General features: G+C 43.3%; 2 protein-coding genes across 15 annotated transcripts; one reads left to right on the top strand and one right to left on the bottom strand.

Moving 5' to 3' along the window:
- Positions 1–31,889: 31,889 nt before the first annotated feature.
- Positions 31,890–102,862, bottom strand: LOC127602295 (uncharacterized). Of its 14 annotated transcripts, XR_007962735.1 has the most exons (5): positions 102,598–102,862; positions 101,859–102,477; positions 80,370–80,483; positions 80,146–80,283; positions 79,937–80,045 (listed from the first exon to the last, which is right to left on the bottom strand). XR_007962735.1 is itself a non-coding variant. In XM_052068367.1 (4 exons), the coding sequence occupies exons 1-3, from the start codon at positions 80,947–80,949 to the stop codon at positions 80,165–80,167; spliced, it is 630 nt and encodes a 209-aa protein (XP_051924327.1). In that variant the 5' UTR covers positions 80,950–81,002; the 3' UTR covers positions 79,931–80,042; positions 80,146–80,164. The 14 variants fall into 14 exon arrangements, 7 of the variants coding, with proteins under 7 accessions (XP_051924332.1, XP_051924331.1, XP_051924328.1 ...); XM_052068367.1 differs by lacking the exons at positions 101,859–102,477; positions 102,598–102,862 and adding an exon at positions 80,553–81,002 and having other exon boundaries at positions 79,931–80,042; XR_007962736.1 differs by lacking the exon at positions 102,598–102,862 and having other exon boundaries at positions 80,370–80,424; positions 101,859–102,554.
- Positions 42,768–122,794, top strand: zmat4a (zinc finger, matrin-type 4a). Its single transcript, XM_052068358.1, has 7 exons — positions 42,768–42,931; positions 54,963–55,064; positions 68,051–68,140; positions 82,888–83,044; positions 88,687–88,908; positions 104,988–105,084; positions 117,480–122,794. Exons 2-7 carry the CDS (start codon positions 54,963–54,965, stop codon positions 117,505–117,507), a joined length of 696 nt encoding a protein of 231 aa, XP_051924318.1. The 5' UTR covers positions 42,768–42,931; the 3' UTR covers positions 117,508–122,794.
- The last annotated feature ends 21,385 nt before the right edge of the window (positions 122,795–144,179 follow it).

Here is a 144,179-nt window from a genome sequence, read left to right as displayed (position 1 = left end):
CCCACTAGTTTACTAGTAAGATCATTTTGACACTTACTAGTGAACATGTAAGGCCATAAATGTGCCCACTAGTTTACCAGTAAGATCATTTTGACGCTTACTACTGAACATGTAAGGCCATAAATGTGCCCACTAATTCACTAGTAAGATCATTTTGAGGCTTAGTAGTTGACATGTAAGCCGCAAAACGCCCACTAGTTCACTGGTAAGATCATTTTGAGGCTTACTAGTTGACATGTAAGCCACAAAACGCCCACTAGTTCACTAGTAAGTTCATTTTGAGGCTTACTAGTGAACATGTAAGGCCATAAATGTGCCCACTAGTTCACTAGTAAGATCATTTTGACGCTTACTAGTGAACATGAAAGGCCATAAATGTGCCCACTAATTCACTAGTAAGATCATTTTGAGGCTTAGTAGTTGACATGTAAGCCACAAAATGCCCACTAATTCACTAGTAAGATCATTTTGAGGCTTACTGGTTGACATGTAAGCCACAAAATCCCCACTAGTTCACTAGTAAGATCATTTTGAGGCTTACTAGTTGACATGTAAGCCACAAAATGCCCACTAGTTCTCTAGTAAGATCATTTTGAGGCTTACTAGTGAAGATGTAAGCCACAAAACGCCCACTTGTTACCTAGTAAGATCATTTTGATGCTTACTAGTGAACATGTAAGGCCATAAATGTGCCCACTAGTTAACTAGTAAGATCATTTTGACTCTTAATAGTGAACATGTAAGTCCATAAATGTGCCCACTAGTTCACTAGTAAGATCATTTTGAGGCTTACTAGTTGACATGTAAGCAGCAAAACGTCCCTTAGCTCACTCGTAAGATCATTTTGAGGCTTGCTAGTTGACATGTAAGCTGCAAAACGCTCACTAGTTCACTAGTAAGGTCATTTTGACGCTTACTAGTTAACATGTAAGCCACAAAACACCCACTAGTTCACTAGTAAGATCATTTTGAGGCTTACTTGTTGACATGTAAGCCGCAAAACACCCACTAGTTCACTCGTAAGATCATTTAGAGGCTTACTAGTGAACATGTAAGGCCATAAATGTGCCCACTAGTTCACTAGTAAGATCATTTTGACGCTTACTAGTGAACATGTAAGGCCATAAATGTGCCCACTAATTCACTAGTAAGATCATTTTGAGGCTTAGTAGTTGACATGTAAGCCACAAAATGCCCACTAATTCACTAGTAAAATCATTTTGAGGCTTACTGGTTGACATGTAAGCCACAAAATCCCCACTAGTTCACTAGTAAGATAATTTTGAGGCTTACTAGTTGACATGTAAGCCACAAAATGCCCACTAGTTCTCTAGTAAGATCATTTTGAGGCTTACTAGTTGACATGCAAGCTGCAAAACGCCCACTAGTTCACTAGTAAGATCATTTTGACGCTTACTAGTGAACATGTAAGCCACAAAACGCCCACTAGTTCATTAATAAGATCATTTTGAGGCTTACGTGTTGACATGTAAGCCGCAAAACGCCCACTAGTTCACTAGTAAGATCATTTTGAGGCTTAGTAGTTGACATGTAAGCCGCAAAACGCCCACTAGTTCACTGGTAAGATCATTTTGAGGCTTACTAGTTGACATGTAAGCCACAAAACGCCCACTAGTTCACTAGTAAGATCATTTTGAGGCTTACGAGTGAAGATGTAAGCCACAAAACGCCCACTAGTTTACTAGTAAGATCATTTTGACACTTACTAGTGAACATGTAAGCCACAAAACGCTCACTAGTTCACTAGTAAGATCATTTTGAGGCTTACTAGTGAACATGTAAGGCCATAAATGTGCCCACTAGTTCACTAGTAAGATCATTTTGACGCTTAGTAGTGAACATGTAAGGCCATAAATGTGCCCACTAATTCACTAGTAAGATCATTTTGAGGCTTAGTAGTTGACATGTAAGCCACAAAATGCCCACTAATTCACTAGTAAGATCATTTTGAGGCTTACTGGTTGACATGTAAGCCACAAAATCCCCACTAGTTCACTAGTAAGATCATTTTGAGGCTTACTAGTTGACATGTAAGCCACAAAATGCCCACTAGTTCTCTAGTAAGATCATTTTGAGGCTTACTAGTGAAGATGTAAGCCACAAAACGCCCACTTGTTCACTAGTAAGATCATTTTGATGCTTACTAGCGAACATGTAAGGCCATAAATGTGCCCACTAGTTCACTAGTAAGATCATTTTGACTCTTAATAGTGAACATGTAAGGCCATAAATGTGCCCACTAGTTCACTAGTAAGATCATTTTGAGGCTTACTAGTTGACATGTGAGCAGCAAAACGTCCCTTAGCTCACTCGTAAGATCATTTTGAGGCTTGCTAGTTGACATGTAAGCTGCAAAACGCTCACTAGTTCACTAGTAAGGTCATTTTGACGCTTACTAGTTAACATGTAAGCCACAAAACACCCACTAGTTCACTAGTAAGATCATTTTGAGGCTTACTTGTTGACATGTAAGCCGCAAAACACCCACTAGTTCACTCGTAAGATCATTTTGAGGCTTACTAGTTGACATGCAAGCCGCAAAACGCCCACTAGTTCACTAGTAAGTTCATTTTGAGGCTTACTAGTGAAGATGTAAGCCACAAAACGCCCACTAGTTCACTAGTAAGATCATTTTGAGGCTTACTAGTTGACATGTAAGCCACAAAACGCCCCTTAGCTCACTTGTAAGATCATTTTGAGGCTTACTAGTGAACATGTAAGCCACAAAACGCTCACTAGTTCACTAGTAAGGTCATTTTGACGCTTACTCGTGAACATGTAAGCCACAAATTGTCACTAGTTCACTAGTAAGGTCATTTTGACGCTTACTAGTTAACATGTAAGCCACAAAACGCCCACTAGTTCACTAGTAAGATCATTTTGACGCTTAATTGTTGACATGTAAGCCGCAAAACGCCCACTAGTTCACTAGTAAGATCATTTTGACGCTTACTAGTGAACATGTAAGGCCATAAATGTGCCCACTAGTTTACTAGTAAGATCATTTTGAGGCTTACTAGTTGACATGTAAGCCACAAAACGCTCACTAGTTCATTAATAAGATCATTTTGAGGCTTACGTGTTGACATGTAAGCCGCAAAACGCCCACTAGTTAACTAGTAAGATCATTTTGACGCTTACTCGTGAACATGTAAGCCACAAAACGCCCACTAGTTCACTGGTAAGATCATTTTGAGGCTTACTAGTGAACATGTAAGGCCATAAATGTGCCCACTAGTTCACTAGTAAGATCATTTTGAGGCTTACTATTTGACATGTAAGCCACAAAACGCCCACTAGTTCACTAGTAAGATCATTTTGAGGCTTAATAGTGAACATGTAAGCCACAAAACGCCCACTAGTTCACTAGTAAGATCATTTTGACGCTTAATTGTTGACATGTAAGCCGCAAAACGCCCACTAGTTCACTAGTAAGATCATTTTGACGCTTACTAGTGAACATGTAAGGCCATAAATGTGCCCACTAGTTTACTCGTAAGATCATTTTGAGGCTTACTAGTTGACATGTAAGCCACAAAACGCTCACTAGTTCATTAATAAGATCATTTTGAGGCTTACGTGTTGACATGTGAGCCGCAAAACGCCCACTAGTTCACTAGTAAGATCATTTTGACGCTTACTCGTGAACATGTAAGCCACAAAACGCCCACTAGTTCACTGGTAAGATCATTTTGAGGCTTACTAGTGAACATGTAAGGCCATAAATGTGCCCACTAGTTCACTAGTAAGATCATTTTGAGGCTTACTATTTGACATTTAAGCCACAAAACGCCCACTAGTTCACTAGTAAGATCATTTTGAGGCTTAATAGTGAACATGTAAGCCACAAAACGCCCACTAGTTCATTAATAAGATCATTTTGAGGCTTATGTGTTGACATGTAAGCCACAAAACGCTCACTAATTCACTAGTAAGGTCATTTTGACGCTTACTAGTGAACATGTAAGCCACAAAACGCCCACTAGTTCATTAATAAGATCATTTTGAGGCTTACGTGTTGACATGTAAGCCGCAAAACGCCCACTAGTTAACTAGTAAGATCATTTTGACGCTTACTCGTGAACATGTAAGCCACAAAACGCCCACTAGTTCACTGGTAAGATCATTTTGAGGCTTACTAGTGAACATGTAAGGCCATAAATGTGCCCACTAGTTCACTAGTAAGATCATTTTGAGGCTTACTATTTGACATGTAAGCCACAAAACGCCCACTAGTTCACTAGTAAGATCATTTTGAGGCTTAATAGTGAACATGTAAGCCACAAAACGCCCACTAGTTCACTAGTAAGATCATTTTGACGCTTAATTGTTGACATGTAAGCCGCAAAACGCCCACTAGTTCACTAGTAAGATCATTTTGACGCTTACTAGTGAACATGTAAGGCCATAAATGTGCCCACTAGTTTACTCGTAAGATCATTTTGAGGCTTACTAGTTGACATGTAAGCCACAAAACGCTCACTAGTTCATTAATAAGATCATTTTGAGGCTTACGTGTTGACATGTGAGCCGCAAAACGCCCACTAGTTCACTAGTAAGATCATTTTGACGCTTACTCGTGAACATGTAAGCCACAAAACGCCCACTAGTTCACTGGTAAGATCATTTTGAGGCTTACTAGTGAACATGTAAGGCCATAAATGTGCCCACTAGTTCACTAGTAAGATCATTTTGAGGCTTACTATTTGACATGTAAGCCACAAAACGCCCACTAGTTCACTAGTAAGATCATTTTGAGGCTTAATAGTGAACATGTAAGCCACAAAACGCCCACTAGTTCATTAATAAGATCATTTTGAGGCTTATGTGTTGACATGTAAGCCACAAAACGCCCACTAGTTCACTAGTAAGATCATTTTGAGGCTTACTAGTTGACATGTAAGCCACAAAACGCTCACTAATTCACTAGTAAGGTCATTTTGACGCTTACTAGTGAACATGTAAGCCACAAAACGCCCACTAGTTCATTAATAAGATCATTTTGAGGCTTACGTGTTGACATGTAAGCCGCAAAACGCCCACTAGTTCACTAGTAAGATCATTTTGACGCTTATTCGTGAACATGTAAGCCACAAAACGCCCACTAGTTCACTGGTAAGATCATTTTGAGGCTTACTAGTGAACATGTAAGGCCATAAATGTGCCCACTAGTTTACTAGTAAGATCATTTTGAGGCTTACTAGGTGACATGTAAGCCACAAAACGCTCACTAATTCACTAGTAAGGTCATTTTGACGCTTACTAGTGAACATGTAAGCTACAAAACGCCCACTAGTTCATTAATAAGATCATTTTGAGGCTTACGTGTTGACATGTAAGCCGCAAAACGCCCACTAGTTCACTAGTAAGATCATTTTGAGGCTTACTAGTTGACATGTAAGCCACAAAACGCTCACTAATTCACTAGTAAGGTCATTTTGACGCTTACTAGTGAACATGTAAGCCACAAAACGCCCACTAGTTCATTAATAAGATCATTTTGAGGCTTACGTGTTGACATGTAAGCCGCAAAACGCCCACTAGTTCACTAGTAAGATCATTTTGACGCTTATTCGTGAACATGTAAGCCACAAAACGCCCACTAGTTCACTGGTAAGATCATTTTGAGGCTTACTAGTGAACATGTAAGGCCATAAATGTGCCCACTAGTTTACTAGTAAGATCATTTTGAGGCTTACTAGGTGACATGTAAGCCACAAAACGCTCACTAATTCACTAGTAAGGTCATTTTGACGCTTACTAGTGAACATGTAAGCCACAAAACGCCCACGAGTTCATTAATAAGATCATTTTGAGGCTTACGTGTTGACATGTAAGCCGCAAAACGCCCACTAGTTCACTAGTAAGATCATTTTGACGCTTACTCGTGAACATGTAAGCCACAAAACGCCCACTAGTTCACTGGTAAGATCATTTTGAGGCTTACTAGTGAACATGTAAGGCCATAAATGTGCCCACTAGTTCACTAGTAAGATCATTTTGAGGCTTACTAGTTGACATGTAAGCCACAAAATCCCCACTAGTTCACTAGTAAGATCATTTTGAGGCTTACTAGTTGACATGTAAGCCGCAAAACGCCCACTAGTTCACTGGTAAGATCATTTTGAGGCTTACTAGTGAACATGTAAGGCCATAAATGTGCCCACTAGTTCACTAGTAAGATCATTTTGACGCTTACTAGTGAACATGTAAGGCCATAAATGTGCCCACTAAATCACTAGTAAGATCATTTTGAGGCTTAGTAGTTGACATGTAAGCCACAAAACGCCCACTAGTTCACTAGTAAGATCATTTTGAGGCTTACGAGTGAAGATGTAAGCCACAAAACGCCCACTAGTTTACTAGTAAGATCATTTTGACACTTACTAGTGAACATGTAAGGCCATAAATGTGCCCACTAGTTTACCAGTAAGATCATTTTGACGCTTACTAGTGAACATGTAAGGCCATAAATGTGCCCACTAATTCACTAGTAAGATCATTTTGAGGCTTAGTAGTTGACATGTAAGCCGCAAAACGCCCACTAGTTCACTGGTAAGATCATTTTGAGGCTTACTAGTTGACATGTAAGCCACAAAACGCCCACTAGTTCACTAGTAAGATCATTTTGAGGCTTACGAGTGAAGATGTAAGCCACAAAACGCCCACTAGTTTACTAGTAAGATCATTTTGACACTTACTAGTGAACATGTAAGCCACAAAACGCTCACTAGTTCACTAGTAAGATCATTTTGAGGCTTACTAGTGAACATGTAAGGCCATAAATGTGCCCACTAGTTCACTAGTAAGATCATTTTGACGCTTACTAGTGAACATGTAAGGCCATAAATGTGCCCACTAATTCACTAGTAAGATCATTTTGAGGCTTACGAGTGAAGATGTAAGCCACAAAACGCCCACTAGTTTACTAGTAAGATCATTTTGACACTTACTAGTGAACATGTAAGCCACAAAACGCTCACTAGTAAGATCATTTTGAGGCTTACTAGTGAACATGTAAGGCCATAAATGTGCCCACTAGTTCACTAGTAAGATCATTTTGACGCTTACTAGTGAACATGTAAGGCCATAAATGTGCCCACTAATTCACTAGTAAGATCATTTTGAGGCTTAGTAGTTGACATGTAAGCCACAAAATGCCCACTAATTCACTAGTAAAATCATTTTGAGGCTTACTGGTTGACATGTAAGCCACAAAATCCCCACTAGTTCACTAGTAAGATAATTTTGAGGCTTACTAGTTGACATGTAAGCCACAAAATGCCCACTAGTTTTCTAGTAAGATCATTTTGAGGCTTACTAGTTGACATGCAAGCTGCAAAACGCCCACTAGTTCACTAGTAAGATCATTTTGACGCTTACTAGTGAACATGTAAGCTACAAAACGCCCACTAGTTCATTAATAAGATCATTTTGAGGCTTACGTGTTGACATGTAAGCCGCAAAACGCCCACTAGTTCACTAGTAAGATCATTTTGAGGCTTACTAGTTGACATGTAAGCCACAAAACGCTCACTAATTCACTAGTAAGGTCATTTTGACGCTTACTAGTGAACATGTAAGCCACAAAACGCCCACTAGTTCATTAATAAGATCATTTTGAGGCTTACGTGTTGACATGTAAGCCGCAAAACGCCCACTAGTTCTCTAGTAAGATCATTTTGACGCTTATTCGTGAACATGTAAGCCACAAAACGCCCACTAGTTCACTGGTAAGATCATTTTGAGGCTTACTAGTGAACATGTAAGGCCATAAATGTGCCCACTAGTTTACTAGTAAGATCATTTTGAGGCTTACTAGGTGACATGTCAGCCACAAAACGCTCACTAATTCACTAGTAAGGTCATTTTGACGCTTACTAGTGAACATGTAAGCCACAAAACGCCCACGAGTTCATTAATAAGATCATTTTGAGGCTTACGTGTTGACATGTAAGCCGCAAAACGCCCACTAGTTCACTAGTAAGATCATTTTGACGCTTACTCGTGAACATGTAAGCCACAAAACGCCCACTAGTTCACTGGTAAGATCATTTTGAGGCTTACTAGTGAACATGTAAGGCCATAAATGTGCCCACTAGTTCACTAGTAAGATCATTTTGAGGCTTACTAGTTGACATGTAAGCCACAAAATCCCCACTAGTTCACTAGTAAGATCATTTTGAGGCTTACTAGTTGACATGTAAGCCGCAAAACGCCCACTAGTTCACTGGTAAGATCATTTTGAGGCTTACTAGTGAACATGTAAGGCCATAAATGTGCCCACTAGTTCACTAGTAAGATCTTTTTGACGCTTACTAGTGAACATGTAAGGCCATAAATGTGCCCACTAAATCACTAGTAAGATCATTTTGAGGCTTAGTAGTTGACATGTAAGCCACAAAACGCCCACTAGTTCACTAGTAAGATCATTTTGAGGCTTACGAGTGAAGATGTAAGCCACAAAACGCCCACTAGTTTACTAGTAAGATCATTTTGACACTTACTAGTGAACATGTAAGGCCATAAATGTGCCCACTAGTTTACCAGTAAGATCATTTTGACGCTTACTACTGAACATGTAAGGCCATAAATGTGCCCACTAATTCACTAGTAAGATCATTTTGAGGCTTAGTAGTTGACATGTAAGCCGCAAAACGCCCACTAGTTCACTGGTAAGATCATGTTGAGGCTTACTAGTTGACATGTAAGCCACAAAACGCCCACTAGTTCACTAGTAAGTTCATTTTGAGGCTTACGAGTGAAGATGTAAGCCACAAAACGCCCACTAGTTTACTAGTAAGATCATTTTGACACTTACTAGTGAACATGTAAGCCACAAAACGCTCACTAGTTCACTAGTAAGATCATTTTGAGGCTTACTAGTGAACATGTAAGGCCATAAATGTGCCCACTAGTTCACTAGTAAGATCATTTCGACGCTTACTAGTGAACATGTAAGGCCATAAATGTGCCCACTAATTCACTAGTAAGATCATTTTGAGGCTTAGTAGTTGACATGTAAGCCACAAAATGCCCACTAATTCACTAGTAAGATCATTTTGAGGCTTACTGGTTGACATGTAAGCCACAAAATCCCCACTAGTTCACTAGTAAGATCATTTTGAGGCTTACTAGTTGACATGTAAGCCACAAAATGCCCACTAGTTCTCTAGTAAGATCATTTTGAGGCTTACTAGTGAAGATGTAAGCCACAAAACGCCCACTTGTTCACTAGTAAGATCATTTTGATGCTTACTAGTGAACATGTAAGGCCATAAATGTGCCCACTAGTTAACTAGTAAGATCATTTTGACTCTTAATAGTGAACATGTAAGTCCATAAATGTGCCCACTAGTTCACTAGTAAGATCATTTTGAGGCTTACTAGTTGACATGTAAGCAGCAAAACGTCCCTTAGCTCACTCGTAAGATCATTTTGAGGCTTGCTAGTTGACATGTAAGCTGCAAAACGCTCACTAGTTCACTAGTAACGTCATTTTGACGCTTACTAGTTAACATGTAAGCCACAAAACACCCACTAGTTCACTAGTAAGATCATTTTGAGGCTTACTAGTGAACATGTAAGGCCATAAATGTGCCCACTAGTTCACTAGTAAGATCATTTTGACGCTTACTAGTGAACATGTAAGGCCATAAATGTGCCCACTAATTCACTAGTAAGATCATTTTGAGGCTTAGTAGTTGACATGTAAGCCACAAAATGCCCACTAATTCACTAGTAAAATCATTTTGAGGCTTACTGGTTGACATGTAAGCCACAAAATCCCCACTAGTTCACTAGTAAGATAATTTTGAGGCTTACTAGTTGACATGTAAGCCACAAAATGCCCACTAGTTCTCTAGTAAGATCATTTTGAGGCTTACTAGTTGACATGCAAGCTGCAAAACGCCCACTAGTTCACTAGTAAGATCATTTTGACGCTTACTAGTGAACATGTAAGCCACAAAACGCCCACTAGTTCATTAATAAGATCATTTTGAGGCTTACGTGTTGACATGTAAGCCGCAAAACGCCCACTAGTTCACTAGTAAGATCATTTTGAGGCTTAGTAGTTGACATGTAAGCCGCAAAACGCCCACTAGTTCACTGGTAAGATCATTTTGAGGCTTACTAGTTGACATGTAAGCCACAAAACGCCCACTAGTTCACTAGTAAGATCATTTTGAGGCTTACGAGTGAAGATGTAAGCCACAAAACGCCCACTAGTTTACTAGTAAGATCATTTTGACACTTACTAGTGAACATGTAAGCCACAAAACGCTCACTAGTTCACTAGTAAGATCATTTTGAGGCTTACTAGTGAACATGTAAGGCCATAAATGTGCCCACTAGTTCACTAGTAAGATCATTTTGACGCTTAGTAGTGAACATGTAAGGCCATAAATGTGCCCACTAATTCACTAGTAAGATCATTTTGAGGCTTAGTAGTTGACATGTAAGCCACAAAATGCCCACTAATTCACTAGTAAGATCATTTTGAGGCTTACTGGTTGACATGTAAGCCACAAAATCCCCACTAGTTCACTAGTAAGATCATTTTGAGGCTTACTAGTTGACATGTAAGCCACAAAATGCCCACTAGTTCTCTAGTAAGATCATTTTGAGGCTTACTAGTGAAGATGTAAGCCACAAAACGCCCACTTGTTCACTAGTAAGATCATTTTGATGCTTACTAGTGAACATGTAAGGCCATAAATGTGCCCACTAGTTCACTAGTAAGATCATTTTGACTCTTAATAGTGAACATGTAAGGCCATAAATGTGCCCACTAGTTCACTAGTAAGATCATTTTGAGGCTTACTAGTTGACATGTGAGCAGCAAAACGTCCCTTAGCTCACTCGTAAGATCATTTTGAGGCTTGCTAGTTGACATGTAAGCTGCAAAACGCTCACTAGTTCACTCGTAAGGTCATTTTGACGCTTACTAGTTAACATGTAAGCCACAAAACACCCACTAGTTCACTAGTAAGATCATTTTGAGGCTTACTTGTTGACATGTAAGCCGCAAAACACCCACTAGTTCACTCGTAAGATCATTTTGAGGCTTACTAGTTGACATGCAAGCCGCAAAACGCCCACTAGTTCACTAGTAAGTTCATTTTGAGGCTTACTAGTGAAGATGTAAGCCACAAAACGCCCACTAGTTCACTAGTAAGATCATTTTGAGGCTTACTAGTTGACATGTAAGCCACAAAACGCCCCTTAGCTCACTTGTAGGATCATTTTGAGGCTTACTAGTGAACATGTAAGCCACAAAACGCTCACTAGTTCACTAGTAATGTCATTTTGACGCTTACTCGTGAACATGTAAGCCACAAATTGTCACTAGTTCACTAGTAAGGTCATTTTGACGCTTACTAGTTAACATGTAAGCCACAAAACGCCCACTAGTTCACTAGTAAGATCATTTTGACGCTTAATTGTTGACATGTAAGCCGCAAAACGCCCACTAGTTCACTAGTAAGATCATTTTGACGCTTACTAGTGAACATGTAAGGCCATAAATGTGCCCACTAGTTTACTCGTAAGATCATTTTGAGGCTTACTAGTTGACATGTAAGCCACAAAACGCTCACTAGTTCATTAATAAGATCATTTTGAGGCTTACGTGTTGACATGTGAGCCGCAAAACGCCCACTAGTTCACTAGTAAGATCATTTTGACGCTTACTCGTGAACATGTAAGCCACAAAACGCCCACTAGTTCACTGGTAAGATCATTTTGAGGCTTACTAGTGAACATGTAAGGCCATAAATGTGCCCACTAGTTCACTAGTAAGATCATTTTGAGGCTTACTATTTGACATGTAAGCCACAAAACGCCCACTAGTTCACTAGTAAGATCATTTTGAGGCTTAATAGTGAACATGTAAGCCACAAAACGCCCACTAGTTCATTAATAAGATCATTTTGAGGCTTATGTGTTGACATGTAAGCCACAAAACGCTCACTAATTCACTAGTAAGGTCATTTTGACGCTTACTAGTGAACATGTAAGCCACAAAACGCCCACTAGTTCATTAATAAGATCATTTTGAGGCTTACGTGTTGACATGTAAGCCGCAAAACGCCCACTAGTTAACTAGTAAGATCATTTTGACGCTTACTCGTGAACATGTAAGCCACAAAACGCCCACTAGTTCACTGGTAAGATCATTTTGAGGCTTACTAGTGAACATGTAAGGCCATAAATGTGCCCACTAGTTCACTAGTAAGATCATTTTGAGGCTTACTATTTGACATGTAAGCCACAAAACGCCCACTAGTTCACTAGTAAGATCATTTTGAGGCTTAATAGTGAACATGTAAGCCACAAAACGCCCACTAGTTCACTAGTAAGATCATTTTGACGCTTAATTGTTGACATGTAAGCCGCAAAACGCCCACTAGTTCACTAGTAAGATCATTTTGACGCTTACTAGTGAACATGTAAGGCCATAAATGTGCCCACTAGTTTACTCGTAAGATCATTTTGAGGCTTACTAGTTGACATGTAAGCCACAAAACGCTCACTAGTTCATTAAAAAGATCATTTTGAGGCTTACGTGTTGACATGTGAGCCGCAAAACGCCCACTAGTTCACTAGTAAGATCATTTTGACGCTTACTCGTGAACATGTATGCCACAAAACGCCCACTAGTTCACTGGTAAGATCATTTTGAGGCTTACTAGTGAACATGTAAGGCCATAAATGTGCCCACTAGTTCATTAATAAGATCATTTTGAGGCTTACGTGTTGACATGTAAGCCGCAAAACGCCCACTAGTTAACTAGTAAGATCATTTTGACGCTTACTCGTGAACATGTAAGCCACAAAACGCCCACTAGTTCACTGGTAAGATCATTTTGAGGCTTACTAGTGAACATGTAAGGCCATAAATGTGCCCACTAGTTCACTAGTAAGATCATTTTGAGGCTTACTATTTGACATGTAAGCCACAAAACGCCCACTAGTTCACTAGTAAGATCATTTTGAGGCTTAATAGTGAACATGTAAGCCACAAAACGCCCACTAGTTCACTAGTAAGATCATTTTGAGGCTTACTAGTTGACACGTAAGCCAAAACGCTCACTAATTCACTCGTAAGGTCATTTTGACGCTTACTAGTGAACATGTAAGCCACAAAACGCCCACTAGTTCATTAGTAAGATCATTTTGAGGCTTACTTGTTGACATGTAAGCCGCAAAACGCCCACTAGTTCACTCGTAAGATCATTTTGAGGCTTACTAGTTGACATACAAGCCGCAAAACGCCCAGTAGTTCACTAGTAAGATCATTTTGACGCTTACTCGTGAACATGTAAGCCACAAAACGCCCACTAGTTCACCTGTAAGATCATTTTGAGGCTTACAAGTGAACATGTAAGGCCATTAATGTGCCCACTAGTTCACTAGTAAGATCATTTTGACGCTTACTAGTGAACATGTAAGGCCATAAATGTGCCCACTAATTCACTAGTAAGATCATTTTGAGGCTTGCTATTTGACATGTAAGCCACAAAACGCCCACTAGTTCACTTGTAAGATCATTTTGACGCTTACTAGTGAACATGTAAGCCACAAAACGCTCACTAGTTCACAAGTAAGGTCATTGTGACGCTTACTAGTGAACATGTAAGCCACAAAAGAACCCACTAGTTCACTAGTAAGATCATTTTGAGGCTTACTAGTTGACATGTAAGCCGCAAAACGCCCACTAGCTCACTCGTAAGATCATTTTGAGGCTTACTAGTTGACATGTAAGCCACAAAACGCTCACTAGTTCACTAGTAAGATCATTTTGACGCCTACTAGTGAACATGTAAGCCACAAAACACTCACTAGTTAACTAGTAAGGTCATTTTGACACTTACTAGTGAACATGTAAGCCACAAAACGCCCACTAGTTCACTAATAAGATCATTTTGAGGCTTACTTGTTGACATGTAAGCCGCAAAACGCCCACTAGTTCACTCGTAAGATCATTTTGAGGCTTACTAGTTGACATGCAAGCCGCAAAACGCCCACTACTTTACTAGTAAGATCATTTTGACGCTTACTAGTGAACACGTAAGGCCATAAATGTGCCCACTAGTTCACTAGTAAGATCATTTTGAGGCTTACTAGTTAACATGTAAGCCACAAAACGCCCACTAGTTCACTAGTAAGGTCATTGTGACGCTTACTAGTGAACATGTAAGCCACAAAAGAACCCACTAGTTCACTATTAAGATCATTTTGAGGCTTACTAGTTGACATATAAGCCGCGAAACGCCCACTACCTCACTCGTAAGATCATTTTGAGGCTTACTAGTTCACATGTAAGCCACAAAAAGCCCCTTACCTCACTCGTAAGATCATTTTGAGGCTTACTAGTGAACATGTAAGCCATAAAACGCTCACTAGTTCTCTAGTAAGGTCATTTTGACGCTTACTCGTGAACATGTAAGCCACAAATTGTCACTAGTTCACTAGTAAGGTCATTTTGACGCTTACTAGTTAACATGTAAGCCACAAAACGCCCACTAGTTCACTAGTAAGATTATTTTGAGGCTTACTTGTTGACATGTAAGCCGCAAAACGCCCACTAGTTCACTCGTAGGATCATTTTGAGGCTTACTAGTTGACATGCAGCCGCAAAACGCCCACTAGTTCACTAGTAAGATCATTTTGACGCTTACTAGTGAACATGTAAGGCCATAAATGTGCCCACTAGTTCACTAGTAAGATCATTTTGAGGCTTACTAGTTGACATGTAAGCCACAAAACGCTCACTAATTCACTAGTAAGGTCATTTTGACGCTTACTAGTGAACATGTAAGCCACAAAACGCCCACTAGTTCATGAGTAATATCATTTTGAGGCTTACTTGTTGACATGCAAGCCGCAAAACGCCCACTAGTTCACTAGTAAGATCATTTTGATGCTTACTCGTGAACATGTAAGCCACAAAACGCCCACTAGTTCACTAGTAAGATCATTTTGAGGCTTACTAGTGAACATGTAAGGCCATAAATGTGCCCACTAGTTCACTAGTAAGATCATTTTGAGGCTTACTAGTTGACATGTAAGCCACAAAATGCCCACTAGTTCACTAGTAAGATCATTTTGAGGCTTACTAGTTGACATGTAAGCCGCAAAATGCCCACTAGTTCACTGGTAAGATCATTTTGAGGCTTACTAGTGAACATGTAAGGCCATAAATGTGCCCACTAGTTCACTAGTAAGATCATTTTGAGGCTTACTAGTTGACATGTAAGCCACAAAACGCCCACTAGTTCACTAGTAAGATCATTTTGAGGCTTACGAGTGAAGATGTAAGCCACAAAACGCCCACTAGTTTACTAGTAAGATCATTTTGACGCTTACTAGTGAACACGTAAGGCCATAAATGTGCCCATTAGTTCACTAGTAAGATCATTTTGAGGCTTGCTATTTGACATGTAAGCCACAAAACGCCCACTAGTTCACTAGTAAGATCATTTTGAGGCTTACTAGTGAACATGTAAGCCACAAAACGCCCACTAGTTCACTAGTAAGATCATTTTGACGCTTACTAGTGAACATGTAAGCCACAAAACGCTCACTAGTTCACAAGTAAGGTCATTGTGACGCTTACTAGTGAACATGTAAGCCACAAAAGAAGCCGCTAGTTCACTAGTAAGATCATTTTGAGGCTTACTAGTTGACATGTAAGCCGCAAAACGCCCACTAGCTCACTCGTAAGATCATTTTGAGGCTTACTAGTTGACATGTAAGCCACAAAATGCCCACTAGGTCTCTAGTAAGATCATTTTGAGGCTTACTAGTGAAGATGTCAGCCACAAAACGCCCACTAGTTCACTAGTAAGATCATTTTGACGCTTACTAGTGAACATGTAAGGCCATAAATGTGCCCACTAGTTCACTAGTAAGGTCATTTTGACGCTTACTCGTGAACATGTAAGCCAAAAATTGTAATTAGTTCACTAGTAAGGTCATTTTGACGCTTACTAGTTAACATGTAAGCCACAAAACGCCCACTAGTTCACTAGTAAGATCATTTTGAGGCTTACTAGTGAACATGTACGCCACAAAACGCCGACTAGTTCACTAGTAAGGTCATTTTGACACTTACTAGTGAACATGTAAGCCACAAAACGCTCACTAGTTCACTAGTAAGATCATTTTGAGGCTTACTAGTGAACATGTAAGGCCAGAAATGTGCCCACTAGTTTACTAGTAAATTCATTTTGACACTTACTAGTGAACATGTAAGGCCATAAATGTGCCCACTAATTCACTAGTAAGATCATTTTGAGGCTTAGTAGTTGACATGTAAGCCACAAAATGCCCACTAGTTCACTAGTAAGATCATTGTGAGGCTTACTAGTTGACATGTAAGCCGCAAAACGCCCACTAGTTCACTGGTAAGATCATTTTGAGGCTTACTAGTGAACATGTAAGCCACAAAAGGCTCACTAGTTCACTCGTAAGATCATTTTGAGGCTTACGAGTTGACATGTAAGCCACAAAACGCCCACTAGTTCACTAGTAAGATCATTTTGACGCTTACTCGTGAACATGTAAGGCCATAAATGTGCCCACTAGTTCACTAGTAAGATCATTTTGACGCTTACTAGTGAACATGTAAGGCCATAAATGTGCCCACTAATTCACTAGTAAGATCATTTTGAGGCTTACTGGTTGACATGTAAGCCACAAAATGCCCACTAGTTCACTAGTAAGATCATTTTGAGGCTTACTAGTTGACATGTAAGCCGCAAAACGCCCACTAGTTCACTGGTAAGATCATTTTGACGCTTACTAGTGAACATGTAAGCCACAAAACACTCACTAGTTCACTAGTAAGGTCATTTTGACGCTTACTAGTGAACATGTAATCCACAAAACGCTCACTAGTTCACTAGTAAGATCATTTTGACGCCTACTAGTGAACATGTAAGCCACAAAACACTCACTAGTTAACTAGTAAGGTCATTTTGACACTTACTAGTGAACATGTAAGCCACAAAACGCCCACTGGTTCACTAGTAATATCATTTTGAGGCTTACTTGTTGACATGCAAGCCGCAAAACGCCCACTAGTTCACTAGAAAGATCATTTTGACGCTTACTAGTGAACATGTAAGGCCATAAATGTGCCCACTAGTTCACTAGTAAGATCATTTTGAGGCTTACTAGTTGACATGTAAGCCACAAAATGCCCACTAGTTCACTAGTAAGATCATTTTGAGGCTTACTAGTTGACATGTAAGCCGCAAAACGCCCACTAGTTTACTGGTAAGATCATTTTGAGGCTTACTAGTGAACATGTAAGCCACAAATTGCTCACTAGTTCACTAGTAGGATCATTTTGACGCCTACTAGTGAACATGTAAGCCACAAAACACTCACTAGTTAACTAGTAAGGTCATTTTGACACTTTCTAGTGAATATGTAAACCACAAAACGCCCCTTAGCTCACTCATAAGGTCATTTTGACACTTACTAGTGAACATGTAAGCCACAAAACGCCCACTAGTTCACTAGTAAGATCATTTTGAGGCTTACTAGTTGACATGTAAGCCACAAAACGCCCCTTAGCTCACTCGTAAGATCATTTTGAGGCTTACTAGTGAACATGTAAGCCACAAAACGCTCACTAGTTCACGAGTAAGGTCATTGTGACGCTTACTAGTGAACATGTAAGCCACAAAAGAAGCCACTAGTTCACTAGTAAGATCATTTTGAGGCTGACTAGGTGACATGTAAGCCACAAAACGCCCACTAGCTCACTCGTAAGATCATTTTGAGGCTTACTAGTTGACATGCAAGCCGCAAAACGCCCACTAGTTCACTAGTAAGATCATTTTGACTCGTACTAGTGAACATGTAAGCCTCAAAACGCCCACTAGTTCACTAGTAAGATCATTTTGAGGCTTACTACTTGACATGTAAGCCACAAAACGCTCACTAATTCACTAGTAAGGTCATTTTGACGCTTACTAGTGAACATGTAAGCCACAAAACGCCCACTAGTTCATTAGTAAGATCATTTTGAGGCTTACTTGTTGACTTGTAAGCCGCAAAACGCCCACTAGTTCACTCGTAAGATCATTTTGAGGCTTACTAGTTGACATGCAAGCCGCAAAACGCCCACGAGTTCACTAGTAAGATCATTTTGACGCTTACTCGTGAACATGTAAGCCACAAAACGCCCACTAGTTCACCTGTAAGATCATTTTGAGGCTTACAAGTGAACATGTAAGGCCATAAATGTGCCCACTAGTTCACTAGTAAGATCATTTTGAGGCTTACTAGTTGACATGTAAGCCACAAAATGCCCACTAGTTCACTAGTAAGATCATTTTGAGGCTTATTAGTTGACATGTAAGCCACAAAACGCCCACTAGTTCACCTGTAAGATCATTTTGAGGCTTACAAGTGAACATGTAAGGCCATAAATGTGCCCACTAGTTCACTAGTAAGATCATTTTGAGGCTTACTAGTTGACATGTAAGCCACAAAATGCCCACTAGTTCACTAGTAAGATCATTTTGAGGCTTACTAGTTGACATGTAAGCCGCAAAATGCCCACTAGTTCACTAGTAAGATCATTTTGAGGCTTACTAGTTGACATGTAAGCCACAAAACGCCCACTAGTTCACTAGTAAGATCATTTTGAGGCTTACGAGTGAAGATGTAAGCCACAAAACGCCCACTAGTTTACTAGTAAGATCATTTTGACACTTACTAGTGAACATGTAAGGCCATAAATATGCCCACTTGTTCACTAGTAAGATCATTTTGAGGCTTACTAGTTGACATTTAAGCCACAAAACGCCCGCTAGTTCACTAGTAAGATAATTTTGAGGCTTCTAGTGAACATGTAAGCCACAAAACGCCCACTAGTTCACTAGTAAGGTCATTTTGACGCTTACTAGTGAACATGTCAGCCACAAAACGCTCACTAGTTCACTAGTAAGGTCATTTTGACGCTTACTAGTGAACATGTAAGCCACAAAGCGCTCACTAGTTCACTAGTAAGGTCATTTTGACCCTTACTAGTGAACATGTAAGCCACAAAACGCTCACTGGTTCACTAGTAAGGTAATTTTGAGGCTTACTAGTTGACATTTAAGCCGATAAACGCCCACTAGTTCACTAGTAAGATCATTTTGAGGCTTACTAGTTGACATGTAAGCCGCAAAACGCCCACTAGTTCACTAGTAAGATCATTTTGACGCTTACTAGTGAACATGTAAGGCCATAAATGTGCCCACTAGTTCACTAGTAAGATCATTTTGACGCTTACTAGTGAACATGTAAGGCCATAAATGTGCCCGCTAGTTCACTAGTAAGTTCATTTTGAGTCTTACTAGTTGACACGTAAGCCACAAATCGCATACTAGTTCACTAGTAAGATCATTTTGAGGCTTACTAGTGAACATGTAAGCCACAAAACGCCCACTGGTTCACTAGTAAGATCATTTTGACTCTTACTAGTGAACATGTAAGCCACAAAACGCCCGCTAGTTCACTAGTAAGATCATTTTGAGGCTTACTAGTTGACATGTAAGCCGCAAAACGCCCACTAGTTAACTAGTAAGATCATTTTGAGGCTTACTAGTTGACATGTAAGCCGCAAAACGCCCACTAGTTCACTAATAAGATTATTTTGACGCTTATTACTGAACATGTAAGGCCATAAATGTGCCCACTTGTAGTGCTAGTGACATTACACTGTACTTGCATTAAATGCAAATAAGGATGATTACGAAAACATGTAACGGTATCCTATTGGCTGTACGTTTCAAAATAGTATCATCCCACCAGTCAGGGCTCATGATTTTGGAAATTCTGTGCCCACTTAGTTTTTTAAAACAACAATGGCGGACAGTGTCCTGAGACGTATTCGGCGAAGTTGCAGGGCAATAGAGAGTGCCTGTCGTCAAGGGTCTGCCGGTGAAAGTGAAGCACGCGCGATAAACATTTCAATTGCTAATTTAAGAAGAGTTAGTGACCAGTTTAGCGCTGATACTATTCAAAATTTGTATGAATTTATTTATAATGCACAGTTACAGTCTTTTGAGTATTGAAAAATGAAAAATGTACTTCATGTAATGCAGGCAGTGAATAATTCAAACGAACTAAGGCAGCTAACAGTAAGAGCACAAATGTCAATTAGCTTGTGAGTAATAAGACAAAATGTGACTGTCAGACAGAGAACTGTCAGAGCAAACGGCAGATTTTAGAAAGTCCTGCCGAAATAAATCTGCACCCGACTGCGACTGTCAGCGTTGAACTGGCGCCATTGCTGTCAAAGTCAGACACATCTCCGAAATCGTCGGAGCAAATTTTTAAGCAGGCTTCATCTTGATAAATTGACCACGTATTTGACATTTACACCATAACGTTACCGCCTAAAATAATCGTAAAACAAAATTTTGTGTAACAACAAGAGTAATATGTACGCCAAAAGCTTTCAAAGCGTCTGAAAGTTTTCTCCTCCGTTTTTGTTGGGGCTTGGCTCGAAATGCATCATGATTGGCTGTCCGAAGTGTACGTGTCTGTCGGACGTGCTCTCATTGGTCTACAATACCATCACGGATGAATAAATACTCAAAAGGCTTGCCAGGCAAGCTCCTTGGAACCCTTTAAATACTCAATAAGGCCATAAATGTGCCCACTAGTTCACTAGTAAGATCATTTTGACGCTTACTAGTGAACATGTAAGGCCATAAATGTGCCCGCTAGTTCACTAGTAAGTTCATTTTGAGGCTTACTAGTTGACATGTAAGCCACAAATCGCATACTAGTTCACTAGTAAGATCATTTTTAGGCTTACTAGTTGACATGTAAGCCGCAAAACGCCCACTAGTTCACTAATAAAATTATTTTGACGCTTATTACTGAACATGTAAGGCCATAAATGTGCCCACTAGTTCAATCATGTTCACTAGTAAGCGTCAAAATGATCTTACTAGTGAACTAGTGGGCACATTTATGGCCTTACATGTTCACTAGTAAGCGTCAAAATGATCTTACTAGTGAACTAGTGGGCGTTTATCGGCTTAAATGTCAACTAGTAAGCCTCAAAATTACCTTACTAGTGAACCAGTGAGCGTTTTGTGGCTTACATGTTCACTAGTAAGGGTCAAAATGACCTTACTAGTGAACTAGTGAGCGCTTTGTGGCTTACATGTTCACTAGTAAGCGTCAAAATGACCTTACTAGTGAACTAGTGAGCGTTTTGTGGCTGACATGTTCACTAGTAAGCGTCAAAATGACCTTACTAGTGAACTAGTGGGCGTTTTGTGGCTTACATGTTCACTAGAAGCCTCAAAATTATCTTACTAGTGAACTAGCGGGCGTTTTGTGGCTTACATGTCAACTAGTAAGCCTCAAAATGATCTTACTAGTGAACTAGTGGGCATATTTATGGCCTTACATGTTCACTAGTAAGAGTCAAAATGACCTTACTAGTGAACTAGTGGGCAATATGGAATAAATACTCAAAGGGCTTGCCAGGCAAGCCCATTGAGTATTTAAAGGGTTCCAAGGGGCTTGCTTGGCAAGCCTTTTGAGTATTTATTCATCCGTGATGGTATTGTAGACCAATAAGAGCACGTCCGACAGACACGTACACTTCGGACAGCCAATCATGATGCATTTCGAGCCAAGCCCCAACAAAAACAGAGGAGAAAACTTTCAGACGCTTTGAAAGCTTTTGGGGTACATATTACTCTTGTTGTTACACAAAATTTTGTTTTACGATTATTTTAGGCGGTAACGTTATGGTGTAAATGTCAAATACTTGGTCAATTTATCAAGATGAAGCCTGCTTAAAAAATTGCTGCAACGATTTCGGAGATGTGTCTGACTTTGACAGCAATGGCGGCAGTTCAACGCTGACAGTCGCAGTCGGGTGCAGATTTATTCCGGCAGGACTTTCTAAAATCTGCCGTTTGCTCTGACAGTTCTCTGTCTGACAGTCACATTTTGTCTTATTACTCACAAGCTAATTGACATTTAAAAAAGAGTTAAAGTTAATGTTTGGAACACGATTTTGCTCTTACTGTTTGCTGCCTTTGTTCGTTTGAATTATTCGCTGCCTGCATTACATGAAGTACATTTTTTAATATTCACAAGACTGTAACTGTGCATTATAAATAATGTCACATTTGCACTATGTTTTACTGGATCTACAACTAAACTAGGTCCTCGTTTCTGGGAGAGTCCACAGCACCTCCTGTATCACAACCATTCTGCCGGCACACCTTCAGCAGCACGATGTTTCTAACGGGAGCTGGAGGGTGATCAGCTTCATTGAAGAACAGGAGGAGGAGAGGCACAACGTTTGTCATTTGTGATATGTTTTTAGACTGTTCTCCTAATTAAAAAACTATGTTTCGTTAATTTCTTGATATAGTTCTTGTATTTAAATATTTTAACAATCAAATATTTTTCAACTGTGTTTTAGATATGAATTGTATGAAATAAATCAGTGAAGCCCCATTCAAATTCTACTCCATCTAATCTGCTCGATCACACTGCTGTCAACCTGCTGTAAATAATGCCTCCACATTCATGATTGTAGAAACCCCAGAACGGTAAACATGTGATTATTTTATTTTAAAATATAAGAAGCCTATGTTTTGCAATTGTGCTCATTTTCGTTGTATTGCACGACAAATATAATAGATGAGCCGGTTTGGGGACATCATCAACCAAGCTCCTGCTCCAATTGCAATGCGATATATTGTCCTGTTCTCCTAAATTCGCATCTACACCACAAATTATAACATCCTAACTGATTTAGCAACAACTGAAAATTCACATCATTATTTAGGGAGTTGCATAACTGTTGCATTGTATGGTGCCCTATTAATTTTATTTAGTATAGCATACATATATAAAAGTGGAAAGATACTGTAGAGCTGTGCCATTACTCTTTATCTCTGTGTACATAATAAATAAACATCACCTACAGATTGCTCGATTCATTCTGTATACTGTAGATATTACGCAAATGGCGGTAAATAATTGTGAAAGCTCAGAATCAGGTTTTAAAGGGTTAATTCTTTGCTGGGTGGAGCTCTTATCATGGAGCCAATAGAAGGTGTCCTCGGGTGGTGTCCATCCCTCATTCAGCTCGGGTCCTCTACCAGAGGCCAGGACGCTTGAGGGTTCTGCGCAGTATCCTTGTTGTTCCCAGCACTGCACATTTCTGGACTGAGATGTCCGATGTTGTTCCCGGGATCTGTTGCAACCACTCATCTAGTTTGGGGGTCACTGCCCCGAGTGCTCCGACTACCACAGGCACGACTGTCACACCTTTACCTTCCAGGCTCTCTTCAGCTCCTCTCTGAGCCCTTGGTATTTCTCGAGTTTCTCGTGTTCCTTCTTTCTGATGTTTCCATCATTTGGGACCGAAACATCCACTACAACGGCTTTCCTCTGCCCTTTATCTGGTCCTTTCCCTATGGAATGCAATGTTCACGGAGTGGTGGCTTGCTGACATGGTGATGCACTGCAGTTCCAAAACAACAATGGCGGAGCCACCCGGGTTTGCAACAGAAAAAAAAACACAAGCAGCCAACACCTGCCCAAAAAGATGTTTGTGAGAAATATAACAACAAAAAAGTCACCGATGCAAAAGCACGGAGACTATGTTTATATGCAGACGTACTATATGCTCATGAATGCTTGACATTTTCAATGGTCAATTTCAACACCGGGTTGGTCATATTTTTTTTAACAAAGAAAACACCTTTATTTTAGCCTTGTAACAGGACTGTACTGTGTTATGGCTGCTTCATCATCGCCGTCGTGAGTCGTTATGAGTACAAATATTTTTATTTGTTGATATTTCTCTCTTAATATACTGTATGATACATTTTAACTGTGTTTAATCATTTAAAAATGTGTTAAAACACCGTAAAAACATTTTTTAAACGTTCTGGAAATGATTTTATAACTTGCCTAAGGTGTGTAAATTGAAGGAAACACAACTGTAACATTCGTTCATCTATTTTCTATATTGCTCATGAGAGTCACAGGTGACCTGGATCCTATCCTAGCTCAATCCCGATGATAGGCATGATAAACCCTGGACTGGTCGCCTCTCTATTGCAGGGCACTTATCGACAAACATCCATTCACACCTAAGGATTTGTTTTTAGTTTTCAATTAACCCAAAAAGTGTGGTTTTGGAATGCAGGAGGAAGCCAGAGTACTGGCATAAAATCCCAACAAACATGCAGAGTGCATGCAAACTTCTGGAGGCCCAAGCTCGGATTCTAACAACCGACCTCAGGACTGTTAAGTGACCACAACATATTATATATAATTTTACTTTGACCTTAATGAGTAACTTTTTTTATTCAGTTCACATACTGTAAATACTTTTTTTTAATGTATAATTTTCAAAGGCATTAAAAAGTTACTCAAGTTTTTTTGTTTTTTAAGGTTACCTCTATCCGCTGTTGCAGCATGATCTAATGGTTACTTTAGGCCAGTGGTCCTCAACTAGAAATGCTGTAGGTCCACTTTTGTTTTTTTCTAATAAGACCAAGGTCCGATTCCATGCACGGGAATCATGGGTAGCAGGCCTGTATGCCCATTTAGTATGGTAAAGCCAAGCTTATACAAATGAACACTCCTCACAACCAATCAATAATTGGGTGCATGAAAATAACAATTATTCACTTTGCCAGTACACAACAAATAATGAGAGGTATTGTGTTGAGGCACAGGAACTCTTATTTTGTTAAGTTGTGCCTGCTTAATAATAGAAATAGCCCTTTTAGGGAAATAAGACATTTTAACTTTAACTTTGTTAAACAGTAGTTGTCTTTTTTCCCTTACTTTAACGAAAACAAAACACTAATTTTACCAAAATAAATACTAAAGCTTGTGTGACAGCACAAAGCACCGGGAAAACACGACCAACTTCAAAGAAGGTTGCTTCAAAGCTGTTGGCCGATGTGGTGAATGTGCACCGTTTACATTTGAAATTGTTCTTAAAGATGCTTACCGTACCTCCACCACGTCCCGATGTCCTCGGGGTATCGAGGAAACCACAGTCAGGTGGTAACAATTCAATCAAAGCGTTGTACTCACCAGTACCTGCCCAAGTCTCCGTAAGACACAGAAAATCCAAGTCATTGGAAAGGAAATATTCCCTCAGAATATGAGTCTTGTTCGTCAGCGACGCGACGTTTAACAACGCGATCCTTGTGGAAGTAGCAACGCCTCTGTCAATCGCAGAGCCCGGGGGATTTCCCTCAAAAGGTTTCGCTGGATTCCTCCCCGAGAAAGGCGTGCAGGGTAAAAATGCCGTGGCGCGTTGGGAGAACCAACGACCATTAGCAAGCACGAGGCGACGGGGTCGAGGGCACACCACGCAGGAGCGATCGAAGTTTGTCTCAGATTCCGTTTCAGCTTCACAAGCTGACCACTGCGTTTGCCGCGGCTGCAGCGGCGGCGCTTGCGCGAAGGGAGCTAGTGAACGCGGAAGAGATCAGCCGGCAGGTTAGCCAAGAACGGAGGTAGCGTCTTTTCACCACTGTCTTGCCAAAACGCGGCCGAATCTCCGACGTGTTGTTGAATCAATAACAACGATCGGCGATCATAAACCAACCGAGACTGTGAGCACACTGTGGCGTCGCGCATGCGTCTGTTTTCTGACACAATCCTCCATTTTGAATGCGTGTGTATTGGGATAGACGCGTGCTGACGGTTATGTATGGACACACCTTAAATTCAAATGAGCCAATCAGCGTATCGTATATGCTGGTGCTTAGTTATGGACACACCTTAAATTCAAATGAGCCAATCAGCGCATCGTATATGCTGACGCTTATGTATGGGCACACCTTCATTTCAGAGGAGCCAATCAGCGCATCGTTATCGCCACATGCCCTCCTCAGACAGGGTCTCCAGTTAGTCAAACATTATACACACAAAGTCGCGCTGCTGCGGTCCTCTGCATTACATCTGTTAGTGCTCACAAAGAATACAACGGATAATTTTAACAAGCGATTGCGGTAATGTCCAAACCGCTGTATAGTCCAAACGTTTATATGTTTGGACTGTATAGTTCAAACATATAAAATGTATAACATAAAAATCACTTGATAATTTTTATTTGATACAATTTGCCGAGGGTCTGGACAGAGAAGACTCCATTAGTGAAATGGAGGAGCTATCTTGGTAAGCCATTTGACAGCCACAGTGTTTAAAATATGGCATCAAGGGTGGGCATCTAAAATGTCCCCTGCAGTGGGCTTCACACGGAACAATTACAAGAAATGTACGGTCCTTTCCATACTTGGTTTTATAACTTCGGGGATGAAGTTTGATCGAGCCAACTAATTTGTCTGGCAAATTAGCTTTAGCATGTCTCGCAGCGTGATTCAACACTTACAACAATTGGAAGCAAATTGTTTTTTGCATTTGGGCGTCTGGTGCCATGATGAATGGCTCTTCTCAAAATGGGGAAGCGCCATTTAGCTATCAAATTAAATGTTTTTTAATCAGTTGGTGTTTTTAATGGTGGCTATGTGCAGCATCAGTTATTGCCTCATTGTCATCAGGCGCCGACAGGTATGGCAGCCTCGGTCACACGCTCCCTAGTATTATCCCTGTTTTTGTCATTTTCATTTGTTTTTGGCGAACCTGAGCGGCTTACTTACACGAGGAAAAAGTTGCTGCGCATTGGGGAGTCTACGCTCGGTCTTTTTTCACCAGCACACGAAAATCCACAAGGTTTTTCGGAGCTAATCGCGAGCGGAGCGGCTGCGCTGTACGCATCATGGAAACGCCGCCGGAGGAGGGGGAAGCGAACCGGCGTGCTCGTCAAGCTCCGGCAGCGTGGATTTCGAACCCCGCTCCCATCGATCCATCTTGCTAATCTACGATCTCTGCCAAACAAGATGGATGAACTTCTTCTCCTCACAAGGACCAACAAAACATTTGCACGTTCTGCTGCGCTCTGCTTCACTGAAACCTGGCTCAGTGACCGCCATCCAGATCCCGCGCTACATCTACCCAGCTTCCGCCTTCACCGAGCCGACCGCGACACGGAGCTATCAGGGAAATCGAAAGGTGGTGGGATTTGCTTCTATATCAACGAAGAATGGTGCACTGATGTTACGAAGCTCGACGCACACTGCAGTCCGGACCTGGAGTCGCTGTCTTTAAACTGCAAGCCATTCTACTCGCCACGTGAGTTCACCTCCTTTTTACTAGTCGGTGTTTACATTGCGCCACAAGCTAACGCTAACACGGCGATACAAACGCTAGCCGAACAAGTAAACAAACTCGAACTAAAATACCCAGAGTCACCCCTGATCATTTTGGGCGATTTTAATAGAGCACATCTTAACCGTGAACTTCCCAGATATAAGCAACACATCGACTGTTTCACCAGAGAAGGCAACATTCCGAAAGTGGTGGAGAATGACAGAGCGAAGATCCTGTGGGACTTCCAGATCCAGACTGACAAGATGGTAATGGCGAACCAACCAGATATCGTGATCGTAGATAAAGGGCAGAGGAAAGCCGTTGTAGTGGATGTAGCGGTCCCAAGTGATGGAAACATCAGGAAGAAGGAACATGAGAAACTCGAGAAATACCAAGGGCGCAGAGAGGAGCTGGAGAGAGCCTGGAAGGTAAAAGTGACAGTCGTGCCTGTGGTGGTCGGAGCACTCGGAGCAGTGACCCCCAAACTAGATGAGTGGCTGCAACAGATCCCGGGAACAACATCGGACATCTCAGTCCAGAAATGTGCAGTGCTGGGAACAGCAAGGATACTGCCGCAGAACCCTCAAGCTTCCTGGCCTCTGGTAGAGGACCCGAGCTGAATGAGGGACGGACACCACCCGAGTTGTGAGATGAGGATTTTATATATATATATATATATATATATATATATATATATATATATATATATATATATATATATATATATATATATATATATATATATATATATATATATATATATATAAGAAGCAAATATTGTCGAAACATATTATCCCAAACATATTTATTGAAAAATATTACATGCTATCAATTTCAAACTCTGGTTAACTTGGTCAGAACTGTTAGGTTTCAGTAACAATGAATAATTGACTTCAGTAGGGGCTAAAGGGCAACCCGACATCACCAAAATCCGCAGGATTGGATTCCAACCACCAAACACAAACACATGCACCACGACTGCAGTTATATAAAGCACACAACTTCGGTCTTCTGCCGTGGTAACCCATTCAAATAATGTGTTTAGAGCAAACATTTTTATTTACATTTGGGGTTATGTTATTATTTGATAGATAACCTAGCATTATACACTGCTCTAAAGTGAAACATGAATGTTTCTGGATTCTTTAAATTTCCCTCCCTATCCTTGATTTAACAATGATTGATCACAGGAAATTATTTAATTCAGAGACAGAGTTAAATATAAAAAAATAAAAATGAAACACATTGTTAGAGTATGTCATTATTTTGTCACATTTAATTAAAGTAGTTGCAGTTTTGTATTCAGGTTTGCACTCTGAACACGTTCCCCAAAATGATATGTGACAATGCAGAATACTGTGGCTTCTTTTTTACTCAGAACTAATAACCATTCATTTCCTGGCTTATTGTGGTCGATATCACTAAGATAAAAGATCAGATATGTGAGAAATTTAGAGAACATGAGACAACCAAAACACAAGCGCATGAATAAATACAGAGATGGGCATTCCGTGCCTTGGACTGACATACACCTAATTTTGAGGATGGAGGATAAGAGGTTTTTAAAAAGGACGGACTAAGCGAGGACGGAAGTGGGTTTTCTTAAGCATATACTGTAGTGTTGTGAGGCAAAACAACAAAGCGAGAATGTAGCCACTGTATTTTCTTAACAGGCTATTTCATATCAAGATTATTTTTATTGGAACACTACCATCAAGTGTATAGTCAGAGAGGAAAACAAAGTGCTCACAGACACCCATTTCACTAACAATAAATCCAGCCGGTTAAGAAAGCAAGCTGTGTTGCTTGTCTCTTGGTATCCGCCCACCATGCTGGATAGGATTTCTAAAAGTAAAATGATTTTGTATTGCAAAATAATAGTGCTGAGTTGCTTATCACTAAGACATAAAAATAAATAAATAAAAAAACAGTTATGTCATTTTGGTTTGATTGATAGCTCGTCTTATCTGTAACAGCCAATCACGGGGTTACCGAAACTAAGGTTTGGTACGGATGCGTATACACAATGAATTCGTCAATGTTTTCATGTGAGAGTCCTGCACATTTTTCAAAATGTTTGCTCTTCCACCGGAGGTACGGAGGTGGTCATGAAAACGATCTTTTGCCTTGTACAAAAACTATTTACAAAGTGCATCAATCCACCAAGATTGGCTATGATACACCGTGGAATTATGGTTAAGGTTTCACAGAGAAATTAGCTGACGTTTTATCATTCTCATCCATGGACGGTGTGCATAGTATGCTCCACTCAAATTCATTTCCTAACGCCTGCACAGGGCTCCATTTTTTGGGACACCCTGAATAACCAAAGGTCACATTTAAACATCAATTAGAGTTTCTGAACAGTCTGAGTGAAGCAGTGCGCTCAGAGCACTATTTCTGAACGCACCCACAATGGGGGAACATGAATTTTGGGGGTCGGCAAGCTGTAGGGCGCTTTGGAAATACACTCTGAGTGCAGAGTGCTGCCCGTTTAGAAACTCAAGAGCATTGTTCAAATGTGCCGTTCCGTTGTTCAGAGTGCACCAAAAACAGAGTGCCAGTGCTTGCTCTAAGTGCTCCAATGGGGGACACGGTGAGGCAGTGCAGCGGGCAGGAAAAGAGTTCAAACACAAACTGCTGATTGGTTTAGAACACTGGCTGCGGGGAGCACGCTCTGCCTCAGAACGGCAGTGCTGAAGATGAAAATGTACTGCCCCGAAGAGTATTTTGAGGTGAATGGACAATTAGGGATTGAAACCACGTGAACGATGTCTCCAAAAGGTGGGCAAAAGCAAGCCAACAGACAGCTACTTCGCTCCTAAACCTGTGTAAACATGGGTGAATTAGTCTGTTTGCCCTCTGGAATGTGCTGGGAGCTAAAAGGAATGAGTCAGAGATCAACAGCCAGACCTGATCATTTACACATTAAGCAGAAATCTGGTTGACCCAAGCTGAATGGCTCTTCAACCCCAAGGAGGAAACAGCAGTGGACTGTGCATGCATCAAAAAACAGCAAAAGCGCAAACCTACTCAGAACATTCATCCATCCATTTTCTGATCCGCTTTATCCTCACAAGGGTCGCATAGGGTGCTGGAAGCTAACCCAGCTGTCTTCAGGCAGTAGGCGAGGGACACCCTGAACCGGTTGGCAGCCAATCGCAGGGCACACAGAGACGAACAACCAACCGCGCTCACACTCTAACCTCGGGACAACTTACGAGTCTTCAATCAGCCTGCCATGCATGTTTTTGGACCCAGGCAGGCATGGGGAGAACATGCAAATTCCACACAGGAAGGCCGCAGTCGGAATTGAACCTTGCTCCTCTGCACTGTGAGGCGGACGTGCTAAACAGTTGTCTACCATGCCGCATATTATTAGCTGGATAAAGCTGGATAAAATTATGCTGGATAAAGCATATAAGCTGGATAATGAAGCTGGACTTAAGCTTTTATTTTTGTGATAGTGTTTCCCAAACACAAAAACCAACAGGATCATGTTAGGCCTTTGTTGAAGAATAAATAAAGCCACTAAAAACGTTTTGGGGGAAAAAAACCAACAACAAAAAACAAATGGAGATGTTGGTGCTCTCGGTGGAGTGCTTGACTGTTGTCTCATTGCTACTTTATGACCAAATAATTAACTCCTTTTTTTCCATCCAAAATGTGCCCATATGAAATGAAGTTTCGTTCAGTGATATTACAAACAATATTTAAAAAATAATAATATATTGCCACCTTCAATGAACTGAACAATTTCTGTAACCCTTTTGACAGAGGGCCAGTGATGCTACATTAGTCGCTGATATGAGCCCATCTCATCGAGCCGGCCACGCTTAGTACAGTCAGACCTTACACAATTCTGGGCATTTAACCAAAGTGCAGCATTGTGTAAAGTCAAATACTTACCTCCAAAAATAATGTGATTTATTCTACAGAATAGATGGTATGAGGTTCACCTCTTTTTGAGCAACTACATAAGAAAATAGCCCAACAGTTTAAGGACAATGTTCCTCAACGTACTGTTGCAAAGCATTTAGGGATTTCATAACCTACGGTCCATAATATCATCAAAAGGTTCAGGTAATCTGGACAAATCACTGCATATAAGGACGAAAACCAACATTGAATACCCGTGACCTTCAATCCCTCAGGCGGCGCTGTGTGAAAAATCGACATCAATGTGAAAACGATATCACCACATGACCTCAGGAACACTTTAGAAAACAATGTCGGTAAATGCAGTTCGGTGCCAAATCCCAAAGTGCAACTTAGAACTCTACTTTGCAAACCAAAAGCCATTTATCAACAACACCCAGAAATGTCGCCGGCTTCTTTGTGCTGATGCAAAGTGGAGAAGTGTTGTTTTGGAAAACTCTGTACATCGTGCGTCTTGGCCAAAGAAGAAAGAACCTTCCGGACTGGTATGGATGCAAAGTTCAAAAGCAAGCGCTAGTGATGTTATGGGGTTGTGATAGTGCTAATGGCATGGCTCGCTTGCACATCTGTGAAGGCAAACATTATGCTAAAAAGTATATACAGGTTTTGGAGAGACATATGCTGGGTTAACTTTGCCCACCAAATGCAGAGTTTCGCTGACCATCACGATAGTAGATCCTTCTTCGAAACAACGAGGAAGATCATCGGCCCGGCTCACAGTGCTCCAATGGCTGTGAAGGCAAAGGACGGCACAATCCTGCAGGAAAAGGAGGATACTCACCAGCGATGGAAGGAGCATTTCATGGAGCCCCTGAACCGTCCGACATGCGCAATAGACGGCTTCCTCGATCCTGTCCCGCAGCTCCCTGTGCAACACTGGATGACGGAGCTGCCGACTCTCCGGGAGATCTCCGGAGCCCTGAGGAGGATGAAGAAGAACAAAGCTGCTGGAGTCGACAACATCCCCGTAGAACTTTTACAAGCTGGGGGTGCACATCTCCTCACCCGCCTCCACACCTTCATCCTTCAATGCTGGGCCGAGGAGATGGTGCCTGGGGAACTGAAGCACTCCGTCTTCGTCACGATATTCAAGAAGGGCGACAAACTCGACTGTGGAAACTATCGTGGAATTTCTCTGCTGTCAACTGCTGGAAAACTCATCTGTCGTTTACTCGCCAACCGACTCACCTGTCTCACTGAGCGGGTTCTTGCGGAGTCCAAGGCGGGCTTCCGTCCAGGAAGGGGAACCGCGGACATGGTGTTCTGCGCCAGACAGCTCCTGGAAAAGTGCCGGGAGCATCTTTTATGATCTGGCCAAAGCGTTTGATTCTGTGCCCCGAGCAGCACTCTGGAAAGTGCTGGAACATCAAGGCTGCCCCCCCAAATTCATATCCCTTAGCCGGATGTTTCACGACGGCATGTAAGGTTGCGTCCTGACTCAGGGCGAAATGACTCCCCCATTCCCGGTTCGGACCGGAGTCACACAGGGCTGCATGGTGGCGCCGACGTTGTTCTGCCTCTACATCGACGCGCTCATCCACCATGTCACCCCTGTCCAGGAGCACTGAATCACTCTACGCTACCAAACTGAAGGGTCGCTCTTCAACCTCAGCTGTTTGAGGAGCAGGCGGGGGGCCATGGTCACGACCGTCATCGAACTCCAGTACGCTGATGACAATGCTGCGGTCTCCAACTACTCCGGGGGCTCCAGATCATCGCGGACGGCTTCGCTGCAACGTACAGGACCTTTGGCCTCTCCGTCAACACCAAAAAGACAAAGACCATCCACCTGAACCATCGTCCACCCCAAATCACCATCGACGACGAACCCATCGAGCAGGTCTCGGCGTTCCCTTACCTGGGCAGCATTATCAAAGAGGACGCCGGCCTCACGGAGGACCTCACTTACCGTATCCAGGCAGCCCACACAGCCTTTGGATGCCCCGGTCGTCGGATCTTCAGGAATCACGCCATTTCCACCATCATGAAGATCATGGTGTACAAGTCTGTCGTCCTCCCGACCCTTCTCTATGGCACTGAATGTTGGACCCTCTCCCGGAGCAACATCAAGAGGCTCGAGAGGTTCCACCAAGGACGACACCGATCTCTCCTCAACGTTTCCTGGGAGGAGAGAGTGACCAATAATGAGATCCTCACCCGGGCTGGCCTCACTAGCATCGAGGCCATGATCACCCTGGCCCGACTGCGGTGGGCCAGCCACGTGCAGCTGATGAGCGACGAACGCCTCCCAAAGCAGCTCCTCTACGCGGAGTTGCTGGAGGGCACCCGTCCCCGCGGTGGCCCGAAAAGATGATTCAAAGACCAGCTAAAGGGTCATCTTCAGCGGTGCCAGATTCCCCCGGCACAGTGGGCTGACCTGGCCGCGGATCGGGCGGCCTGGCGTGGGGCTGTGCGGGGCGGGGTCCGAATCCTCGAGTCTCTACGCGTCGCTGCGGAGAAGGACCGGCGAGTGTGGAGGAAGGAAACTGCCCGGTCCCCCAACCCACTTCTGTCAATCCTGCGGTCGGGGCTTACGGGGAAGACTGGGACTCCACAGTCATCGGAGACACAAGCATGGGGGCCGCATTCCTTGATAACGAGGGCCTTCACCGACCGATTGATCTGCTTGGTGGATGCCAATGTGGTGGTTTCCCTTCCTTTGTCAACTGTGCAGCTTTATTTTTTTGCAATTATTAAACAATACCGTATACATTTCAAATAACTAAGATAGTTTTAAGAAATAGTGTAAAATAATAGTCAATATGAGGGACTAACGCGTATTTCACAGTCCGTCTGACTTTGCCTCTTTGTTCTGGTTTCGCTCCCCTGGAGTGTCTTTTTCTACTGCGGTGCAGCTGAGCGAGAAGAACACAGTTATGAGTTGGCATATCTCTATTTTTTTCATTTTATTTTTTTAAATTCTCATGTTTCTCATCTCTGTTTGTTCCATCTAAATTTCACAGATTGCGCTGTTAAAAAAATGTGAATCTGGAGTGTCAGGAGAACCATTTCAAACGGTACACATCCGTACGCGTCAGGTCTCTACTGAGGTAGGCAGCGATTTCCTTATCACACACTTTGTTAACTACTTTTTCTTTCTGTTTCATTCATTGCTATTGCTCATCATGGCATGCATATGCGTGAGTGTTTGTGTGTGTGTGCATGTTTGGTAACGGGAAGTTTGTTGCTTGTAAAGTGGATTTTCGGTCAAAAAAGATTGGGCACCCTTGCTGTCCAGAGACAATGCGCGGAGACTGTTGACATTGGTCTACAGTCCCTTAGCCAATCAGGATGCAGAACACAATACACAATGCGTAAAAAAACTGCAAAACAGCAAAGCAATGAAAGGTGAACCACGTTATAGAGAGGGTTCACTGTACTCCAGTTTCCTCCCACATTCCAAAAACCTGCATGGCAGATTAATGGAACGCTCTAAATTGTCCCGGGGTATGAGTGCGATTGGTTGACAACCGGTTTGGGGTGTACCCTGCCTACCGTCCGAAGACAGCTGGGATAGGCTCCATCCCGTGTGAGGATAAGCGGATTAGAAAATGGAAAGATAAATCTGCCTGTAAAGAAAAGTGATATATATGAGCATTTGGAATGACAGTAGTTGAACTCTTCAGTGAACAGGTTGCTTGAATGGTGCAATCAGGAGCACCAGCGGTTGGAGTCAGGTATGCATCATCACCAAGTAGGCTGGATCCAGGTGGAGGGGCTAATGCTGGTGTCATGCCCAGATCCCGGGAGGCCCACAAAAATGGCAAATAATTGGCATAACATATTTCCTGCATGCTCATTGAGTACAAACCCTTCAAGTTTAAGATAATCCATCTGATGTCGATGCAAGTTAAGAAATAAAGATTCCAAAGCTATATTATTGAAATGATGAGCAAGATGTTTTAACCTGTTTACTTAGATCTTGGCATATGGCAATTTAAGGATAATCCCACATATGCAGAGCCACAAACTACGATAGAAACATGCAAGATTGAAACTACTGGAGTTTGTTTGTTTTTTGGAAGGTGGGAGGGCGGCTACTGCAAAATGAATTTATCCTATGTATGAGAGTAAAAGACTCAACCCTGGTACAGACATTTCCAACACTTCCTATATTTATCCCATTATTTTCTATGCTCTGGAATCACAATTGCTTGATTCTCTCGTGAGAATCTTCTCTACCCCGAGTACAGAGGCACACGATGACAAAGATTGCATCTCTCATGACATCAAGATGAGGTCCATGTATGCACACCAAGATTATGGAATGGTATCACGTGTTGTCATGCACACACCTGTACCACGAGCATATGAGTCAATACAATGGCCAAAACCAAACGTCCAACTCTGATGAATGAGGGAGAAATAAAAGACGGAAAAATAGCAAGCGTCACAGGGCAATTTATTGTCGTGCAGTGTGCCGAGTGATGTGTTTTGCCCTTGGGGGAGATCCAATCCAGATTGGCTGTTTGGATTGAAGTATCATTTTGCGTATAAAGTGCATAGCTAAAAGGTAGCAGAGCGCTCGACTCAGCGTATACAGTGTTTGCATAACAGCATGAAGTTTCCCACATCCAGCAATGACTCATGCACCCTTCTATGACATTGTATTGTACACAACGCCTACAAGCACAATCTGTGAGGATTATGAATGGATTTAATAGTAGCGGTCATTGATAAAGGAGTGAGCTTCGGAAAATGATGTATTTAAAGTCTACAAGTAGTGCAATTGGATAGATTAGGTAAAAAATTCCCAAAATCGGACACGTATCTGATCCACATATGAAAGTGACCCAGGTCGGATTTGAGAAACTTGCAATTGAGCCGTTTGCATTGTCATAGAATAAATAAATAAATAAACACATAAATAAAATGCAATCTGATTCAGATTTGAGCAAAAAAAATCTATCTGGGTTGCATTTGTCTGCAGTGTGAATCTAGACTTAATGGTCTGCATGCAATCTATGTGTCTATGTTATCACAATTGTTGGAACTTAAGTGGTGTCGTTGGTACGTTATTGGTCAGTTATAACATTATTTATGGTCCGATTACATTTAAAAAAGGGGAAAAGACCGGATGTTGGGGAGTTGTTTCGAATTTTGATGTGGCGTCGATCTGGTTAGGACGCCTTCCTGCTGGTTAGATATTTGGGCAGGCCCACCGGTCAGTGGTCGTGGGTATGACCCACAACTGCATGAAGAGACAATATATTCCGGTTTACCTGGGAGCGTTTTGTCATCCCCCAAAAAAGCTAGCGAGCAGGAAGCCTGTGCTTACCAATTTAACATGATGCTCACATGACTTGACTAGGCATAACCAGAACAAAATAGATGCACGTTTGCTGCACAAAACAATAATTGTTTCAACCAAATTGTTTCGTGGCATGCTAAGGCTCTTACAATATACTGTAGGATTAGTTCTAATTGGATGAAAGATTAAAGGTGAAGTTTACCATTCTTTCTGTGGAAATCTTGCAAAGGAAATTAACCTTGCAGATTTATTTGCGTTCACTTTGCCTGGAGGAAAGGTCAGAATGTAGATGCAGTAAGTACCTTACACAAGTCTGTGTGTGTGTGTGTGTGCGTGTGCAACCCGACTGGTTTATTGCCCTGCTTCCCGCATCAGTGGAAGTCATATTTCACGTGTCGGCATGGGCCATCTTTATTGTTGTCATGCTTTGTCGTGTGCTTTGTGGCAGATGTGCATATTTGCATGCTGGTTGTGTGCAATTCAGCTGATTGTGTTTGTAAATACAAAAATAAATAAATACATAAATAAATCTGAAATGCCAAGAGATGGCTGTAAACATACTGAGCCTGAAAAAGGTGAAAAGTATGCATGTAGAAATATCGGATGCCATCTCATGACTCAACAGAGATTCAGCTGTGAAATGTATCACTGCAGCAATTTCTTGTTTGATGGATATTTTGTGAGCAGATGGTTCATTAAAATTCCAAATAAAATAAATGAAAAAAAAATAATTCACCTACAAATGCACACACACACACACACACACACACACACACACACGCATTTCTTGTCATCTGTAGTATTTGCCAAAAGTCAATACTCTATCATCTGCCAAAACACAAAGTCACTTTTTTTGTTTTGGTTGAAACAGTGAAGTGGTTCATCTGCATTAAATGGCATCCATCTGTTCATTTCTTCATAGTTTGCCCCCAGTTTTTGTTTCGGTGTGAGCTGGTGCCTATCCTAGCTGATTTTGAGGGGAGGCAGTATACACTCTGGGCTGGTCAGAACGCATTACACATTTTTTAAATACTATAGGACCAAAAAAAAACGTAGGTGTTGCCCCTTTTCATAAAGCTAGTCAAGGCTGGCTGTTTCAGCGTGTTACTCTTCTGGAGCTGGAGGAGCGACTGTGTGAAATGCAATATCAGAAAGCATGTTGTTTCGCACCCAAAACTCAAAAACAGGTTGTGTGAAAAGCAATTGATAATGTTTGGTGTTATTTATACATTGCTTTTTGTTATTTTACCCATCACATTGTCACATACAGTGTAGTCTAGATGTGGGAGTTAATTTTGGCCATGTGAAAGCACACATTGTCACTGTCTGCCTTGTTATGTGGGGAAAGGCACAGGCTGATAGATGCCAAGCCTACTTAAGGTTATGTGGTGTCAGTTTGGCAGAAAATGTGTGAAACAAGCACAAAGGGAAAAAGTACAACAAACTCAGAAAAACAAATACTTGTAATTATCCTACCTTGGCATTAGAACTGAAAATGAGCATTTATGCTAAGTCTGGTGCATTTACACCGTTTATTCTTGTGTTGATTCATGTGTACTGTCGCAATAGAATTAATTAATTATTTAAACAAATTATTTAAACCTGAAGTCCGAGACGGATGCTAGACCTTTCTTCTCTGTGCAACAAACAATTTCCAAAACAAACAGAAGGTTGCCTTTTTGAGCTCTTCAGTCCGACATCCACCGTGCTTCTTGGTTGCTCCGGACAATGAAAGACAGATAGACTGATGGTGAGTGCTAGCTCAAACTGATAGAAATGACAAAACAGCTTTGCAGGCAGACCGACATGTATGCTGTGGATCAGCAGGGAGGCTCCCAACAAACAAATTGTGCTCAATTGGAAGCGATAACTGCTGCTGCCTTTTGAAATCAGAATTAACTCTTTGATGCATAACATGGGTCAAAAGTGACCCGGCTGAGTTTTTATTTTCGATATCTTTGCAGCAAATTAATTTCATCATTCAGTATTCAAGGTATTCCTCAATTAACGTGTTTTTGACAATCATTCACTATTATTTTATTTTTTCCTTTCTTACTTTTTGAATAAAAAACATTTTTATATCACTACCCTTCTAATGCACAACATGAGTCTAAAATGACCCGTATTCATTTTATTGTTATTTCGTACGTGGCTGAGTTTTTTTTTTTATGTAACTTTGGAAACATTTAATTTAATCAATTACTCTTCCAACTATGCAGTAAATATTTTGTTTTTGATTACCACTGGTCATTATTTCCACTTTTCCTTTCTTTTGGTATAACTTTTATCTTTCGACCTCAAGGTTACACACATGGTTCAGAGAGACCCACGAGCTCACTCGCTTTAGTGGTGTTTGCTAGTAGTGGGGGGGATGCTGGCAGATTTTTTTCATTGAGGGGTTAGTTATTTAGCGCAGTCGATTGCTTAGTCAAGTAACCAAAATAAATCTGTATGTGTGTGTTTACATATTGATGTGGATCATAAAACATTGTGATGCTTTTGATTGTCTTTATTCAGAGTACTGCTGAACGCAGATTTGCTGTTGAGGAGGTTGTAGCAATGCTGCAGCGAGAACCACATGAGGAAGATGAGGAGACAATTTTTTTCTGATTCAGAATCTGAAATTTATGATGATGATTACCCAGAATATTTGCCACCCGGTCAAGCGAGAATTGTGGGTGTATCTGGAAATCCAGCTTTCCTGGGTGTAGAAGAGTCCTCTCATGATACAGAAGACTCCTCTTATCAATCGTCTGAAGAGAAAACTCAGACTCAGTCCAATTGACTGAGTAAAATATATCCTTTATTTGTCCCGCAATGGGGAAATTACAATCAGACTTCAGAAAGGAAAACACTGGGTAGGGAAAGGGAAAAAAAACACGCTCGAACTATCCTCTTCTGAGGATAATTAAAGTCCAGGATAAAAAAAAGACCCTAGCACATAAATAAGCATATGACAGTTAAAACAAGTCACAAGACATAACATGTAATAAGGGGTAGGATGAATGGGAAGGGGGGGGGGGGGGGCAGAGGGGGGTAACCGCGACGTGGCCGAAATGACCAGCTGCACGGTCCCCGTTGCGCTCTGCATATCGAACCACGTCACGGGGGAAAAAAAGAATCGGAGCGATGAAGACGGTGATAACAAGGATGTGTATGCATGTGTGGTTGTCCAGTTGTATATGTGTATGCGTGTACAGGTCATAGCTGCTTCGTCGAGGTCTGCTCATCATGAAGACAGTCCCAGCTTACCAGTCCATGGCCGAGAAGGAGGGGGGTGATGGTGGGGGCCCTAGATTACATGCGTACTTCCATCCAAAATGGATCTGACTGGAATTAGAATCCCCACACTCATGGCCGAACAAGAAGCCACAAACATCTTGATGGAGATGTCCGGGACCAAAATGGACCAAATTATAAGGACGAAGAACCGCAACAACAAAAGGGAAATAGTGGAGAAACATTGAGGAAGAAGAATTCATGGCCTTTATCGGTTTGACCCTCATTGCAGGTGACTGTGTCACCATAGATGAGTTGTTCGTGCCATTCAGAGGCAGGTGCATGTTCCGCCAGGACATGCCAAGAAAGCCTGCAAAATATGCGCTAAGAATCTTCTAGATGTGTGACGCAAGGGTACCTTATGTAATAGAAGGAACTGTCTTTACAGGGAGACAGTCAAGACCAGAGGTTCAAAGAAACTTAGGAGAGAATGCCATCCAACAATTGTGCAGTGGAATCACAGATAGCTGAATATACAGAAAGTAAGTTTTAGCACAATGATACAATAAATTGTATTTTAATTTTTTAATTTGATTTCTTTATATGCAGAATAGAATAAAATGCATTGCACCCAATTCATAGTTGTTAAACTACTGATAAAGCAAAACTCAATAACCGTGTTCTCTCTTATCAAAGCTGTGTGACAAAATGACAAACACGTTGCAAATATCAAACACAAATGTTTGGTCTCCTTCACTGCTAAAGTCATGACTTGAAGCAAATTATTATTATAGTTTAAGTCATTTCGTCACACTTGGTGAATGGGTCAATTTTGACCCATGTGTGTAAATGTCATGTAATAATATAAAAACTATTTTTGTTTATAAAGTATGAAAGAAAGAATGGAAATAATGATCAGTGGTAATCAAAAACAAGGTATCTAAGGAACTCCGGGAATATCCGATAATAAAATTAATTGATTTCAAAAGATAGAACAGAAAAAATACTCAGCCAGCATGAAATAACATGGAAAATGAATGAGGGGCATTTTTGACCCATGTTGTGCATTAGAAGGGGTAAGGATATGTTGTGTATCAAAGGGTTAATATGTCTCCATACACCCCGAATCGGTTGCCAACCAATCGCAGGGCACACAGAGACGAACAACCATCCACGCTCACACTCACACCTACACAATATATTGCTGCATCTGGGTAATGGTATACAAAAAGGAAACTACAAACGAATTTGAAAAAAAAAGGAATATCTGGAGCTGACACATTTAATTTTTATTATTATTATTAATTATTTGGTGAATGACGAACTGTTGTGATCAAAGAGCAGATCTATGGAAGCAGCAGGAAGGTCTGCATGCTACTGAGTCAGACTTCCAATGGAGTCACTTAGTCAAACTCTAAACTACATGTTCCATCATTTCAAAATGACAAAAAGTCGCCAAACAGCCACCAAGTTTTCAGTTGCAGACAGCTTTTATAAGATAAGATAAGATAAGAAGATAAGATAAGATAAGATAAGATAAGATAAGATAAGATAAGAAAATGTTTATTTGTCTCACAATAGAGAACTTCCCAATTTTATCCATCTTTTTAACCATCGAAACCGCGGGTACATTGCTGAAGGGTGAAGAAAAGACATTTGCACTGACATTTACACATTTTCCATCTCCCTCATCTCCCAGTGCGATTGACCTGGAATTGTGACCTAGTTGGAATAATCAGGAGTGAGAGTGAGAGCGAGATTGTTTTTATTTCTAATTATCATAGCCAATAAATAATACAAGTGTTGCACTGCATCTTTACTGCCTTAACTAATTCTATAGTGCAAGACTTGACACGATTGTGCTCTTTGCTCTTGGATGCAAAAACACACATCCTGACTGTCTACTTCACTCTATTCTGTTTTGAATCTGGTGATGAGGCAACTGTTAATTTGTCTTATCACCAGATTCAAATCCTCAATTTCAACTCCTCACAGCCAGAGATGTCAAACAATGTGAATGTAAATGTAGATGAACTCATACTTAGTGACTATTAGAAGAACTGTTTGCAGGGGACACAACACATTTAAAAAATACATAAATAAAAACTGATGAAATGTGTCCTTTTAGTCACTTGCATTGAAGATAGGCCTAATTGTGCAGGGGTCTGCTAAAGAAACTGTATTGAAAAACTCTTTCCCTGAAGCCTTTAGGTGAGGTGTCACACTCATTTTTGCCATATTTTAGTTACCGTTTCCCTTGGAGGGCTGTTATGACTGAAACCAAAAAAAAAAAAAAAACTCAACAATAATGGTTTATTTAACTGTTGTTTTAGTTACTGCAATGAGGGGCTTGGTGATAAGAAAATGCTTACACTATGTCTCTTATTTATTGCAGATGAAAATGTAACATTTTGGTTGAGATTTTCGCAAGCATCATGCAAGTTGACATGCTTGATTTGCTTCCGCAGGCCACATAAAATGACGTGATGGGCTGGCTCTGGTCCCCACGCCTTGAGTTTGACACCTGTGCCTTATGGGACAGTTTTGATGATTTTTTAAAATTATGTATTTATTTAAACTACCTCAAACATTAGGGCTTATATTGTTTGTGTATGTTTCTTTGTGCCTTTTTTGGAGGGATCTTCCAGTGAAGAGTACCAGTGTACCTCTGCACTGTGAGGTCGACACATTAACCACTCACTCATCGGGCTGCTCTAGAATATTACATTTGTACAAAATAAGCTATGCATGTATTCAGAGAGACTGCCCCCTCCTTGACTGTGAATTGAATTCATATTCAAAAATGTATTGTCCTTGAATTGGAGGTTTCACTACAATACTCAATATAGTTCATCAATTAACAATATTTGGATAATGTTTGTGGTTCACTGTCAGATCAGATGTAGAATGGGGGCACGTAATTGACACAAATATTCCTTTTTTGTAAATTAACCACACATACACATTCATAAAATTAATAATTGTTGGGCCATTTGGCTAAATTTTAACAATCTTTGAAGAGATGCGATAGGCTACTGGCGCGTGTTGATGAAGGGTTGCAGCCAATAGAAGAACAGGTGGGCGGGGGATCGCTACTGTTTGTACTATAATGTAGTACGGCTGCCAGACATAAACGCATCTCCCGCTCACTCTCTTTACCTTCCCGCCGGCTCTAGTTAATGGATTGTATATTTTCCCTTCAAGTACGACATCAGCTGACGGTGGCTCCCGACACGTATCTGTCAGAGTCGCAGCATAGAGTTACAGGTACTGTTTGCACCGCTTTTTTTCCCGATGCCCTCCTTGCCATCGCTCACACGAGGCGTGCAGTGCAGCGAGTCGGACCGGAGGCAGAGCCTACCGCAGCGGAAAAACAAATATGAGTGTCGTGTTGCATGCTTATTTTCTTACACGGCGAGGTTCTTGTGCGTGTTGATGAGATTTTATTGAGATTGTGTCGTGGCTGCATGCGCGCTGCCGTAAGTAGTGGCACATGTGGCACGAAAGTAAGAAGAGCGTGCAGGTGGAGGTTGACCTCATAGCACAGAATGAAGAGAACTGCGACCCACCACTTCTCTTAGCGTCTTTAATTTTTCCCCGAACATGCTATTTTTTTGTGGTCTTTTCAGAGTTCTGTCATATTTTATGATTTTTAAAGTCCCCATTACTTTAAAATGCAAATAATTGAACCCCCCAGTAGAACCGTATTAACATCTTCTTGCAGGTGGAAGACAACATCATTGTCTCAAGGTGACATTTAAAAGGTCGATGAGTGGAGGCAGCTCCAGAGACTAGGATGCACATCGCTCACCTTAGTGGGAGAGTTCTGTGCATGGTTGCAGATGATCATATAGAGCAACCCAATTTAACATACAGTTTGGCCAAATTATTATTGAAGGTATTTTATATTTAGATTTTTCAGAGGCAAAAATACTGAGAAAAGACACTTAATTATGATTATTTGTTTTTTCTTCTTATTTTTTTCTCATGTACAGTGTATATTGCTTGTGATGTAAGGGTCTTCCACTGCCGACTAGACTTGCCTTGTGTACAAAGTGCCTTGAGGTAACTTTAGTTGTGAGTAAATCCGTACAAACTTAAAAAAAAAAAAAAAAAAACGTGATCAGCTGCAGGATGTGGTCACTGTACCAGCAAAGGATGCTTCCTCATCACAAACTTATTTTATAGACCACAAGAGGGTCCCATGTTGGTTCACTTGAATTTTGTTTACTGGACTGCATATACATTGAAAAAAAGAGCTTTGAATGTACTGAGTTTAATTTCGTCAAGGGACTGCACAAAATAAAATCATCTGGATCCAGATACATTGCATGTAATTTCTGATGATTCTATTATTTTGAGCCGCTTGACAAAATAAAATTGAGTAAATTCAACGCAACATATTTTTCGGTGTAAGTTACTCAAATAAATGTTCAATAAAGGTAAAACAAGTCATTTAATTCATATTAAACCGTTTTTTTATTTTCTAAAGTTGTAAATAATGCCTCTCACCACGTTACCGGGTAATTCTGTTTATAAATAGCACACCACATCACTATTCATTTTGTTAAACGTAATCTGTATCCGTCGTTGATTTTTCTACCTTCCACCAGTATTTCCATCTGTCATTATTCTTTCATTGATCAACTTAGATGGATCACAGGATTTTTGTTTTTTAAATGAAAAGCATAAATGAGAAAGAGCTGCGATGATCTGAGCTGTTAGCATGAATCACCTTGTTTTGATAGCAGCTAAACAAAGTCTGATGGATAACAAAAGAGTGTGTTTTGTAAAAGGATGTTTCTCTGTAATTTTATCAAAAGACAGCATCTCACCACAGCTAGTCTGGCAATACACCCAGTGTCAAATGTAATTTGGTGATTTGATGAAATTTTCACCACTGGAAATATAATGGAAGTAAGATTTGGGTAGTTGGCACACAGTGAGGGATACATTGATTGACGGCAAGCTATTGTTATTACCTTGTTGAAAACTGTGTGGTTAAATAACTGCATGTGACCAAATACGAAAGCTGCACCAAATGCAAAGAAAGAAGACAGCAAACCTGTCAAAAATTACTCTACTTTTTTCTTTTTAACAAAAGATGAGTGTAGAAACGTGGATTCATCTTCCGAGCCGCTTGATCCTCACTAGGGTCGCGGGGGGTGCTGGAGCCTATCCCAGCTGTCTTTGGGCAGTAGGCGGGGGACACCCTGAATCGGTTGCCAGCCAATCGCAGGGCACACAGAAACGAACAACCATTCGCACTCACACTCACACCTAGGGACAATTTAGAGTGTTCAATCAGCCTGCCACGCATGTTTTTGGAATGTGGGAGGAAACTGGAGCACCCGGAGAAAACACACGCAGGCCCGGGGAGAACATGCAAACTCCACACAGGGAGGCCGGAATCGAACCCGGTACCTCTGCACTGTGAAGCCGACGTGCTAACCACTGGGCTACCGGGCCGCCACATTGATTTGTTTAAATTTATTTATCCAGGAACAGCAATTGAACAGATTCTCATCTGTAATGCCACTGTACCAGCACACAGCAAAGTACAACAAAGGGAAATACAAATACATAGGCAACAGTACAGTGTGGTATACTTACATAATACATGTCATTACATCATAACACATGGCCAATAAAAGGTTCAACAGACACTCGAAACAGTTTTTGTCAATTTTATGTCATCAAATGGTTGCACAAAATAAAATCATCTGGAGGAAAGAATGTATCTTTATCCAGATGATTTTATTTTGTGCAACTACTTAACAAAATATTATTCAACACCCCATTTTTTCAGTGCAGGCTAAAAGCGGTGTAAAATAAATCAGTGAAATCACAGATCAGACTGCCATACTGAATGAAGGCATATTTTTTGTAATGTAATGTTGGAGTCTCGACAGACTTGCAAGTGACAAGTTCATGCATAGGTACATTTGTTCTCTCTTGCATCCACTACAACATGACGGGGGATAGAGCAGCAGCATGTCCGCCTCTGCTGTAGATAATGTTGTCATTCACATAAAAGTGAGAGTGTCTTAATACACTGGGGAAAAAAATGACATGTTACATTTACTCAATTTTATTTCTTGAAGTGGATGCACAAAATAAGTAATCTGAATCCAGATACATTTTTAAAGTAGATGTATAGTGTATGTATAGTGTCTGATTTTATTTCCTGCAAACATTTGACAAAATTAAATTGGGTAAATTCAAGACGATTTTTTCAGTGTAGTCATTCAAAGGTCCGTGAATCACTGTAATTTGAAATAAGTTTTTAAAAAAAGAGAGTATCAAGACAAAAATTGGAAATGGGCTCTCTGCTAAAGTCGTTACATAACTGCAAACACCTCTGACTACCATGTCTATTGCAACAATGGAGTGCTGTGTTTTCCCTGACTAAGGAGATTTCGACTTTTTCCTACACTGATCAACATTAACCTCATTAGGTGTCATAATTTTAGTGTTGCACACTCACGTTTACTGAAATTGCTTCCACTGTCTTAAGGTCAAAATGATTATTGTACCGGTACTTAAATGTAGCCAGCCTGTCCACTTTATGTTTTCACTCATCAAATTTGTTGACAGTGCATGGGTTACATGAGATGGGAACAAGAAATAGCATGAACAAAATTGTACTGTACACAAGGAATGAAAAAGTCAGTTTTTCACAATATTCCTTCTTATGCGCTCAAGTACAGTGGACCCCTGCCATCAGACTCTTGAAGAAATGACATCACAATATATGCCTCTAAACAGAAGCCAACCACTATGTGCAATATTTTTCTTTTCGTAGTCCTGCTCACATGACCATTTATGCCACGGGTCCTCAACCTTTTCAAAGTGGTTTGTATGTTTTGAAAATTGTACTTAGTTACATTGCCCAGACTATCCTTTATTTGGTTAGCTATTTCACTTTCATTATTTAAAATGACTTTTTTTTGTTGTTTTTTTATTATTCAAGGGATTCAAGAAATTTTGTCATAGTGACACAGATTTCCACACGATATGGCACAAAATAAAGAGTCCCAGACTTGTGAAAATAAAAATAGAACAAAATAAGCAAATAAAATACGATCAAAAGACAAAGGCCTCGGGAGATGTTTTATTCATCATTTGAACATGTGCAAAGAGTCAAATGCAGCAAGGCGTATATGAATCAGAAACGAAAACGCAAGAATTGCACAAGATAGTTACGATGTCCTTGTAGTTGAAAAAAGAATAACATGTTCAATGTGCGGTGACTAACAGGCATAAGGAGGGGGAAGGGAGTTGGGTGCTGACACAGAGCACTGTTCAACTTGAGCAGTTTATCGGCTTGCAGAAAGCAGCTGTTCCTCAGGCTGGTGGTCCTGCTCCAGAGGCTCTGGAGCTTCCTGCCTGAGGGGAGAAGATGGAAGAGGGAGTGTGTGGGGTTGGGGTTTGTCCTGAACTGAGTTGGGCAATTTACTTCCAATAAGTAATAGGTTACCAATTACTTACATTTACTGGAAAGTAAAATGTTTCTTTAAAATATTAACGTCTGTTACTTATACAGTAAGTTACTCTTTAGTTCTCAGTTAATTGTAATTCCTCGTATAGGGGCATATTCTCCCGTTCGGGCTCAAGGCAATTAATTCCGCACCTTACTGAGGATGCCTGCAAATCCCGGATTCTAGAGTTTGCCTGAGACATGTGAACTCCATTGAGATCCCTTTGGAATATACTGTATATCAAACTTGAAATATGACTGGCGTATAGATCCGGACCTTATATAGCCAACTGATTGTCCCCAGTGTCGTGCCTGCTCATCTATGTATTTGCATTCTGTATTTAACAAATACAATGAAAGTAATTTAATCACAGTACATTGTTTGTGCTTCATTCAAGCGACTTGTCGAATCAAAATAAAAACAGCATAGGAGTAAAATGCGCAGCTACTTTTCTTGAAAGAAATATCGTATTTTCTGCACTATTAGGCGCTTTGGATTATAAGGCTCACCTTCAATGAATGGCCGATTTGAAAACTTTTTTCAAATATAGGGCACTAGAATAGAAGCTACAATAGTGGCTGTGGTTGCACTGTGCATCCACTCAATGAAGCTATGCTAAAGGGAATGCAATACAATATATCCATCTATCCATTTTCTGAACTGCTTTATCCTCACAAGGGCGCGCTGGAATTCTATACCAGCCGTCTTCGGGCAGTAGGCGGGGGACACCCTGAACCGGTTGCCAGCCAATCGCAGGGCGCACATTGACAAACAACCATTCGCGCTTCCTGCACACCTGGGGACAATTTAGAGTGTTCAATCAGCCTGCCATAGATGTTTTTGGAATGTGGGAGGAAACCAGAGTACCAATAGAAAACCTCGCAGGCAGGGGGAGAACATGCAAACTCCACACAGGAAGGCCGTAGCTGGAATTGACCTCTGCACTGTGAGTTTGATGCAATAACCACTCGATCACCAGGCTTCCCAATACAATACAGATTTATTTATATCGAGGAAAGCCATGCAGAACTGGTCACAAACACGGACATTCATCCATCCATCCATTTTCTGCCGCTTATCTGGGGTCGGGTCGCAGGGGAAGCGGTTTTAGCAGGGAAACCCAGACTTCACTCTCCCCAGCCATTTCTTCCAGCTCTTCCCGGCAAATCCCAAAGCGTTCCCGGGGCCTCCTGCCAGTGGGACATGCCCGGAAAACCTCACCAGGAAGGCGTCCAGGAGGCATCCTCATCTGGGTCCTCTCGATATGGAGGGAAAGCAGCTCGACTCTGACCCCGTCCCTGAGGGCCGAGCTTCTCACCTTATCTCTAAGGGAGAGGCCGGACACCCTGCGGAGAAAACTCATTATGGCCGCTTGTATCCGGGATCTGGTTCTTTCTGCCACGACCCATGGCTCGTGACCATAGATGAGGGTTAGAACATTGATTGACCGGTATATTGAGAGCTTCGCCCTTTGGCTCAGCTCCTTCTTTATCACGACAGACTGTTACAAAATCGTCAACAAACACGGACATGAAACATATAAGTACAAATGGCATTACAAAACAATAAATGGACAAAAGTTACAAAGACAATTGATTCAACAAAAAGTCATATAAACCTCCTGGACTCACATCCATAAGGTGCTAAATATCCTTAGAAGTCTTACTTGTCTCCCTCCATCATTTAGTCATTAGTTAACTATGCTTGTGGTATTATCTTTGTTTAGTAATGGCTCACAAAGAGCTCACAAAGTAGTTGTCTGTTTGTGTATGTGTTGGCGAATGCACATATCAATTAGTGTTGGGAAGAACCATTTTAGTTACAAGTTGTTTCTGCGAGTAATCACCACAAGATGGCACAGGGACACGAACAGGGAAACAACTCAATGGGGAATATAAAGAAACTGGAACACCATGTATAAGGCTTTGGATTATAGGGTGCACTGTCAGTTTTTGAGAAAATTGAATGCTTTTAGGTGCATCTTATAGTGTGAAAAATATGGCAAATATATCCATCGCAAAACATGAAGTCTATAGACAATGAATATACTTTGTACCAGCCGTGTGTCTTTTCCCCATTTTTCATTACCTTGTGATCATGCTCTGTCCAATTCAGGGGAACTTAACGAACCACTAAAATTTGATTTGAGGGTTTTTGTCCTGATTAAGTAGTTTGTCTACTATGTCATACCTTTTTTCCCCCAACTTTTTAATTAGAAGCTGTTTAATGCGACAAGGGAGCAACAGAGTAGATTTTTGGCGCGGAAACGGACACATTATTTATATTTTTCTACATTGTATGATTATAGCACAAGTGCTAACTCTGTAATGCTTTCCAGCATGCCGCCTCAGACAGATTTAAACAACGCGCCATTGGCTCAACAAGCTATGTTGTGATTAAACTGTAACCAATCATAGATTGCTGGCTGACCATGGGCAACTAATTGCAGACCACGGAAGGAAGTTAAAAAAAAATATCTTGCGAAACTGATATATTGTAACTGCGGGTGATAATGAAGGTTCTTTGTTAAAATGTGCAATTTGTATCAGGGTCAGTCATCTTATTTCACAACAAACCCCCCTGTGAAACCAGTAAACCGAACTGTGAGCGAAAGACACACCTCGTAACAAAAGTCTGGTCAAACCCGATTTGTCTAGTTGAATGAATCACAAGTGATCGTTCATTGCCTTAACATCTGCTGGCCACTTGCTACCATGACCTTGGCACCCTTCCTCAGCCCCCAGCAACTTTGTGTTGTGTTGCCTGCCTTGACTCATTTGCCTCTCGCTGATGAGGGTTCCAGGCGCATGCATGCCATTGTTGACGAGGTGTGACATTCAAACTGGCTTTCCGCTAATTTGATTGTCAACGTTGAGGAATGCTGCCCTGTTGTGTCCGCTGTGCTCCACCAAAGTGTAAGGCCAGCTTCTGTAATGAGCTTTGATAACTGTTCTGCGTGGACAGTAGATGACTTTAACGATGTTGACAACATCACAACTCTGATGAGACATTGATGATTAAATTCTCGAAAGATCTCCCTGTTGGGTTACAGTTGTCTTGAATTCCAAAATCTAATTACGGTGGGTATAAATGTATATTTTGATAGAAACCCTTTGGTCGCTATGCATCTGGCATTCAAATCGACAGATGTCTTGTAACATATTTGTTGAAATTGCACAAAAAGGTACATTTCCACTGTCCAATGTGTAATTTCGAGCTGAAATCAATACAGGTAAGCCCTGTGCAGAAATGTGCAATTGTTGGAACACTATTGCTGCGGTAGCATGTGGAAAACAACATTTGAGTATGAGTGGTTACAGTATCCCAGGTTGTTGTTTTTGCTTGTGCTGCTGTTTTTTTTTTCTTCATCTGCTTCTCAACAACATTTAGGATGATCAATCATTTATTTCTACCATCTGTGCAGCTTTTGGCAAAGAAACCAACAGAAGCTACGCAGCTCTTTGGTATACTATAGGAATTGAACATGCTCACGTATTGTGAGCTATATTCATTTTTCAGGAGTTTTTAATTAATACCAATCTTCACTACATACATGCCTGGCAGAATGCCTGTGATGTCGCCTCATGTTCATTATCTGGATTTGTGGGGTGGGGTTGTTTTGGTGGGGGATATGATGACTGAACTCTTCCAGCCTACTAACAAGCTGTATTTAATTCCAATTTTTAAAAGCGTTTCTAGGCGGCCCGGTTGTCCAGTGGTTAGCACGTCGGCTTCACAGTGCAGAGGTACCGGGTTCGATTCCAGCTCCGGCCTCCCTGTATGAAATGTCATTCACTCTTTTGGCTAGACATAAAAACCATACAACACTATTTGTATTTATTATTTTTCTCAACATAAGATAACATTTTTACTGGTAAGTCCCACAATGGGTAAATTTGCAATGCAACGGTAGGCCATGTTAAAACCGACACGTGAGGAATTTCGCATGAAGCATATCTTATTTGCATGTTTAGTCATCAGGCTATAACATGGGATGTAAACTGTGCTGTGAAAAATGTTGCCCGTTACAGTCGCAAGACACAAGCGCCCCGGGACTGTCCAGCAACTACAGTCAAATGGCGCTGACATTCCTCCCAGTCAAAAAAAAGTGCTGGTATACCCATGCTGCCGAGAAGGCGCAACCACCAAGCACAGAATCTCCTCCTTGATCAATGTCGTGGCCAAAAAATGCTGAAAAGGTCCACATCAGGTCCACACGACGTAACAACAAACACAAAGTGACAAAACAAACACACACAAAAAAAAAGCAAGGCTCATGAGAGCACTTGCTGATGGCTGGCTACTCGGGCGCCATCTTGACTTCCATTACATTGACATTGGATATAAACACATCACGGGGTAGGACTAGATGTGTTTTTTACTTTTTCCTACTCCCTTGAACAAAATAACTGTTGAATGAAGACTGATTTCTTTCTTTTTACTATTTTATTTACCTTATTACTGTATATGTTTTATGTTCAATAAAAAAATGCCCAACCATGACCAAATATGGTCATTCAAAAATAAACAAAGAAAAACTTTCTCTCTCTTCTTATTGAAGACAAGCCTGAATACTTTGGAGGGTATTTTAGTTTGCTACTTTCAAACGAGATGTGAGGACATTTGTACTAAAATGTAAATAACTTTGTATGTTATGTAGAAACAGAATTTTGTCAATTTTGTTGAAGATTCAGTGGGTTGTTGATCCTCCGCGGCTGTTTGATATATAATGTGTCTTTCCAAGTCATTTCCTCTGTCACAAACTTAAATGCTGGAGCTGATGAAATATTAACAGCCTTGAAATTATGAAACAAGATTATTGTTTACTTGCTCCATTACAGCTTGGTTGGTTTGTTGCTCCCAGAGACACCCAAAGCCGTCCTGGGGATGGTATAAGTTTTTTTTTCTTGAATTGAAAGTGAGAGTGAAAGTGAATAAATATCTTTTTCACCTGCAATGGTACCGTGCAGTGTAGAGTTGTTCGCCTTGGCCGAAAATCCCAATTATGCATTAGATCCATGCTTTATGTGTTAATCCGAATAATAACTCCACTTGTATGATGGTCGTAGAACTCTTTATTTTTGCAACCGTCCACCTTCACCCATTATTATTGAAAAAACTAGAAAGATATGGCATTAGAGGTGTAGCTTATAAATGGATAAAAAGTTATTTAGAAAACAGATATCAGCACGTGCAACTCAACAATAAAAAAACGAATCAACTGAAAATCACTCACGGAGTTCCTCAGGGGTCAGTGCTTGGTCCAAAACTATTCATCTTATACAGTGTATATAAATGATATCTGCAAGGTCTCAAAACTATTTAAATGTGTCCTATTTGCTGATGATACAACTTTCTACTGTTCTGGACTAAATCTGAAACAGCTCCTGACAACCGTAGAAAACGAATTAAACAAATTAAAAAACTGGTTCGAAAGAAATAAATTGTCACTTAACCTGAAAAAATCGAAGTCAATTGTTTTTGGCACAAGACCAATCAAACACCAAGCTAAAATTATGGTAAACTCAATTGAAATAGAAAGAGCGTATGAAACCAAGTTTCTCGGATTAGTAATAGACTCAATAAGATATCCTTTATTCGTCCCACACTGGGGAAATTTACTCAAAACTATGTTGGAAACCACATATCGATAACGTAAAAAGAAAAATAGCCAAGACCGTAGGGATCCTCTACAAAACCAAGGAAGTGCTAAATAAGAGATCTTTGTACACATTATACACTTCATTATTATTACCATATATGACCTACTCTGTGGAAATATGGGGACATGCCTGCAAAACAAACACACTCCCTATTCTCAAACTACAAAAAAAAGAAAGGTATTGAAATATCCATTATGAATACAAGAGAAAATTGACACAAGAGTGCCAGGGTGAGGATGTATATAATCCCGATACAAACCAAAAGTTGTGAAAATATCACGGTTAAGGGTAAAGTATGAGCCTTAATGGAGACTTCTTCTTACTTTTTCTTTTCTGATTGATATAAAAATGATTTAGTAGATATAAACACATAACGGGGTAGGACTAGATAAGTTTTTTTACTTCATCCTACTCCCTTGAACATAATAACTGTGTTGAATGAAGACTGATTTCTTTCTTTTTACTTTTTTATCTACCTCATTTTCTGTCAAATTATTACTGTATATGTTTTATGTTCAATTAAAAAAAAAAAACACAGAAGGAACACCTTCCACATTACCCAAAACCCGTGCTATATACCCCCTTCCTCAAGGCAACACTGCCCCCTAGCATTCTAATATTGTAAATGTTATCACTAAAAATAAAACAACATTATGAACTGAGAAATTGTTGAAAATGCCCCATGAGTGCAAACACCCTTAGTGTATATCAGTGGCCCTCAACTAGAAATGCTATCGGTCCACTTTTTTTTTTTAAGAAGACCAAGGTCCCATGCACGTTCGTCATGGGGAGCAGGGCTATATGCCCATTTAGTATGGTCAAGAAAAGCTTATACAAATCAATACTCCTCACAACCAACCAATACTGGGGTGCATGAAAATAACAATTATTCACTTTGCCAGTACACAGCAAATAATGAGAGGTATTGTGTTGAGGCACGGGAACTCTTTTATTTTGTTAAGTTGTGCCTGCTTAATAATAGAAATAGCCCTTTAAGGGAAATAAGTCACTTTTACTTTAACTTTGTGAAACAGTAGTTGTCTTTTTTTCCCTTAATTTAACAAAATACTAATTTTACCAAAATAAATACTAAACATGAAAACAAAAATATCCTTTTCATTTGTACAATTCCCCTTTTCAGATCCCCTCTGAATCACTGAAAAAAAATATATATAGGAGTTAAGAACCATTTTAAATACTGACACAAGGGAGCACAGGAATGCGCAGTGTTGTTATTCCACTAAAGGTGAATGTAATGTCTGAGGCATGCAAATATTATTTGAGGACGCCATTGTGATGTTCATTTACCATGTTGCTGGGAGACGGGAGCAAAACTGCACACAATCGAAACCTCCCGCGATTCATCTTGTCGAATTGTCTGTGTGCGGCTCTCCTGGGCTGAAGCTGTGAGCACAGTGTGGCGTCGCGCAAGCGTCCGTTTCCGGACACAATCATCCATTTTGAATGCGTGTGTATTGGGCGCTCATGTATGGACACACCTTAAGTTCAGAGGAGCCAATCAGCGCGTCGTATATGCTGTCCCTTATGTATGGGCACATCTTAAGTTCAGAGCAGTCAATCAGCGCATCGTATATGCTGACGCTTATGTATAGGCACACCTTAAGTTCAGAGGAACCAATCAGCACATCGTTATCGCCGACATGCCCTGCTCAGCCAGAGTCTCCAGTTAGTCAAACATTATAGACACACAGTCACACTGTTGGGGTCCTCTGCAATACATCTATTAGTGCACGCAAATAATACAACGGATAATTTTAACAAGCGATTGCGGTAATGCGCAGATTATAGTCCAAAAATATAAAATGTATAACGTAAAAATCACTTCATAATTTGTTATTTTATACAATTTGCCGAGGGTCCAGACAGAGGAGGTCCGGACAGAGGAGGTCGGCGGTCCGGTCGTGGATCGCGGTCCGCCAGTTGAGGAAGCCTGGATATACACTGTATATTATCAAATGTGGGTTTCATTTCACATTTATTTGATCTATTAGCAAAGTTACACAATAAAATGTAACTAAACTTATGTCCACTACAATTCAAGCCATACGATTGCTTTCTTGCTATTCTTTTGAAATACGTTTGCTTGCCACAAGGTATTATTGCTGCAAGCTAACATTTAGTCTCTTTCAACAGATGAAGTCTACAGACGTGGACCAAGGGCTATTCACAGAGAGCTACTGCCGAGTGTGCAGTGCCCAGCTGATCTCCGAGTCCCAGAGAGTTGCTCATTATGAGGTGAGGAAGACTCCAATAAGGCACGCTAACAGTATGCAACGTTTGTGACACAATTAACTTGAATATTATGCATCGATTCACTTATTAATACAGTATACTGTATCCAAACCTCTGGTTACGACTGCAAGCATTGTACCCCACCTTGCTCAGTCTCCATCTGAGTGTAGTCAGATGGACTGTTTTTCTTTACTGAGAGTTATCCGCTGTGCTTTGTTTGCTTTATGGTACTTATCTACTTCTTAAGGTTATCTCCATTTCCAGGAGCTGCATAGATTGATCCATCACCTCTGATTCTCATTGAGATTCCAGAACATGAGTACAAAGTTTTCGGTGGTTTCATTCCTCCTGTCTTTCTTGTCAGGTTTCTTTTCCGCTATTGCCTTTTACTCAGCTGTCAGCTTGAGTTAGAAGGGTGGGTGGAAACTGGAAAGGCTGTGGGATCGTGGACTCTCCGAGGACTTCAAATGGCTTACGTGACACACAGATGTTGTTATCTCATTACAGGATGTACAGGGGGAACCCCCCCATTCCCCCCATTTTTTTTTAACAATCATTACTATAACTATTCACATTACTATTGATATAAATTGGTGACCCGATGGGTAAGCTGTGGAATCTGAACATTGAGAAGGAAAAACAAAAGTATTATTTTGTTTCAGCTGTGAGCTTCACACTGTCCTTTGTTTGTTGCATTTTCTGTTAATTTGCTTCTGTTATTGTTTTTTTAATTTAGTTTTATTTTTTTAACTTTGTTTCCTGCAGCGATGTGCGCTCATTGCTATTTTAAGTACAGTAGTCTAAAATGTCCTTTGGTAACAGGAGAACTGTTTTGTTCTTCAAGACTTTGCAGGAGACAGGAAGTGGCTGTGGCAAAATGTTCACTAAAATATTGATTTTGTTATTGTGTGATGAATGCTGAGCAAAGGACCTGGCCTTTTGCCTCCGGGAATAGAGGGATTTTTGGAATCTGTTATAACACTGTTAAGTTATAATGCATTTTGACATGTTTGGGTCATGGTGGGGGATGAGCAAAAGTGGGGGTGGGGGGAATGTGGGAGGGGTTGTGTAATTATTCATTATTTATTTGCATACATTTGTGTTTTTGGTGGCAACAAAAACATCAAATTTTCCGTTTATTTAAATCATCTAGAAAACAAGATGTAAAACTCAACTCAACTCTGAATTTCAGAAGCAACATCAGTTTTTCAACATTCTCTTTCAAAATAAAGCTTGTTCGACGCACTCCACGTTTTTGAAAGCCGTTTTTTCATCCCGGCCGTGCAACAACGGACCAGCTCTAAACCCTCAGCATGGTCCTTGAGTGTGCGTGGAAGTTTGCCCAGCTAGTCGACAAGTATTTTGTGGCCACAGCTCATCTTGAAGACATTCAACCGTGTCGCTTGATGAGTTTTGTAGGGGGTGCTTTGGGATTACGGGGCATTGGAACCCCTTGATGTGAGCTGTTCGGACCCTGTACCACCAATGTCAAAGTCTGGTTCACCATACCGTTAGTAAGTCTGGTTCGTTTTCAATTAGGTTTGAACTCCACCCAGGCTGTCACAAATCTGTTTATAGGTCAGAAATTCGAAGCACAGCTGTGACATTGAGGGGGTCCGGTTTGGTGGCCTCAGCATTGCATCAGTGTGTATGTTAGGGATGTGAATCTCAGCACTGAGGACGATTCGATACACATCTCGATGCACTACCAGCGATGCGATACTTAAACGATACATGGAATTTTCTGGCGACACGATGCGATGCGTTTCACCGTCTTCACGATGTGATACGACACGATACACATTTAGTTCAAATCAATGCGATCCAATACGATACAGTGCAATTTGTTGTGATGTTGTGCAATTAAACATGATGCAAATACGCAAAGAAAAAAAGTTCAGTATGGTATTGCAAAAAGTAGACCAATTTATTCCTTATAAACAGTAGAACGTGTAAAACAACTTATGTAAGCCCTTTCACAATTGGGTTTTGTGCAAAGAAAATGTAACCAATTTGGCACCTGAGACTCACAGCTGTTGCTGTAGTGTAAACACAGATTATTCACGGAGTGTCTTATATGAAATATCCATCTCCATAGGACAGAAAAAAAAATACAATTGAAACAATGTGGCAGTCACAGCCTCAAAGCTGCTGTGTGTATTGTAGCGTACACAGACCACTCTCACTGAGTGTCAAAATGAAATGTCCAAAAGATTCATCCATATACCTCAGAAATAAGACCACCTATGTTACTGCTCAAGGTGGTCTTATTTTCGGGGTGGTCTGATTTCTGAAGTGGCATGCAGTAATGATAATGCAGAAGTAATGTGGCTCACATGCAACAATATACTGTAGAGTCATGTACACACAATGAGTAATGAATGATGGAATGTACATGCAACTTTATTGTACACAAAAGAAATTTAAGCATTTGAATAGTCTATGTACAGTATGTATAAGGCAAGAGGGAAAAAAAACTACAGCTACAAACTATGGTTCTTAGAGGAAGTAACTATCCAAAGTAGATTGTCGTTTCTTGCTATTGTGTTTGAAAGCAGCCTCTTGCAATCCAGACTCTACAGACATAATGTTGCAAAGGATGGTGTCTAGACTCTTGCCAATAACTAACGGCTTCTCAATCTCTCCTTTGGCACTTACAATACAATACAATACAATACATGCTGATTTATATAGCGCTTTCTCAACAGCGGCAGCTGTAACAAAGCGCTTCACAATACAGTTAACATAAAGTAAAATAATCAACACAACACATAACATAAAACACGGACAGTCGTGCAGTTCTAACCACTTTTCCATCACACGCTTTGTCGTTTGAAGCGGTTTGAGATGAAAGAGGAGAGAATCAAAGTGTCCTTTAACCAGTGGATCAGAGACGTCATGCTCAAAATGTGCACACGTCGGCTACAAGCTAAGTTTCAGAGTCAACAAGAAGCTGTAGCATCCATTGACGAAAAAAGAGATTGGTTCGCTTCTCCTGTCCCATGGAAATCCACTTCAATTCCAAGCGGCGACTCACGGTTCCAAATACTTACACACACGGTTAAACGCTCTTTAGCTTTTTTTCCACCAGCACAATCACTACCCTTGATAACAAGTGATTTATCAGGTAGAGCTCGATAGAAAAGGCCTGTTTCATCCATATTATAGATGTCACAGGGATCATACCCTCTTGTGAGTTGAGGTAGCCGCTGTTTCCAATAGTGATGGGAATTCCGGCTCCTTTTGGAGAGCCGGCTCTTTTGGATCGGCTCCCTAAAAAGAACCGGCTCTTTCGGCTCCCAAATGGCTCCCAATGGCTCCTCAGTTTTTTTGTTGCTTAAATTAATTTACTAACAAAAATAACGTAATATTATGTGTAAAATGAATTACTAATGCAAAAAATAGAGAGTATATCAAATATTTATTTATACTCAACATGGAGTACAACATGGAGTGCTACAAAAATAAAAACAAAGTACAAAGACCCACCTCAAAACAAGGTCAACAAAAAGTTCCAATCTCTGAATATTTATATTTATAAGCTTTTAACTGTTTACAGTAAAACAACAAGTAAGCATTGAATACAACACATTATACCTTAAAATTTGTAAAACAAAAAGAAAAAAGCAGCATCCAGGTAAAAGTTTTAATATGTCTTTAGTGAAGATTGGCATTAAGAAAAACCAAGTGCCTCAGCTTTGAGGGGTTGATCCTGTTTCTCCTTTCTGTTAACATTTGCCCTGTTTTGGAAAAGATTCTTTCTGAGGGCACAGATGTTGCGACAACACACAGCCTCCGTGTCATCACATGTGTAAGACGTGGGTACAGTGAATCCTTGGCCTCCCACCAGCTCAAAGGCTCTGCACTTCTCTGGAAAAGGGGCTCCTCAAGATAGGATCTCACTTCCAGAATTGCATCTGATGAAGGATTCCGTCTTGTAGTGCTTCCAGTTACTCGTTCTTCAAAGAACCTCCAAACAGCAGATGCTTGTGGCTCTTCTTGTTGTTGCTCTGCTCCCTCTTCGCCTCCTGGCAGTGCAGTTGTCTGGCTGGCTCTTGCTGCTGCTGCAGTTATTCTTTGAAGAGCTTCATCAACCGCTCTATTGTCAGTGAAGGCCAGCTTCTTGAATCTTGGGTCAAGAATGGTGGTTTCTGACAGAACAGTGTTCCATTCCATTCTGTGGAATTTTCTGTCCATGGATGCACAGAGAGCATCCACTAACTCTTTCACTTTCCCTGTGGTTACGCTGGTCTGATGCTCAGCTGTCACTTTCTGAAGACCCTTGCACAGGATAGAGCTCTGGGTTGTACTTCTAGGCAGTTGTTGTGACATTGGAGCAGCAGCAACAGTTGCAGACACACTAGCACCTTCATTAACATCTGGTTCCCTTGCTTGTCTTTTCTCTCGCAATTGTACTGATGGGTGGACTTTTCTTATGTGCCTGTGCAGGTTATTTGTGGAGCCTGATTTATGGGATATTTTAACTTTGCAGAGTCTACACGCTGCCTTTGAACTATCAATAACATTGAAATGAGTCCAAATTTCACTGCGTTTTCTATCCATTTCTCACCTTTTCGCTTTCCACCGTGTTCTTTTTTTGCTAACTAGCTCTGTCGTCTCCTCGTCTGTCTCGTTCGCGCGCTGCTGTGTCTCTTCTCCTCTAACCCCTCCCCCCTCTCTAAACTGTAGCGTGTGTGTGCGCGTGTGTGCGTGTGTGCGCGTGTGTGTGTGTGTGAACCCCCCCTCCCCCGTCTACCACAGATCTTGACCAATCACGTGCGGCTTTAACCGAAGGGGGGGGGGGGACAACTGGAGAAACAAAAAAGGCGGCTCTAAGAGCCGGCTCGTTCACGAACGACACATCACTATAACCCTCCCGTTCCGGCTCCCAATGAGGAGCCGGCTCCCAATGAGGTGGGAGCCGGCTCCCATCGTTCACTTCAAAGAGCCGGCTCTGGGAGCCGGATCGTTCGCGAACGACACATCACTAGTTTCCAAGCATGGACTGTCTCAGGATCTACGCTGGCTCGCTCTCCTGATAGCTTAGCGCCTCCAATGTTGTGCCTTCGTTTGAAACGATCCAGCCAACCGTTGGACGCTTTAAAGGCTTCGTCCTTTTCAAGCTCCTTTGCGTATTCTCGTGCCTGTTCCTGGATCATCTGTCCGCTGATAGGGATATTCTGGCTGCGCGCTTTTTGAAACCATCGCCAAGTTAGCTCGTCCACGTCGTCGTAGTCGCTTCGGTAGCACAGGCGCTTTCTCGAAGAGCTAGCGTTCGCTTGGTATGCGTCAAGGAGCTCCCGTTTCTTTTTCAAAATGGTTTTCCAACTCCAAACCGCTCAGCTAATGTTCGCTGGCTCGATCCTGGCTGCTCACTGGCTCGAATAACTTCTATTTTGTGTTGTAGGGTCAAATCAACTCTCTTCTTGCTTGCTGCCATTTTCACTCCTGCTCGTAATTATGAGGCGATAGCTTCCTCTGGACCGGATATCGCGGTCGCAATTCTGAATTCCGGGGTGGTCTCATTTCTAGGGTTTCAATACAATACAATACATAGGCGTTCTATTTGGGACTGTACAAAACCGGTCGTATTTTTAAGGTGGTCGTTTAAATGAGGTGGTCGCATAGCGGGGTTTCACTGTATAGTTTTTCCTTGCGCGGTCACAGTGAGCTGCAAGGGGACCCCCAAAATAAGAGGCGATTTTTTTCTGATCCTGACCTGGTTTGCCAAGAGTTTCTCCTGTGTCCAACGAGGAACTGGACGGGGAGGCGGAGGGAAACTTGTCGGTGATGTGGTGCCATCGTTTTAAGTGGTCTGCATATTTGTGGTGCTGCCGTTGTATGGCTTCGTAGTGCGACATTCTTTGCAAATTACGGAGCTTTTATCAATCTTTGCGTCTTTCTTTTTGAAGCCGTAGTATTTCCAAACATAAGATCTGAATGTTGCGGAAGCATTAAATACAGTAGTTTCCTCGCTGCTGCTTGCGCGAACTTTCATAGTGTTTCGCTAGTTGTGTACTGGACTGTATGTGACGCACAGCTACTGTCCGTATTCAACACAAAACGTAAAACAATGATGGTGCATTCATTGCACCTAGGAAAGGGCAGATAGGTGACGTTTAACATGAATAAAACTGCGCTTGAATCGGATTTTACCGATACCCACCAATGCATCGTGATGAATCTCGATGTCACCTGTCAATCGCGTCGTACCCAGTGAATGAGCCGATGCACTCGCATCGCACACGTGCGCATCGATGTATCGATTAATATCGATTATTTTCCACACCCTTAGTGTATGTGTGTATATATACAGTATATACATTAAAATAAAAAATTAAAAAAATCCTCGTCTCCCCCCTCGGGTGGTGTCCGTCCCTCATTCAGCTCGGGTCCTCGACCAGAGGCCAGGAAGCTTGAGGGTTCTGCGCAGCATCCTTGCTGTTCCCAGCACTGCACATTTCTGGACTGAGATGTCCGATGTTGTTCCTGGGATCTGTTGCAACCACTCATCTAGTTTGGGGGTCACTGCCCCGAGTGCTCCGACCACCACAGGCACGACTGTCACCTTTACCTTCCAGGCTCTCTCCAGCTCTTCTCTGAGCCCTTTGTATTTCTCGAGTTTCTCGTGTTCCTTCTTTCTGATGATTCACTTGGGGTTAGGGTTAGGGTTAGGGTTAGGGACCGCTACATCCACTACAACGGCTTTCCTCTGCCCTTTATCTATGATCACGATATCTGGTTGGTTCGCCATTACCATCTTGTTAGTCTGGATATGGAAGTCCCACAGGATCTTCGCTCTGTCATTCTCCACCATCTTCGGAGGTGTTCCCCATTTTGACTTTGGGGTTTCCAGTCCATACTCCGCACAGATGTTTCGGTAGACTATGGCAGCCACCTGGTTATGGCGTTCCATGTCGGCTTTCCCTGCCAGCATCTTACACCCTGCAGTTATGTGTTGGATCGTCTCAGGTGCCTCTTTGCACAACCTACACCCCTCTTCCTCAACTGGCGGACCGCCGACCTCCTCTGTCCGGACCTCCTCTGTCCGGACCCTCGGCAAATTGTATAAATTATTTATAAATTGATTTTTACATTATACATTTTATATTTGTGGACTATAATCTGCGCATTACCGCGATCGCTTGTTAAAATTATCCGTTGTATTCTTTGCGTGCACTAACAGATGTAATGCAGAGGACCGCGGCAGCGCGACTTTGTGTGTATAATGTTTGACTCACTCGAGACCTTGCCTGAGCAGGGCATGTCGGCGATAACGATGCGCTGATTGGCTCCTCTGAACTTAAGGTGTGTCCATACATAAGCGTAAGCATATATGATGCGCTGATTGGCTACTCTGAACTTAAGGTGTGTCCATACATAAGCGTCAGCACGCATTCAAAATGGATGATTGTGTCAGGAAACAGACGCATGCGTTTAAAAGGGCTTTTTGATGGAAATTGTCCTTTCTTCAAATCAGTCGGTGTGGTAAATTCAACCTGGTGAACTAGGGATCCAGATATCCCCAAGGAAATGTTTTTCCAAACCCATTTAGTCCATTTTGGTGGAAAGAAAGTATACATTTTACTGCAGCCTCCTCTTTAGTATGCATTACCATCTTCTTTTCATCAGAAATTACCAGGAGATCCCGGTGTTTCAAAGAACAAAAGCTTTTAAACGTTTGAGAGATATGGATTCGATACAATATTATAAGCTGTCAAAAAGCAAACTCAGAGGAGTGAAAAGTCCTCGGGCTTAGAAGGAAGACAAGGTAATGCGCTCACAGAAACATAACACATTTATGCAATGTTAATTTCTCAGTCGTTTCTTTGAAGTATTCAACACCTTTAAAACAAAGATCTATAGTAGTGTCATGAACATGAGCTGCAACTGTCATTGCACATTGACAGTCTCTTTGCTTAACATTTTAACATTGTCACTCGTACATAAGTAGAAGACCAGTCATATAAATAGCCTTTTTAAATTGCTTTTATTTTCACTACCTTAACTAGGGTTTGTGTACCAATGATCCTAGGGGCTAAGTCAGACTTTTTGCCAGTGGCAGGGTCACTCATGGAAAACAGTTCCTAGGTGAGGGACCAGACAGCACGGCTCAAAAGACCCCAATGGTGTGTACAAATACTGGATTATTGTTCCGTACCCAGAAGGTGGGTCTCAATTGTGAGCGCCTAGTAACTAAGCCTACAGCCAGGTGGTTGTGTTCGCAGTTAAAAAAAACCCAAAAAACATAATCGCAGACTGCACTTCTCACTCAACTTATCATATAGACAGATAAATAAATGAAACATACATAAAGCTGATTGATCTTCAGTTAGTAACATCACCCGCACAAATGGGATCAGATAATGCCTGCTAATGACCAAAAGTGTTTCTCATGGCATTGTTAAACTGCATGCCTTTTTTTTGTCATTTACGAAGGTCACACTGTCAGACTATGACATAAATATTGGTCTGTGTCTTGACACCAGGCGAGATATCACACCACAAGGCCGCCACCGACCAGACCAATGTGTGTGTGTGTGTGTGTGTGTGTGTGTGTGTGTGTGTGTGTGTGTGTGTGTGTGTGTGTGTGTGTGTGTGTGTGCGCGCGTATGTGTGTGATAGGGCCTTGTACACATCACCCGTGAATAGTATGGCTTTAGATGATGAGGAGTGGGCAAGGAGTTCCAGATCCGGTCAGGGTTGGAGCTCAGGGAGGAGAGACAGAGGCTATAACAGAATGAGAGGTCTTGGACAAATGAGTTCAATTTCTCCTTCTGTCAATAATACAAAAATTGTAGGTTGGTCTGATGGATAAGTCCATTTCAACTGGATCTCAGAGGGAGCCTCTTCAATTAGTTTTCCAACAGTTCCCGTGTATATAAATAGTTCTACAAAGATTCTGATACATTCTACAGGGAGGTATAGTTATGGTATTGGATTTTATCTATGCTCTCCCATGCCTTTATCCGAAAGCAAGAATGATATGAGGTGGAATTTTACACCGCAAGTCTTACACTAATGCTACATTGTTCAAAAGATAATTTTAATATAAAACAGAAATGACATTTGTTTCATTTCTGTTTCAATTAAGGTTTTCAACTCTGTTGAACTTTCAATTCTGTTGCATGTAATGCAAATGTGATATTTAACCAGAAACACGTAAACGGTGGCTATACAATATCCATACGTCATGCCAGCATTGAAGGTAGTTTTAAGTAAGTGGACAATTTTAGGCAGTTAACTTCACATTATTGGCAAGGGTGTGCGCCTTCATGTTAGATTCTATTTTCATTTTATTTGACAGTTTAATTTATGGCCTCGGAAAGGAAATCATCCCATTTACATCTGTACTGTATATAAACCTATCAGAAAATTAGATCTCATTTGGCATGCCATTCAAAGTGCCAGATTTACAAGGCATCTTTATAATGCAATGGCTATGCAGCACTGTTAGCAGAAATACATGAAATAATCTGGAGGCCTTTTGTAGATTTTCTGGTACAGTTGTGGAAAATTGTTTGAAATTGTTTTGATAGCATGTTCGAGAGTGTATCTGCAAAGCAGACTATTCTGCTGACCTCATGTGCTACGCTTAAAGAAATGCAAAGCAAATGCTGTATGCAGGTAAGTTTTATGAACTTTATGAAATCGTAATTGAAAGCATTACATGCTAGCTTCTCCTGGCTGATGATTTTATTGCTTTATTCCGTCAATTGAAAAATACAGTGTCGACCATTTCGCACATATTGTTTCCCTGTTAATTCGTGGATCATGTTTTATACAACAGTGGCCGAATACAATACATACAATACAATACATGCTGATTTATATAGCGCTTTCACAACAGCGGCAGCTGTAACAAAGCGCTTTACAAAACAGTTAACATAAGGTAAAATAATAAACACAACACATAACATAAAACATGGACAGTCGTCCAGTCCTAACCACTTTTCCGTCACACGCTTTGTTGTTTGAAGCGGTTTGAGATGAAAGAGGAGAGAATCAAAGTCAACACCAAATACCTCAATCATATCACAGCGCCTTTTTTTGAACTCACTTCACAGCAAGCAGCCAATTGGTAGACAGAACGAGATATTGAACCTCAGAAATACTCTATTTGCTTTCGTCGACAAACTCTCATATCTTCCAAATCTCCTCTCAATGGATAAATGCAATGAATTTGGTCCCATCCTCAAACTCGCTGGTGGACACAAGCTGAAGAAGGAGTCCAATCAGGCCTTTATGGCCTGTGACACTCTAGAAGCAGCTGACAGGTACCAACTGGCCAAGCAGACAGCAGCTTCAGCAGCCCAACTTGGGAATGACCTCCAAGTGGTGTTGGGCGTGCCTTTGGGCTACAAATGGTTCCCAGGCAACAGCCAACAACTGGGTCTGCGGGTACCCGGGTCGCTGCGGCTTTAGGAACCGCTTTGGGACCCAGTTGGAGGTTGCTCAACAGCAACAGCAGCTTCAGCAGTTGCCGAGGCATAAACTTGGTCATGGGAAGAGTTCAGTGAGGCCATGGAAGCCAACTTCCGAATGGCTTCAAGGAAATTCCGGTCCACCATGAACAGTGTGTACACTGGGGATGGGGTGCTGCGGACCTCGACTCGGGACATTTATGGACAGAATTTCCAGGCTCGGCTGAGGCGTTGACTGGGTCCGGTTTGGTGGGCTCAGTTTTGCATCTCTGGATCTCTGGTTTTTGCAGATGATGTGGTACTTTTGGCTCCTTCCATCAGGGATCTCCAACTCTCACTGGAGCAGTTCACTTTCCACAAATTGCGTTGCACAATAGTTGTAATCCCGTTGTGTCATTTTAAATTCAGATTTGGATGGCCACAATGTTGATCAGGCCAAAACAATTAATAGTTTTCACCTTCACGGTGTGAAAACAGTATCAGTCTGAAAGAGTCAGAAAATAAAACCGTTTTTTTTTCTTTCATATTACTTCCTTCTCTTTATTTTGTATCATGTCTCGTCATAACCAAAGTGTTTATTTTTAAGGTTTTTCATTGTCAGAGAATCTAATTTGTCCTCTCAATTATTTCTCCAATGTGGCTCCAAGATCAAATTCTACGCGATCAATGCAAAGCTTGTAACAAGACACCTGCTACACCCTGATTGAACTGCGCTCTAATTATCAATTCAGCATTGTTTTAGGCAGTGAATGAGAGCAAGTACATTTAATTGAGTTGTCCCTTTTTAGTGAAGCTGCTCCCTAACAAAGAACCACGCATGTGATACAAATGTCTACAATTGTGTGAAATTAAAAGGTATACCAAGGCAAGAGAGTAAATGTGAATTTTCCAAATAAACGGATAAGTTGCAGCACAAGAATCTAATATATGTCATTACTAATGAAAGATGGAATAAACACCAGCAAGGCTCTCAATGTGATCAATCTCATGACGATGTACTGTGGTGGTGAGTATCACTCGACTGTAACAGGGTGATGACTGCAGCTTAAATTAGACAATAAGGAGCCTGGGGTCAAATGGTGAAGAGGATCAAGTAAACCAAACTACTGCTAAATAATGGACAGCAAAATATCAATAACTTGAACTCAATCCTCTCCAGGATACTGGTTGAACTGCGATTTGGCACATTTGAAAAAAAGCTTCATGCCTGAGAAATACTCTCACATCTCTCTGGGCGTCTTTTTTCAGCCCCAGCTGGACTGAAGGGTGTTTCCCTCCAGCAGACGCACCTGTTCCGCGTTTACCAATCAAGCCTGCCATGTATTTAAGGACTGCCAAGTTGCCTAGTCTCTTGTTGGATTATTGACCCATCTTGCTGTAGTGCTTCAAGTGTTTGCTCAACCTCTCGACACCCTCCATCGTCGCTCTCGTTATTCATATACTCTTGTTTGGAAGGATTTCTATTTAGCTCATTGCTTTTGATCTTTAGCTTCGTTTTATTGGCTTCTTGACATTTTGTTTCTTTGTTTTCGGTGTTCCCTCGGACCTTGGCTTTTGCAAGTGCTTTTGTTTATTTTATGTATTGTTTCTTCTTGCTCCCTGGGACCAGCGATTTCTGTTTGTACTTTGTTGGTGTGCTTTGCTGGAAATAAATATTTTTATTTCCGCTCTTTGTCTGAAGCTGCATTTCTGAAATCCAAAGACATGATTGGGTTCGGTCCAGAACCTGACCAACACATCCAGATGTTTTCTAGCGTCAAGCTGCTATGATCTTAAAACATTTAATCATCCCAGGAATTTTGAAGTAGTTTTAGTCCTTCAAAGTCGAACAACTATAAGAAAACACAATAAATAGCCATAATTACTTAACTGTGAAAAAACTTCAATTTAACACGTGTCACAGGGCAGGTGCTTCATATTTACCACCAAAGGCTCCTCAAGTTCTTTGTGCACTCTTGAGGAAAATTTCCATCAAATATCTTATGGTATTTTGAAACATGCTTTAATTAATCTTCAGAAAATATGAAGTGTTTGTGAAGTCAGTTCAGCCTAAAAACAAAGAAAGCCTTGGACTCTTAGTTCATGTTCAATATTTTTTTTTCCACAAAAGTGCAGTTTAAAACACTTTTTTTCCCAACAACCCCATCATCCCCATTTCCATGCCCAGCTCAAGTCTAGAGCTTTGCACGGTCCGATTGTGTGCAGGGTTTTATTTGATTTTTTATTTTTAGAGGGGTGGGGGGGGTGCTTTTATCGATGACCATTCTTTTATCATAATTAAATTAAATATATTCTATTTAAGAAGCCGGCATCAAGAATGCATGACGGCCCAATTTTAACCCAAACAATAAGAAGACAATGTGAGGCCTCTGATGGAATGCAGTAGGAAGTGGCAAGGTGAAATGAAGGGGGTTTGAGAAACAACACATTTAAAATGTACTGTATGTGGCATGGGCTCGACAGTTTATAGGACTCCATGTAAATCATTTAAAGAAATTTGGCTGCATTGTCTTGCTTTATTCATAACACTTTCTTTTCTTTTCACTTTTCTTTTTTTTCTTCCAGAGTCGAAAACATGCCAATAAAGTGCGACTTTATTACATGTTACATCCTGTAGATGGAGGCTGCCCTGCCAAGAAGCTCAGAACAGACAATGTAAGTTATTCATGATGTCTACATCACATGCCTTGTCTAAATTCATTGAAAAACATGTGTCTCGTGTGCGATCTCATCTGCCAGATTCACTTCAAGAATTTTATTTCTTAATGGATGTTTAAGATCCTCTCAGAGTGTCTGAATAGCTGAAAGGCTGGGAGGGAGCCACCATTTTAGTCCCATAAATGACATACATGGTGGTGATGGGCTGCGAATGGTGACACTTTTTTGTGTGTTCTCCTGTAATGAGAAAGAGGTAGAATTTTAGGACTAATGTACAATATCTTATCACACTGTTGTGTGTTCATCAGGCTACAAATAGTAATACAGTAGTATATAAGTAATAACAATATATTTTTCTGTTCTGATCCCACCGGAAAATAATTTTCCCCCACCTTCTTAGAAAAAGGTTCAAACAGTTCATTTTTTAAAATTTCCTGCTGAGATTTATTTCTGGTACACAAGATTCAAACAAGACTTCTTTGCTTATGAATTGCTGAGATGAAACATACAAACACTTAACTTTGTACAGCATGTAGATAAGGTGATGTAGATAGAACACCCCAAACCACTTAGGCTTAAAAAATATGTTTATGGATGCATAATTTTGAAATCTGAAGTCAATAGTTTGTTCTAGTTATTGTAAGAATGGGGTTGGAAACAAGAAAATGTTTACAGTATTGCAATGTTTTTATTTACAAAATAATTGAGATTTTAGCGGAGATCTTTGCAAGAATCATGGAAGTTGTCTGAACATAATAGGTGCTGTCCTTTCGGCATTTGGCACACGTGTAACAATCAAGACAGCGCACAGTGGCATGATTGACAGCTCAGTTGGCACGTACCCTATTCTATTGGCTAGGTGCCAGTCAACCCATCCATGTACGCATTTCTCATGTGCTGGACGACGACAGTCACTGATGGTGTAGCGGTAGACTTGCCTGTGTGCAGACAGTATGGGATTGATTCGCACTTAGTGACGGTATGGATGTGAATGGTTGTTTGTCTCTAAATGTGCCCTGCGACTGACTCACAACCATTTCAGGGTGAAGTCGGCCTTCTGCCCAAAGTCAGCTGGTTTAGGCTCCAGACGCCCCCACCCCCCAATCACCCTCCCACCCACGAAACCTCTATACAGGATAAGCAGTTTTAAATTGGATGGATGGATGACATGTTTTAGTTACTTTTATTTTTTTAAGAATTTGCATTTTTTTGGACTAAGGACTACCGGTAAGTTGAGTGGGCGTGTAGCAGCCAGAAATGGGAGGTGCTTGAATAATGAGTGACAAATCCACATCAGACGACACCAAAATCTAATCCTCTTGCTCTAGCAGGCCTTTGCATTGGAAATGTTATTGCATTTAAACAACAAACCAAACAGATGATGAACTTAAATGCCCTTGCTAATTTGACCTATGTTTTCTGCACAAACCAGTCAGGGAGGGGAATTTAAATGGCACGGGACTTACATTGATCAGAAGGTATAGCATGACTATATTTGGTGATGTATAGGTGTCTTAACTGGCCTAGCAATCTCTCAGAATGTGATATTTACAAAATATTTTACTTGTCTGCAACAAACGGCAGCCGTGAAAACAGATCAGTTATTTTGCATCATTTTAAAATAAGACAACAAAAAAAAACCAAATATTTTGCCTTATGTGAACATTTTGTTCAACTGAAGAGGGGCCAACTCTAATACGGGCTTCACTTGAAAAGACAGCTTCACATCCTGCTTAGCATCCTGATTAGGTCTGGTCCCTGTACACTGGTATAGATGCTGCCCTCCATTAATTGGGTGTTAAATTAATTCATTGAATGAATCTAAGCACTGACAAAAGTAACAATGCACCAGCATTTGTCATTTTACAACTCTGTTTTTTTTTCCTGTCTTACTGAGGCTTTTGTAAAAAGGGCACATTTCTTGATGGGAGGGGACCTCACTTGTAAAATTACACAGATGTGATGTGACCGGACTATGCATATAAGGTGGCACTGTCTAAAAATACACACAGCAGCATTGCCTCAAGAGACTGAGATAGTGCCTCCATTCTGGCATGGCCTAACATTTTTGAGCTGATGACATGTGACAACTGTACACGCTGCTGGTCATTCTCATTGCCGTGATAACCTGCTTTCATTCATGCAGGTGGGAATGTTGGTCAACTCGTGTATTTACACAATTTTATAGGTTGGGTGATGGCTGAAATGGACGAGGTCAATTTGCCATACTCAGAAAATATGCCTCAAGAGTTGCAAAAAAATACATCACGTAAGAAGTTGGCTGATCCAAAAGAAAAGGTGGGAAAACTAAATTGTTATGGATCCCACAGACTCAGACAAAATTAAGAATCCTTTGGCCAGCCAAGGACAACTGGTGGGCCAGCAGGGAACAGCGTTAATAGAATTCCATGACACGGTTGCCCTGTTGGCTCACCGCTTTGAAGAATCAGGCTCATGTGTTGAGCAATTTGGGCACCCAAGGGAAACTCCACTTGGATTCATTAACTGCCAGTATTGGGGTGACATCGACCCCAACGAATTTTCCGGGAGCCAAATTTACCCCATCCTTCACGTTGTGGAGGTGAGCCTGGACTTTGTGGACAATTTATTCAGCAGTGCTCTTTGATTTTTGACCAGCAACCATCGGCCTACACCCTAGATCAGGGGTGGCCAACCCACGGCTTGCAAGTCACATGCGGCTTTTTGGCTGGTTCAATGCAACTCCCGTGCTTTCACAAGACAATTGTCGAAAACGCCGCGGCGATTTATTGAAAACAGAAAAAAACACAAAATAAAATTTCAAGAAATAAGTATACGTTATTTTAATTGTGCACAAAATGAACTAGCCAGTGATGGCCAATCGGGCGTGTCATAACAAATTGCCATGTTGACTGGGGTGTGTCTTAACCTCCTTGACAGAGGCTCCGTCGAACCCGGGAGACTGATTCACCAGAACCCTCAGGTTCGATCGAACCCAGGTTAAGAACCACTGCCCTAGATCGCGCCAAGATTGCACCACCCTGTTCAGAAAAGGGAGGCAGAGGTCGGCTCTTAGATGGTGTTTCGGGTTGGCAATCAGTTTGAGGTTATTTTTTGCATTTTGGTGGCTGAGAGCGGATTTGATTACAGTGCCTTATGTAGCATCTTCCGCTATGGTTTGAGTTCCCCCATGAAAGATAAACTGGCCATGTGGGACGACTCTACTAATATGGAGGAACTTATTGCACTGGCTATCCGCTTGGATAATCGGTTGTGAACAGTTGCACGTGGCGACTACGACCCATTATGCTGACTAACTACTGCCGGAGGGCACCATTAACTCATTGAATACCACCCCTTTTCACTGGAGCAACCCCCTCAATCCCTCACATTTTACTGAATTTTGACTGATTTGCTAGGCCCACAGAATTTTCTGTTCTATGGTTATATGTACATGTTCTCTCCCTTCTTTTCAGCAGAAAAAAAGTGTGTTTCTATCTTTCTCCGTTTGTTGTCAGTGAGCATTAGAAAACTGCTAAGTTTTATGGAAAAGGCCAATTTTCTGCAGAAATCCAGAGAAAATGAGCTTTTTTTAAAAGCATGCATTTCAAAAACCATTTCAAGTTTTACACTATTTTTTTGCTTTTGTGACAGCTCAAGTACCTCAATAATGTGTTCCTCCTACAAAAGAACATTACAAATCATGTTTTTGCAGCAAAATAATTTTTTTGCACACAACTAAACTATTGAACGCTGCAAATTGAACAATGAACGAAAGTGCAGCTGTGGAGAGGATGTTTTTTGGCTTCCATCCAGTTTGTCACCACATCGATTCATCCCACCACGTGCAGATGCACGACCTATAAATTATATAAACATAAAAAGTATCTTAATAATAATAATAATCTTATGTAAATATATCTTGCTGCAGAATGAGGTACAATAATTTTATTTACCTTTCTTTCCACCACCAAAGCAAGGAGTCGTCATTTTTGGCTTCTGATTGGACAATCTGTAATTTATAGAAGTATGTACAATTACCACACTTTTATTTTTCTATTATTTTATTGTTACTTTCCAATTACATTTCAACATCTCTCTCACACACACACACATGCTCGCAAACTGCTATTTACACCATTCATTCCACGTTGCTCAGCATCCAATTTGAAATGAAATGGAATATGAATTTAACACTAGTGGTTTTAGCAGAGCTGAGCGGACTAAATGTGTCCTGTTTTATTTATTTATTTATTCATTTATTTTTAACCTACGGCGACACGCAAGTCAGCACATTTATGGCGCATATTTTATACACATCTACGAGACGCATCATCCGTACATAAATGATTAGTGTTACTGGCAACTTTCTAGTAGAGCGGGGAATGTAGCGGTGCATAAAAGTGACTGATGAGGCATAAGAACTGATGAAGTTTCGAATGGGAACTTGCAAGCTAGTCAGCAGTTACCTCCTCGTTCCAGCGTCTCTGGGGAGAACTCTCAGCTGCTTTCCGTTATGTCCAAAGGCACGTATTCATCCGACAGATCGGGATCCAAATCGCTCTCCAATTCATCGTCTTTGCCGTCGTCATTACGAGACGATTCCAGCGAATCGCTGACGTGTGCCCGGCGTCGGCCATGCGAAGCCTCTTTGCCGTCATCGCTGGAAGTCGCGGGGAGACGATTTGTGGGCTATGTGGGGCTTCGGGAGGCACAAAATGCTCTGCCGAGCGATGGTCCTTGACGTGACGCATGTTCATCTTCATCAGATGAACTCGAAACTCGGCGTGAGCTATGTGGGCCGCGTGTAGCACGGCATGTTCGCATAGGCTGACGTTCGTTTGACGGGTGCTGCTTTCGATTACGTGGCCGAACCGTCATCTTCTCTGCCATTTTGTTTCGAGGAGGCTTTTATCTCGAAAAAAAACAATACTTTTTAGTTAGTTGTTTCCTTTTCTCCATCGTTGCTAGTTGCTAATGTTCCAATCGACTCATCCACTATACGCCCTTTCTAGTACTTCTGCGGCATGATCCTGGTGGATCTTTGCACCACTGCCACCTGATGGCCATTGTTTTGCTATTTAACATTGCCGTCAAGCCTAATCATTTGGTGAGAAGTTGCATCAGACTCTCTTGCACGCTCCCCCATGAAAAAACGTGATTGACGTATTAAAACGTCTTGGGGAGGGAGCGGCTATGCGCTAATTGACGTATTTATACGTCAAAGGGTGTAAGGTTAAGACCCCTGACGAACTTATGCAGCTAGGCGGAGGACATCTAACCCCTGAAGAGAGGAAACAACACTGCCAAACCGCTTTATGCACGGACTGCGGTCTGCTGGGTCATCAAGTGTCCATCTGTCCAACACGAACTTCGTGCTCACTCCGTAATCCACTCAGCTGGGTCATAGGGAATCGGACACCAATGAACTCGATTCAGGAGCTCTGATACGAACGCAAGTGTTCCATCTCCCTTCGAGTTTCTAGCCAGGCTTCTAACGTCCAGAGATTAGAGTTATCAGAGGAGGTGTCATGCAGAGATCAGAAATGTAATATTATGGCTCTTGTGGACTCTGGTGTTGACGAGTGTTTTATTGATCCATATGTGGTTGAAGGTCTTGGCTGCCCCAATAGGGTGACTGACCTTGACGGGGTTCTCCTGGCAGAGGTCAAAAACATTTCTCTCCAGCTTTAACACTCGGGTAATCACATTGAACAATGGAGATTTTTTTTTTGTCATGCTATCACAAGCAACCGCGGTTGTATTCGGTCTAGCTTTGCTCAAGGCTCATAAACCAGACATTAATAGGGGCGAACCGGCTATTCAAAATTGGAGCGTGTTTTGCCACTGTCCAGCTTTGTCTCCCAAGGCTCTCACATATTATCCATCTGTATCAACTTAATAGTTATCCACATTGAAAGCAATGAGTGAGCTTTATTCGTTTTTGTTTTTTTCTGTTATTTCTCACATTGTTAATTGTAATTTAATACTTGATCAAGCAACAATGACATCCACTGTAAATAGTCAGCTGTGCGGGTGTGTGATTATTTGCCCCATCAGTCTATTCATCTGCCATCTTCCATTAAATTAAGCCTCCAGTGCTGCCACTGGATCCAGGTGAGGAGACTGAGCAGTCTTCCTGGAGATGGCACAGGTGTCCGACACTGCCTTGATGGAATAAGAAGTGACTGGGGTCATATGCCTCATTGCCCTAATGTTTCCTTGAGCAATTTCCAACAGATTGCACTCTTGACACACTCACATTTTTATGAGGTGCTCTCATTTTCATTTCTGTATTCCAATAGAAAATGCATATTTTAGGTCAATAATAATAACATGAAGGGTGCTGGCCCAAGAATATTTTATACCACAAAGCACCTTATTTCTGTTTACTCATAAATTCCAAGCTGGTGACTTCATATGTTAACTTCATATTGACTAGATCTAGCGCAATTTGTGCTCAGAAAGGACACATACAAATACCATTGTATTCACGTGCCATGAATACGTGTCTGTGTCTTTAGAAGTGATGCCAACATTTCACACTGGAAATGTACACGCTTAATTCTTCAGAAATATCTGCATATGTATGCAGAGAATCAGGTTGGAGGCTAACTAATTTAGTTAGCAGCAATCAGGAAAGTTTACCGAAATCAACTATGTGAAGATGGCTTTTGTAATGATGGAAATTTCCTTTCAGGGCTTGAGACTGCAGCCAAAATGCGCACACATGCAGACAATTTCTCAGTTTGTGAAGGTAAAAATTTGATCTGGTTTCATGACCGTGTTTTTATGCTCATTCTGCATGGTCGAAAGTTGCCGTCTTTTTACACTGGTTTTGCAAGCCTCTTCATTCTGTGCGGTTCTCCTGTTGCAATGAGAGAGCGGTGTCTCCGTATCCATGGGTGCTTTCGGCTATAATCTACAAGAGCAGTCTTCTTCACACCAACGGTTTGGAAACTCAAGAGCTCCAGATATTCGCGCTTAGAACTGGAATGATGACATGCATTTTGCTCATGAGAAAAGTCAAGGGGTCTGTCTGAGATTTTTTTTTTAACAAAATGAAAAGAAAGAGGATGCTGATGGGGAACAAGAGCTAACGAAAGGTGCCAAATCAGAGGATACTGATGATGAAATGCCACTAAGACATCGTCCGAGCAGTCGGTAAAGAAAAGGAAAAAAAAAAACTCAATTTACTGCCTAAATTAAGCCGCTTAATTTTTAAAACAAAAGGGAATTACGTCAAGCCGGTACACTGATACTGTGCAACAATGGTTCCCAACCTTTTTTTTTGGCTTGTGTATGCCCAACCCATTTTGTCCTATTGTCACACCCGGAGTACCCCCTTACCCATACGTATTAATGATTCTCCAAAAGCAGAACCGAACACAACTGATTATTAAGGAAAATCATTTTATTTTGCTTCCTTAATTTGAGAATGTCATTCTTCAGTGTTCTTTACTTATTAACCCACCGTATTTTCCGCACTATCAGGCACTTCAGTGTATAAGGCGCACCTTTAATGAATGGCCTATTTTAAAACACTTTTCATATATAGGGCGTTATAAGGTGCATAGAATGGAAGCTACAATAGTATCTGCAGTTGCATTATGCATCCACTAGATGGAGCTACACGAAAGGACAATACAATACAATACAAGACAGCTTCATTTATATGAAGCTTTCACAACCTAGGTTGATATAACAAAGTGCCTTACAGAACATTTACATCCAAGAAATTAGAATACTGCTCAATTTATAAGGCACATCGGATTATAAGGTGCACTCTTGGCTTTTGAGAAAATTGGATGCCTTTAGGTGCACCTTTATAGTGCGCAAAATATGGTATATGAAACATAACAAATATGGTGTCATGAAAATAATAACATAAAGAAAATGTATATTGTAAATTGCTGTAAATTATGAGTTCCTCCTTTGTGAGACGAAAAGGTTATCTTATCTTATCTTAATAATGCTTTCATGATAACAATAGTGTCAATCCAAAACAACTATTTCTCCAAGACAGAGGTTATGCGATGAAACCATATAGTTGATCATTACGAAACATGATGCAACCACACAACACTCATCCACAAAGTATCCCTGATTGCGACACAGTATGTGAAGTCGGCATTAAATGTATCTGGTGCAGTATTGGTACACCTTGCTGTTTAATGGGAGTGTGTGCGTGTGTTTTTAAAAGTATGTGTATGCGCCTGAGTGCTGGGGTGGCCAGTCTCCAGCTCCTCTTAGCCCTCCCCTGAATGCAAAGAAGATAGTGCTTTGTCCGCACAGACCGTCTTTTTATCTTTATATTGTAGGGATACCCTGGTACTTCACTGTCCCATTTCTTGTACATGTGCCGCAGGGGAGATGCACATGAGTAGCCAGTGTTTCCTGTCTCCCAAATAAAGCTACTTGTATTCTATGCAATATGTCAGACTACAGGCACTTTTCCATTACAGGTTATTAAGCCGCCTGAACTGTGCCCTGTTCCCGCTTGACCTGGCCTGGACGTTATTACTTCTCTATCTTATTTCTGTAGCAAGCTTTGTGTTACTTGACTGACCTCATGCGGTGTGGCGCCCCAAAAGAGGTGGGCAGGATTTGCTCCGATTCACTATCTATCGATCTATGTGTGTAATTTAACCATAGGCTGCATGTTTGGCATAGATAAATTAAAACAAAAAGTTATTACAAAATAATTCTTTTTTTTGGACAAAATAATTGACATAGACGGTACGGTAGTCAACTGGTTAGTACGTCCACCTTACTGTGTAGCGGTGCAGAGTTCGATTCCGGCTCCGGCCTTCCTGTGTCAAGGTTGCATGTTCTCCCGTGCCTGCGTGGGTTTTCTCTGAGTACTCTGCTTACCGCTCACATTCCACAAACATGGCAGGTTAATGGAACACTCTAAATTGTCCCTACGTGTGAGTGTGAAAGGTTGTTTACAATACAATACAATACATCTTTATTGATATAACGCTTTCGCAACAGCTGCAACTGTCACAAAGTGCTTTACAAAACTGTTAGCATAAAATAACAATATAACACAACACATAACATTTGTCTATGTTGCCCCGCGTACTTCCCGAAGACAGCTGGGATAAATTATAACTGTTCACCTTACATTAAGAAAGTGAAGTATCATTGTTTCACCTCACCTCAAACTGAGATATTACTGAAGTGAAAAGATGCTCTTTCAGCTACCTACACTGAAAAAAATGGTGTGTCGAATTTACTCAATTTTATTTTGTCAAGCGGCTGCACACAATAGAAGCATCTGGATTTTGATCATTTATTATTTTTTTATGAAGGTGTATAGACTGCTTAAAAATGTATCTGGATCCAGAAAATTTGATTTTGTGCAGCCACTTGACAAAGTCAAATTGAGTAAATTCAACACACCTTTTTTTCCAGTGTAATCTTCATGACAGTGGGCAGAGACAAGGGTATTGGAATTAGATCACAGAGCGCTCTTCGCTTCGCTTGTGTTCAGCCTCCTTTCCCTGACCAAGATTATAAAACCGTAGTTTAGCTATTTTACTGCAATAAGGGGTTGCCCGTGTCCTCTGCATTTCTTGGGATAATGACTCTATGATGATAATGACTTGGTGCTACTTGGAGGCCTCAAGAGCAGTCCATTGTCATCCTGATTGGCTCCGCTATCTCAATATAACACAGCTCATCGGCTGCGTTTGTATCCCACCAGGAACTGAATGATTATAGCGAGTCATTTTACAATACCTACTGCATCTGAGTAAAAACTTCAATAAATACCAACCGTCGTGGTTTTTAAAAAAATACATTTTAAGTAGATGTAGTAGAAATGAAACAGTATGAAAATAAATAAAATAATTATCCGCAAAAGATCTGCGATCCCAAGGCTCAAAGGTGCGGATCAAACCGTCGCCAATTCCTAGTGGATCGCAGTGAAGTCCGTAAGGGAGCCTCCACGCCGAATTGACGTGACTTTCCATCACTGGAGAGTTGGTGCGAAGTGGTAATGACCTTCGGGTCAGCAAAATCCCGCGGGACCGCGTCCGGCGGTATACAAATCCACCGCAGTCCTGGCGTTAAGCGCCTAAGAAGGCGGCGGACCGGATCCCCAAGCCGACCATCCACCTGGGGTTTTGAAGGAATGCCCACCCTTCAAAATAAAACACAGGGCCCGGCGCACCCTCGGTCCAACCTCGGGTGCTGCAGACCCCCTGGACCACCACCGTCGGCCACCGCGCTGCCGTGGACCCTGGCCACGGGGTCGAAGTGCGGGGGCGGGGTTGCGACCCGTCCCCCTCCCTCACGCTACATAGCCCCCAGGATGGCGATTTCTCCCCCCTCCCCCTCCTGCCCCCTTAACCCGTGTCCCCCTTCTCCCGATCCCCTTCACCTCAAGAAGTCCGGCGGCGTTGGCGCGGGGCGTCGGGGACAGGCTCAGAGGAGGGCCCACGTCCCTAGTTCCACAACCACACGTCGGCGGCCGTGGCACGATGGTCGCTCCCCTTGCGAACTGGTGATGGTGCAGGGGAGAGGCAGCGACCACGGTGGCGGAGCAGGACTCTTTAGTCGTAGCGCTGCTCCCCTCAATCCGAGGAAGGGCCAATAAAAGGCGGCCTAAACACGCCCATCACCGCCACCGATCGGCTGGAGACCCGCTTCCAGCAGATTCATCCTTCATGCGGGCGAAACAAATACAAATACAATAACCGGACTGCTTTCCTGGAAATCTGCGCTTGGAATGTACGAACCCTGATGGACAATGCAAGAGCAAATAGACCGGAGCGCAGGACTGCCCTCATCGCCCTTGAGATTCGGAAGCTCGGCCTGGACATTGTTGCCTTCTCCGAGACCCGTCTCCCTGGTGCCGGGCAGATCGAGGAGCCTTGGCACGGGTACACCTTCTTCTGGAGGGGACGAGCTGTGGAGGAGAGAAGAATTCACGGTGTAGGGTTCTGCGTTAAGTCACATCTGGTTAGGGATCACAACATCATCCCCGTAAGAACTTCTGAGAGACTCATGTCCATCACTCTACCTCTATGTCAATCCCAATCCCTTGTGATCATCAGCGCCTATGCACCTACCCTGGACGCCTCGGAGGAGGCGAAGGAGTCCTTCTATGCCGCGCTGCGTGGCCTGATCCTCTGCGTCAACCGCCAGGATAAGCTTGTGGTTCTGGGGGATTTCAACGCGCGGGTAGGCCGGGACCATCAGCTTTGGGGAGGGATTCTGGGGAAGGAAGGCGTTGGCAACTGCAACGAACATGGAGAACTACTCCTTGGTCTCTGCGCAGAGACGGAAATGGTAATAACCAACACACTGTTTCGGATGGCCAACAAGCACAAGACCACCTGGCAACATCCAAGATCCGGCCACTGGCACCTGATCGATTACGTCCTTACCCACATCTGCGACCGAGCGGACGTCATGGTCACGAGGGCAATCCGCTCCATGGATGACGGATGGTCCGATCACAGGCTGGTAGCCTCAAGACTTAGGCTAAAGATTGCGCCTGCGAAAAGAAGGAAGAAGATCCCCAAGAGGATGCGTTTCAATGTTGGGCTGCTGAGGAATCCCGAAGTCCTCGAACAGTACCAGACGTCACTCGCGGACAAACTGGACACTCAGACTGGGAGCACTTGAAAACTGCGCTCACCAAATCCACGGAAGAGGTCCTCGGTATCCAGAAGAGAAGAAATCCCGATTGGTTTGCCAAAAACCTGGAAGAAATGAAGCCACTGATTTCAAGAAAGAGAGAGGCTCGCATTGCATGGCAGAACTGTGTTTCCTCCAAGAGACTTGAAGAAGTCTACCCGGCGGCCAAGAGTGAAGCACAGAGAGAGATCCGGAGGATCCAAAATCAATGGTGGGTCAACTTTGCCCACCAAATGCAGAGATTCGCTGACCGCCACGATACCAGATCCTTCTTCGAAGCAACGAGGAAGATCATCGGTCCGGCTCACAGTCCTCCAATGGCTGTGAAGGCAAAGGATGGCACAATCCTACAGGAAAAGGTGGATACTCACCAGCGATGGAAGGAGCATTTCATGGAGCTCCTGAACCGTCCGACATGCGCAGCAGACGGCTTCCTCGATCCTGTCCCCCAGCTCCCCGTGCAACACTGGATGACGGAGCTGCCGACTCTCCGGGAGATCTCCGGAGCCCTGAGGAGGATGAAGAAGAACAAAGCTGCTGGAGTCCACAACATCCCCGTAGAACTTTTACAAGCTGGGGGTGCACATCTCCTCACCCGCCTCCACACCTTCATCCTTCAATGCTGGGCCGAGGAGATGGTGCCTGGGGAACTGAAGCACTCCGTCTTCGTCACGATATTCAAGAAGGGCGACAAACTCGACTGTGGAAACTATCGTGGAATTTCTCTGCTGTCAACTGCTGGAAAACTCATCTGTCGTTTACTGGCCAACCGACTCACCTGTCTCACTGAGCGGGTTCTTGCGGAGTCCAAGGCGGGCTTCCGTCCAGGAAGGGGAACCGCGGACATGGTGTTTTGCGCCAGGCAGCTCCTGGAGAAGTGCCGGGAGCAGCGGAGGGAGTTCCACGCCATCTTTTATGATCTGGCCAAAGCGTTTGATTCTGTGCCCCGAACAGCACTCTGGAAAGTGCTGGAACGTCAAGGCTGCCCCCCCAAATTCATATCCCTCATCCGGATGTTTCACGACGGCATGAAGGGTTGCGTCCTGACTCAGGGCGAAATGACTCCCCCATTCCCGGTTCGGACCGGTGTCAAACAGGGCTGCACGGTGGCGCAGACGTTGTTCTGCCTCTACATCGCCGCGCTCATCCACCACGTCACCCCTGTCCAGGAGCATGGAATCACTCTACGCTACCAAACTGAAGGGTCACTCTTCAACCTCAGCCGTTTGAGCAGCAAGCGGGGGACCATGGTCACGACCGTCAGCGAACGCCAGTACGCTGATGACAATGCTGCGGTCTCCAACTCCTCCGGGGGCCTCCAGCTCATCGCGGACGGCTTCGCCGCGGGGTACAGGACCTTTGGCCTCTCCGTCAACACCAAAAAGACAAAGACCCTCCATCTGAACCATCATCCACCCCAAATCACCATAGACGACGAACCCATCGAGCAGGTCTCGGCGTTCCCTTACCTGGGTAGCATTATCCAGCAGGACGCCGGCCTCACGGAGGACCTCACTCACCGTATCCAGGCAGCCCACACAGACTTTGGACGCCTTGGTCGTCGGGTCTTCAGGAATCACGCCATTTCCACCAGCACGAAGATCATGGTGTATAAGTCTGTCGTCCTCCCGACCCTTCTCTATGGCGCCGAATGTTGGACCCTCTATCGGAGCAGCATCAAGAGAGGTTCCACCAAGGACGAATCCGATCTCTCCTCAACGTTTCCTGGAAGGAGAGATTGACTAATAATGAGATCCTCACCCGGGCTGGCCTCACGAGTATCGAGGCCATGATCACCTTGGCCCAACTGCGGTGGGCCGGCCACGTGCAGCGGATGAGCAACAATCGTCTCCCGAAGCAGCTCCTCTACGCGGAGTTGCTGGAGGGCACCCGTCCCCGCGGAGCCCCGAAAAGACGATTCAAAGACCAGCTAAAGGGTCATCTTCAGCGGTGCCGGATTCCCCCGGCACAGTGGGCTGACCTGGCCGCGGATCGGGTGGCCTGGCGTGGGGCTGTGCGGGGCGGGGTCCGGGTCTTCGAGACTCGACGCGTCGCTGCGGAGGAGGACCGGCGAGCGCGGAGGAAGGAGAGGGCCCTGCAACCGCCCGGCCCCCCAACCCACTTCTGTCATTCCTGCGGGCGGGGTTTTCGGGGAAGACTGGGCCTCCACAGTCATCGGAGACACAAGCACCAGGAGCCGTCGCCCTGTCCTGGGGGCCGCATTCCTCGATAACGAGGGCCTTCACCGACCGAAACAGTATTAAAATAAATAAAATAATTATCGTGATGATAATGATCATGTCAACCTCATTATGGTATAAAAATAATGCACCCATACCAATGCCGGACATTTCATTTAGATTATTAACTCATTCAAAGCCAAAATGTAAAAATACGTCTTGTATGGGTTTTTTTTTTGTAATTTAAAAAATATTTTTAAATGGCGTCGCGAAAGAAGAGGGTTGAAGCTTCGAGTCACTGTGCTCCGAGTAAAATATTTTTTTATAAACCCTACACCAATGAAATACAATAATAAGAATATTAATACTCCTACTAATAATAATTATCGTGGCTGTCACAAATGTATATGTTTAGAATTTTTTTTTCCATTGATTATTTGTGGAGGGTTTTCTCCCGCTGTTAGAGTTTTCTCCCGAATTACAAAAAACACTGACTTATCCATTGGTGTGAATGTGAGTGTGAATGGCTGTTTGCCAGTCAATCACAGGGCACATCTAAACAATCATTTTGGGTCCCCCATAATTGCATTGGGGCCCGATGGGGCAGTGAGCTACAAGCCTCAGGAGTAGAACCGCACTGCTTGGCATGTAGCAACATTCCAATCAAACACCCCATGAGACTGCATATATTTGTAATACATCCTCACCATAAAGGTGAAATGTCTCAGGTGCTGTTGGTTTGTGGATATTACTTTGCCACCAGCATTGCTTGCATGTTATTGGTAAATGTGTTTAAATTGAAACTGTGTTGGAGGTCACACCATTGTTATTGTCATCGTACAAGTGACGACTTGTTGTCTTTAAAATTACACTTATTCCTCTGTTCCATTATTTCTAAAATTCCTTGATTTTTATGTTGGTCAATATTTTTAGGGCAGTGACGAAGGTGACGTGGACAAGAATAAATGTTGCACACTGTGTAACATGTCCTTCACATCAGCTGTGGTTGCACAGTCACACTACCAGGGTAAAATCCATGCCAAGAGGCTAAAACTGCTACTTGGGGATCAGACCGCCATCACAACCAAAGGTATAGGCTTTTTTTTTCTTTTTATGTAAATGTACTGTGGTTTTATGCAACATGCATTGGAATTTTGTCATTATATTTTTAACCTCCACACAAATGATGGGCAAAAAAATATAGCACCAGTGTTATTTATGGTGCTGGGCTCCCCAAGTGCAACATAGCAAAGAGTTATAAAGAAAGTGGAATTTTTTTTTTACAAAAACACTCGATGGAGTTTCACACTGACATCCACGTTCTTTCGGTCAATGCAAATGCACTTATTGGGCGTAGCTTGGGAGGTAGTGCGCAACGACCCGACAACTCGGTACCGGTCTGCGAACCTTGCTGTATAAGACCACAGAGATATATTTAAAAAAGCAAAACAAAAATCTTTGTGCCCTGATTGTACATCAACACGCCAGGAATGTGATAGACGGTCCATGAAATATTGGACCATGAACCGGGCCGTGGAAGAAAAAAAGGTTGGAGACCGCTGCCCTACCATATCACGTGACACCCACACACCCAAACATTTTTTTAATTGTGGTAGCTCAAATATCTAAACAATGTTTTCCTGCTAAATAACAACCTAAACAACACAAAAAGGCCACTTGGATTTCAAAATAACAGTTTCTTGCAAGATAAACACCGTGCTGATGCATAAACAATGTTTGAAGTTTTCATAAACGTTGAATGTGTGTGTGTGTGTGCCTGCGTGCGTGTGTACGCGTGTTCATCAAGGATGACAATGGGACTTCGTCATCTTTATTTGATTTGAAAACGCTCTGTTGGAGAGTTAGCTGACGGTATTCATCAACTCCACACTGCTTGCACACACCACCTCACATTGTAGGATCACCGTACCACACCCCACACCCAATGACACACTGTGTGGACTAAGATCTGATCAATGCCACTCCTGCTATCTCCAGGTGATTTGTCATACTGAAATAATTCTCATAGCCTCGATAATGACTGAGGAGGTGCGTGAAGCCCTTTATTATTAATTTAAAAAAAAACCACCCAAAACGTATTTCTACATTGTAGCACTAAATGATTGGGTTTTTGCAAACTTATTTTGAAAACTTATGTTATGGCATTAAATCAGTTAAACCTTTCTGGTTCATGGAGAATTACCATCAGACAAAACAAATCATGAGCATTTTCACATGGGCAAGGATGGTTAAGTTGGCAACAAACAGTTACGAGAGAAAATAGGCCTTCATTCTTCTATTCTCCCAGTGTCCAACATTTTTTAAATAGAATTTACACTCGGGGCAGCAAGGTGAGCGACTGGTTAGCGCATCTAGCATATTCTTCCCGTTCCTTTGTGGGTTTTCTCCGGGTACTCCAGTTTCCGCCCATATTCCAAGGCAGGTTAATGGAACATTAAAAACTGTCCGTTAGTGTGTGTGAGCGCATATATGAGTGCCCCATGATTGGTTGGTCACCGGTTCAGAGTGCCCCCGTCTATTGCCGAAGACAGCAAGGATAGGCACCGGCGCGCCCGCGACCCTCATAAGAATAAGTGGATTAGAAAATTAGATTAGATTTGCACCTTAATGTAATGATAAAGATTTGCACCTTAATGTAATTTTTGTTGCTCTGCCCATGCGACCTGTTCAAATGGTTTTGGAAGGAACTGATGAAATTTTTCAACAGTATGACAAATAACATACAAACCAAACAAAAGGAGTGAAAACAATGCATCTTGATTTTTCTCATTGCTCTTTGTGGAGGTAATTAAGCATCTCTTTTCATCACATGGTTCAAGGAAGTTAATGTCTTTGTTTTCACAAAAATGCAATCGTTGTCTTTTCATTAACTGAATAATGAGCCTAGTAGTCATCTACGAAATGCAGGTTGAGACAGCTAATAATAGTTCAACTGATGGCAGACATGATTGTTTCCCAAAACAAAAGAGCGTTTAAAACAAATAATTGACTGCAGACTGTCGATCTTAGTTTTGAATGTTTTTATGCAAATGATGGCTAACAATTAGCAAAAATATAAACCGTGCTATTGGCTGTCTTTGCCCCTTGTCTGAGAGAAATACAGCCTTTACGAATGTCATCTGTGGTCAATTCTACATCAGCGGCTGCAGTTGATGGTCAGCAAAATAAAACCAAAAATGAAACATGAAATTATCTAAGCCTGAAACAACTCAGATAATACACCCACCGCATTTGTGGTGTGTAGTGTTGTCTCCAACAATCTATTCACTGCTGAGAAATTCCCAGGGAAACAAGCTAAAAGGTGCGTCATCCTCTCCAAAACTATTGGCAGAGTGGTGATGCTAATTCCTTTCGTATTTTTACTGATGCTAAATGAGAAAATGCAAATCACTCATTAGCAAGTAGGAAGACAATGTTGGATTCCGCCAAAAAGCACAAACACAATAATTGTCCTCTTACAGACTCATGAGACAAAACATGAATATGATGGGATGGGTTAAAGCTTTGCGAAAGAAAATAAATGCTCGTGATTCCCAACATGAAAAGTTCACTTTTCAAACTCAATGGTGGTAGAGTCACCTGTCACTGCTTTGTGTTTTACATTTTGCTGGTCAACTGCGTTGCACCTTTTTAGACCAAAGTTTGCTACGATTAATTTTTCCACACCGAGTGTGACTGCAGAGCAATACAGTATATGTGAGCCAGGGGAAAACAGCGCGTAATGGACAGAGAATGTCCAAAGTTTGGGATCATTTCACACGTAATCAAGGAAGCTAAAGTGCATTTGCAATGTGCCTTTTGCAAGGTAGACCCGTCTTAAGTGACACAACTGCAAGTACAAGGTAACTGTATCTATCATCAGCAAATTTCAAACAGCATACCACCGCTAGTTAGAATGATAATCCCTCTAACGGTGGTAAGGAGAGACACAATCACTGGTGCACATTCAACCACTTTATGGAACTAAGGTAACAAAATAAAAAATAAACCAAGCACATATGCACGCCTGACATGCCCATTGGCAAAATAAATGTTGGTCACTTGCGGAGTTCATCTACAAACTACTGCAGGAGTGGCGACTGGTGATTATTTGTACATGATTTAAGCCATCATTTTGGGTAGATAGTCCCCATTAAAACTTATTTACATTGATTTCGAAATTGATAGGGCAACAAATTCAGGTAATTATAATGACATTTTTAGATGAACTATAATCTGTCAGTGCACGGCACAGTGCTGTAGGGACCTAAAAGATACCATATTTTCACGACTATAAGGCGCCATTAAAAGTCTTAAATTTTCTCCAAAATGGACAGGACGCCTTATAATGTGGAGCGTCTAGTGTATGAGCCGAGTTCCAAAGCATGACTGAGAGCGCTTCTGGCGGACACGCTGTTTATATAGAGAAAACGCGGAGAGAGTGACGACAGGCATGCGGAAGTCCGTCAATGAGTGAAGGGTGGGCGTGTAAGAGGACGCTAAAGGCATGCCCCTAGCAGGTACCTGTCGCCAATGAGTGAAGGGTGAGCGTGTAGGAGGTGACGAGAAAAACGTGAGTACATTGTAAAATGGCTAAATAAAGTACAATCGAACTCAGTTTTGCTTCCGTTGCCTTTTTAAAAACGTGTTTTTAGCGTGCGTGCATGCATGCCATATGTTTATGTTGCCGTATGTTTTACCATGCCTGGCTGCGCCCAATAATACAGTGCGTTTTGTGTATGTGTCAAATACAGAAATAGCACCCCTTAATGAGACTGCGCCCAACAACACGGTGCGCCGAATGGTCGTGAAAATATAGGAGCTATGCCCACTGTCCTTTTACTCAGGCATTCGAAATGTGACTGCCGGTATGTTCACTGACCCAAATAGCACAAACTGATATGCATTATATTTTTTGGGTTAAATCAAATCAAAGCCAGGCAACAAAACGTTTTGCATCTTAATTACATAATATTTTACAATCGGGACATGTAGCATTGATCATTATTTATTCCCATTTGAGTGTCGCTATGTGCATTTCCATTTGTTCTCTGTGGAGCGCAGTTCGTATACTCTGGTCTGATGCGAATTGTCAAGTCTGGAGGCACAGTAGCTGCCGCAAATGTCACTTCCTTTAACATCAGCAACTTAGCTTGGGGTGGCATTTCCCCTCCTCACATTGAATGAGAAGGGATTCAGGGAATGTGATTCCAAAAATCTTATAGCCTTTTGGAATTGTTACGAATGTTTGACTCAACATTTCGGCATATTAAAACAGACAAGCCGTCCAAGTCAAATTAGCAATCAAAGAAGTGAAATTACAACGGAATTAACCCCCAAAAGTGTATTTTGGATCTCATTTTTATGACACTCTGATTTGATCCAGTCTGCTCTTTGGCTCATAGCAAGGAAAGTTAGCATTTCTTTATGTCATGACGAAATGCTAGCTCTATTTCGAGAGCCAGTGTTTCCTGCAGCGGAGGAGATCTGCCTCGATGGGGTGGAGGTTGGAATTTCGAAACATGGTTGATTTGAGTTGGAGGCTGTTTGTTTCTTTTGTTTGAACAGGCTTTCAACTAATGGAGCTTCATACTGCTAGCTCCGTTTTGACCCTTCTGCGTGGGTTAAATTAAGCAAATTATCTAATCTCACAGTGAAGCAGCAGTCAAGGAAGTCAGTCTATTGCCAAAGTCTTTGATTCAAATTGTACATAATGGCATGCAATTTAAACTTTTCAGCAGCACTTGACTCACTTAGGGCACAAGTGAGAGGAAAAAAACAAGAGAGTGCAGTGAGAGGGGGTTCTCATTTACAGTCACTGGACTTCTGATACCATAAAACAGCAGTAATAGATTTGTGTTGGGCCACACATTCACTCACAGACGGTTACAGGAATTGAGCAGATAGCGCCTTTTGGTCCTGTAGAGCCCTGTAGAGCTGCAAAACAGTATTTGTTCAGGTTAACCATGGTAAGCATGCATTAAGACAAGTGGGCAGCAACTGTAAGAACAGACTCTCTATTCCATTCGTCAAGTAGAATTTAGTTTTTCCTTTTTGGGCATTTAATGGAGATAACAGCTTATTTTTCACTTGACTGCACAAGTAGGGCCATCGACACCATTGCTTGGCAGCTGATCAGAGCATATTAAAGTTCACTGTCCTCACTGTCAGTTGCTGGCCGGCTTGCACTTTAAAAGTCCATATAGAGAAGAGTGTGTTGCCGTTGGTGTTTTGAGTCTTTTGGATTCATTGCTTTTTGGTAAAAATGAACTACAGGAGTGCCTTGAGATACGAGTGCCTTGATAAATGATATTTTGACAATAAAACACTTATTTTAATCTGGGCTTGCGACCGGTAGTGGCTGGGAATTGGTGCACTGACCAGGAATCAAAAGTGTGCCGTCTGCGTGAAAAGCAGCAGCGGACACAATCCGTTAATAAACAGTCACAAGAAAACGATGACCTTGATTTGTATCGGATTAATCAATTGAGTAATTGATAAAGGCACTTTACCAATTCCAATTGGTAAAATTCTATAGTTGGCCTTGGTTTACACTTCTTTGAAATTCTGTCGCTTGAACAATGCAGTATAAACCATACTTTGAGTTATCTATCCGTTCACAATGAGATGAATGTAAACATTGCAAAGCAAACAAAGCAAAAAAAATGTAGTTACATTTGTTGCAAAGCTAATACAAAGTGTAATACAATGTTTTGTCCTGTTTTTCCAAAGAGATATCTCCCTGTCCTGTAAAAGGCTCTCCCGACACATCCCCAATGACCTCCCCACGACACCGACGAGACTCGGATCGCTACTGCCAACTATGCAATGCTTGGTTCAACAACCCGGGCATGGCTCAACAGCATTATGATGGTAAAAAGCACAAGAAAAATGCTGCCCGAGCAGACCTGCTGGAGCAGCTGGGCAAGACTGTGGACATGGGGGATATGAAAGGTAGGGAAGCTTGACTGACCATTGTATTTCCTGTGTCTTGTGTAAGTTGCATGCATCAATTTTAGACTGATCGTGATATTTTAAAGCTCTTGTCAAAATACCAGGATTGTGTACAGAGCCAACTCAATCAGTTTACTTGTCTCGAGCGATTAACTTATTTGTAGAACTCTAGATGTGTTCAATATGATTATACAATACAATACATGACAATTCGCAGATCTTTATTAAGATAGAGCTTTCACAACAGCTGCAGCTGTAACAAAGTGCTTTACAGAACATCTAACATTTATAACTAAATATGGTATTATAACAAAACACATGACATGAGACATGGACAGTCATGCAATCATAACCATGTACCATATACGCCTTGTTGTTTGAAGCAGTTCTGGGTGAAAGAGGAGAGCATCAAAGTGTGCTTTCACCAGTGGATCAGAGACGTCACGCTCACGTCTGCTACAAACTAAATTTTGAAAATAAGCAAGAAGCTGTCGCGTCCATTGATGAAAAAAAAGATTGGTTTACTTCTCCTGTCCCATGTAAATCCACTTCAATTCCAAGCGCCGATTCTCATTCCAAATACGCATGCCGACGCTCCTTTCTCCACATCCTCAGCTCGAGCAGCCAACCATTCAAGTGTACCAACGCAGACTGTCCAACAGCGCCCAAATCGCTGCTGAACAAAACGGGGCTGTTACAGGCACAAAAACCACAGGCGCCCCAGGGGCTGCCCAATGTTGATAGTCAAATCGCGCCGACATTCCTCCCCAACAAAATCAGAGCTGGTACACGCGTGCTGTCGAGGAAGGCGCAACCATCGAGCACAGATTCTTCTTTGACAAATGTCTCGGCCAAAACGCTGAAAACAGTCCACAATGGCTCCACACGAAAGGACAACAAACACCATATATGACAAAACAAAGAAAAAAGCAACAAAAAAAGAAGAGCTCTCACAGTCTGCTGCCAACTATGGCGCCATCTTGATTGATATTTTGACATTTGAATCACATCCCAATCGACGTTTCAAGTCTCAGGCTTAGATAATAACAGACTTATGGACAGAATGTAATGCATGTGCTGTGTCTTCCCCTTGTATCTTTTATGACAACAGGCAGTTGTATTCCAACGTCAAAGAACAAATGTAAAAATAATATGCCCAATGCATATTAATATTTAATTTTAACAAATATAGAGAAACTTGAAAGGTGCTTATAAATAAAATGTATTATTATTATTATTACTTTAACTCCTTATGTGAAAAGATGTCATATCCGCACCAGTGAGAGCTTCCGTTTTTTTAATAACTGAGGGCCATGGTCTCAGACTCAGAGGTGCTTATTCTCATCCGTTTGTTTCACACTCGGTTGAGAACTACTCCCAGAAGACTATTCCCAGAAGAGTAAGATCAAAGCTTAATATTGCCAACAGATACACATCACCTGGACACCCCCCCCCCCAAAAAAAAAAACAGACATCAACATTTAGGTCAGCAAATCTTGGGGTCTTATTTATAAGTGAGGGAAGATTGGAGCGGGAGATCTATACCACATGCCGTGATGTGGCCTCGACTCTGCATCGGTCTGTTGTAGTAAAAAACATGATTTATTGGGTGAGCTATGTTCCCATGCTCACCTGTGGTCTCAAGCTGTGGCTTGTTACCAAAAGAAAAAATATTACATATAAAAGTGGCTAGAATGAGTTTCCTCCTCTCAAGGTAAGGTGAGAAGATACTATAAGTCATTTGGGAGCGGCTCATAGGAGAGAAGCTTCTCCTTCGTATCAAGAGTGGCCAGAGGTTGTGGCTTGGTCGTCTGGTTTGGATTTTGTCCTGGGCGCCTCCCTGGTGAGGCACTACGGAAAGTTGAGTCGATGTCTCCTGGCTGGCATGGAAGCAAGATCCCCAATCTAGTGTTCTGTCGTTAGGCTGAAATGACTGATGCGCATTTCTGTTTGAACTAAAGACATCTGTTTTCTGTGTCAGGCTCAATTTAGTTTCGTCTGTTCAAGGGTCTCAATAACCTCAGTCAGGACTGTGAGAAAATACTACCCAAGTGTATGTCGTAAGGCAGGGGTGTCCAAACTTTTTGCCAAGGGGGCCAGATTTTATGTGGTAAAATGTCGGGGGGCAGACCTTGGCTGACATTCTTTACATTGAACAACAATATTGTTCAACACATTTTAGTAAGCCAGTCTGTTTCACATTTCCATTTTTATTTTAATTTCAACAATCTTAATAATTTCTTTTGGTTCATTTGAAACAGGTATATCACATGCAACTGCTTATTCACTTGACTTTTTCTTAAACAGAAGTCTCCTGAGTGCAAATTGATTGATTTGAAACATAAAATGTATCACCATGACTTTTCAATAGTCACAAAACCTTTGACTCGAACAACAGGGAAATGAACAAGCAATACACATATCCACAACTGCAAGGATCATTTGAAATATGACATATCAGTCAATATAAACACGGAGTGATGTCTTGTTAACTCGTGAGTGATGCCCTCTAGTGTCTAAATGCTATTACTCATTTAGTGAATGCTATTACTCATTTAGCCACTAGAGGGAAGCAGTACTCTATGAAACATCACTCACCAGTCTACGAGACCTCAGTCAATGCAACACGTGTTCCATTGCGCCCAACCTGCGGGCCAGACGGCACTAATTTTATGAGAGGGGCCGAGGGCCGGACTTTGGACATGCCTGTCGTAAGGTCTATTTAGTGGAGAACCTGTGAAAGTAGACTTGTCAAGGAGTGCTTTTTTTCTAGTGGTTTGAGTGTTTTTGTTTTGATGTGAATTAGTAAAAGTGTATTTGCCAGAAGAGCAATCTGATATTAAATAAAACCAACATAGGCACTCCCACACTCCCCTGTCGAAAAAGTTATTTTCAAGCCCATCAAAAATGGAACTGCATGTACAGTAATTCCTCGTTTATCGCGGTTAATGGGGACCAAAACCACCCACGATAAACGAAAATCTGCAATCCAATTAACATAAACAGATAAAAAAAATATAATAAATTAAGTCCGCAAACGGTCAGTGAGAAAATGCAAAACAACAGCGAGTCACATAGAGCAACATATACAGTACTGAACTCCATGTATATGTAACATATATATATATGAAAAAATCTGCGATGCACTGAACCCGCGATAAACGAACCGCGAAGTAGTGAGGGATCACTGTATCTGTATTTATTTAACAAAGGTCATTTACACAACACTACATGGATGGAAATAATTATATAACTATGGACAATGTAATGGAGCCAGCCTAGTTACGCTCTCTAAAATGTGCATTGCGAGAAAAATAAGTCTAAAATAATCTGTTTGCAGCGCCATACTAAACTCTGAATATTCTTACGTACACAACTTTGACCAACATGGAGTCATCTTTCTAAGCGAAGACACACAAAAAACAAGCAACTGTGGTGCTATGAGGAGATGACCAATATGCCTGCTGGGGAGTCAATACATTTTGAGCTGTCGATGCCTCTGATACTCAGACATGTGCGCTTTACCCTATTTTGCCAGTCCGTCCTCCATCCGCGACCTGGGTACCCCTCCGTCATCATCCCTCCATCCTTAGTCATATCACAATTGTCCTCTGTCCCGGTCCGTCATTGTCCTTTTAAAGTACTTCAGTCCTATTCCGTGCATGACGCCGTGGGAGAGAGGCATGGAAATTAATAACCAACAGACGAGACAACCCTTACTTTGCTCCATACATTCGCGTGGCACTGCCGATCCCATCTTGAATGGCGCCTTTTGCGACAACCGCAAGCAAGTACCGGTATTACCATAGAAAACATTTACATTACATATACAAAGATACCTTGAATACGTCCACACCGCAGCCGTGTTGGATGTGTCATGGATCTGTTTGTTGGATTGGATTGGATAAACTTTATTGTCAAATGTACTATATGTGTAACATACAGCGCAGATGAAATGTCTTCCCTCTCAACATAACACACCTAACATCACCTGTTTGTGACCAACAAGTGGCACTGTAGAGCTCCACCTGCAGCTGCACACTTGTTGGTCATTGTGTCATTAGTTGTCACTTTAAAAGATTTAATGCCCAACCACTCAGTGTCGGGTCATTGTTGCTGTCACTATTGCTGTCATTGTTTTCTGTTGGTGATTCTGCTCTTGCTCGTATTTTGCTTCTGCCATGGGTTTTTGTTTGTTACTTTGGATTTTTGCTGTCTTCAGGTCTCTGATCTGGATTTAGCTTTCTCACTGTTTGAGAATACAATTTGTGAAGTTCACCCTGCTCCTCCCTCCTGCCTTTTTTTTGGGGTCCACCACCACCACCGTTCATGACAATATGCTTCCTCCTTGGAGTTATATCATTGAGCAAAACCTCACGGAATTATTGCTTTTGATTGTCTGATTTTATCCTTTCTCAGTTTCATGATTTTAATTGCCAAAATTATTGCCGATATAAGAGCCACATACAATGTGGCGGGTGGGCTGGAAATATCGCTTTTACTCGGTTCAGCAATTGTCTGCCACAGAGTTGAAGAGAGAAAGTAAAAGTATATATGTGTGTGTGTGTTTTGCATAATATGTTCATGTTTTTTCTTTGCATCATTTCTGTGTTTACAGTGTTTGGCCATTTACAGCAGTTTTGCGGTTGTTTTGTGCATTTTTTTTAGTTTGCATGTGTGTGTTTGTCTTTTTTTGTTTGTATCTTTTTGTGTGTTTACAGTGTTCGGCACCGTAATTGTCACTCTAGAATGGACGAATATGTCACAAGTGTCACAAGGTACATGGATTGATGGTTGTCTATTTAGCTTAAAAATTAATTGGGATCTGACTTTGTTCTGGTTCATGTATTGTATTTTTCTTGTTGTATGTTTTCCACGTGCTTGCGTGAATGTGTGTGTGTGTGTTTTGGGGGGTGGAGGGGGGTTAAAGCAAGCAGCTGCTGCTGCTGCCAAAGCACTTTTCTCTCCATCTTCATTTCCTTTGCTGTTTTTATCCCTTTTTCTGGTTTATCTGATGCTGCTTTTCCCTCAATCTGACCCCCAGCATCATCCTCCCAATCTGCTCAGCATGTTGATAAAATGAACAGCCTGACTATGCAGATGTACATGTGATGAAATATTCAGGAGCTCCTATGATAGAAGTTCAATCACCATGGAATGTGCTGCTTTGTTGTAGAAATGGTCATCCATAAAAAGGTGGAAAGGTAAAATGAGAAAGTATAGCGGAACAGTGGTCATAATGGGTACACCGTTACTATTTTGTTCATATTTTTGGCATGGAACAGGGGTCATCGTTGACCATACAACTCATTGTTTCAAGATGCAAAACACCAAGTGACAGTTCTGTGGAAAAAAAAATTTCTTGGGATGATTTCACCGTCATTTCTATTGGTTATCAAATGTGTACTTGTCTTTCTGTGAAGTCATTTTATAATAATATCCATCCAGCCGTGCATTTTCTGATCTGCTTATCCTCACAAGGGTCTTGGGATGTGATGGAGCCTATCCCAGCTGTCTTCAGGCAGAACTGGTTGCCAGCCAATTGCAGGGCATTTTAAAATAATAATAATAATAATAATAGTAATAATTTGCGATTGGGACGTGAATATGGAAAGATTTTGTTTGAATTTGCATTTCATAGTGTCTGATCACCCGTTTTTTTGACACAACAACAGGAGGTGAATGAGAAGACTCAATGAGGTTTCAGTAGTGAGGAAAAGCCCAATCAACATTTTACCCATTTCATTTTAAGCATCTGATCATTATTGATTAATAGTAGTGTTAGCACTAACAATCATGAGCATTTCCCTGAATTGTCAAGAGTAATTTAGTTGTGGAATGTAATAAAGGTGAAGTAAATTTTATTCAATGTATTTTTAAGTATTCCATAACTTTTGAATTAAGGTACTCAAACTCTATTCTTAAAATTTACAAAATTAAAGAGGCTGCAAATTAATACCCGGCATTTATTGGGTAGATTTAAGAATCAAAAATCGAATTGGTGAGTCTTTTGTGTGTCAGTCTTTTAGCACAAGAAAAAAATGACACAGAGAAAAAAATCAATGTCCGTACTGGCCTTTAGTTGATGTCACATGACGACAGCACTGGTGGCAGAACAAGTCCTGTTTCAGAATTGCAAATTTGCACAATTGCTACCTGCATTATTGAGAGATTTTCTGATGCATAATACACCCAAATGAACTCTTTTGAAAACCAAGTCAATGCGGCTTGGCTCGTCTACAATTAGCCACAAAATGTAGGAAAATGTGCCTGTGCCTCAGGAGTCATACTTTTTAAAACACGTTCTTTGATGATGAATGAAAGCAAAACACAATGGGCGTCTCTATGTTACAGAAATCAAGTGAACCAGGCCTTTCCCAAATAATATTTTCCACAAAAACAATATATGGCTGTCATTTCAAGAGAAAACTGCAATAGAACGTGTTTAACACTCGTTGGTGATGTCACTTCCATCCATTACCTCGGCATAGAGAAGAGTGCTACATTACTTGATGGCTGTTGTCTGAAGCATCTTTTTTGCGAATGTCCCAGAGGACGATTTCAGTCCGAGTAGCACCACAAAATGCTCCTTCACAGCTTCCCTTCAGTTCAGAAAGAAAACTCTTTCCCAAGAAAGTTTATTTTTTAACCAAATGGGAAAAACAACACTCAGAACCATTTTTATATAATTATGTTAAAATACATCAATGAAATATGTAGGATGCATCATAAGCAATGCAGATGAAGATTAATTTACCCCAAACTTTAATATGACCAGCTTCTTTCACCTTAGACAGCTGGCCAAAATAAAACCTTTCCTCTCACATGAACACTTTGAGACAGTAATTCATGCCTTTGTCACATCCCGGCTCGATTACTGCAACGCCCTGTACTTTGGAGTCAGCCAGTCCTCCATCAAGCGCCTTCAGCTGGTACAGAATGCCGCTGCTCGCCTCTTGACTGGTACTCGTAAGAGGGAGCATATAACTCCTACTTTGGCATCCCTTCACTGGCTCCCCATTCATTTTAGAATTGTTTTTAAGATCCTCCTCTTTGTTTTCAAATCTCTGAATAATCTCGCGCCACCTTACCTCTCTGAGCTCATACGCCCCTACACCCCTGCCCGGCGCCTCAGGTCTGTGGACCAGTCTTTGCTAGACGTACCAAGAACTAAACTGAGGCTCAGAGGGGATCGAGCCTTTTCTGTTGCTGGTCCATCTCTCTGGAATGACCTCCCACTGAACATTCGGCAAGCCTCCTCGCTGCCCATCTTTAAATCCCTCCTCAAAACTCACTTGTATTCTTTGGCGTTTGACTCAGCATGACTTAGATTTGCTATTGGTTTTACTGCTTGGTGCTTTCTACCGCCTTATTACTTATTACTTATTACTGATTCGTCTTACTGTTTATTGTATATGTTAAATCGCTCCATGTACAGCACTTTGTATGCAGCGATGGCTGTTTGAAAGTGCTCTATAAATACTGTTGACTTGACTTGACTTGACTTGACATAAAATGTGATTTTGTATACATAACACTTCTTCATATTAAGTACAAGGATCACAATAAGTACTGTATGTCCCAGCTGACTTGTGGCAAAAGAGGCCCTCTCTCTCTCTCTCTTTATATATATATATATATATATATATATATATATATATATATGAAATCTACCAAACGTGCCACAGTCTGCTTGCACCTCAATTAATCAAAATCACAGTCTTCTCTCTGCGTCCAAACTTATACTTTCTCTCAGCAAGCGTAAAATTGAGTATGTTTCCAATATGTCAGACACAAAAAAAATAAATAAGTCAGTCCACCGGAACACCAAGCATGGTGAAGTGCGGTCGGCCAATTTCCAAAACGCACGTGAGGAGCACCTACACGAAAATCAAGATACGCGTTTTTACGCCCGACGGCATGTGGGCTGTCAATGTAAATGGACCCCAAGTAGTTTTGTGTCTGTGTCTATTTTGTGACTTTATTCTTTTGGGTAGTTGATTGTAAGTACTGATGGAGGCGAGGGGAGGGGGCAGGTTGTTGTGGACACGGCGGGATCCTTTCACCACCCTCTGCTCCCTCCAGGTCTTCCGCGTGTTCGTTTGAATTCGGGCTGAGGTGAGGTGTGAAATCAGAGGCTGCAAATGGAGAGGTTCTTGCAAGAAGCTTTATCTGAACGTTCAGGGCACAAGTGTGACACAAAAGCAATCGTTGTGGTCAAAGCACAAATGCGCAAAGGTAACATCTCTAGACAAGTCTTAGGGCGTAACTCCTAATGGATATCTCCCTTTCGGTTTCTGGATGACCGCTCTAATATTTTAATGTTCTTGGCTTCTTATCATTTCTGAATGGAATCATCAAATACTTTTATTTTCGAAAGACATAAAATATAGTGGCAGTGCTTTAATGTTGCAACATTTTAGCTTTTCTTCGAAGTCGTCTTAATGCTGGCTTCCACAAAAACCATAATTGTTTGCAGGGCCTTGCTTTTGGTTGGAACAAGCGCAAAACCGCAAGTCAGCCACGAGATGCATTTACAGCTTTGTCTGATCTATGTCTGCAAGCGGTATTCACATTATTTTCCGTTGCTAAGGCAGTTCAAGTCAAGGTCATACCATAAGGTTCAAGTGGCGGTCACATTACAAGGTTCAGAGTAAGGTCAAGCTGTAGTCAAAGTCTGTCCGTCCGCAATGAGTAGTTTAAGCTAAACATACAAATAGATAAATGATGGCTTCAATACTTAGGTGAATTGGGTTTTTTTCATGAATTTTTCCATGTACTGTAAATTGGTTAAATACATTCAACAATAAACGCTGGATTTCCTGCTCATGTGTCATGCCCAATGAATTATTCACAAAAACTAAGGTGAAAACAAGATGAGATAATATTGTAGTTTAATTCATCTATCACTTATGTCACTTATTCAGGATTCAAGGACTAATTGGGTAAAAATTGTTGCGCACCCATAGCTGATCACTCAAACACAGGACCGACACATGGGATTAACCACAGTCAAAAGTGATATTCTATTAGGACGTCGAAGGGTATTGATAGCAAGAAGTAAAATCTTGCTTCTTGTGGTCTTGACTTCACGCATCAATCAACGTCAATGACAATATGGGATGCTGGTGCTTGCTGGGATGCATCGCATTTGAGCGTGGTATGGATTGACAACTGGCTTGAATGCGCCTTCAGACTTGTTTTATGATGCAGGTGATTCAGTGTCCATAAATATTTGTTTGTTTGTCTGTTTTTACTGTCTTTTTATATCGACTTGCAAGGACCTACATATGACTGTGCTTATATTTGCTGAAAATGCAAATAACAATCCACCAGTACAGAAACTGAAGTAAAACCACTGGGCAGAAGAAAAAAAAAACTTAAGGCAGGCATTTCTTCTGCTCCTCCACGAATCCAGGTGTTTTCTGTTGTGTTCCCGCCGCCCTTTTCTTTGGGGCTGGCTTACTTCATTTTGTGTGGTATTCTGTTTACAATGAAGTGAAGCCTCCCGCTGTATTACCTCTGAAACCTAAATTCATAGAATTGATTACTTACTTTTATGACCGAATACTCCTGGGGGAAGTGAAGGGTCCGGTGCCTGACAATCAACGAGACAATTATGCTTCTGCCATGTCGATGGCGTGCCTCTTCTGAGCTCAATTTAATGGGAATGCGGGGAACCACTTCGATTGGCCAGGTAATCAAGTCAGCTGCATCCACTCTCTCAACAGCACCAATTTTTAGCTCTGCCCCTCTGCAAACATACCAAAACTCCACCCATGTGCATAATCAGACTGCAATAACTGCTAAGATCTTTCTATCTGCAGTTTTTACACCAATAATGTAAATATAAACCTGAAACTGGACTAGATAAGGACCTCATACAGTGGATGTCTACCCTTGTGGTCCTGAGTGATTCTTCCTGATTGGAAGTGAACAAAAACAAAAGACTGTGTCATATTATGTTGATCTGCAGATGCAAAGACTTCAAGATGACTGGGGGGGGGGGGGGGGGGGAGCACGAGTCGGGTTTGCATGGAGCCACATATTCCAATTAGAATAAATCTGAATGACCAGACAGAAAGAAAATGTTCCATGGTAACACTTCAAATGGAATAGAGAGGCCGAATCCAAATGGGATTTTGTTCGCGTTCACAAAGGTGGTATACATTCTTTTTGCCAATGTGCATTCTGTCAACAATTCCATCAAAATAACCTAGGTGCGTCCTGTCGGCACAACCTGTGGGTTGACATGCGTCGTGACGTTGTTGTTTACTCTCCTTACAGTTCAGCAACATACCAGAAGTCTCTTGCAGTGTAATTTGTTTTTGATATTGCTTTAATAAGTTTACTTCGCAAAAGATCAGCGATCCCTAGGCTCAAAGGTGCGGATCAAACCGTCGCCAATTCCTAGTGGATCGCAGTGAAGTCCGTAAGGGAGCCTCCACGCCGAATTGAAGGGACTTTCCATCACTGGAGAGTTGGTGCAAAGTGGTAATGACCTTCGGGTCAGCAAAATCCCGCGGGACCGCGTCCGGCGGTATACAAATCCACCGCAGTCCTGGCGTTAAGCGCCTAGCAAGACGGCGGACCGGATCCCCAAGCCGACCATCCTCATGGGTTATGAAGGAATGCCCACCCTTCAAAATAAAACACCGGGCCCGGCGCACCCACGGTCCAACCTCGGGTGCTGCAGACCCCCTGGACCACCACCGTCGGCCACCGCGCTGCCGTGGACCCTGGCCACGGGGTCGAAGTGCGGGGGCGGGGTTGCGACCCGTCCCCCTCCCTCACGCTACATAGCCCCCAGGATGGCGTTTTCTCCACCCTCCTCCTGCTGCCCCCTCAACCCGTTTCCCCCTTCTCCCGATCCCCTTAACCTCAAGAAGTCCGGCGGCGATGGTGCGGGGCGTCGGGGACAGGCTCAGATGAGGGCCCACGTCCCTAGTTCCACAACCACACGTCGGCGGCCGTGGCACGATGGTCGCTCCCCTTGCGAACTGGTGATGGTGCAGGGGAGAGGCAGCGACCACGGTGGCGGAGCAGGACTCTTTAGTCGTAGCGCTGCTCCCTCAATCCGAGGAAGGGCCAATAAAAGGCGGCCTAAACACGCCCATCACCGCCGCCGATCGGCTGGAGACCCGCCTCCAGCAGATTCATCCTTCATGCGGGCGAAACAAATACAAATACAATAACCGGACTGCTTTCCTGGAAATCGGCGCTTGGAATGTACGAACCCTGATGGACAATGCAAGAGCAAATAGACCGGAGCGCAGGACTGCCCTCATCGCCCTTGAGATTCAGAAGCTCGGCCTGGACATTATTGCCCTCTCCGAGACCCATCTCCCTGGTGCCGGGCAGATCGAGGAGCCTCGTCACGGGTACACCTTCTTCTGGAGCGGACGAGCTATGGAGGACAGAAGAATTCACGGTGTAGGGTTCTGCATTAAGTCACATCTGGTTAGGGATCACAACATCATCCCCGTAAGAACTTCTGAGAGACTCATGTCCATCACTCTACCTCTATGTCAATCCCAATCCCTTGTGATCATCAGCGCCTATGCACCTACCCTGGACGCCTCGGAGGAGGCGAAGGAGTCCTTCTATGCCGCGCTGCGTGGCCTGATCCTCTGCGTCAACCCCTGGGATAAGCTCTTGGTACTGGGGGATTTCAACGCTCGGGTGGGCCGGGACCATCAGCTTCGGGGAGGGATTCTGGGGAAGGAAGGCGTTGGCAACTGCAACGAAAATGGAGAACTACTCCTTGGTCTCTGTGCACAGACGGAGATGGTAATAACCAACACACTGTTTCGGATGGCCAACAAGCACAAGACCACCTGGCAACATCCAAGATCCGGCCACTGGCACCTGATCGATTACATCCTTTCCCGCATCTGCGACTGAGCGGATTTCATGGTCACGAGGGCAATCCGCTCCATGGATGACGGATGGTCCGATCACAGGCTGATAGCCTCTAGACTTAGGCTGAAGATCGCGCCTGCGAAAAGAACGAAGAAGATCCCCAAGAGGATACGTTTCAATGTTGGGCTGCTGAGGAATCCCGAAGTCCTCGAACAGTACCAGACGTCCCTCGCGGACAAACTGGACACTCAACCTCGGACCCTCCCTGCCACTGTCCACTCAGACTGGGAGCACTTGAAAACTGCGCTCACCAAATCCGCGGAAGAGGTCCTCGGTATCCAGAAGAGGAGAAATCCCGATTGGTTTGCCGAAAACCTGGAAGAAATTGAGCCACTGATTTCAAGAAAGAGAGAGGCTCGCATTGCATGGCAGAACTGTGTTTCCTCCAAGAGACTTGAAGAAGTCTACCGGGCGGCCAAGAGTGAAGCACAGAGAGAGATCCGGAGGATCCAAAATCAATGGTGGGTCAACTTTGCCCACCAAATACAGAGTTTCGCTGACCGTCACGATACCAGATCCTTCTTCGAAGCAACGAGGAAGATCATCGTTCCGGCTCACAGTCCTCCAATGGGTGTGAAGGCAAAGGATGGCACAATCCTGCAGGAAAAGGAGGATACTCACCAGCGATGGAAGGAGCATTTCATGGAGCTCCTGAACCGTCCGACATGCGCAGCAGATGGCTTCCTCGATCCTGTCCCCCAGTTCTCCGTGCAACACTGGATGACGGAGCTGCCGACTCTCCGGGAGATCTCCGGAGCCCTGAGGAGGATGAAGAAGAACAAAGCTGCTGGAGTTGACGACATCCCCGTAGAACTTTTACAAGCTTGGGGTGCACATCTCCTCACCCGCCTCCACACCTTCATCCTTCAATGCTGGGTCGAGGAGACAGTGCCTGAATAACTGAAGGACTCCGTCATCGTCACGATATTCAAGAAGGGCGACAAACTCGACTGTGGAAACTATCGTGGAATTTCCCTGCTGTCAACTGCTGGAAAATTCATCTGTCGTATACCGGCCAACTGACTCACCTGTCTCGCTGAGCGGGTTCTTCCGGAGTCCCAGGCGGGCTTCCGTCCAGGCAGGGGAACCGCGGACATGGTGTTCTGCGCCAGGCAGCTCCTGGAGAAGTGCCGGGAGCAGCGGAGGGAGTTCCACGCCATCTTTTATGATCTGGCCAAAGCGTTTGATTCTGTGCCATGAACAGCACTCTGGAAAGTGCTGGAACGTCAAGGCTGCCCCCCCAAATTCATATCTCTTCCGGATGTTTCACGACGGCATGAAGGGTTGCGTCCTGACTCAGGGCGAAATGACTCCCCCATTCCCGGTCCGGACCGTGTCAAACAGGGCTGCACGGTGGCGCCGACGTTGTTCTGCCTCTACATCGCCGCGCTCATCCACCACGTCACCCCTGTCCAGGAGCATGGAATCACTCTACGCTACCAAACTGAAGGGTCACTCTTCAACCTCAGCCGTTTGAGGAGCAAGCGGGGGACCATGGTCACGACCGTCAGCGAACTCCAATACGCTGATGACAATGCTGCGGTCTCCAACTCCTCCGGGGGCCTCCAGCTCATCGCGGACGGCTTCGCCGCGGCGTACAGGACCTTTGGCCTCTCCGTCAACACCAAAAAGACAAAGACCCTCCACCTGAACCATCATCCACCCCAAATAACCATAGACGACGAACCCATCGAGCAGGTCTCGGCGTTCCCTTACCTGGGTAGCATTATCCAGCAGGACACCGGCCTCACGGAGGACCTCACTCACCGTATCCAGGCAGCCCACACAGCCTTTGGACGCCTCGGTCGTCTGGTCTTCAGGAATCACGCCATTTCCACCAACACGAAGATCATGGTGTATAAGTCTGTCTGTCGTCCTCACGACCCTTCTCTATGGCGCCGAATGTTGGACCCTCTATCGGAGCAGCATCAAGAGGCTTGAGAGGTTACACCAAGGACGACTCCGATCTCTCCTCAACGTTTCCTGGGAGGAGAGATTGACTAATAATGAGATCCTCACCCGGGCTGGCCTCACGAGTATCGAGGCCATGATCACCTTGGCCCAACTGCGGTGGGCCGGCCACGTGCAGCGGATGAGCGACAACCGTCTCCCGAAGCAGCTCCTCTACACGGAGTTGCTGGAGGGCACCCGTCCCCGCGGAGTCCCGAAAAGATGATTCAAAGACCAGCTAAAGGGTCATCTTCAGCAGTGCCGGATTCCCCCGGCACAGTGGGCTGACCTGGCCGCGGATCGGGTGGCCTGGCGTGGGGCTGTGCGGGGCGGGGTCCGGGTCTTCGAGACTCGACGCGTCGCTGCGGAGGAGGACCGGCGAACGCGGAGGAATGAGAGGGCCCTTCAACCGCCCGGCCGCCCAACCCACTTCTGTCAATCCTGCGGGCGGGGTTTTCGGGGAAGACTGGGCCTCCGCAGTCATCGGAGACACAAACACCAGGAGCCGTCGCCCTGTCCTAGGGGCCGCATTCCTCGATAACGAGGGCCTTCACCGAATAAGTTTTAAAACAATCACAACTACCGTGCTAAATTGACGGATGAACTCCAATCTTGCTAAGTTTATGTTATGTTTACATTGCCTGATCTCCACGTGTCACACAGCTGATCTTCTTAACATCGTGGCCCATGGAAACGGCAGATCAGAATACATCAGGTCACATGTAAACAGGTGACCAGAGAGCTTCATTGAGAATTATTTCAATCAGAACGGCAAAAAAAGTCTCCATGAAGCATTTTTATAGCATTTAGTGATTGGGAATCCTTCTTATCACAAGACATGGCTGGGGGGTAAATCCGGCCAGTGATATGACCAGAAGGCTTCCAAGACAAGTCCACGAGGGAAGAGCCGCAGGTCGCTGGAAATGTTTGAAATGTTTACTCAGGCTGCTGTGTAATTTTCTCTCCTTTCCAAAATAGTTGGGGAAGCAAGCAGTCATGGGCTGCTGCAGAAAAGTGCACTGCTGCTTGCTGCATAACATATGATAGAACAGCTGGGCTGCATGCAACACTGAAAACTTCCAATATAGTGTTGCAAAGGAATACATTTTATGCAACGCCAATGTTCTCGATTACCATCTTTGATTTGTTGATTAAGAGCAAACAGTGTTATAATCGCATTGTGACAATCATGTCTGCTGATATTTATGGAGTTGGAAGGGCAAATTTTGGCTTTCATTTTTCATTAAACATAATTGGTTTTCAATGATTTTCTTCATTTGTAGCAACAGAACTCACTCTGGAGGACCTGAAATCCTAATGACACTCTTTTCTCTTCCTCAACACGGTGTCCATATTTTCATCCTGGATCTGTGCAGTTGATATAAAAGGTCTACACCGCCATGTTCGAATGCAAATCTTTTTGTACGCAACAAACGAGACCAAGATAAGTTTTAAAACATGAATGTGACCTATGACTTGTAGTACTCATGTAATAAAAAAAAACTTTTTAAGAGGGAAGGTAAGCATTAAAAAATGAAATAATCTGGTTGCACAATTTTGCATACCCTCTTATAACTGGGATGTTGCCGTGTTCACAATTATCCAATCATTTGAAAATTCATTGTTAAATAGGAAAGAGTACACGCCGGCCATCATTTAAAGTGCCTCTGATTAAACCCAAAATCGATTTCAGTGGTTCTAACAGGCTTTTCTGATATTTTAGGGGATGTTTTAGCAGAAGCTTGAAGGTTTTTGTGCCAAGACTTCACTGGTATTTGGAACTGTTCACAATTCCCTCCACCTCATCGACACCCAGAAAACTGCTTTGGGGAGAGGCCAGCGCCAATATTCGCAGTGTGCTGAAATGACCCACACGCAAGGAAATGCAGAATTGACAAATCACGCTTTACTCTTAGTGCCAGTTAATCCAGAAGCTCCATTATGGTGATGTTGAATAGAAAATATGTCATGACCATTGAAAAAAATATATATAATTTAAAAATGTTTACATGAACATGAAAGTTCTCCCCGCTGCCCACCATTTAGTCTGTTACACTGGCTCCGCTTCAATGCCGGTTTTCACCTTGAGCAAACAAGTTTCCGCACACGGCGAGGAAATCAGACCCTCAGAGTTGCTCCGCCTAATATGATTGATTTCACATTCGCACCGCAAATGAAGTGGATGTACTTTTTTTGTGTGCTTCCAGGTCTGAAACGTAGCTATACCTGTGAAGTGTGCAGCATGACGTTGAATTCGGTGGCGCAGTACCACGCGCATCTGCAAGGCTCAAAGCACCAAAACAAGTGAGTTGATCACGCAACTGTGGGGTCCAGATGTAGCGCTCATTTGCATCTTTTAAGAATTGATGTTGAAGTGCGCAATGCTAAATGCTGCTTTTCATTTTGGCATGGAAAAGATTCTGGTTGCGTTCATCTGTGTCCTTGAAATCCCCTGCTCCCCAAGAAGGTCTGTGCATTTTAGATACAGTGCATTTCACAGGGCATGCATAAATTATGAGAAAATTGTGGAACGAGGCGATGCTGAGAGTGAAATTTTAGATGGGCTTAAATTGCTGGGGGCACTCTGGTAGACTTCAGTCCCATTCCAGATTGTCTTCTCCCCCCCAAAAAATGGAACCAAGTATTTCCTGTCGGCTAAAAGTGGGTCAGAAATCGGTAACTTCTTTAATCTTGCAAAAGCTTGTCGTAATTTCATGAATATCAACAAAAATTAGCACAAGTTAATTCCGTGGATTCATCAAGTCTGCAGCTTTTAGCCCTTCTCGCTTTATTTAAGGCAAATCATAAACTTTACTTTGAAAATCAGAACATAGAGTATGTGCTGCTACATCATGGAAAAAGTCGTTATGATTCGAATATCTGCCTGAAAGTCAGTGCGTGCAGGTGTCTGTTGGAACTGTGAAATTTGCATGTTCTTACCATGCTTATGTGGGGTTTCTCATAAAATATTAGTTTACTTTGATTCGGCTGATGAATGCAGTAAATTATATGGCCAGTAAGTAGCTCATTGGTCGGCATTTGTCTTGAGATTTGGAAGCTCTCATTGAGACACTCATTGCAGACGACAATATGGAAATGGAAACATGAAAACAGACTTGTTGCTGGAAAGATTGTCAATCTGCTTCCTTAGCGCATGATCTCAGTAAGCAAGGCACCACTCCGATTTTCCTTTTTTTAGGTGGGGCGAGGGGGGTTAAAGTAGCCAAAGCAGCACCACATCGGCAGTTTGTCTTATTTGACAGATGTTACATGGCTTGCTTCTCCAGGAATTAATTCCTCCTGTGAGGCAGTTTCTTGTCACACACGTCCATGGGGATGCTAGCATCAGAAGACGTGACATACCGTTTAACAGCTCCTTGCTTCAGTCACGCAGGCCTGCAATGCTTGCTGGAGCCAAGGGGTTTCCATGTACATCTGTTCTTCCGGTCTCTGTCACACACTAACACAGATGCACAAACAGTACCTTATACTGAGCAGTGTCCCACAGGGGATTCAAGCCACATGCCACCCCCTAAGGCCACCACTTGATCCACAACCAGCTTGATTCCCCCCAACCATGTAAGCCTCAACTAGGTGTCTTTTTTTTACATTCGTTTAGTTAATGTACGATAACCTTACAGTACATATCTGATGTCCTTTATCATAGATAGATAGATAGATAGATAGATAGATAGATAGATAGATAGATAGATAGATAGATAGATAGATAGATAGATAGATAGATAGATAGATAGATAGATAGATAGATAGATAGATAGATAGATAGATAGATAGATAGATAGATAGATAGATAGATAGATAGATAGATAGATAGATAGATAGATAGATGCCTTCGGAGGCACGGGGAGAACATGCAAACTCCACAGAGGAAGGCCTGAGCCGGAATCAAACCCTACCACTCTGCACTGTGAGGCAGATGTGCGAACCAGTCTTGACTCGTGTGCCACCATCATTTCTATATTTATATCTATTTATATATCACACGAAGTGAGTGCATTGCTTCGCTCTGCATGACTGAAGCTGGTCAGCACCATGTGTGATGAATAGTCAGCGATATTGACATACAGTCAAACTTCGGTTTCGTCCATAATCCGTTCCAGAAGGCTGCTCGAAAACCGAAATTGTTCGAAAACCGAAAACACGCTCTTTTTACAATAAAAATGTTGACTGAACACATCTGCTCACAATGGAAAGCTGTTATGTTTCGGTCTGGTTACGTTTCGTTTTGGTTCCTCATGTGCCTTTTTTTCGCCACCTGTTGTCGTTATCAGTGTCCCTTGTGTGGAACCAATTAGCTCCCTCAACCCTTTGTGTCTTATCCAGGTTTTTCTCGTTGTCTAGTCGCTTAGCTTGTATTTAGTTTCCTGAGTTTCTGTCAGTCTTTGTTGGGTCATTGTGAGCTGTGAGTATGTGAGCATGCGTGTGCTCGTGTCATGTTTTGTTTCCTGTTTTTGTTTTGTTTGATACTTGTGATTCCCAGTCATTTTTTGAGTACTTCGACTTAGTGTTATTTCCATTGTAATTCTGTGTGTATTTTTTTGTTAAATACAATCAATCCACCTTGCTCCTCCCTGCCTCCCTGCTTTTTGGGATCCTCCTACAACCACCTTGCAAAACGTGACAAAAACAACACGAGGAAGTGTCACTTCCACGTGTAAGGAAGGTGAGAGGAGTCAAATGGTGCATTCAAGTGCGCTCAGTTCGAGAACCGAAATTTGTTCGTCATCCGAGGCATAAAAAACTGGAAATTTTGGGTCGAAAACCGAATTGGTTGAGAACCGAGACGTTCGAAGACCGAGGTTTGACTGTATATGTTCAGGTGTGAAGCTTCACTTACAGTGAAAAATTCAACCAATGGGAGCGGCTTTATTGGAAGTGAAGAAGCTGCCTGTCTTTATGGATGGCTTAGAGAGGATGTCCAACACTCAGACCCAAGCGGTGTCTGGGCTCAACCGCAAAATGGATGCGGTTTTGGAGCGTCTTTGCAAGATGGAGAACAACTTGGAGAAGAAGAAATCGCGGTTTCGGCTGATCGGCGCCATTGAAGAGACACAGACCACGGACTCAAGGCTGTCTGGAATTGTTGGCAGCCGTTCCCAAAGCATATGCTATCTCGACCTTTCCCCTGGAAGAACGTACGCATGGAAGCTAGTGCCCTACCATCACCCCTTTCTTCCCGGCCATAGACTGATGAACCAGGACTGTCTCCATGATAAGACCTTGACGTAGCAGCTGCAGCCTGATACGCACACATAACCAGACAATTACACGCGCACACACACCCTTGTCATCACCGCCTTCATTGTTCCTGGCTTTTCCCCGCGATGAGAACTGATCTGCTGAGCGCTGAAATTGACTATGAATACCGGCGGCGAAGCCATGAACATGCCATAAGGCAGACAGCTTTTACTTACAAAACCCAGGATAGTTTTCTCCCAGCTTATCTGACAAGTCAAGGATGGAAAATCTTGGTGTGGGGTTGGCGGTTATATAAGTTGACCGAAATGTGACAATATCATGCAGATGCTTACACATGCATTTTGGTGAAAGGCCACTTGATGAGTGGGCATGCAACCTGTAAGCAAACTGTTTTTATCGTAGGTTTTCTACGATATTTTTTAAAGACGAAGCATATCATGACAATAAAAAAATAATGAAATAGGTTTTGAAAATACAACATGTGCTATTATTTATAAATGACCGTGCCAGTGAGCTAAGCAAGGTATGAAACATTGGTGACTAAAAAAAAAAAAAAACTGCATGTGGTCCCTGTGCACTGAAGTAGAAAACAGCTGAGTGCAAGGCAGAGGCAATTCATAAGGTAATATTGTTCCAGCACTCATCTCCCATTTAATGACAGTGATTTACCGCAACACACTGCCAGAGCTGTGCAAAGTGCCAGGCCATTTTGATACCTTGGAACCATTAGTTGCTCAGAAAGGGGAGACAAATGACAAGATCATCTCCTAGACATTGGCATTCCAAGATCAGGTTGGACAAATGACAAAGACCAGCACATGCTTTAGACCGTGCAATGTCATTTTCCCTATCATCAAGCCTCAAAATAAAACGACTGTGCAGGCCAAGATTGTGTACATCTCCAAGGTACTTCTTACTTTTCAGACATCACAAAGTGGTAAGATTGTGAAGTTTAAAAATTATGTCGGATCAAATTTATTCGTTAACCACCCTATTGCGATATATTGGGCAATGAATTAACACGTCGGCTTCACAGTGCAGAGGTACCGGGTTCGATTCCAGCTCCGGCCTACCTGTGTGGAGTTTGCATGTTCTCCCCGGGCCTGCGTGGGTTTTCTCCGGGTGCTCCGGTTTCCTCCCACATTCCAAAAACATGCATGGCAGGCTGATTGGGCGCTCTAAATTGTCCCTAGGTGTGAGTGCGAGCGTGGATGGTTGTTCGTCTCTGTGTGCCCTTTGATTGGCTGGCAACCGATTCAGGGTGTCCCCCGCCTACTGCCTGAAGACAGCTGGGATAGGCTCCAGCACCCCCCGCTACCCTAGTGAGGATCAAGCGGCTCGGAAGATGAATGAATGAATGAATGATGAATGAATTAAATTTGCAACCCACACTTCCCAACATTCCAGGGCAGTTTGCTTCACCACAGTAAATGTGTCCATTGTGTTTCCACCCAGGCCAAGGAGTCGTGTAAGAGGGATAGCCGTGTTGGCCAGATTAATACAACAGGGGGATGTAAACCAGGGTGTAAATCACCACTTGATAAAGGGAAAGAAATGTGACCCGGAACAGAGATATCTACTGACAGTGTTCGTAAATAAGCCCCTCAAGCACCTCTAAATCCTTTCTCGGTTATCATGCACGTTCCATTATTATGATACCACAGTGTCCACTGGTTCCTGCATCATTTAAAGGACTGTAAGCCAAGGCAGCTTTCTTTGCAGTGGGCATTTCAGAAATGAGGTAACTGAATGTCCCCTCCGTGAGTCGTCACCTTACCGTGGTGGAGGGGTTTGTGTGTCCCAATGATCCTAGAAGCTAAGTTGTCTGGGGCTTTATGCCCCTGGCAGGGTCACCCATGGCAAACAGGTTCTAGGTGAGGGGCCAGACAAAGCACGGCTCAAAGACCCCTTATGATGAACAAAATATATGGACCAAGGTTTCCCTTGCCCGGACGCGGGTCACCGGGGCCCCCCCCCTCTGGAGCCAGGCCTGGAGGTGGGGCTCGTTGGCAAGCGCCTGGTGGCCGGGCCTACACCCATGGGGCCCGGCCGGGCACAGCCCGAAGAGGCAACGTGGGTCCCCCTTCCCATGGGCTCACCACCCATGAGAGGGGCCAAAGGGGTCGGGTGCAATGTGAGCTGGGCGGCAGCCAAAGGCGGGGACCCTGGCGGTCCGATCCTCGGCTGCAGAAGCTAGCTCTTGGGACATGGAATGTCACCTCTCTGGCAGGGAAGGAGCCCGAGCTGGTGTGTGAGGCAGAGAATTTCCGACTGGATATAGTCGGACTTGCCTCCACACACAGCCTGGGTTCTGGTACCAGTTCTCTCGAGAGGGGTTGGACTCTCTTCCACTCTGGAGTTGCTCACGGTGAGAGGCGCAGAGCGGGTGTGGGCATACTCATTGCCCCCCGGCTCAGTGCCTGTACATTGGGGTTCACACCGGTAGACGAGAGGGTTGCCTCCCTCCGCCTGCGGGTGGGGGGACGGGTCCTGACTGTTGTTTGTGCATATGCACCAAACAGCAGCTCAGCATACCCACCCTTTTTGGAGTCCTTGGAGGGTGTGCTGGAGAGTACTCCTGCTGGGGACTCCCTTGTTCTGCTGGGGGACTTCAATGCTCACGTGGGCAATGACAGTGAGACCTGGAGGGGCGTGATTGGGAGGAACGGCCCCCCCGATCTGAACCCGAGTGGTGTTTTGTTATTGGACTTCTGTGCTCGTCACGGATTGTCCATAACGAACACCTTGTTCAAACATAAGGGTGTCCATATGTGCACTTGGCACCAGGACACCTTAGGTCACAGTTCGATGATCGACTTTGTTGTTGTATCATCGGATTTGCGGCCGCATGTTCTGGACACTCGGGTGAAGAGAGGGGCGGAGCTGTCAACTGATCACCACCTGGTGGTGAGTAGGCTCCGATGGTGGGGGAAGATGCCGGTCCGTCCTGGCAGACCCAAACGTATAGTGAGGGTTTGTTGGGAGCGTCTGGCGGAATCCCCTGTCAGAAGGAGTTTCAACTCCCACCTCCGACAGAGCTTTTCCCATGTTCCTGGGGAGGCGGGGGACATTGAGCCCGAGTGGACCGTGTTCCGTGCCTCTATTGTTGAGGCGGCCAATCTGAGTTGTGGCCGTAAGGTGGTTGGTGCCTGTCGTGGCGGCAACCCTCGTACTCGCTGGTGGACACCAGCAGTAAGGGATGCCGTCAAGCTGAAGAAGGAGTCCTATCGAGCCTTTATGGCCTGTGGGACCCCAGAGGCAGCTGACGGGTATCGATTGGCCAAGCGGGCCGCGGCTTCGGTGGTCGCCGAGGCAAAAACCAGAGCGTGGGAAGAGTTCGGTGAGGCCATGGAAGCCGACTTCCGGACGGCTTCGAGGAAATTCTGGTCCACCATCCGACGTCTCAGGAGGGGGAAGCAGTGCACCACTAACACTGTGTACAGTGCGGATGGGGCGCTGCTGACTTCGACTCGGGACGTTGTGAACCGGTGGGCAGAGTACTTCGAAGACCTCCTCAACTCCACCAACACGCCTTCCTTGGAGGAAGCAGAGCCCAGGGGCTCTGAGGTGGGCTCTCCTATCTCTGTGGTTGAAGTCACCGATGTGGTTAAAAAGCTCCTCGGTGGCAAGGCCCCAGGGGTGGATGAGATCCGCCCGGAGTTCCTCAAGGCTCTGGATGTTGTGGGGCTGTCCTGGTTGACACGCCTCTGCAACATCGCGTGGACAACAGGGAGAGTGCCTCTGGATTGGCAGACCGGGGTGGTAGTCCCTCTTTTTAAAAAGGGGGACCGGAGGGTGTGTTCCAACTACAGAGGGATCACACTCCTCAGCCTCCCTGGTAAGGTCTATTCAGGGGTGCTGGAGAGGAGGGTCCGTCAGGAAGTCGAGCCTCAGATTGAGGAGGAGCAGTGTGGTTTTCGTCCCGGCCGTGGAACAGTGGACCAGCTCTACACCCTTAGCAGGGTCCTTGAGGGTATGTGGGAATTCGCCCAACCAGTCTACATGTGTTTTGTGGACTTGGAGAAGGCGTTAGACCGTGTCCCTCGGGGAGTTCTGTGGGGGGTGCTTCGTGGGTATGGGGTACCGAATCCCCTGATACGGGCTGTTCGGTCACTATACCACCGATGTCAGAGTTTGGTTCGCATTGCCGGCAGTAAGTCGGAATCGTTTCCAGTGGAGGTAGGACTCCGCCAAGGCTGCCCTTTGTCGCCGATTCTGTTCATAACCTTTATGGACAGAATTTCTAGGCGCAGCCGAAGCGTTGAGGGGGTCCGTTTTGGGGGCCTCAGTATTTCATCCCTGCTTTTTGCAGATGATGTGGTGCTGTTGGCTCCTTCAAACAGGGCTCTCCAACTCTCACTGGAGCGTTTCGCAGCCGAGTGTGAAGCGGTTGGGATGAAAATCAGCACCTCCAAATCTGAAACCATGGTCCTCAGTCGGAAAAGGGTGGAGTGCCCCCTCCGGGTCGGGGAGGAGATCTTACCCCAAGTGGAGGAGTTCAAGTATCTTGGGGTCTTGTTCACGAGTGGGGGTAGGAGAGAGCGGGAGATCGACAGGCGGATCGGTGCAGCGTCTGCTGTGATGCGGACGTTGTATCGGTCTGTCGTGGTGAAGAAGGAGCTGAGCCAAAAGGCGAAGCTCTCAATTTACCGGTCGATCTACGTCCCAACCCTCACCTATGGTCACGAGCTATGGGTCGTGACCGAAAGAACGAGATCCCGGATACAAGCGGCTGAAGTGAGTTTTCTTCGCAGGGTGTCCGGGCTCTCCCTTAGAGATAAGGTTAGAAGCTCGGTCATCCGGGAGGGGCTCAGAGTCGAGCCGCTTCTCCTCCACATCGAGAGGAGCCAGATGAGGTGGCTTGGGCATCTGATTCGGATGCCTCCTGAGCGCCTCCCCGGTGAGGTGTTCCGGTCATGTCCCACCGGGAGGAGACCCAGAGGAAGACCCAGGACACGCTGGAGAGACTATGTCACCCAGCTGGCCTGGGAACGCCTCGGGATCCCCCGGGGAGAGCTGGAAGAAGTAGCTAGGGAGAGGGAAGTCTGGGCTTCCCTGCTAAAGCTGTTGCCCCCGCGACCCGGCCCCGGATAAGCGGTAGATGATGGATGGATGGATGGATGGATGGTAACTGAATGTGCTTCATGTCATTAAAAGAGCAATATTAAAAGCATTTACAAACAAAAAAATAAGGGATGTCCCGATGCGATCAGATGATTTCCGGGTTTCTGACCCAAGAACGTTGTTTTCAAATGATCAGGGATCAGGGCAAAGAGATTGTTTTTCTTCATTTTCCGCAATTTTACAATCCAAAACTTTAAACATCTTGTCAAGTGGCGCAGTAATAGCTTTGTATTTTATATTACAAGTGAAAGTGAATGAACGCCCTAAAGAGGATAGTTTTGTACTTTAGATACATAAAATGTCCCCCAAAGCACTGACTGGTAATTTCAAAGAAAGACCAATATATCCCAAAATAGCATTGCAGAAAATTATTGGCAATTATCCTTTTTCCACTTTTTCTTCAAATACATACCGGTATTTTGTATAGAACATAATAAATAAATAAATAACCCCGTGGCCAGAAAAAGTGCCAATCAATATCTGTGGTTATGCAAATTCTTTTGAATTAATACAGTGAAGTAAGAAAGGGCGGCCCCGTAGTCCAGTGGTTAGCACGTCGGCTTCACAGTGCAGAGGTACCGGGTTCGATTCCAGCTCCGGCCTCCCTGTGTGGAGTTTGCATGTTCTCCCCGGGCCTGCGTGGGTTTTCTCCGGGTGCTCCGGTTTCCTCCCACATTCCAAAAATATGCATGGCAGGCTGATTGAACACTCTAAATTGTCCCTAGGTGTGAGTGTGAGCGTGGATGGTTGTTCGTCTCTGTGTGCCCTGCGATTGGCTGGCAACCGATTCAGGGTGTCCCCCGCCTACTGCCCGGAGACAGCTGGGATAGGCTCCAGCACCCCCCGTGACCCTAGTGAGGATCAAGCGGTTAGGAAGATGAATGAATGAATCAGAATCAGAATCATCTTTATTGGCCAAGTATGTAGAACACACAAGGAATTTGTCTCCGGTATAACACGCTGCACTAGTATCATCGTAAACAACAAAATCATTGAACCATTTTAGAGTATACCAGTAGTTTTGTAGTACCATTTTGTGGTGCAACAAGAGTGACTATGTCAGTGACTGTTTAAGGAGTTAATGGCTAGAGGGAAGAAGCTGTTTAAGTGTCTATTGGATTTGGTGCGCATGGCTCTGTAGCGTCTGCCTGAGGGGAGTGGCTGAAAAAGGTGGTGGGCAGGGTGCGGGGGATCCAGGAGGATTTTCCGTGCCCTTGTCTTGATTCTTGCAGTGTGCAAGTCCTCAAGAGTGGGTAGGGCGGTGCCAACGATTTTTTCTGCCGTCCTAACTGTCCGTTGAAGTCGGATTTTGTCCTTTTTTGTGGCGGCCCCAAACCAAACCGTGATGGAAGAACACAGGATTGATTCGATGACTGCCGTGTAGAACTGTCGTAGCACCTCCTGTGGCAGGCCATGCTTCCTCAGCAGCCTCAGGAAGTACATCCGCTGCCGGGCCCTTTTCAGAATGGAGATGGTGTTGACTTCCCACTTCATGTCCTGGGAGACTGTGATTCCAAGGAACTTGAAGGTCTCGACGGTTGACACAGGGCAGTTGGATAGTGTGAGGGGCAACTGAGGAGAAGAATGTTTCCTGAAGTCCACGATCATCTCTACAGTCTTGAGCGTGTTCAGCCCGAGGTTGTGTCGGCCGCACCAGAGCTCCAGCTGCTCCACTTGTTGGCGGTACGCAGACTTGTTGCCATCTTTGATGAGACCGATGACCGTGGTGTCGTCTGCGAACTTTATGAGTTTGACAGCTGGATCTGTTGAGGTGCAATCGTTTGTGTAGAGAGAGAAGACCAGTGGCGAGAGGACACATCCCTGTGGGGCTCCAGTGCTGGTGGTGCGTATTGATGATGTTGTTGCTCCCAGTCTCACCTGTTGTGTCCGTCCCGTCAGGAAGCTGAGGATCCACTGGCAGATCGTAGGGGACACACCGAGGTGGAGTAGTTTGGGGGTGAGGAGTTCCGGGATGATGGTGTTGAACGCAGAACTGAAATCCACAAACAGAATCCTTGCGTAGGTCCCTGTGCTGTCGAGGTGCTTGAGGATGTAGTGCAGACCTATGTTGACTGCGTCTTCCACAGACCTGTTTGCCCGGTAGGCAAACTGGAAAGGGTCCAGCAGGGGTTCCAGTGACGTTCTTTAGTCTGTTCAGCACAAGGCGTTCAAAGGACTTCATGACCACAGACGTCAGGGCGACAGGCCTATAGTCGTTCAGTTCCGATGTTGCCGATTTCTTGGGAACTGGGATGATGGTAGACTGTTTGAAGCAGGATGGGACCTCACAAAGCTCCAGGGATCTGTTGAAGATTTGTGTGAAGACCGGAGCCAGCTGGTCAGCGCAGACTTTCAGGCAGGAGGAGGACACTTGAATGAAAGTACAAAGAATTAAATGAACGAATACAACGGTGCTTCTAGTAACAAATAGGAATACCAACAATTTCGCCAGAGTTTGTCACCGTTTAATTCAACTGTGGCGTCTCAGTGTGAACAATGGGTGTAATGACGTACGTGACAGAAGAAGAAAAAGTCTGATGTCTTGTCATAGGAATCTGCTGCGCTGGAAATATCAGTCACAAAAAAAAACCAGACTGATTGTTGAGAATTGCAGTCATAATAACAATATTAGATTTGATAATAATAACTATAATAAGAATACCAAGTAATGTCGTATCTAACTTTATTGGGAGGCGAATGCACCCCCAAGAAGTAGATGGCAGTTAATTAATTGCACCACAGGGTTTTTTCTCTAAAACATGACTAGCCACTAACATCTCAAGAGCTATGACGGTAAGCAACCTGCTTGAGCAACTACAGACACTATGCATGCATGTCCCTTTAATTTCTTGTTTTTCCATTCCTTCTATTCTCGCTGCCACCTGATCCAGTCTGCACTCGTTCCAAACACTTGACTCATGGCTCATCGTGCACATGGCTAAGTGTCTCATTATCCTTTCCTTTCTCTGTGTCTCTTGATTAGTGGGCGGACGTTTGGTTGATTGATTAAAAAATAAATAAAAATACTCCAGCAAGGTGACTGGAGTGCCATTCAGACCCTGCGGTTGCACCGCCAGATGGATCATTAATATTTGTAGACCAGTGGTAGACAATTGACAACAAATTAATTTTCCCTCCCAGGGAAAACCGGGGCTACACGTAATGTGGAGGGGGACAAATGATTCCAAAATATTTTTTAAAAACTCAATTTGCAAATTTACAGGTGGTAAACTGCAAATGGATCGACTGTATTTTTAAGCACCATTCACCACTACGTGGTGGCTTGGTTGCGCTTATTTTCCCCTATTATACTATACTGCAACATGAGTAAGCCTAACAATAGTCAATAGTAATTGATAATATTATAATTTTGAGTGAGTTGATTTTTGTGTAAAAAAGTGAATTGTTGCCCTTTATGTTTGCTGTTCAGTAGTTTTGTGTTATTCTTGAATCGAAATTTTTATGCAAGAGCCGTTAGCAGTGGAAAAAAAACAACAACAAAAAAATCACAGGACTTTGTGTGGTTGTTTTGTTGTTTTGTTGTTTGCTTCAAAGCTTTTGTTGTTGGGTTAGGGTAGTGGATTAGTTTATACATGCATGAAGAGTTGAGAATTGAATTCTGAAAACTGAAATTAAGATCATGTATTTTGTACATATGCACGAATCGCACCAAATTTGTATCATGGCATTTTTGTCAGACATCTGAAGGAAGTGTGTGGTCTTTTGTGGCCCCTGAGTATCACCGATAGAAAAATGAGGGGCCCTTCAGCATTTAAATTGCCCATTTTTGCTGTAGCAGCTACATTATATTAGATGCTCTCAAGAGGCAAATTGCATTACAGTGCTGGACTATGGTGGCTTTCTACTCATTATTAGGACATTTTGACCAAGGCATATGATTTGATCTGTACAACATTTTGGGATTTACAGATGTCTCATTCTAACTGGTGCAGACTTGTGGCAGCTTTTCTGTCATTCTGGTAGTACCTTTATGCACACAGGACAGGTTTTCCCCGAGAAAACCTGCTAAGCCTGCTGGTAGAGAAGCTGACCAAGTCATCATTGAAATGTTTTTTTTTTTCAATGTACCCGTCCTGTATTTACAGTATTTATTGGTGAACTATCTCGATAAACCAATGGGGGTTTTTTTAAATGCCACTGTAGTGTTCGAACAAAAATAATTAAAGTAAATCCTTTTTCAGAGCAATTAGCTTTCAATTTCAGTTCTGTTATTAACTGGATTTAAAAATTTTTTTCTTATGTCATTAGTAAATCATGATAAATGCTTTTGTGAATGTTTTATCTTTGAATATATCAGCGATGTAACTTTTCCTGTTTCTCTGCTCCCCCAACAGCCTGAAGAATCAAATAAGTGTCCAGTGAATGTGAGACAAAAACACTACGCTGAACTGATGTCAGACAAGCTGTGGTCAGCTTGCCCTACTTTTTTTGTTTTTCTTCATCTGCTCTGCGAACTGTCTTCATTGCCTCGTATGTCTTTCACCATCAATTTGGCTGGCCTGGAAAATGAAGGACTTGGTTTTCTTTTCTACTGTAGCACTGCATCAGCTTTCTCATTAGAGAGCGATGGGGCGGGTGGGTGATTACCGGTAGTTGGAAGATCCACATACTACAAAACAGTGACAAGATTTTCTTTGCTTGGCTGGCCACCTCAGCTGTTTAAACTGTTATTGCCGCTAGTCAAACAGAATTAATATCTGTTGGTTAGTGGCAGCGTTTCTGCATTCAATGGATTACAGGTTCCTGTTTGCATTACAAAGGGATGCTGTGATACTTTTAACGTCTTGAAAATAAATATGACGTTGTAGTGATGAAATAGACGTATATTATTTATGTATTTATCCTTTTCTTATTCAGAATTTGGATATTTGGTTGAATCTTTTTGCCTTAAATGGCAATATGTTTGGACGGATTGTGTAAATTGTCATTGCAGACTAAAACATTTGTGCAATGTAAGAAAACGTGAAATTCTAGAGGTGAGTCAAATAAATGAAACTGTTATATCTACTTTGTACATTGAACCTAAACCTCTAAGGTCAGAGAAACGACCGACATCACGCAAATTTAAAAAAAAATGGATGAGAGTATACAGTGACGGAATGTGTACAAATCCTAACCAGATGGCTCGACACGTATTTTTGTAAACAGATTTCCACTGTGAATGTCTTGAGTTCATACCAGCAGTTATTTTGTGTTAGCTTCAAAATGTACTACTTAAAGAATCATTGCATTCCATGAGTGAAGTGAAAATAACAGTGTGCATGTTTTGCCCGTGAATGTGTGTGTGTGTGTGTGTGTGTGTGTGTATGTGTGTGTGTGTGTGTGTGTGTGTGTGTGTGCATGTACTACAGTCACACGACTGTCCATAATATGTAAATGTATTTACATCCATCCATCCATTTTCCATACCGCTTGATCCTCACGAGGGTCGCGGGGGGCGCTGGAGCCTATCCCAGCTGTCTCCGGGCAGTAGGCGGGGGACACCCTGAATCGGTTGCCAGCCAATCACAGGGCACACAGAGACGAACAACCATCCGCGCTCACAGTCACACCTAGGGACAATTTAGAGTGTTCAATCAGCCCGCCACGCATGTTTTTGGAATGTGGGAGGAAAGCGGAGTACCCGGAGAAAACCCGTGCATTTTGGATGCTGTTTTTAGTTTGTATTTTGGATGTTGTTTTTAATGAAGACATTTTGTTTTGAACCTTACAATATTACAACACATGCCCTGAATGACCTCATCACACACATAAAACAAATCTTTGGCTGCTGATAATATTTTCATTGAAGACTAGAAAGATATCAATGCACTGGCAGAAATAACGGAATACTTTTCAGTTATGTCCTCATATGCAGCGACCTGGGAAGAGTGAGGATATTGCCTCTTGGGGAGTGGCTATGAAGCCCCCCCCCCCCCCCCCCCGTTCAAATTTTTTTTTAAATCTGGCCCAGCAACAGTGCCACAAGACTGCTTGTCCAAGCTCTTTTTGTTCAAGCAGATTGAACTGATTTGCGTTGTGTGCTACAGTTATTTTTGCTCTTACGCAGGAACGGGGTCGGGGGGGGGGGGGGGGGGTCAAGGCCTTGTCCACCTTGGCTGTATGCGAACTTCCAGACGTAGCAGCCATCTTGAACAAGAAGTCTGCAGCAAGCTCTTACATTCACTTGTACTGAGGTAACTCTGTTTGGCTCCAATAAATTCATCATAACTCATTGAATTGTTTTCTTACGTATTAGACATGCAGTTATGATACCAGACAGCAGACAGCTTTAGGCTTTATTTCTGTGTATTTTTTAGACAAATTCTTAAAAAAAAATGTTCTGCAAAACCAAAACAACAAACCAACAACAATGACCTTGACCATATTTGAAATATTATTTTGTTTTTCTTTGCCCATTTTCTGGCACATATATTATTGGCCAATGTGAAATTGATGAAAACAGATTTTCTTTTATTCTTCTATTTTTGGGTTCATCTTTTTAGATCTGACTCAATAGTTGTGCTTCACCAGTCATGAACCTCACCGCATGTCACACTGGTTTTATCAAATAAAAGTACAAGTAAAAAATGTTATTCTTAAAAAAATATCACAACAGTATTTTGTCATTAATTACTGATTCCCACACCCATGAGGTACTTTGGGCAGCTATGCCATCTTCGGTTGTTTTAACATATTTTTTCTTTGGTGCTACTATGGCCTGTTGTCTGATAGTGAGGAATGTGGTTTCCTGAGATGTTATCATCTTGAATCCACTGGCTGAGTAAGATAAGAACTTTGAAGAGTTGGAGCCTGCAGGCTGAAGAACATCTGAGCCAGGGAAATCTGTTGGTGTTGCTGCATTTCCGACTCTTCCTTTGAAGAAAACCATGATTATTTCAAGAGCCAGTGCTGTAAATAAGTTTATTTTTCTTTCTTCATACTTCTCAGCTCACTTTGGTGAGGGTGAAAAACAAACTCTCTCTCTCTCTCTCTCTCTCTCTCTCTCTCTCTCTCTCTCTCTCTCTCTCTCTCTCTCTATCTATCTATCTATATCTATATCTATATCTATATTTTTTTTGGGGGGGGGGGGGCTGGGGGGACTCCCATCAAGTGCAAGTCCCCTGTGTAGTATACCTCAGTGTATAGAAAATCTGGAATTGCTTTTTTTCCAGGAGTGAAGATGTTGTATTCTAAAGTATGGTGTGTGTGTGTGTGTGTTTGGCACAATTTACTATTAAGAAAATGTGCAGCTGTGATTTAAAAAAAATTAAAAACATCAGTTCAGACAGTATAATATTCAGTTCAGCTTTCAACTTGGCCATAGTAAATCACATTGTACTGTCGGTAGCAGAAGAGGTAGTCTTTCTTTCTATGCAACACCAAATCCATTCGTCTCTGTTCCAAATACTTCACTGAAACGAATTTGAGGTGAAATAAGACGTCTGCTTTCCTTCCAAAATTCCAAAATTAGATGTGATTAAGCCTTTTGTTGGATCTTGAGCTTTAATCCATCTTCTGATCCACCTCGTTACACAGACCCATTATTGCCTATTCATGAAGGAAATTGATTTCTCTCTGCATACAAAGTGGATGAAAGTTATCTGGAAAACAATATGAATAAATATTTAATGTCATTTTAACATAACATTTTTGGCATCTCCATTTCCTTTGGCTGGATGAGTCATCTCCTTTTTACTTTATTACTGAGAGAAATGCTAACTGCGAGGTCTTCTGAACATGCAGATGCGCATTCACTTGAGCCTATGAAGACATGCACATTAGGCCTCGCTGAGGACAACTAAATCATTTGCTCAGTTTTATGAAGCCAAGTGTACCGGGAATGGAGAATTTGATTGTAAGCATTTACAATTTCTGTTTTAGGGCATTTTCTGTTTGCCATCAGGCCATCACATTGACATGCATGCAAAAGCAAAGAACATGGATTGTAAATAGCAGACTGAAAATGAAATTTCTCTTCTAGGTAAAACAAAAAAAAAGAGAGAGATTTTACAAAATGCATTACATTCCTTACGACATAATTTTCTCCCTTTTTCACACCAGATCCTCAAATTCCTACCCAAATTTACTTCGATTTAGTTTTATGAGAAAAAATGACCCTGGATGGTCATTGCTGTAATCGTAGCCAGTTAAATTCCGTGTACAGTAGTAAGTGCTTCATTTCACTTCGCTTTCAATTTGGCAGACTGTGTACTGACTGTAGAATACGGCAGGTCGATTGAAGACTTTGCCAAGTGCGCAGTCAGTGAATAACAGGTGCAAACTGCACTCAGTTGTCATACTTTGTGGAAGCGTTTGCAATATCGTTTGTGAATAGGATGATAAGGAGCAAATCGCCATTCAAATTGCTGTCAGTGACCATAGTTCATTCTTTGTAGATTTGTCCCGCTGTATGTGGTGACCTTGAAATCAGGGTATCCTTGTCAAATATGACAGTGTGCTCATTCTCCCGTCAACTTACGCATCTTTTCCCTAATGCGCTGCTGAATCTGAACAAAGTGATGACTGTCATCGGCCAACTCGGTTGATTCAGGGCGGCAGTAGGGAATTGCTGGAGCAGGATCGGGGCCTGGCGCTGCTAAGGAGCCAGGACAGGTGCTTGTAATTGCTGGGGCGCCGAGTTGAGGGCCTGGTGCTACCGAGGCAGCGAGAAGGGGGCCTGCAACTCCAGAGGAGCCGGTACGATGGCGTGTAGCTGCAGATATGCCGACACGGGGCCTTGCCTCATCAATCTGCCACCATAGGGATTGGGGAGCACAGGAGACATAAGGAGCCAGAAATACAGGTATGGGGGAAGGTGAACAAGAAGAAACATGATGAATCAGGCGAGATAGCGACGTAGACAGGGAACAAGGTGATGAAAAAGGATAAGTGGCTTGGGGCTGGTTCAGAATGGCGCGACGTGTGTTGGTAGGAACCAAAACCTTTACCTGGGTGCCCACGTTGGCCACGCCGCAGAGATCCCTGATAAATTCGGCCTTTCGTGCACCCAAATAAATCCCTGAAGGGAAGGTTCTGGGATGAACGTTGATGAATAATAATCTGAAAATGTGACAAATATTGCCAAGGTCTTGAGTAACAACTGGGGAAGGGAGCAGAAACTCCAAATTAGCATCAAAATCAGATTTGGAATCAGAAAGGAGGTTAAACAAATTGGGGCCATTTCCACAATCAGAAAAAATCTTGAGTGTAAATAATTTGAGTCCGATTAAACAGAAACCCACAACCATAGAGGGTTTTATGCAAATGATTCCACATACATAAAATACAGTACAACATACATTGCAGGGTGAAGAACACACACACGATGCACACGCACGAAATTGCAGGGCGGAGGGGACACACATGCACAAGTGCACGTACAGTGTCCAACAGGACATGCATACATATACATCCACACTCACAGACTCAGAACTTTCACAACTTACTTTTTGAACAGAACTTTCACTTGTGTTCAAAATTCGTGTCATCAGTTCAATAGCGTGCAGATAAATATGTTTGGGGCGACCAGTGGTTAGCACGTCTGCTTCACGGTGCATAGGTACCGGGTTCGATTCCAGCTCTGGCCTCCCTTGTGGAGTTTGCATGTTCTCCCCGGGCCTGTGTGGGTTTCCTCCGGGTGCTCCGGTTTCCTCCCACATTCCAAAAACATGCATGGCAGGCTGATTGAACACTCTAAATTGTCCCTAGGTGTGAGTGTGAGTGCGAATGGTTGTTCGTTTCTGTGTGCTCTGGGATTGGCTGGCAACCGAGTCAGGGTGTCCCCCGCCTACTGCCCGAAGACAGCCGGGATAGGCTCCAGCACCCCCCGCGACCCTAGTGAGGATCAAGCGGCTCGGAAGATGAATAAATATGTTTGCAATGAAAAGCCCTTTTGTGTTGTTGGTTATGTTGTTTTGTCAAAGGAAAGTCTTTAATTTAAATATTTGCGATGTCACTAAAGCAAAAATTTGCAGTGCCGTACTTGAAATGATGTTTGAAATGCATGTTGTTGTTTTTTTTTCTTTCCCCTCCGAAAATGGAAATCTGGTGAAATTTAGCTATTTTCGAATGCTGATTGCTAAAGAAGGGAAAAAGATTTCATTTTCAGAAAGAAGAAGAGAGTGCCCTCTTTCTTTTGGTAGGATTTATGTTTATATCGCCGTCGAACACGATAACCTGTTGGCCTTGCGAATCGGTCCAAATCCAGTGAAACGGCCGGTGATTGACGGGGCTTGCTCCAGTGAAAATGGCCGGGACTCAATGAGTTAACCTTCATTCAATACACTCTTCGGATATGTTTAATCATCCACGATTTGTCAAATATTATTTCTTTCACACAAGGCCATTTGGATTTGTATGTAATTGTAATTTTTAAGTAATTGAATCATTTGTATTAATACCACACTACAACATTGGTTGCTTTATTTACAGGGAAGATGCAGCATTTCATTTGAAGATTAGTTGGTGCACTAAATCAAGTCTATGTCAAACAGTGACTAAAATAATTAGCATATAAACAGAATAAATATCCCATAATCAAACGCGATACATGCTGCTGCCACTTATCGGTATAAGCATCAGCATGAAACTGGGTTCAAATTAGCAATTCATATTAGGTGCAGTTGTCTGCCACTGATAATTAGAATAAGGTGAGATTCACTTGATCGAAGCGCTTTGGTAATTCTGCCCTGAAGACCTTTAATGTTATTTGTTTTAATTTTTCACGCTCGTATCAGTATATCTAGTTTCCTTAACACTTTGTAGTGTATAGTTCCCTTCATAAAATACTTTTTATTTTTAATGGCTTGAAAAGTCACCCTCTGTAGAGCAAGCCTTATTAAAGCTTTGTGTTCTGCTGCAGAGATTTAAAGTTCAATCTATGCTTGAAATCTTTTTTTCTGGGTCTTTCAAAAAGGGTAGTAAGGTCGGTCATAGGAGAGGGTGCTCACTGTTGAGTTACTGTTCCTCTGCATTGAGAAGTCAGATGAGGTGGCTTGGGCATCTGATCAGGATGCCTACTTTACACCTCCCCACACTCGTCCCACCGGGCGAAGGTCCTTGGGACGAAACAGGCACACTGCAGAGACTATGTTGCCCAGCTGGTCTGAGGTCTCCTTGGAATGGCCCCAGGGGAGCTTGATGAAGTGGCTGGGGAGAGAGAAGTCTTGGATACGATACTAAAGCTACTGCCACCATGAACATACCCCAGATAGCCAATAGGCGTGGGATACTCTGAACCGGTTGCCAGCCCATCACAGGGTACACATTGACGAACAACCATCGACGCTCACACTCACTCCTAGGCACAATTTAGAGCAGCGGTGTGGAACAAATTTTAGTCGCGGGCCACTTTGGAGTTACATCTTCCCTCAGAGGGCCATTATGACAGTGAAACCGCAAAATTATTACTTAGACACAACAAATTAATAGATTACTCGTTTTGAAAAAAGTCGATTAAAATAGATTGTTCAATTATTGGGGCGGCCCGCTAGTCCAGTGGTTAACACGTGGACTTCACAGTGCAGAGGTACCGGGTTCGATTCCAGTTCCAGCCTCCCTGTGTGGAGTTTGCATGTTCTCCCCTGGCCTGCGTGGGTTTTCTCCGGGTACTTCGGTTTCCTCCCACATTCCAAAGACATGCATGATAGGCTGATTGAACACTCTTAATTGTCCCTAAATGTGAGTGTGGGCGTGGGTGGTTGTTCGTCTCTGTTTGCTCTGCGATTGGCCGGCAACCGAATCAGGGTGTCCCCTGCCTACTGCCCGAAGACAGCTGGGATAGGCTGCAGCACCCCCTGCAACCCTCGTGAGGATTAAGCGGTTCGGAAAATGAATGAATGTTCAATTATTGTTTGAGTGAGGATTAACAACGTAACAAAATTATTGCAATATATCAACGTTATTTATTACACATGACAATTTGACATTGCATGTGTTTTAGAGTGTTCAATCAGCCTTCCATGCATGTTTTGGAAGGTGGGAGGAAACCGGAGTATCTGGAGGGGCGATTGATGGGTACTGCAAATGTGAAATTGTTCGGGTGACAAGAAATGTATCCATGATTGCTTTGCCCATAAATAATATTGGTAATTGTCAACTGTGAAACATTTGTGGAAGGCAATTTTTGTTGTTGTCGTTGTTGTGCTGACCTTTTTTAGTGTGTTTATGTATATGTGTACTCTTGTAATATTGATCATTTGTGTTGTCAATAGTGGTTGCATTTCGGTTTTTACTTTTGATTGTAAGGCTGTTTGACCTTGTCCTGTTGTATTACATTAATATTTGGATTCCCTCGTCCCTCCCAAAAAGTACCTTGCTGGCACATGATTGCATTTTTGCAATTCCCCTGACCAGAGCCTTAGAGATTATCCCGTGGAGCTATAATGAAAAGAAGAGAAAGAAGGCTGGCGCTGATCACACACAATAGATAGCTGCTTTTATTGTCAAGAAATTCTAAGGCAATCTTTCCCAGAGGCGCTTTAAACACAGATGACCCTGAGAAAAGGCAGGCAGATTAACACCACCCTCGGGAGGACTGACACCTTGCATAATTTAAAATACCTCACTCGCTTATTTCTGAGGAGTAATTGGCCCTTATAAGAGCAGAATAGTCATTGTGGTATCAATTGTGTTGTCATTGGAAAAAGAATTAATTATCTGCAAACAATGACGCAATCCATTTTCAACACTTACAATTGGTCAATAATTCGTATAAATAACCACCCCACACGTGGCATAGATTTTTGAAGGTGGATTTTGCTGCCTCATTCATGTCCCACAAATGCAGTATGAATCAGAATACCTTATTTAGACTAGTGGGGGTCACAGTTAACATATTGAAAAGAAAATGTTTGAGTTGCATTCCCCTTAAGAACTCCCCCAATAAAATGTATTTAGAATTTCCATCCATCCATCCATCTTCTACCGCTTATCCGGGACCGGGTCGCGGGGGCAACAGCTTTAGCAGGGAAGCCCAGACGTCCCTCTCCCTAGCTACTTCTTCCAGCTCTCCCCGGGGGATCCCGAGACGTTCCCAGGCCAGCTGGGTGACATAGTCTCTCCATAGTCTGTCCTGGGTCTTCCTCGGGGTCTCCTCCCGGTGGGACATGCCCGGAACACCTCACCAGGGAGGCGCTCAGGAGGCATCCGAATCAGATGCCCAAGCCACCTCATCTGGCTCCTCTCGATGTGGAGGAGAAGCGGCTCGACTCTGAGCCCCTCCCGGATGACTGAGCTTCTCACCTTATCTCTAAGGGAGAGCCCGGACACCCTGCGGAGAAAACTCATTTCGGCCGCTTGTATCCGGGATCTCGTTCTTTCGGTCACGACCCATAGCTCGTGACCATAGATGAGGGTTGGAACGTAGATCGACCGGTAAATTGAGAGCTTCGCCCTTTGGCTCAGCTCCTTCTTCACCACGACAGACCGATACAACGTCCGCATCACAGCAGACGCTGCACCGATCCGCCTGTCGATCTCTCGCTCCCTCCTGCCCTCACTCATGAACAAGACCCCAAGATACTTAAACTCCTCCACTTGGGGCAAGATCTCCCCCCCGACCCGGAGGGGGCACTCCACCCTTTTCCGACTGAGGACCATGGCTTCACACTCAGCTGCGAAACGCTCCAGTGAGAGTTGGAGAGCCCTGTTTGAAGGAGCCAACAGCACCACATCATCTGCAAAAAGCAGGGATGCAATACTGAGGCCACCAAAACGGACCCCCTCAACGCTTCGGCTGCGCCTAGAGATTCTGTCCATGAAGGTTATGAACAGAATCGGTGACAAAGGGCAGCCTTGGCTGAGTCCTAACCTCACTGGAAACGATTCCGACTTACTGCCGGCAATGCGAACCAAACTCTGACATCGGTGGTATATTGACCGAATAGCCCGTATCAGGGGGTTCGGTACTCCATACCCACGAAGCACCCCCCACAGAACTCCCCGAGGGACACGGTCAAACGCCTTCTCCAAGTCCACAAAACACATGTAGACTGGTTGGGCGAATTCCCACATACCCTCGAGAACCCTGCTAAGGGTGTAGAGCTGGTCCACTGTTCCACGGCCGGGACGAAAACCACACTGCTCCTCCTCAATCTGAGGCTCGACTTCCTGACGGACCCTCCTCTCCAGCACCCCTGAATAGACCTTACCAGGGAGGCTGAGGAGTGTGATCCCTCTGTAGTTGGAACACACCCTCCAGTCCCCCTTTTTAAAAAGAGGGACAACCACCCCGGTCTGCCAATCCAGAGGCACTCTCCCCGTTGACCACGCGATGTTGCAGAGGCGTGTCAACCAGGACAGCCCCACAACATCCAGAACCTTGAGGAACTTTGGGCGGATCTCATCCACCCCTGGGGCCTTGCCACCGAGGAGCTTTTTAACCACATCGGTGACTTCAACCACAGAGATAGGAGAGCCCACCTCAGAGTCCCCAGGCTCTGCTTCCTCCAAGGAAGGCATGTTGGTGGAGTTGAGGAGGTCTTCGAAGTACTCTGCCCACCGGTTCACAACGTCCCGAGTCGAAGTCAGCAGCGCCCCATCCCCACTGTACACAGTGTTAGTGGTGCACTGCTTCCCCCTCCTGAGACGTCGGATGGTGGACCAGAATTTCCTCGAAGCCGTCCGGAAGTCGGCTTCCATGGCCTCACCGAACTCTTCCCATGCTCGGGTTTTTGCCTCGGCGACCACCGAAGCTGCGTTCCGCTTGGCCAGTCGGTACCCGTCAGCTGCCTCTAGGGTCCCACAGGCCATAAAGGCTCGATAAGACTCCTTCTTCCATCTATTATGGCATTGTCTGCTGGTCAGGCAGCATCTCGGTCCGGGACAGAAAGAGACTGGAGCGACTGGTCAGGAAGGCCAGTTCTGTCCTGGGTTGCTCCCTTGACACTCTGGAGGAGGTGGGCAACAGAAGGATGCTAACTAAGCTAAAAGCTATGATGGCCAGTCCCTCCCACCCCCTCCAGCCCGCCCTGACAGCACTTGGTAGCTCCTTCAGCCAGAGACTGTTACACCCGCGCTGCAAGAAGGAGAGATACCGACGCTCGTTCCTACCGACTGCTGTCAGGCTGATGAATAAAAAATAACAATCATAATAATAATAATAATTAAATGATGTGAAGGAAAATTGTAAATAGTACTGCGATTTATCCATTTGTGTTCATATTGTATTTAATTGAAAGATGTTTGTTGTTGTTTTTTTTTTCTCTTCTTTCTACATACATTCTTGCTGCTGGAGGCTGTAAATTTCCCCATTGTGGGACAAATAAAGGATATCTTATCTTATCTTATCTTATCTTATCTTATCTTATCTTATCTTCTTCAGCTTGACGGCATCCCTTACTGCTGGTGTCCACCAGCGAGTACGAGGGTTGCCGCCACGACAGGCACCAACCACCTTACGGCCACAACTCAGATTGGCCGCCTCAACAATAGAGGCACGGAACATGGTCCACTCTGACTCAATGTCCCCCGTCCCCCCCGGAACATGGGAAAAGCTCTGTCGGAGGTGGGAGTTGAAACTCCTTCTGACAGGGGATTTAGAATTTGTGACTGATAAAAAATGTCTGTCCATTTTAAAACTTGTTTGAAGCCATATTTACTCCTACACTTTCAACGTAACATGACACTTTTCCTTTTTCTGTGTTCTTGTATTTTTGTTATTTCATGTTTTTAAAAAGTGCTTTGTTGCAGCTGCTGTGAAATGCACTAAATAAATAACGCTCTATTGTATTCTATTGTATAAAACAAGTTCATCAATTCAAGAAGAGTGCATAGAACAGCAACAGTGCAACTTTATATTCTCAATACCACCTGCGTTTTGGTAAATGTAACTGACTCTTTTTAAAGCCCATGTAAAAAGTACAAACATGATTCAGGTTAAACATGAAATCACCTACAGTAAAACGTGACAAAAGACATTACACAGAACCATGACTCGCGTCTTATTGAAGCTTATTCTGACTCTGGTCCTGGGATCCTTTTCCCCGCCATCCGAGTTTCTCTCATTCTTGCTTCTCTTGTCCTCCCGTGTTGCTGTTACGACCAGCACAGCCCAATATACAGTTTTTTCCACACTATAAGGCACACAGAAAAGCATTACATTTTCTCACAAGCCAACAGTGCGCCTTATATATGGTTCTATAGTCTGATTTCTTCGACGTAGTATTTTAAATGTTCGCTCAAGAGCTTTGTTACACCTGAAGTGGTTATGAACGCACTATATAAATAAAGCTCTATTGTATTCCCTTGAGCGTCGCTCATTCTCGTGCAGTGTTTCTTCAAGTCAAGGCACATTTCTATCATTGAAAAAATCCTGCGGCACACCACTACCTGAAAATGTGAAGGAAAAAAAGTGTATTTTAACAATTAAGTGTTATGTTGTTATAAGGCAATAAGGCAGTTTCCTAGCCACTACTGCTCCCTACCGGTATGGAAGAGTACTACATGATTACTCTTCCAGGCGATCGACCGCACAGACATACATATTGAATAATTTCCCACGGCACACCAGACAATATCTCGCGGGACACCAGTGTGCCATGGCACAGGTTTGAAAAACACTGATCAAGTGGATGCATAACGCAACCCCAGGCACCATTGTAGCTTCTATTCTATGCGCCTTACAATGCGGTACACCCTATGTATGCAAACTGTTTTTTTAAAGCCATTCATTGAAGGTGCACCATAGACTTCGATGCCCCTTATAGTAAATGTCACGTTGAGCCCGAGGCGATGAGAAATCGCCTCGTGCACAACAGAAAAAACGAGGTAGCCTGCCCTGTTGTATAATGAACCCCAGGAAGGAGATGACGGGGACATGGAACTCACACCTCTCTGCCTTGACGAAGAGCCGGTTTTCCAGTAAACGTTGTAGCACCAGTCTAACATGTTGCCGGTGCTCATGTAATGAACGGGAAAAAATCAAAATGTCGTCAAGATAAACGAAACAGAAAAGGTTAATCATGTCCCGTAACACGTCATTAATAAGATTCTGGAATACGGCAGGGGCGTTTGTGAGACCAAAAGGCATAACTAAATATTCGAAATGGCCCAGGGGGGTCTTAAACGCGGTTTTCCATTCGTCGCCCTCCCGGATGCGAACCAAATGGTAAGCGCTGCGCAAGTCTAGTTTCGAGAAGACAGTGGCAGATTGCAGTGGGGCGAAGGCGGAGTCTATCAAGGGTAAGGGGTATTTATTCTTGATCGTGATCTCGTTCAATCCCCGATAGTCTACGCAAGGTCGCAGGGTCTTATCCTTCTTCCCCACGAAGAAAAAACCCGCCCCTAACGGTGAGCGTGATGGTCTGATGAGACCTGCAGCGAGCGAGCTGTTGATGTATTCCGTTAACGCCTCACGCTCGGGTTGGGATACCTGATACAGCCGCGAGGTCGGCAACGGGGCGCCCGCCTGCAGGTCTATAGCGCAATCGTAGGGGCGGTGTGGGGGCAAGGAGCGCGCGCGATCCTCGCTAAATACCTCCCTAAGATCCCGGTAGCACTCCGGCACTCCGTCAAGGCAGATCTCCTCGGGGGGCGCGACGGGTTCGTGCTTCCCGACGGCTGATTGTAAGCAGTGCTGATAACAATATTGGCTCCAGCTATCGATTGCTGGGCGCATCCACGAAATCACGGGGTTATGCGTCTGAAGCCAGGGTAATCCGAGGATGATCGGAGCGTTGCGGGACCGCATCACATAAAAACGGCGATGCTCAATATGATTTCCGGACAGTAGAAGCTTTAGCGGCTCCGTTCGATGCGTTACTACCGCCAGGAGACGCCCATCAAGATCACGCAGCCGCTTCTTTTCAACCAATTCCTCTGAAAAGCAGCCCAGCTCGGACGCGAGACTAGTGTCCATCAAACAGTCATCCGCTCCTGAATCTACCAGGGCCCGAACCCGCCTTGACCGGGACCCACCGAATACCTCCCCCTCGAGCTCAAGTCTGTTGTGGTGTCCCGGTCGCTTGTCGACTCGCCTAGGCTCGGGGGGTGACGCGCGAGGTCGTAACTCACAGTACTCGGGGTGGGCATGGAAAGACGACCCCGGATAGCTGGTTGCGGCGTGAGGAGGTGGTTGGGCGCTATCTGTCTTAGCACGGTCGCGTAGACGGCGCCTTCCTTCCTCCGCACCAACGTCCTTGCCGCCCAGCTGCATCGGTTCCTCCGTGGTTGCTGTCTCCCGGCCCCGGGAGTGCTCACCGAACCCACGATGTTCCTCACGGTACGTGGTGCGTCGAGACGGATACCGATCACTTCCACGCTCCCGGCCTCGCTCCCTCAGGCGATTGTCCATGAGGAGGGAGAGGTCGATCAGCTCCTCCAAATCGGTGCTGTGGTCGCGGGTCGCCAGCTCGTCCTTGAGTAGCGAGTTTAGGCCACGGCGAAACAGTCCACACAGGCCTCGATCGCCGTATCCACTCTGTGCGGCCAGGATCCGGAACCCAATGGAGTAGTCCGCGACCGACCGCCTTCCCTGGTGAAGGGCGAGTAGCCGACCCTCCGCCTCTCTGCCCCGCACGGGATGGTGGAACACCCGACGAAAGGCTGCCACGAAGTCAGGGAATGATGTACGGAGATTCGGCCTGGCGTCACTGGTCGCAATCGCCCACGACGCCGCCGGACCTGTTAACAGACTCATGACATAAGCCACCTTGGCGGCGTCATTAGCGTAGGCAGACGGCTGTTGGTCAAATACGAGAGAGCACTGGTGTAGGAAGTGTCCACACTGCCCGTGCTCACCCCCGTAACGAGGGGGGTGTGGAAGCGAGGGCTCCCTCGACATAGAGGAATATGAGGAGGGCGCTTCCAGGGTGGTAGGACGAACCCCAGGAGGTGGTGGTCTCCGTTCCTCCACCCGAACTAAGCGAGGTACGACTTCATCGAACCGATGAGCCAGCATGGAGACCGCGCCGCGGAGTTCCGTAATGGCTTGGCCGTGCTGACTCATTTGTTGCTCTTGTCGGGAAAGAGCGGAAAATATCTTTTCGATGTCTGCGGGATCCATGGTGGCCGGAGAATTCTGTCACGTTGAGCCCGAGGCGATGAGAAATCGCCTCGTGCACAACAGAAAAAACGAGGTGGATCCCAGGAAAAAGCAGACACGAAAAGATCTTGTAAGAAACAAAAAGGGTTTTAATAATGAACAGAAGGAGCCCGACAGGGAAAACGGTAACAGAAAACGCTAGTCAAATAAAGACCAGGAAATAAGGAAGACAACCAAAAACGCTCGCGAAAAAACAAAGAGCGAGGAAGTATTGAGATCAGTAATCTAAAGCTATAACAATTTGGATGAAACGCGAGTAACAATAGTAGTGGCCGTAAGGCAAAAAGGCAGCGAGTAAATTCGAACGATGAAATAGCAAGAGAGAGCAATGGCACGGTAAGGAATTCTCCGGCAGTGAGAGGACTGCCGGAGTCTCTTAATAAAGGAGGGTAATCAGTCCGAAATTACGAACAGGTGTGCAGAACAGGCGGAGGAAAAAACCCGCCACCTGCTGGCGGGCACGCGACGTGACAGTAAAGAAAATACCGTAATAGCCTGTTGCCGTAACACTCGAGTTGCTCAGTCAACCAAAGACACAATTCCTTATGTGTTTTTGACATACTTGGCTAATAAAGAGGATTCTGATTTGTTGCATCTAAAATGTAAGAAATAATTAATTTAGTCCTTGAATGACAGTCAAGGAATAACAGAGCCCACAAACATTTTTCCAGCACCACGAGCCAGTTGCTCACATTGAGTGGTTTTGGTCTTCCATCACAATAACGTCCATTTCAGAGGATGCTGGGACTGTGGAAGTCATTAAATGAGCCCTCTGAAGCACTGACTGTCCATTTGGTGCCTTGGGGTTTGTAACTCCTTTCGATAATGTTCCATATTGATTGATAGGCTATGTTCAGTTAGCTCCAGTCACTTTGTCATTTCAAAATGTCCAATAAGATAAATGCAATCGAAAAGGCGAAAATGCTATAGCCAAATAGTGCCCTGAAACCAGCCCGACACATTTCATAAATATTGCAATTGGCTGAAAAAAAAATGTTTTTCTAACATTTTTCTTCAAAATGTTGAGTTTACTACCAGTTGATAATTGTCAAAATTGCAAGTCTGAATTGCTGTTCTTCAGAAGGGCCCTATGGACTGCTGCCCTGAAAGCAGCAGGGAAGGTGCCTGTCTGAAGAGAGTGATTTATTATGTTTGATCGCTGTTCTCGAAACAAAAAGTGATGTTGGAATGGGGTCCAGAAGACAAGTGATAGGCTTCGCTGTGGAGAGAACTTGATCAAGCATCTCAGCAATAACCGGGTCCAAAACTGTGTTCAGATTGAATGGAAATCATCTTATCTAAAGACAAAAGACTAAGGTGGTGAGGCTTTTTGTGAGGATTTCTCCTGCTTTGGGAAAAATAAAATTAAAATCCTCTCACACAGGACAGATGAAACAGGAGTGGAAAGGTACATGTCAGCCAGTGTCAAGAAATTAGGAAAATAAAACTGCTGCCTTTTCCAATACTGCATTGGGCCCTCCTGTCTTTACACACATTACCTCACGTTTGTGATTGTGAAATTTCATATGGCAATGATGAGGCTAAAGTAGAAGCTGAAATGCACATTCAGAGATCAGTCGTCTTTCTGCCTCAATAACGCTGTGTGGACTGAAGAAACCTCATTTTTAAATCTTGGATCCACTATAGTACTGAGAGATAAAATACCTTGAGATTGCAAATTGAATGAAGCGTGAAGGTGTTTTTCGACACCTCACAAATGCCGTGCCGTCAGAGATGCTCAAATTCATTTCCTCTTCTTCCAGAGCATGATGATGCATGGACAGCATAGAGATAACTTTGGATTCGGACACATGTTTTCCTTTAAATGTGTGTATGTGCGTGGAAGAGAGAGTCATCACAAGTACAACTTTATTGTCACATGTGCTGTATGTGCAACATCCAGCACAGATGAAATTTCTTCTGTGAGAGAAAAAGATGGAGAAAATTACCGTTGTAATAGTCATACTCTTGAATTTCTGACTGTTCTCCGATAGAATGAAGTGGGGGGTTTTTTATTTAATAAATGTGCCACACAGAAGGAATGATGAACTCCCATTTCTTTAGCGCATGCACGCATATTCCTTGTCACTGATGCCCCACTAGACACTGGCCAAATTTAAAGAAGTGGGTGATTGTGGAAAGTGTGTAACACATAACACAACAGACTATAGTGTGGTATTGTCATCAACAAAATGGCCAGTGTTGGCAAGTAATGCATCAGCCTTGATGGAGGGTCACATGTTTGATGTAAGGTTCACAAAATAATGCTTTCATCTTTTGCACCATCATTTTCAGGGCTTATGTACAAGATGAAAATCAAAGGAATAAATCCAATTCACATACAATACTGCAGTAGAATCACTTGAACTTGATATATTTAAATTCATACCCTGCGAGTAAGGGGTTCCGGTACATGGACACACAACTTGGATTCAGTGATTTGACTTTTTTTTTAACCCACTCTCCTCTCCACTTGAGATGGCAGACAGTCCTCCACTACGATGGCAATCTGTCTATCACTGTTGCAAGTCACAGAACCGAGAGGAGCGTTGCCCCATGCAACCCTCCACTTTTCAAAGGGTAATTAATGTATGTCGGGCTGGGTGATTATATGATTACAAATCACCGGCTGTGAGCTGTGAGCATATTTACTCCATCAGGCTCTGGCAGAAATGTGCTTTTGACAGCAGCCAATCAGAGTCCAGCTTTTCCTTCTAACTTTGGTTTGCAAGTTAAAGAAAACAGAATCCACCAATAAGTGAAAGAAGCAGCACTGAACAGAAAGTGACATTCATGATCAAACATGCAGCGGATGGGCAGCCATGATTTGGCGTGAACTTCCAAAGACGATGCTATTTTGACAAGAGAAGTTGCTTCCCATCACTTTTGAGGCGCAATCTCCAACTCTGTTTTGCAAGGTGTGCCTTCAAAATAAAGTAATACGACAAACCCGTTGAATCATTTGAACAAGTCGCACCCAAGTGATTAAGTCCAAAGCATGAAGATGCGAGCAGAGTTTGCACAACCTGCCCAAATAAACTTTTACTAAGTAGCCATCTTATGCACATTTGGAAGTAACAATGATGCTAACACCATATGTAGTATCATCACTTAAAAATGAGTATGTTTACATTTTAATCAGGCATATTCATTCCTGAGGGGTCAATTTTTAGTAATTCACTGACATCCACCCTTTTTTTCCTCTTTGAGTTTATCAAGTCATATGCGGCCAAATGTGTGTCCTCTCTGCATAAAACAGGTCATTCATGGAACCTCACTAGTGCTACTGTATCCACCTTGACTGCACGAATCCTCAGTGCCCCTGGTTGTTGTCATTTCGGCAAGCCCCAATGTCAATTTGCCAGTCTCCGCCTTGCACTTCCTTTCCCATCATGAAAGGATGATGAGTGACAAGGGGAAAGTGTGCCGCCTCAAGGCACCTCACAGATTCTCGCTCCACATCTTCAGATGTAATTCTGATTTCATTTGCACCAAACACCAAGGACATCTAATTATGTCCAGTCGAATGTGGCGGGCTTGGCTGAGTTCTACGTGTAATTCCGTGGGTTTGGGGGAATGCATTGATGCCTGAAGTTCATTCACCAACTAATATATACATATAGGAGCTTAGTTCCTTGTTTTGCCCTTATGTGATGTGTGTTTTCTATAACTTTGAGCTACACCCTACTGACCCTAATAGGGTTGGACAACAGCATTGCAGGAGGCCAACGAACATAATGCCCTTTCAATAAAACCATCGGGCAAATGAGACTAGATATTTGCTTATCTCCTCTAGGTTTACTGTTCCTTGGAAATGGTTATTTAACATACCACAAATCCCAATTCCAATGTTGGAATGTGTATAAAAACTGTAATTTATGGAATACAGAAGGCAAGTGATTAAAAGCCCCAACAGCTAAATGTAGCCATAAAAAGAAAATGTGTACATAGATCGGTTGCTTCATATACATAGCTCAGGGCCCCCACGTGATAACGTGGGATATTTTCAAAGAAAGAGGTCACACAGATTTTGAAAAAACAATGCAACAGCAATGCAGAATGCAGCATGTTACACAATTGCATCCCAGAACCTTTCTCTGCCTCTCTTGTTGTCGTGTGGTAGTTCTTGAGACCGGTCTCAGGACCACATCAAACCAACAACTTCATTTGAGGTGCAACTGTCTAACTTGCTGGAGCAATTTTTTTATTGATTTATATATTTATCGAAATTAATTGTTTGAAATAGACAGAACCAACCATTAAATTTGACTGAAAAACGGTTCCTTTGTTTACTCTATGTAGACTTATAAAAAAGTTTAGAGTACAAAAACACCTTAAACACACAAACAAACAAAAAACAGCATCCGATTACTTTTGTATAATTAAAGTTTAAATGTAAAGTTATTTCAGAAAATCCCAAATGAAATATTTTAAGGCCACAAGTAATTGCATGTTCTCCCCGTGCTTGCGTGGCTTTTCTCTGGATAGTCCGGTTTCCTGCCACATTCCAAAAACATGCATGTAAATTTTCTCTATTTGTGAATGTGTGAGCGGATGCTTGTTTGTTCATATGTGCCCTATGATTGGCTGGCAACCGGTTCAGGGTGTCCCCCGCCTTCTGCCCGAAGACAGCTGGGATAAGGCTCCAGCATGGCCCGGGACCATTGTGAGGATCAGAAAATGAATGGATGGATGTTCGACAAAGGAGTTATTTTCCCGAAATGAGATCCTGACGAGCATGTGACGTCACTTTAAGACAACAATAGCGGGGCTCACTATGGAAGGTTTACAAAGCCAGTCAGAAATCAATTCGGAAAGCAATGTTTCAAACTTATCTGAGGAGATCCAGGTGTTAGAAGAGCAGGTCAGTTAGCTCGAGGAAGTTGTGGGCAAGATATATGTTATACACATACATGTAGGAGCCAGAAGCTTTGGATGCGCAAAATGTTGTGCCTGAACGGCCAGATGTGGAATAGAGACGAGAGCCATCGAGATTGGACGAACATAGATTCATCTTAAAGTGTGTGTCTCTATGTGAGGCACATGATGTTGGGGCTAAGTGTAATTATGGCTTTGCTCATCCTCAGCCCGCGCACACACAGCAGCTCTCTCTCCCCCACAATTACAGCACTCTCAAAGGTGTTGTTGGCATTCAAATAGCAATTATTAGGATCAAGGGCCATTTTGAAATGCGACAACCACAACAATTTCATTTTGTCAAGATAATTACAAGCATCTTGTTGTTGGCACTCAGCTCGAGCAGGGAAGACAGTGAGTGGGAGGGAATTTTGCGTCAGATGACACTGCAATCTCTGTTTGATGAAATACTTTTAAAATGTTTCACTGCAGCGTTTGACCCATTTCCAAACTTTGAGTACAATATTTTCCAGCCTTTAGAACATTGAAACATTAAATACTGCAACTCCACATTATAAATGAGTGAATGATTTAGCTTTTCCAGTGTGCCTTTGTGTTTTTGTTTATTTTTTGTTCGGTACTGCCTGCTTTTCGAATCCCCAACCATCACGCACCTCAAGACAGAACGATGCGACCAAAAATGGATCCGACAGGACCAGAGGCCCGATTCCATCGCTACCCTGTCCCAGCACTGCACGTCCTGCGTCCGCCATCTGTCCCTGTTTTGGCAGCGTACATCCTGCGGCCACCATCTGTCCCTGTTCCAGCGGCCGCAACTGGGTGACTTTGGGACGTCTGGGATCCATTCCTGGAGGGATTGGTACTGTCATGATTCAATTTTTGTTTGGATTTTATTTGGTTTTGTTTCGTAGTTTACTGTCGGAGTTCTGTTCCGTTTGTGACCAACACGTGGCATTGGAGGGCCTCTCCTCCAATGTCGCACTTGTTGGTGTCGTGTCATTCGCTTTTCTGTGAAAAGAACTCCCACGCCAACCACTTGGAGTCGGATTGGCTCCGTCATGGGTTTTTGTTTGTTTGTTATGTTGGTTTATTGGGGTTTTCAAGACTTTAAGATATCCTTTATTTGTCCCGCAATGGGGAAATTACAATCAGTCTTCAGAAAGGAAAACGCTGGGTAGGGAGAGGGAAAAAAAATAACACGCTTGAACTATCCTCTTCTGAGGATAATTTAAGTCCAGGATAAAAAAAAGACCCTAGCACATAAATAAGCATATGACAGTTACAACAAGTCACAAGACATAACAAGTAATAAGGGGGGGCGGGGGGGGCTGAATGGGAGGGGGGGGGGCAGATAACCGCGACGCGGCCGAAAAATGACCAGCTGCACGTTCCCCGTTGCGCTCCGCATTATCGAACCACGTCACGGGGGAAAAAGAATCGGAGCGATGAAGACAGTGATAACAGGGATGTGTATGCGCGTGTGCTTGTCCAGTCGTGTACGTGTATGCGTGTACAGGTCATAGCTGCTTAGTCGAGGTCTGCTCAACATTAAGACAGTCCCGGCGTATCAGTCCATGGCCGAGAAGGAGGGGGGTGGTGGTGGGGGCCCTAGACAGACTCCATGCGTACTTCCATCCAGGGGAACGGCCAGATAGCGTTGTTTGTTTTGGAGGGATGGCCGCCAACAATTTCAGACAGCCTTGAGTCTGTGGTCTGTATCTCTTCACTGGCGCCGATCAGCCCGAATCCGACTCTTTCCGCAGCGCGGATTCCAACTTCTCCATGTTGTTGTCGATCACGCGGAGTCGCTCCAAAACCGCAACAATATTGCGGTTGAGCCCAGTCCCCGCTTGAGTCTGAGTGTTGGACATTCGCGCCAAACCATCCAGAATGACCGCCAGCCTCTTCACTTCCAATAAAGCCGCTCCCTTTGGTTCAATTTTGAGAGAACCGAAAGCTGCCAACACCAAACAGCAGCATACCTGTTATCAAAGGGCCAATAATGTAGATGTCTTCCACATTCTCCACAGACAGTATTGCCAGGCACACCGGTCTCCACTTTCTCCATGGATCTAGGGCGTATCCGGCAGCAAATGTCCCCACTGCCTGCTCTTTCCGTCGAAAAAAATGTGTCGATTGCATCGAGAGACCAGCCAACTAATTCCATGGTTAGTTCTTCGGATGAAAATACGGTAGGAGGCTCGGAAAAGGTTAGACAAAGACAGCACAAGGACTAAGTGGCGAGCAGGGAGAGGGTGCGGGGTGGGGGCAGCAGCTGTGCAAAATGCGTCCGCCTTCGTCGAGAGCCAAGCAGAAAAAGATGATGATTTGATTGTGTTTCTGATTTAGTTTTCCCAAAGTGCCTTTGAAACCATATTTGTTAATAGCTTTTGTGGCGTACTCCGTGCTTCTCATGCCTCCCTGCTTTTTGGATGCTCTACCATTACGCACTTCGTAACGCCTCTTACTTTGATTACGGTGACAACCTTTTGATAGTTTATTACCTATTATTGATGCATATTCAGCAGAAAAGTGAAGTTTTATTTCATCATGTCATAAATTTGTAAACCAAAATTGTCTCTAACTCTTTTCTCTGAAGACTTGCTGGAAGTATGCAATCTACAGACATACATCCATGGAGAGAATTATTATGCAGTTCGTGCTATATTTTATTTAATTTAATTTAGTTTTTCTTTTGCATTTTACTTTAGCACTGAGTACCAATACTTCTCAATGTTAGCATCGAGCGAAACAGGACTTTTTATGGCTTGTCAGGAATTCATGTGAAAAAGTGCATTCTATCTCATAAAGTTTCCACCGCCGAACTCTTGCTTGTATCAGTTCGTGAGGTGGTCTGCCTGCAAGGTGAGTTTGGACAGAACGTCAAAGAGTACAGGTGTAACATCATGGAGATAGGCCCCAGTGCAAAATATTTTTTGTGCCCAGACCCCTGCTAAAACCCACGCCCACATGCACCACTGTTGCTTATATGCACACGCGTACAGCCACTCGAGAGAACTGTCATCATCTATTTTTGCAGGGCATCCAATTTTAATAATGTGATTTGGATATTGAATGCTAATATCACATACAAATGCTCCAAAAAATTATATTCTGTGATAGACCCTGTCAAGTTGTTGCGTATATGCAAAAGGCTTATCGCGGCATCAAACAATACAAACAGTTACAAGTATTTTGCTGGAGTTTATCTGACATGCCTTGTGCTTAGCAAAGTCATTTACGGGTCTTTTTCCTTCTCTTGGCCTCCTGGGAAATGGCTCGGCACACTACACAAGCCTGTTGCTATTCTATAGCTTTCTGCATTGGCATCATGACGCAGAGTAAAATCGTAGAGTCGTTGACGTGTAGAAAGTATAGTCCAGGGGTCGGCAACCCAAAATGTTGAAAGAGCCATATAGGACAACAAAACCCCCAAAAAACAAATATGTCTGGAGCCGCAAAAAAATTCAAAACCTTCTATAAAACTGACAATGAAGGAAACACATGCTGTATGTATGTAGGGGACTGGACTTTCTTCATTCCTTTGTTGTGTGTTCACAAATGCCCCCATAGAATTTATTTTCCAATTTCCTCGCTTGATTTTCTGTTTTGGTGCATTATTTTCGTTTTTCTAAGTGTCATTGAAGTGATCATTATTTTCCGTTTTTCAGAGGCTGTCTTTGAACGCCTCTCGAGTCGGAATGAGAGGAGAGAAGGCGCGGAGTCAGACGTAGACGTGTCTGTGTTTATGGAGACTGTTAAAAGCATAAATAAACTGTATATTTTAAAAAACCAACACCACAGCTCTCCTTTTTTTCAGAGCTGCAACATGTATCTATATCTGTATGAGCTACAGTATATTAGCCTGCTATCAAAATGACTGTTTGCTACAATTACACGGCGAGCCTTCATGATTAAATGTCTATTTTCCATGCAGTGCATTCTGTAGAGCAGGGGTGCCCAAACATTTTTGACCGAAAATATGCTTTTATATATATTATCATTTCAAAAATATATTTCCCTCCCACATATTTTTCCACTTTCAAACGTTTTTAAAAAATAAAGCTCAAGGGAGCCACTAGATGGCGCTAAAGAGCTGCATGGGGCTGTGCAGCCGCGTGTTGCCGACCCCTGGTAGAGTCCCTGCAACAGGTGGTCACAGTCGAATCTGCCAAATTCATCCTCTGAGGCAAGGAAGTCTCTTTTGACCACCCAGATCAGTGAAAGGCTGCGGTAGTGTCAATGCAACTAATTGTTTTTGGCACAAGAACAATCAAAAACCAAGCTAAAATTATGGTAAACTCAATTGAGATAGAAAGCGCGTATGAAACCAAGTTTCTCGGATTAGTAATAGACTCAAAACTATGTTGGAAACCACATATCGATAACCTAAAAAGAAAAATAGCCAAGACCGTAGGGATCCTCTACAAAACCAAGGAAGTGCATTCTATCTCATAAAGTTTCCACCGCCGATCTCTTTCTTGTATCAGTTGGTGAGATCTTTGTACACATTATACCCTTCATTATATCACAGTGCAGAGGTACCGGGTTCGATTCCAGCTCCGGCCTCCCTGTGTGGAGTTTGCATGTTCTCCCCGGGCCTGCGTGGGTTTTCTCCGGGTGCTCCGGTTTCCTCCCACATTCCAAAAATATGCATAGCAGGCTGATTGAACACTCTAAATTGTCCATGGGTGTGAGTGTGAGCGTGGATGGTTGTTCGTCTATGTGTGCCCTGCGATTGGCTGGCAACCGATTCAGGGTGTCCCCCGCCTACTGCCCGGAGACGGCTGGGATGGGCTCCAGCACCCGCGCGACCCTAGTGAGGATCAAGCGGTACGGAAAATGAATGAATGAATGAATGACCTACTGTGTGGAAATATGGGGAAATGCCTGCAAAACAAACACACTCCCTATTCTAAAACTACAAAAAAAAGCTATTCGAATTATTAATAGATCAAAATATACGGAACCCACAAATCCACTATTTATCCATTTAAATACGATGTAATGTTATGACCTGGTTGACTTTAAAATCGCCCAATTAATATACAAAGCACACAATAACCTGCTCTGCCAAAACATTCTGAAATTTTTCGAAATTCGAGAAAGCAGCTATGATTTAAGAGGTAACAACTTATTCAAAAAATTCTAAACAAGAACAAACATCAACCAAACAAGTGTATTGATCAAAAGTGTTAAATAATTTGGGAAAACTGTTGGAGCTCCTGCTGCGGAAGTCTCTCGCTGTTCATGTGTAGGCATCATTGCTGGTGACTACACTCCGTTCGAGGCACAAGATTGGAGACGTTTCTTATTTTTCTGTGGTCGCTACCACTGAGTCGCTGAACACCCGACGTGCCTCAGTGCGTCGTCACTGCCAGAAGCGAACTGCAGGGAAGCTCCACCCCCTTTATTTTATGTCAACCCCATAATACGGTATCCCTCCACACAAAATATTACATAACATTTAGTCATAATGCCAGTGGCATACATCGTCACTCAACGAAAACAATGAGCGTTGGTATCCAAATAAAGCACAATGTAAACGATTTCAATGGCCAGAAAATAGCTCTGCCTTCTGGATACAAGGAAGTGTCATTCCTTGCTGCCTGTTTCTCTTTTATTTGTTCGACAAAAAAGAAGGTAATGCCTGCTTGTATTTCAATAGCAGTGATTTATTATTGTGTCCCCGTAGGCACTCAAGATGCAGCTAGGAAACATATTTAGCTACTGAAATCGGGGATTTCGAAATACAGTACAGTATATTTTGTGTACATATCTATAATGACCACAAGATGGTAGTATTTGCACATGATTCACGAGAATGAGTTTGAGGTTAGACTGTCACTACTAGTGATGTGTCGTTCGCGAACGATCCGGCTCCCAGAGCCGGCTCTTTGAAGTGAACGATGGGAGCCGGCTCCCACCTCATTGGGAGCCAACTCCTCATTGGGAGCCGGAACGGGAGGGTTATAGTGATGTGTCGTTCGTGAACGAGCCGGCTCTTAGAGCCGCCTTTTTTGTTTCTCCAGTTGTTCCCCCCCCCCCCCCTTCGGTTAAAGCCGCACGTGATTGGTCAAGATCTGTGGTAGACGGGGGAGGGGGGGTTCACACACACACACACGCGCACACACGCACACACGCGCACACACACACGCTACAGTTTAGAGAGGGGGGAGGGGTTAGAGGAGAAGAGACACAGCAGCGCGCGAACGAGACAGACGAGGAGACGACAGAGCTAGTTAGCAAAAAAAGAACACGGTGGAAAGCGAAAAGGTGAGAAATGGATAGAAAACGCAGTGAAATTTGGACTCATTTCAATGTTATTGATAGTTCAAAGGCAGCGTGTAGACTCTGCAAAGTTAAAATATCCCATAAATCAGGCTCCACAAATAACCTGCACAGGCACATAAGAAAAGTCCACCCATCAGTACAATTGCGAGAGAAAAGACAAGCAAGGGAACCAGATGTTAATGAAGGTGCTAGTGTGTCTGCAACTGTTGCTGCTGCTCCAATGTCACAACAACTGCCTAGAAGTACAACCCAGAGCTCTATCCTGTGCAAGGGTCTTCAGAAAGTGACAGCTGAGCATCAGACCAGCGTAACCACAGGGAAAGTGAAAGAGTTAGTGGATGCTCTCTGTGCATCCATGGACAGAAAATTCCACAGAATGGAATGGAACACTGTTCTGTCAGAAACCACCATTCTTGACCCAAGATTCAAGAAGCTGGCCTTCACTGACAATAGAGCGGTTGATGAAGCTCTTCAAAGAATAACTGCAGCAGCAGCAAGAGCCAGCCAGACAACTGCACTGCCAGGAGGCGAAGAGGGAGCAGAGCAACAACAAGAAGAGCCACAAGCATCTGCTGTTTGGAGGTTCTTTGAAGAACGAGTAACTGGAAGCACTACAAGACGGAATCCTTCATCAGATGCAATTCTGGAAGTGAGATCCTATCTTGAGGAGCCCCTTTTCCAGAGAAGTGCAGAGCCTTTGAGCTGGTGGGAGGCCAAGGATTCACTGTACCCACGTCTTACACATGTGATGACACGGAGGCTGTGTGTTGTCGCAACATCTGTGCCCTCAGAAAGAATCTTTTCCAAAACAGGGCAAATGTTAACAGAAAGGAGAAAC

The sequence above is a fragment of the Hippocampus zosterae genome, chromosome 6 (assembly GCF_025434085.1).
Source record: "Hippocampus zosterae strain Florida chromosome 6, ASM2543408v3, whole genome shotgun sequence".
NCBI lineage: Eukaryota > Metazoa > Chordata > Actinopteri > Syngnathiformes > Syngnathidae > Hippocampus > Hippocampus zosterae.
The sequence above is the reverse complement of the archived record's forward strand: the minus strand, read 5'-3'. Positions and strand labels throughout refer to the sequence as shown.

Bases quoted from the DNA above. Each gene is read 5' to 3' on its own strand.
- zmat4a (XM_052068358.1), top strand. From the start codon at position 54,963: ATGAAGTCTACAGACGTGGACCAAGGGCTATTCACAGAGAGCTACTGC. The intron at 55,065-68,050 runs GTGAGGAAGACT...TTTTTCTTCCAG, and splicing joins AGAGAGTTGCTCATTATGAG to AGTCGAAAACATGCCAATAA. The intron at 105,085-117,479 runs GTGAGTTGATCA...CTCCCCCAACAG, and splicing joins GGCTCAAAGCACCAAAACAA to CCTGAAGAATCAAATAAGTG.
- LOC127602295 (XM_052068368.1), bottom strand. From the start codon at position 80,949: ATGCTCCTGGACAGGGGTGACGTGGTGGATGAGCGCGGCGATGTAGAG. The intron at 80,484-80,552 runs GTGAGTCGGTTG...ATTCCACGATAG, and splicing joins GAACCCGCTCAGTGAGACAG to TTTCCACAGTCGAGTTTGTC. The intron at 32,114-80,369 runs GTGAGGAGATGT...CATCCTCCTCAG, and splicing joins GGATGAAGGTGTGGAGGCGG to GGCTCCGGAGATCTCCCGGA.